Genomic DNA, 144,179 nt, shown 5'->3' with positions numbered 1-144,179 from the left:
CGAGCGCACTGCACATGGAAGAAAAAAAATAAAATCACGATGTTAGCAATAATTCTTCAATTATTATTGTCACAAGGAATTCCAATCACAGGCAAGTATTATTACCATCAACCAGAAACTTACGTTGGAGTATGCAGCAGATCTGAATTTCTTGATTCCACCGTTGGGACGAACGTCTTCAATGCTGTATCCAAGGGGAGCTTCGTAGAATTGAGATTTACTACTACTACTAGACTTCTTTCCACCTTTAGACTCCATTATATCATTCAGTCTTCCCTGATTAGACATTAAAAACAAAAAAAGCGCCATATCAGAACTGATTATAAGATGATAAAAGTAGAGCCATTCGTCTCCCAGTAGAAGTAAAAATGATTAGAAGCTGACCAGAAAACTCAAAAAATAATGTCACTGCATGGGTATGAACATTTACATGAATGTAAAATTGCTTAAAAACAGTAGGTCGCAAAATACGAGATGAAAATATAGAAAGCATAAAACATATCTTCCATTGTCTTGAAAAACAAAGGAATATGTAACATGAAGTATAATCAAAAGAAATGAAAAAATAAAATTTTGTTATTTCACCATGTTAATTCTAAATACAAAAACTTTATACAACATACACGAGCCTTGTCATCAAAAGTAAGTTCAAGCAAGAAACACAACTGACAGTTTGCTCATTGGTTTTGATAACAGTAACTAAATAACTTCAATGAAAATAAAATAAAAGGAGATAAATAGAAATGTGAGCAACTTGCTCATTCATTCTCACTGTATGCAGGGTTTTGATATTGGCCATTACATATCGAATCGCCAAGTTCGTAATAAAATTTTAGACTACAAATACTTTATTCACTAATATATCAACTGATATTGTCCGATATCAACCAATATATGACCATATCGTCAAATACCAAAACATATCTTGGTACCGTTATTTAAAAACATATTGTTCAAAATTATAATATTGTTACGCAGTAACAAACTCCTATAAATAAATTCAAAAAAATAACTTTTTATACCATGATATCTATCAATACAATGAAATATAATCTAACTCATGGGAGAAGCATTCCATTAAAAAATAATAATAAACAAAACATAAGATGCATGACTGAAAATACAGAACCATCCCAAGACACCTTTACTACGAAAACCTCCAACTTTTAAAAGCAACTCTGACGTCAAAAGGACATGAAAATTTAGTCTACATTATGTGCCAAGACATCAAAGATACAACTCTAAACAATCAAGTTGCATTATAAAAATATAATAATAAAAAGAATATGAAAGACATACATGTATTTTCCTCTCTTTTCCCTCAAACCTAATCGGAGAATAGCTTTTACAAAACTTTATAAATCTTAATTGACCTCGATAACCAAAACTCCACGGTACAGTTTCAAAGCAAAACATATAAGTACTCAAATTTGAACATAACCAAAATCGCTACATAAATTCAACAAACACCAACCCGAATCCATTACACATATGCATACATATTTATATATGAAGAAAATTAACAAATCTTGAAAAACAAATTCTCAATACAAACAAATCCAAAATCAATAAAAAAAGAAAAAGAAAACCCTAATCTAACCAACGGATACAGATCTAAACAAAAAAACACACAAAAAAAAAATCATACTTACAAATTCAGAATTCGAAATGGAACCAAGCAATCACCGTATACTCACGAATCGACCTTCCACAAACCCTAGAAATCGCGAATCAGCATAAATCAGAAAACAAAGAGTATAGAATCACAAATACAGATATACATGTATGTAGAGGTCGTACTTACAATTGAATTTGAATATAAACAAGAATAGATATGGATTTGCGTAGAAGAAATCGAAACCCTAGATATTGGAGGACCGCTTGGCTGTTCTCGTTTTCTATCGCGATGAGGGTGAGAATGATGTGACCTCTCGCTCGGATGCGATTATTTATAGTCCGAGCCAATGACTTGATTTTGAAATTACCGCTATGCCCTTGAGGTTTCGTGTGGACTTTCCTACCAACCAAAATAACTAAATTGCCCCTCTTATGTAATCCAAGTCATTAAGGAAAGACCAAAAAAAAAAAAAAATGCGAAAATTAATGGAGATAACTTACTTTACAAAAAAGGAGATTTGGATTATTTTTTAGGATATGGTGTGGGTGTTGTGCGGTCATTTGTACATGTTTTGGGGTTTGTTTTTTAATATTTTGAATCGTTTTATTGAGTAAAATATATTTATAAAAAAATTAAGTTTATTAGATATCGTTAATCTTTATATCGAATCTTATTTATATTTAGTTTTATACTTCAAATCAAATTTGTTACTTGTAAATATAAATGTAATTTGATAAAATGGTTAACGATATCCAATCAATTTGATTTTTTACAAGTATAATCTACTCAATATATTCTAAAACATGAATTGTTCGAATTATCAAAACAGACCCAAATGATCGCACAGCAATGGCTTATGTGCCTCCTACATAGCAACCACACTACATCCTTATTTTTATTGGAGGTTTTGTTTGGGATAAGCTCCATTTTATATTTCATCTTTACATATTTATTCATATTCATCGAATTTTAATTCGGATTCACGTTTATGATTTGAATCGTCTACTTCGTAGACTTATAGTAAAAGTTAATCATTCAAAAAATTAACAAACAACTATAACACAGAAACAAATCATATTTTGTTTTATAAAATAGATACTTTAAGTTTACAATCTTATTTATTGTTCATTTTATAAAACAAAATATGATTTATTCTTATATTTATAAAAATTGGATAATGTATCGATAACCTTTATTGAAGGGTATATGAGATAGACAATTCGAATCATTGATGTGAGCTCAGATTGGGGTCTACAAAAGGGAATGAGGTTACTGTTGTGCCTTGTTCCTTAATTAGAGGTTTATTATGAGCTTATTTTTATGATTCGAACCGTTTATTTTATAGGGTCCGTTGAGTATTTTATGCCTACAAAAAATCATGTTAATCGAATATCAATAACTATATAATCAAATTATAGTTATCATAAAAAAAAATTAACAATAAGTTTTTCTTTTCAGAAATAACATAAAAAAATATGCAATTCAATCATATAGTTATCAATATCCGATTAATATGATTTTTGGTAGGAATTAAGAACTCAACGAATCCTACAAAATGAATAGTTCGGATCATAAAAATAAGCTTATAATAAACCTCCAATTGAGGCACAACAATTACTAATGTGCCAAAGGTACAAGAGTAACCCCATTCTCTTACAAAAGAGGTATAGATGAGTAGGAAGAGATAAAAGTATGGTAAGGAGCTCATTCCGTTTTGTTTATTTTGTTGAAAAAAATAAATCTAAGATTTTATTGCAAAAATATATTTTGTAAACACACGAAATTTATGGAAATTTTCATTTATTTGGTTATATTAGAATCTCAATAAGGAAAATCTTCATTAATCAATATTTATTTAACTTTCATATATATAGACATATGTTTCTATACATAATAGATATCGTATTTGTAATGAATTTTTCAAATCTTTGAATTATTTGGTTATATTAGAACATCAATATCAAATTAGTTATTTTCATTTTTTAGCTAAAATAGTGAATAAATTACCAAATTTCACCTCTATCAAACTAATTATCAAGTTAACCATTTTAATTTTGATGGTTTTGACTCAATAAATGTAGCTAGTAGTTTACCTTAGCCAAACATTTAAAAAGTATTTTTCCTGTTTGATTTGAATTTTCATAATTTACTTTTTAGAAAATTAAATTTTTTTATTTTTCATATTTTTTTAATTTTCACTTATTTTTTTAACATTCTAAGATTTTTTTTTTTAATTTTTAGATACACCTAACATAAATTCACTTAAAAAGTATAATATATGTGAAAAAAATATTTAAAAAATTCACTAAATACCAAAAATATTATAAAAAAAACAAGAATTCAATACATTCTTCGTATTCTTGTGTATTTATTATTTTTTAAAAAATATTTTTTATACATTTTTATTTTTAGATACATCTAAATATGGTGCATCTAAAAAAGTAAAAAAAATTACTTAAAATTTTAAAAATATACACTAAAAACAACCCCAAAAAAAAGGGGGAAAAAAAACAAAAAATACTTAATTTTCAAAATATTGAATTTAGAAAATTAAAACCAAACACACTGATTACTTTTTATATTTTAGAATTAATTGTGTTAGGTTTATTAAAAACTAATTATAAATTGAAATAAATAAAATAATATTTAAATAGTATAGAAAAATAATAAAAAGTTTATTGTAAAATGTATTTAAAAAGATGTAAAATTAAAATTAAAGGAAAAAAAAAGTAACTTTTAAATTAAAATAGAACAAAATTTTAACTAATTTGATATTGATACTCTTAGAACATCTTCAACGGAGGAAGCAAAAGAGCATCCTCAGATATTTTTACTAGTACAACTAATTTGCTCCTCCTCCAAGGGCTTCTACATCATAAGAGACAAAATGTCCATTTTGATTTTAGCTCTTCACAACTAGCTAGCTTTCATTGAGAGGCAAAAAGGTTTCTCGCTGAAATTGTTCCCTCCATTTGATCAAGACCTCTTCTTTTTATTAGTTTTGTATTTGTATGTTGTATTCAATTGATTTGGTTTTGTGTTTATATAGTACCATTTGAAAATATTTATTAAAAAAAAATTAATATATTTAAAAATAATAATTTAATTATATATTTTTAAAATATATATATATTTGCAAATGCCACGTCAATATATATAGCATGCCATAGAAGGTTATTTATTCAATTATCTATATTTATAATATTTTTCTTTTAAAAATTAGTTCCATTAGTTTTATTGATTAATTAAAATAAATAATATGATTAGAATGTAGACTAACTAAATTAGTTAGGCAAAATAAAAAATATAAATAAAAAAAAAAAAGAAGATATTTTTCTGTTTACTTTTATAAGACATTTTACCTCTTTCCCTTAGAGTTGCTCTTAGAATCTCAATTTTCCTTGATCAAAATTTACACAATTTACATATGGATAGATAGAGAATAAATTCTTTATGACGAATTTTTTTTTTTTTTTAATTTTTTGAACGGGTTATATGGATCCTGAACTTTTTATACATTATTCTCAAATTTTTGTGTAGCCATATTTTCCCTTTTCCTATCTACCCAAACAACCCGTGCCTCATTGCATCCCATCTCTGTTCAATATAGTCAATTTTTTTTTTATGATCCTGAACTTTCTATCTCTATATCTCTTTATCTTTTCCTTTTCTATCTCTTTATCTCTTCATCTTTTCTTTTATCTTGTTATTTTCATTATTCTCAAATCTTTGTATAGCCATCTAATACAACTACTACTACTATGTACGAACACGAAATAATGTTCTCGTATAATACTGTTAATTAAGTTTACGCTTCCTCCAAACGTCATTGCTTTACTCGCTGAAAACACAAACGTGAGCTAGTCGGCAGGTGTGTGCCAGATACCTCTCTGATGCCTAAATCAGCAAAATAGATAAATAGACAAAAAGCTTTATGTATTCGAGAATCAAAGTTGTGATACCTATACATAGGTCTGGTTATGAGCTTTTATATATTCTGTTTGGCACAATCCTAGTAGGACTCTAACTCTCCTTATAAGAATCCTTCTAAGGATCACACACCCTGCTCACTACCAACCAAATGAGATGGTTTGCACAATCCCAGTAGGACTCTACTCTTCTTAACAAAGTCCTCCTAGGAATCAGAAAGGTAATGCTCATCTTCCTACACCCTTCCCACTAGGGGTGTTCGCGGTTCGATTTAGGACGGTTTGCGGTTCGGTTTGGACCTGCCCGCATCTATGCGGTTTGGGAAAATCAACCCGCAACCGCCCGCAATGCGGTTTGTGATTTGTGCGGATAGGGTTCGCGGGTGTGCGGGCGGTTTGCGGATTGAACTTTTATTCCAAAAAATTATTTTTAAATCTTTTTTTTCTCCCATTTTGTCAATCTTTATTTTGAACCTTTTTTCTCATATTTTCTAAAATGCTCCAACATTAATAATTAATGAACTAAAACTTATAAAAAAACTTATAAAATAAAAAACACAACAAATTCAATTCATAACCTAAACAAATCATTTAAAATCTACATTCTATCATTAACTTGCATTCATCCTATCCTACATTCATCATTCATAATCCAAATAAGAAAATCCTACATTAAAAATTCAACATTCATCCTTCCTAACCTCCCCCCCCCCAAAAAAAGAGTAATTCTTCATTAACTTACATTCATCCAAAATGCAAAAAAAAATAAAAATTCATTAAGTTACATTCATCCAAAACCAAAACGCAATTAAAAAAAAAAAAATTTGTTGTCAAACTTAAACTTCATTCAATACAAACCCATGAAATAAAATTGAAACACTTCTAAAATATCAAACTTCATCTTCATGAATCACATCCAATTCAACTTTAACAAATTCCAATTCTAATTCCATGCATTTGGTTGATGAACCCTACACAAACAAATTGAAAAAATATAAACTTTAATCTTCAATTATAAATAGTAAGAAATGAAAAAATAAACAAATGTTTATATATTGCATCTCAATATAGTAAGAAAATGTGTTGAGTATATGAAAAAATTACCAATGAACAAATGGATATTAGACATCAATTATAGCATCAACATTATAGGTTGAAGTTGAAGATGAGCTTGACTCCAAAGTACCTAATTAGAAGTCAACAAGAGAAGATTAATAAAACTTACATTAGAAAATGAATAATAATACAAATTAAAATAAAGATAAATAAATTATCATTTACCCGAGTCATATTGCTCAAATTCTTCCACATCATCCATCGCTTTTTGAAGAGAAATTGGAAGGTTGCTTCGAAGCCAATTTTGAGTACATACAAGAGCTTCAACCATAGAAGGTGAGAGTGAACTACGAAATGGGTCAAGAATATGCCCTCCCGTACTAAAAGTCGATTTCGATGCAACGGTAGAAATAGGCATGGCCAACACATCCCTAACAAGTTGTGATAACACCCTATATTTGGTTGCATTCACCTTCCAATAATCCAAAATCTCAAATGTTTGATTCTTTGCAAAATGTTCAACCTCAGATAAATATTGTTCCAATTCTGACTTAGATCCACTAGTGCATCGCCCCTCCAAATAGGAACTAAATTGGGAGTCAACTAAAGAATAGGGATCATCATCATCATCATCTTCCACCATATTCACAACTTCACTCACACTTGGAAGTTTCTCATTTGAAGGATAAAGTGTGACATAATGGCTATACAAACGACTCAAGCAACTTTTAACCTTGTCTACCATCTCTTCCACCTTCCTATTATCTCCAAGAAATAAATTGGAAAAACAAAACTCCAAGTATGTCATTTTTTTGGTAGGGTCAAGAACCACCGCAACATACAATAACAAATTGATTTTATTTCCATCCCCCCAATACTTGCTAAACTTTAGCTTCATAGTCTTTGCCATTGTGCTCAAAGTATCATCCTACTCCAAAATTAATTGATTAATTTTGTTTTCAATAACAAACATCTCTTTGTAAAAAGCATTGGAAGTAACAAAGAGAGACCCCGAAAATTTCTTGGTTGCAACATAAAATAATTTTAGAAACCTCAAAAAAATTCTACATTTTTTCCAATCTAACTCATTCGGACTTCTTCTTATGCCACCATCAACATCCTTGAAATAAGGTTCAAAGTTGGAATCCACAAACTTCAATCGGTTAAAAGCCTTCTCATACTTTTCGGCAGCCTCTAACATCAAATAGGTAGAGTTCCACCTAGTTGGTACATCTAGGCATACAAGAGCTTTTGAATCAAGTTTGAGTGTGGCCGCACACTTCTTAAAAACATCATGCCTATGAGGAGAAGACCTCACATATCTCACCGCAAGTCTAATGTTGGCAATAGAATCATCCATTTCTTTCAACCCATCACTCACAACGAGATTAAGAATATGTGCACAACAACGCATATGAATAAACTCATGTTGCAAAATAGTCCCCTTCCAATCTTTGGTTATCGTTTTCAAATATTGAATGGTAAGATTATTTGAACTAGCATTATCAACTGTTAAGGTGAATATGCTATCAATGTTCCACTCAATCAAACACGACTCAATTTTTCGACCCAATGTTTCTCCTTTGCGATCCTCAACTTGTTGAAAATTTATGATTCTTTTTTTAAGTTTCCAGTTATCATCAATGAAATGAGCAGTCAAACACATGTAACACAAATTCTGAATAGATGTCCAAGTGTCCGTAGTAAAACAAATTCTACGACCCTTCATGGCCTTCTTTAACTTATCCCTTTCATTCTTGAATATATTGAGCACTTCTCTAGATATGGTTTGACGAGAGGGAATTGGTGTGAATTTGGGTTGCATGACATTACAAAATCTTCTAAACCCAACACCCTCTACAAATCTAAATGACAACTCATCGATGACCACCATCTCCGCAAGAGCCCTTTTACAAGTATCAAAATTAAAAATTGTTGCTACAACCTCAACACCCTCTTCATTTTGCTTCGGTTTAAGATTTAGTGTTTGTTGACCATCTGTATCCCTATTTGGATATTCTTTGCAATTGGGTGTATGACTCCTCAAATTACTAGTCCCATGAGTTCTAGAGTCAGCCATATACTCTTTCTTACAATATTTACATACGGCTCTACGCTTCCCATCGGTCCCTACAACCTTGTCAAAATGATCCCAAACTGTGGATGGTGCTCTCCCCCCTCCACTCTCACTCTTTCTCTTTGGGGGTCTAGGAGGCTTAGGTTCAAGTTCAGGTTCGGGTTCGACTAAGAGAGGATTCATTTGAGAATTAGAGGATTCCGGAGGTACAAGATTGATTGCAGGAGATTGAACACTATCCTCCATTTAAACTGAATTACAAAAATACAATCACAGAATCAATTTTACAGACAGATTAAATAAACAGATAGAACAAACAGATTATTCTATAATCAATTTTACAGACAGACAGACTAAAAGAGGATTACAAAAATACTATCCTATCCTCCATTAAATAAACAGATTCTACTGATTGATTAAATAAAAGAAACAGATTCAACTAAGACACAGACAGATTAAATAATCCATTCTAAACAAAAATTAAATAATCTGAATTAAATAATCTGAATTCCAAAAATTAAACAGAAATTATATGGCTGACTCAAACAGAAATTAAATAATTAAATAATCAGATTCAAACAGAAGTTAAACACAAAAACAAAAACAAAAATTAAACAAAAAATTAAACAGATTCAAACAGACAGATTCAAACAAACAGATTCAATTAAATAATTTGAATTCCAAAAATTAAATAAAACAAAAAGATTCAACTGAATTCCAAAAACAAACAGATTCAACAGATTTAAATAAAACAAACAGATTCCAAAAATTAAATAATCTGAATTCCAAAAATTAATAAACTAAGATCAAAACAGATTCAAGTAAGGCACAACAAAAATCAGATCTGTTGGTCCACAACAAAAATCAGATCTATTTTGGTCCACAAAAAATCAGATCTGTTCGTCCACAAAAAATCAGAGATGAGATATCACCTGTGATGTGAAGTAGATCGGCTGTGCAATGAAAAAAATTGGCTATGCGATGATGAAAAAAATCAGAGATCACCTGCGAAGAGTAGATTGGAGATGAAAAAATTCAGAGATGAAAAAAATCAATTTTTTCTGTTGTTTATCCACGATCGGGAGAGAGAGAGAGAGACAGAGATTGATAGAGAGAGCTCACCTTTGAAGCAGATCGGCTGTGCGATGATAAAAAAAATCAGACATCACCTGCGAGATCACTTGTGAAGTAGATCGGAGTCGGAGATGAAAAAAATCAGTTCTATTGTTCATCCACAACAAATCAATGATCGGGAGAGAGAGAGAGAGACAAAGATTGAGAGAAAGAGAGTTCACCTGTGAATGAAGTAGATCGGCTGAGAAAGAGAGTGATCGATCGGTGTGTGCACACTGTGCAGAAACGAGGAGAAGAGAATGAGAAAAACAGTGAGATGAGGCTCAGAGTGAGTGAGTGAGTGAGGAGAAGCCGATTAGATTATTAGGGTTTTTTTTTTCTTTTGTTTTGTTTGTTATATGAGTGAGTTGGTGAGTCAAAGAAGAGATGGACGGTTAGATTTGGTTTGAAAAAAAAAAAAAAAAACTATTAAATGCGGGCGGGTTGGGCGGGTGCGGTTCAAACCCGTAACCCGCTCGCAACCCGAAATTCATATAAAATCCAAACCGCACCCTACCCTAATGTGTTTGCGAAACCGCTCACATGCGTGCGGTTCGGTTCGGTTCGGGTTGGGCGGTTTGGGCGGGTCGGATGACCCTACGCCCAGCCCTATTCCCACTGCTTACTCAAGGGAAATGGTTTTACCACGGTAGAATAACAGTACGACCGAGCTAACGCCTTTGACGCGCTTAGCTCGGTGTTTCCACAGTCAGTACCTAGCTCGGTCAACGCCTATCACCTCAGTTTAGGATACCCCGACCGAGCTACTCTGCAGTTATCTCCGACCGAGCTAAGAATGATAAACTTCAAGCCGCGAAGCCCATTCACCTCGGTCCATGGATCAATCAGTTACTACGCCTGGACCTAGCTCGGCCGATAGCTCGGTCCCTCACTACACCATGTTTGAGCTCGGCCCTAATTCTCATAAAACTCCCTCTCATACTATAAATTCATTTCCTTCAAGTAGGCCTCACCATCTATAGATACACATATACATATAATCACCATCTTATAAGTTGGTATCATTTCCTCTAATTTATTTGGCTAAGTGTAAAGCTAATTTAAGAACTGGACTAATAGGATCAGATTGATCACTTTTAAGCAAAATCAAATCAATCCAATTCTAAGTTGATTCATTTTATGAATTACTTTTACATAATGTAGTAGCAAAATTTGAACTCAAATACAGAGATGTAAGAAAAATCAAAAAAATTAATTAAAATGATTGAATTGGATTGAAACGATTATATTTGGTCTGTTTTTTGAAGAAGAATTTGTCTGTGTGATTTTTTTAATTTTCAGTTCAGTATCGATTCAAGTACCTTGTGTACTGAATTAAACTAAAACCAACCGTTTCAACATATATTGTATTTATAATATATATAATCTAATAATATAATGATATTAATAAGTATAATAAATTATTAACCTTATCATCTTTATAATTTAAGTTAGTAAACTCTTATTATATATAATTTTAACTTTAACTCATTATGAAGCCTTCATATTTATTATTATTTTTTTGTTTGTATTTTTATTAATTTCGAAATTGTAAAGTATTTATTAAATTGTTGGTAAAAATTTAATTCAACCCTAATCGACAGACTTAAGCCAAAAGTAAACACAAATAAAAATCAAGTTTTGTGGTTGAGTTTTATGCCTTAAATAGATGAAGGACTTCCCTAGAGGTAATTAGGTAAATAAGAGATGGAACATAAAAGAATATGTATTAATTCGAATGAATTGTTACTTGTCACTAGTTACAAGAACTTAAACAAGAATAAAAAAATAAATAAATATAGCAATCGACAAAAAAAAAAAGAAGAAGTGGGGGGGTTTGGAGAAAGCTATCATTAATCTACTCCTAATAATGCTAAGTTAAATTACTCCTAGATAAATATCACGTTTTGTGAATGAGGTTTGAGCGATGTCCTCATTGATCTACCTTCAACCTTCTTTTATATTTGCCTCTTGACCTTGCTCTTGATCTCGATATTCCCAGACTCTTTGATTTTTAGCAAGCTTATCCCTTCATTTCAGAATTTCGGATTCTCCCTCAATCAATTTCTTCCTTATCTTGTATCCTAGTACTTTGTTTATGCCACATCGGTCAACCCTTTATACTTTTTCCACGTCAACCCTATGCCTTGTCAGCACCTTGTCGACGAAAGACTCCAAATTTTAGCACCAACATAAATGGATGGATTAGATAGGTTTGAAGTGGTGAATAAATAACTAATTCGATGTTTTTATATAGATTAGTAACTATACTAAAAAGTGACTCAAATTTGAAAAGTCCTAAATTGATCAAACCGCATCAAACCGAACCGTTTTAATTGGTTCGATTCGACAGGAGAAACAATCTACATTGATATTCAAAATAATAAAATTGACATTATTAATTCGGTGACAAATTTCACCTAAGTACCGATCGTGCCGAATCAATTACATCCCTACTCAAATGTCACATGGAATAGGAGAATGCCTTAATTATTAGGTGAATTTTTTATTTTTTATTTTTTTTCTCTTTTTACCCACTCATACATAAAGGTTATTATAACCCTGTTTGGTAGAGTTGTGGGAAAGTGCTTATAGCTTATACCTTAATAGCTTATAGCTTATAACTATGAACATAAGCTGATTTCTGACTTATAAATTAAGCTTCTCATACCCCACTCAAAGAATAAGTTGATTTATGACTTACAAAAAACTATAAGCTGTATTGTTAAGCTAAACCAAACACATCAAAATAGCTTAAATTAAGTTGAAAGCTGAAATAAGCTGAAATTAAGCTGTACCAAACATGGCCTATATATTTTATGGCGAATTACATTAGCAATCCCTATAAATTGAGACTCTTGTCACTTTGGTCATTAACTTTTCAATTGTGACACATTTTGATTCTGAATCTTAAATTTTGTTTCAAATAAAGACAATTGAATATACCATTGCTCAATTTCAAAGGCAAAGTCTTCAATTTGATCAAATATAAACTAATTTGACAAAAATAAATGTCAAAAAAATATTTTTGAATTTTTAAAAATAATTTCTACCCACCAAAGATAAAATTATATAAAATTGATAAATCTTTTAGACGTTTATTTTTTTATCAAATTAATTTTTATTATGTGTTTGGATGATGATCATGTAATGGATGGTTGTTAGGCTTTTTATGTGTAATCGACATATTTAATATATGAAATGTTTTTAATTTTGAATTTTTTGATTTTATGGATTAGTTTAATAATGATATCAATGTTGTCACCATATTTGACTTTTGAAAAAATAAAAACTAATTTAATGAAAATAAAAACAACCACACATTACATGATCATCATCAAAACACATAATAAAAATTATTCTGGTAAAAAAAAATAAATGTCTAAAAGATTTATCAATTTTATATAATTTTATCTTTAATAGACAGAAATAATTTTTAAAAAATCAAAAATATTTTTTTTATCCTTATTTTTGTCAAATTAATTTATATTTTATCAAAATGACGACTTTGTCTTGAAATTAAATAATAATATCTTTAATTGTCATTATATAAAATAAGATTTAAAATTTAAAATTAAATGTGTTACAATTAAAAAATTAATAATCAAAATAATGCAATATGCAAATTATAAAAAGGGCTAATATAATCAGTTCTATATTTTATTATTAAACACAAGCACAATAATTAAACGCGGCGGTAAGGGTAGTTTAGACAAATGAAAAGGCATGGTTGGCTTATAGATAGATACAAATGAAAAGACAAAAAAAGAGAGATTCGTGTGGGGGAGGTAGTATGTAGATATTGTACTTATGGCCCTTAAAAGGGGAAGGTAGTGTGTAGATATTGTATTTAAGAGCAAAATGATGATGAGAAAGATGCTCTCTTTTGTCTTTAGATGGTGTTACATAATTAATATATTAATATTAGTTATTATATTATTATTGATTTTATTTATTAATTAAATTATAAATATTTAAAAAAATTTAAATTATGTCACATCATCAATTAATATACTAATTTATATATCAATTAGGCCTTGTTTGGGAACAGGCTAATTTAGTAATTTTTTGACTATTTGGCTAAAATATGAGCTAAAAAAATAGTATGTTTGAGATGATTTTTTAATTTTTTACGAAAAGATGTGTAAAAAGTAAAAAAAAAGAGAATCTTTGATTTTGGTATGAATTGTTGACTTTTTGATTAATTTAATAATTTTTTAACCTTTTTACAAACATGAAAGGTTTCCAAACGAAGCCTTAGTATATATAATATTAGTCTTTTGTCTTTAGAGATGAGATAAAAAGAGAGGCTACCAGTACAGTAGTGATGGTGAATGGTGATGGTGAAAGTGAAGGCCAAACTATGCCAATCTGTTTTTGACTCGCATGTGAGCTGTATCTCTTTATGATTTCTTTCTTATAAATATTTAATATTTTTTTGGACATTTTTTTTTATAAATCCATCTTCTATTCTTCTGTTTCAACTAGTTTAATCATTTTTTTTATACTCCAAAAAGTGTCATAAATGATATAATTATGATTCTGTAAAATATTGTTAAATCTGCTAAAATCGCATTCATTCATATCAATTTATACCGCTCTATTTGTTAATCGCGGTTTAAATTTAAAAATTTATAATCCATTTTCGAAATCGATCCACTATAATTAATATATATATATATATATTAATCTATAATGAAATATTAAAATAAAAACGAATGTGAAATAAATTTAATATGTGAAATCTACAAAAGGTCATTCGTGGAAAAAAAAAAATTACACTCACTATCTTTTCATTTGCTCGTGGAGATTCAAACCATCAACCTCCCACCAAGGTTGTTAAAATCGAGATCCTAAGTAGGATCGGTGAGAGGGTCTGGTGGATCGGATCGTAGGATCGGATCGAGAATCGTAAGATCCTACTTTCTATTAAAAAAAAGATAAAAATTAAAATTAAAACGATACATATTAAAAATAAGGTGAAAAATCATAAAATTTACGATCCTACTTGCGATCCTACCTATGATCCTATACGATCTCATATGATCCTACACGATCCCATGCAATCCTACACGATCCTGTTGTAACATCGATCCTGCAACGATATGAATCGTTTTGGCAAAGTAGGATCATAGGATCGTACGATCCTATGATCCGGTTCACGATTTTAACAACCATGCCTCCCACACCATAAACCTTATACAACGCACTCTTTCACTACGCCTCTATAACACCATATAATTATATATGCAACATATATTATTTATATAGTACATAAACCTGTATTAATATAAAAGTATATATATAAATATAATTATTTTTTATTGAACATAATTTATGTAAAAATAAATTATTTACTAGAAAAAAAAAGAGATCACTTTTGGCGACTAAACTTCTTTTTAGTCGCCAATTCTATACTTTTAGCTACTAATTTTTTTAGTCGCTAAAAAATTTAATTCCCGCGCTAAAATTATCACTTTTGGCAACTAAACTTCTTTTTAGTCGCCAAAAAGCCTCACTTTTGGCTACTAAATTTTTTTTAGTTGGTAAAAGCATTACATTTGGCTACTAAACATCTTTTTAGTCGCCCAATGCCTCACTTTTGGCTACTAAATTATTTTTGGTAGCCAAAAGCCTCACTTTTGGCTACTAAAATTTTTTTAATCGGTAAAAGCATCACATTTGGCTACTAAACATCTTTTTAGTCGCCCAATGCCTCACTTTTGGCTACTAAAATATTTTTAGTCGGTAAAAGCCTTATATCGGCGACCAAACAGATTGTTAGTCGCCAAAACCTACACTTTTGGCTACTAAATTTTTTTAGTCGCCAAAACCTATACTTTCAGCGACCAAAGGTGCTTTTTTTAGTCGCCAAAGATGCTTTTTCTTGTAGTGTCGGCCCAACAAACTGGTGATCTACAAGGTCATCCATACAAGGTCTCAAATGGTGCCATCACAATGCCAGCTTGATAGCTATTGTTATAGGCAAACTCAATTAATGGTAAGTGTTTCTCCCAAGATCCTTTGAAATAAAGGACGCAAAATCTAAGCATGTCCTCCAAAATTTGAATGGTACGCCCCGACTGCCCATCGATTTGAGAGTTGTAAGCGATGCTAAAGGTCAGCTTAGTTCCCAACGCCTCTTGAAGACCTTGCCACAACCGGGCAGTAAAACAAGGATCTTTATCTTATACAATGGTTACAGGGACCCCATGAAGTCAAACTATCTCTCTAACGTACAACTCTGCCAAATGCTCGACTAAGTCACCGGTGCATATTAGAATGAAGTGTGTAGACTTAGTCAACCTATTCATAATCACCCAAACAGCATCATTGCCTCATTGTGTTCTAGGAAGCCCAACTACAAAGTCCATGGTAACATGCTCCCATTTCCACTCGGCTATTGGTAAGGGTTGTATCAAACCCGCTGGCCTTTAGTGTTCGGCCTTTACTTGTTGACAAGTAAGGCACCTCAATACAAATAAAGTGGCATCCCGCTTTATACCCCTTCACCAAAACTAGCGACTAAGATCATGATACATTTTGGTGCCTCTCAGATATATCGCGAGGCATGAGTGATGGAATTCTCGAAGTATTTCTTCTCTACAAGATTCTGGTATAAATAAACGGTCTAGATAACGTACACTCAGATCTAAGTGGATGTTCAAAACCTTCTCTTCCTTCCCATTGGAAATTCTATCACAGATTGACTCCACCTCGTGGTCCCCCTGTTATGTCTCTATGACCTTACTAATCAAGGTAGGTTGAGCACTCAAAGTAAACAAGGTAGCATTCTCACCGGACTCACCCAATTGCAAATCAAACTTGCCGATATTGCCTAGCATATCCCATTCCCGAATGGCCACACTTGCCAAATTACTCACAGATTTTCGACTTAAGGCATCGACCACTACATTAGCCTTCCCTTAATGGTAGTGTAATTCAAAATCATAATCTTTCATAAATTCTATCCACCTCCATTGGCGTAAATTCAAGTCTTTTGGGAAAACAAATACTTTAGGCTCTTATGATCAGAGAAAACCTCAAACTTCTCGCCATACAAATAATATCTCCAAATTTTCAAGGCAAAAATTACCGCCGTTAATTCTAAATCATGGGTGGGGTAGTTTTTCTAATGAGTTTTCAATTGTCGTGAACCATAGGCCACAACATTTCCCTCTTGCATCAAGACACAACTAAGCCCATCTCGAGACGCATCACAATAGACGGTGTAACCCAAACCTCTCTCCGAAATTATCAAGACCGGTACATTAGTCAATCTAGTCTTAAGTTCTTGGAATGACCTTTCACAAGCTTCACTCCACAAAAATTTGACACCCTTCCTTGTCACCCTAGTCAAAGGTGCGGTTAGTCTAGAAAAGTCCCTTACAAAACAGCGATAATACCCAGCTAATCCTAAGAAACTCCGGATCTCAAAAATATTTTTAGGTTGTTCCTAATCCTGCACGGCATCTATCTTAGAAAAGTCTACAGTTATTCCTTCTCTTGACACCACATGACCCAAAAACTTTACCTCGGTCAACCAAAACTCGTATTTCCCAAATTTGGCATACAATTGGTGCTCCCTAAGCAAATCAAGTACTAACCGCAAGTGAGTCTCGTATTCCTCCTCGGAGGCAGAATAAATTAAGATATCATCCACAAGGACGATCATGAAGAGATCTAAGAATTCTCAAAAAATTTGGTTCATCAAATCCATAAAGGAAGCAGGTGCATTGGTCAAACCAAAAGGCATTGCAAGAAATTCATAGTGGCCATAACGCGTATGAAAGGCTGTTTTCTGGATGTCCTCCTTCCGGACTCTCAACTGATGGTACCTCGACCTCAAATCTATCTTCGAGAAGCAACGGGACGCTCTAAGTTGGTTAAATAAATCATCTATTCTGGGTAGAGGATACTTGTTCTTAACGGTAAAACTTGCAGTAATCAATACATAACCTCAATGACCCATCATTCTTCTTTGTAAAGAGAGGTGGTGATCCCCAAGGTGATGTACTAGGACGAATGAAGCCCTTATCTAAAAGTTCTTGGAGCTGAATCTTCAACTTATGCAATTCGGCGAGTGTAAATCTATACAGCGCCATGGAGATCAGTGTCGTGCCAAGCACTAAGTCAATGGAGAACTCGATCTCCTGGTGGGGTGACAAACTAGTAAGATCCTCGGGAAAGACATCTGGGTATTCGCAAACTACCCTTAGCAATTCAACACAGGCCTCGTCACTCTCACTATCCAAGAGAGCCGCATGAAGACCACTAAGCTTGCTCCTACTACGAGGGTCAAAAACTGGTGATAAGACCCTATCAACTCGATCCCTCAGAAAATAAAAGAATCACCACTAGAGGTGCACACTGTAACTCTCTGACGGTAACAATCAATCACAGCTCGGTACAAGGATAACCAGTTCATGCCTAAAATGACATCAAAACTTGACATGTCCAATAACAAAAAAGCAAACGGAAGTCAACGTCCGGCAACCTCTATCTCACAACCGCGACATCCCCTATCTAAATCAACCGTACCCTCAACTGGTGATTCTAACCTGAGCGGAGACGCTAACCGTGCCATCTCTAACCCCAATGTAGAAGCAAATGCAGTAGATATAAATGAATGAGACGCACCTATATCTATCAACACATTAGCCAAATAATTACACATAACAAAAATACTTCTCACAACTGAGGATCTTGGTAACTGCTCTGGCGCAGTAACAACATATACGCGCCCCTGTGGCCTTTAATCAACCTGCTCATCTCTCGGAGCATAGGCCTGCTGCACTGACTGAGCCGAAGTGGCTCCCTGATTAGCTTGTGAAATCTAAACTGAGTGAGCCTGCTGGTGGCTCTGAGTCTGCCTCGATCCTGATGCGCCAGATGTGCCTCCCAAATGCGGGCAAGCTCTCTTCATATGCCTCGACTAACTATACTGAAAACAAGTAAGTCCTTGCCTCTATTCTGGGGCTGACTTTAAGATCGGTTAGGTGGTAGTGGTAACATCTGCTGCCCTACTCCTTTCTGTGGGCATGAAAAGGCCTTGTGACCCGATTGGCCACAGTTGAAACAAGAAAAACTACCCGGTGCATTTTTTCCCAAGCCCGCAGTAAGCAAGGGGAAAGTAGATCTAGACTGCTGTGGTTGGGACTGGGATGAAAAGGTGCCCCTGTTCTTCTTACTAGGTCTAAAATCTCCTTGTGACTCTTGGGCCCTAGACCTCGAACCCCGAAGTCTCTCATCATCTGCCTGCACAGTAATCTTTACATGTGTCACCGCCTCCATAAGACGATCATAGTTCTGAATAATATTTTCGACAACTTTGAACACAATTTTTGTCCTCAACCTCTTCTTAAATTCTATCCAACGGCGCTCTTCTGTTGTCACAAACCCTGGCGCAAACTGGGACAAACTAGTGATGGTCGCCTCAAACTCAGCCACAGATAGGTTAAGTTATTTGAGGTCTTGAAATTCTTGCCTCAATCTCTCCCTAGCAATGGGAGGTAGGTATTTGTCTTGGAAAGAAACCAAAAGGTTTCCCATGTCAGCTCCACCCTACCCTTGGCGTACTTCCACCATTGGCCCGCGTCTCCCTTGAGGTAGTACCTAGCTAGAGTCACTCTTAACTCACCATCTTCAATGTGAAGCATCTCAAATGTCTTCATCGTCTGTTCAAGCCACTCATCTGTTTTCTTGGGCTCGGGGCCACTGTGGAACTCATCCGGTTTGGCCTGTAAGAACTCTCTAGTGAGAAAACTTGCCCTTGTTTCTATGGCATTCTCTTGGGCTTAGTTCTCCGCCCTCAACAAATTCATTGATTCTCTCAATGCCCCTGCCATATCTCGGGCTAAGACTCCTATTGTGGCTTGACTCGCTTGCCCCGGAAGCCCCGCATGCCCCACTTGCTTGGCCACATTAGCTTGGCCGAACCTTTCCTGTTGCACCGGAACCTCATGGACCGGTACTTCATGTACACCTCGGTGAGGTCTACCGTGCCTCTCGCCTCTGCCACCACGGCCTTGACCCTTTCTTGACATCCCAATTAAGAGATAAAGTAAACAATTCAGCACATAAACTCAAATGTGCTCGCAACTTGCCTTACACGTTTGACCACAACAATTTTATATATTCCTCTACCATATAAACAATTTAGTCTCATTCCACATAAGCACTTAGTCATGTAAACACATACGGGTTATTCCTTTACGATGAAGTTTGTCCCACGAAATCCCAAGAATTCTTAGTAGAACGAATATTGATCAAGTACCCTTCTAATAAGACCTCAAGGAATTTAATAGGCACAAACCACATTCCAAAAGTCCAACCTTATACCCATCTAGTCATATAAACATGTTATCACAATCAAAAAATATACAACATCTCCTAATCATACGAAATGAACCCATCGTGGCAAAACAACCACTTCCCATGAGCCCCAAGTATTCAAAACCGGTAGCTCTGATACCAAGTTGTAACGCCCAAAAATAAAATAAAATAGACAATTGAAGTACATCAACCACCGCTCTTTATGATAATAGAAGTAATTCTCCAACATTTGAATACATGATCATAAGGTGTTTACAAAATAGTTCCACATACGGATATACATTCAATGACTTCAGTACATGAATCTATAGCATGTAAAACATCAAGTCAAAATAAATAAACGCCCTCAAGGGCTACAAAATTCAAGGCTTAAGCCTGGTTACACAAAATGGTTGCTCGAACCCATACAAGTATAGGCCTTGGCTTGCAAAAATTACAATCACAACAAAACAAGAGCCTTATGCCCTCAACACATATAATTACGCACTTAGTTTGGCGGAATCACTACATCTTTTTCTGTACCAAAATCTCATAGGGTGAGTATAAAGCCCAATAGAAAATTCTTAACAAAGTATAGACATTTTGAACAAATCTCATGAAATGAAATGCACATGCCATGCTATGTCTTTAAAAGAAAGTCGCCTCTTTATCTTTTGAAACCTTCATGCATAAGGAGATATTGAAATTTCAACAATTCAATAATTTTACATCAAGTTCACGGGACAGTAAATACGACTCAGGTAATCCTTAAGTTAGTGTTTGCAAGTAGGCATAACTAGCATTACCAAAACCCCACTTTACCGATAGCTAACCGGAAGGCACGCGGTACCTCATCCGCGTGTGTTTTCGGTCTTTCACCCTAGACGCTCAGGCCAACTTAATCAATTTCATCTATACCCCCTATCCGGACTTACCAACGTATTTACCCCGAGTAATTCAATGAAATCTTATTTCACAAACCTTCTTTTCTCAATGCAAAAGTTTCCAAATCTCAATTCAAAGTTTGTAACAACCAAATGAATGGATATGTCAATGCAACAATTATCAATGCCATGTAATGTTCTTTCATTTTTTTAATTTGTCCACACAATGTTTCCATTGTGGTCACAATTCCCATTTCTCTTTCCAATGCCATTTCACAAGATCGTCACATATTCATTTAAATCCATCAATGAGTAACAACATTTTCACAATTCGTTTATTCTCAACAATTTAGTCATTTCAAGACTATATCAACAATTTGAACAACTTCCAAAATCAGCAATTCTCATATTCCATGAAATTCGTCATTTATATATATAACAATAAGAAATTTTACAATCATTCATTCATTGTGGCATATTAGTGAGTAACAAAAATCCATAGATTCTCAACTCCTTTCAAAAATCTCAAATTTCTAGGTTTTTCACCAAAAATAGACACCCCCTCATCTTTTGAAAGAATCTCACTCGAAACATCTTCCCTCACACAATGTAGTTTAAACTCTCAAAAAATTGTTTAGAAAGAGGCAAGGGTTAAACTCACTTTTAAAAACCCCTATCATTTTTTTGCCAAAAACCAAATTTTCAATACAATCAAGGAAATTCCAAAATCACCACAATCTTGTAAAAATATATATATTACTTTAAGAAATCTCTACCTCAAGTTTCTTGAAGGAAAAAGAGATAAAACCCCAAATCCAACGGTGTCGAAACGCGATCTCCATCGTACACCATGCAGCCCTCGCTTAGCTCTCCAAAATTTGTGAAGGATGTTGGATCAAAACTCCAATGGATTGGAAGATATCAAGAGTTTATGGTGTTTGATGGAGGTTTTTAAAGAGAAGGGAGATGAAAAGATATTTGTAGAGAGAGAGATGTGTAAAAAGTGAGATACACTCAGCCCAAGAAGAGAGAAAAAGACAGATTTTTGGACTCAGCAGACTCCCGCACGTGCGGCACCCATTCTCGCACGTGCAGCAACCTCATCCGCACGTGCAGCTCTCACCCCCGCACGTGCGGCACTTCTTCACCGCACCTCCTTCCGCACCTGCATATAAAGCAGAATACACCATGGCAACCCCCTCCTTCTCCGCACATGCGGCCTCACCTCCCGCACGTGCGGCTCAAGCCCCCACACGTGTGGTTCAGTTTCCCAGCCAAAAAATCATTCCAGCTCGACCTAGGACACCCCAGATTCACCCCGCGCCTTCCGAAGCATGTGAAATTTGACACAGGAATAAATAAGAACAGGGATTTTGAGAAAAGCTTCCAAATGCAACAAACCCATACTATTAACAAGACTCCAAGTTAAACTCGACACTCTAACAAAGGCAAACCCAACGTAAATCAAAGAGGAACGAGGTAGTTTACGTACTCAGTCATTACAATAATTAATCCTAATCCACTAACTTTATTTTTGTTGCGACTTATGGCATAGTTTTTTTTTTCTTTTCAATTAATAGAAAATTAATTACAAATATAAAAATAATGACATTGAACAGTTACAATCAAACAACACATAACCTCTCCATAAGATTTGAACATGTGACATTATACCAAACCACTGGGCCAAAAGGCACTGATGATTAGTTTTGGACTATAACTACTAATTTTAAGTTATTTGGCATATACCTAAAAAATCACATTTATTTTTGAACCTTTTTGTTTTTAGTATTTTTTTTTTACTTTTTCTATTCATTTTGTGTAGATGAATTTAAAAAAAAAAATTGAAAAATTCAAAATGAAAATAAGCCAAAAAACATATAACTATTTTTGGCCTTTTTGTTCTTTTTCGATTTTTTTTAATATTAAAAAATTACTGTTCTGATCCATTTAGTTGACGTATAACCCAAAAACCTAATTTTTTTAAAAAAAATTATTAAAAAAATCCACTAAGGTGAAAAATTTATACTTTTAAAGTCAATCTAAAATGATCTAAAAGTTATATTAGAAAAAAAAACCCAAAAAGTTCAGTTAAAAAAAAATCTAAACCCCACAAAATTGGCACGTAGCAACCACTCTTATCACCACCAGCACAATATATAAATTAAAAATAATTCAAATTAATAAATTTTAAATTTATTCTTGTATATATTAAATAACTTATTTTACTTAAATTTTTAACAATGAATTTTTAATTTAAAATTTTTGTATTCAATATTTAATTTTCAGCTTTTAACTTTACCAAATACCACTGAAGCCTCTGGCTTATAATACAAAAAATTAATGTTCTTTTTAATTCATTAAAATCTAACTCCTAATGTAAAAGAGCAAATTCTCACGCAAATATAAAGTTAATCCTTGAATTTTTGTAAATTAACATTTTAATATAAAGTTAATTCCTGAATTTTAGTCAATCCAAAGTAGCCAAAAAACAAAGTTAGGGCAAATTACATTTTGCCTCTTAAATTATTGTCTCATATCACTTTATCTCCTTAAATTAAAAATTATAACATTTAACCATCTTGTCTATTAATTCTTTTAATGATGAAAATACCCCTTTAACTATAAGAATAAATAACACTTTACTTCCTTAAATTATTACTCAATATCACTCTACCCCTCAACTAAAAACATGTTTGATTTTAATATAAAATACAATTTTTAAGTGTGTGTGTGTTTTTTTTTTTGAATTTTAGTTACAAAATTTAATTTTTAGATGCACTTAAATTTAAATATTTGTGAATAATTTTTTTTTAAAAAAATCACTAAAAATGGAAAAATGAAAAAACATAAAACAAAAAGCAAGTATATTTTTTATCTTTAGTGAACATTTTTTAAATTTTATCATAAATATTTTCGTTGTTTGGTTTTAAATTTTCTTTTCCTAACAAACTAAAAATTAATTTAGTGATGAAATGAAAAAAAAAAGAAGAAAAGAAAATCCAAATTGAAATTGATATTAGGTGTAGTTCAAGGGATAAAACGATATGAGGAGGTGATAATTTAAGGGGTAAAATGTAATTTATCCAATTGATGAAGGAGTACTTTAGTCATAAAGATCCAAATTAAAAAAAAAAATTAATAGATGAGAGTGTTAGTTATTACAATTTTTAGTTAGAGATATAAAAAGTGATACAAAAAAATAATTGAAGAGATTAAGTGTAATTTATCCAAAACGTTATCCACGAAAGATAATATTTTATTTTTGAATACTGTAAGATAAATAAAGGAGCTTTCATATTGAAAGCAGTTCCACTCACATACCTTCTTCTTCCTTTTTTTTTTTTTTTTTTTTGATAAATTATAAATGCACCTTATTAAGTTTGTTTAAAATACCAATTATTTCTTATGATTTTACATATTACAAATAGCTGCTTGTCAAAAAAATTATTTAATAAAATTAACAGGAAAAATTAAAATTCTAACTATACTTGAATTATTAATTAAAATATATTTATGACATCATTAAAAATAATAAATTTACTTGATAATTTATTAATGAAATTGGTTAATTGTTATGCAATTAAAAACTTGAGGGGATAGAATGCAATTTTTAAAATCACAAAGAGCAAACCGTATTTTAAGTAAATTTCAGGGAGCGTATTTGTAATTTATGATTTTTCTAATAACTAGCTGTTCAAGGCAATTTATATGTATCTCAACTGTTTCCAAGACTTTACAAGCACGTTTGGTACGATGAAATAAGCTGGAATGGAAGATCCATTCTAGTTTTGCATTCCATTTCCCATGTTTGATATGTCTCTTATCTAAGTGAGAATAGTCATTCAAATTAAAGGATTATTCTAACAAAATGTGAAAATGTTTATTACTTTTTTTAACCTAAGAAATAGTCATTCTATTCTCTCATAGAATCAGCATAAAATATTATCAATTAGGTATCATTCACCATTATTTTATTTTTTTATCACCGTCATGACCTTATGTTACTATCTGTTTCCATTACCGCTACCACCATTACATTATCACCACTATTACCACTGCCACAACTACAACCACCACTACCACTACTACTACCACTACCAGCACATCACCATACCAACACCAACCTACTACCATCATCGTCACTAGCACCATTATCACCACAATTACATCCACTACCACCACTACTATTCCTAGAACTACAAACCTACAACCACCACTCCTACCACTACCACTCATTCCGCCGCAACAACCATTACCTTACCACTACTTTCACAAAAGCACACATCCACCACCATTATTGTGAGAACCAATACTCTACTTACCGCTATCCGCCGCCGCCGCCACCACTACCGCCGTTGTCGTTGTTGTTGTCATTTCCACCACTATAACCGCTAAAACCATTACCTACCACTACAACTACCATTTTTACAAAAGCCACAGCACCACCACCATTCTACTACCACTACTCACCACCTTCATCGTTGTTGCTACAACCAACAACGCCACTACCACAACAATCACAACACTAGCTTACCATCACCACCACCACTACCACCAATGCCATACTAACCAACCACCACTACAAGAATTTACACTTTTGGCGACTAAATTTTTAGTCTCCAAAAGCCATCTTTTAGTCGCCAAAAATTTTTAGCGACTAAATATTTTGGTCGCAAGAGTAGTCGCTGAAAAATTGTCGGGGAAGGTATTTGGCGACTAAAATTATTTTAGTCACCAAATATAATGCAATGCTGATTAGTTTTTAGACGCCAAAAGTATTGAAAAAAAATTAAATATCACATTTTTAGTCACTAAAAATATTTGTCAGGAAAAATGTTACTTATATTTAGCTACTAAAGATTTAGTAGCCAAAATTTTTTTTGGTTCCTCCTATTATTTTTTTAGCTACTAAATATATTAGTCGCCTAAAGTATGATTGTGTTTTAGCTACTAAAAGTTTAGTCACCTAAAGTGTCACATTTTTTGCTACTAAAATTGTAGTCGGCAAAAGTGTTTTTCTTGTTCATCAAAATGTTTTTGGCTACAAAATATTTTAGTCGCCAAATGTCAAATTGTTTTTGACTACTACGATTTTAGTCGCCTAAAGTTTGGTTTTATTTTTGCCTACCAATTTTTTAGTTGCTAAAAGTCTAACTTTTTTGGCTACTAAACTTTTAGTAGCCAAATAGTTTGTTTTGCCTACTAAACATTTAGTCGGCTAAAGTCTCACATTTTGCTCTACTAAATTTATAGTTGGCAAATTTTTTTGTTTTTTCGCTACAAAATATTTTAGTAGCCAAATGTCTAATTATTTTTTAAGTTTTAGTCACCTAATGTCTACTTTTTGTTGGCACTAAGCTTTGTAGTCGCCATAATTGTTTATCGAAATTTGTGATTAAGTTTTAGCTACTAACATTTTAGTCACTGAAATATGTACTTTCTTTTTTAGTACAAATTGTTTAGTTGCCAAAAAAATGGTCTTATGTTTTATCACAAAATTATAATTTCTCCACAACTTGTCTATATTCTGTGTAACTGTAGACACCCTATTTTTGACCGACCTCAAGACTTTGATGTCATCGTTTGTACACTCGGTGATTGCGCATGTTTGTGCTAGTTTTGAGTGCCCGAAGGTCCCGACCGAGCGCCTTGTCTTTAAGCCTTTGAACTCTTTGTGTTTTGGCTTTGCTTTGAGGCCATGCCTTGGTACCTTTGCCTGGAGGGAGAGAGAGGCCTGTAGGCCACTTTTTGTAGCTGTAGGCTACTTTTCCCTCTTGTAGGCCACTTGTAGTGGCTGGTAGGTTAGTTTTCGGAGCTTTCGGATGAGCACCTTGCCTCAGGGCCTCTTAGCTCTCTTCTTTTTGGTTTGTTTTTGGACCATACCTTGTTACCCTTTGCCTGGAGGGAGAGAGAGGCCTGTAGGCCACTTTTTGTAGCTGTAGGCTACTTTTCCCTCTTATAGGCCACTTGCAGTGGCCGGTAGGCTAGTTTCAGAAGCTTTCAGCTGAGTGCCTTGTCTTGAGGTCTCTTGGATTCCTTCTTTTTGGTTTGTTTTTGGACCATACCTTGTTAACCCTTGCTTAGAGGGAGAGGAGGGCCTCTTAGCCACTTTTGGTGGTTGTAGGCCACTTTTTCCTCTTGTAGGCCACTTAAAGTAGCCTGTAGGCCAGTGCAAGTGGCCGGTCGGCCAGTGCAAGTGGCCGGTCGGCCACTTGAAGTGGCCTACAACTTTTTTTCTATTTTTGCAGATATTTTTAGATATTTTGAGCCAGCTGTGGCTCACTGAGCCATCTTCCATACATGTGTATGGAGGGATAAAGGCAAGTTTCAAGCTTGTCAAGCAAGCTTTTTCTTGCATTGTTTATATAAGGGAAGGCCCCTCTCCCTTTCCAGAGGTTCAGAATTTTGAAGAGCTAAAATCTCCCCCTCTCTCTAGAATTCTCCCCCTCTCTCTATATTTGTGCCTTAAAGTGTTGTTTTTTCATACTTTTGCACACAAATATCTATTCAAACACCTTCATCTTGTTGCTGAGGTCCTTGGAAGCCTTATTTGAGTGATTTTGACTTGGTTTTGCCTCAGAAGTTGTTGTTTTTGAAGTTGTGCTTCATGGGTGAGTAACAGCCTCTTTAAAGCTTTATTTTCATTGCTTATTTGGCCATTCTTGCATGCTGTTTTAGGCCTAACTTGCAACTACAAAAACTTTTGTTTTTAAGTGTTTAAAATGGTTGTCTAAGGCCTTGTTTGAGTTAGGGGTGGTCTACCCCCTTTTGTGCCTTTTTTTGCCTTGCTTTGAGCTATCCTTTAAGACCTTTGAGGTCACCTTTGTTTGGCCCTTGCACCACTAAATTCCAGAGGAATTTCAGTGGTGGAAAATGGGTTTTGAGACCCAAAATGGATGGGGGTGGTCCCCCCCTTTTGTGCTTTGTTTGCATGTGTTGTTGGCTTAACACTTTGGCATGTTTTTCTACCTCCTTGAGGCTCTATCTTAGCATGTTTTAGGCCTTATGTTAACATGATATAACTCTATTTTAGGTTGATTTGGCCTCTTGCATGCTTCACACACTTGTAGTGCAATCCTCCTTATAGCCTTAACATGCATTATGCTTTGTGCCTCTAATTCTAGCTTGTTTTAGCTCTGCTCCAGCAGGTTGTTAGCCTTGTTTTGACTTGCTTAAACTCTTTTTGGAGTGATCTTGGCCCTTTGAGGCTTGCCTTGTATGGCCATAGTGTAGTGGCCTTTGCTAGTCTTGTGTCTTGGGACCCCTAATATGCCTCATTTGTGACATTTGTGTGATATAGCATAATTTGGTATGTAAATTCAGAGCATAAACTCCTGTCATACTCTCATGTTTAGCACTCTTTCATTGTGTTTAAGAGTGGTGCCTTTATGTCTTGTGTTGATGGCCTAACACATGAGCATACACTTCTCTCATTTGCTAGCTTAGTCCAAGCATGTTTTTATGACTTTTTGGACCTGCCATAACTCTGTTTTGGGTTGGTTTAATCATTGGTTTCTTGCATCTCACACTTGTAGTGCAATCCTACTTGTTGGCCTAACATGCATCATGCTTTATGCCTCTCATTCGAGCTTATGTTAGCTCTATCTCAGCATGTTTTTGCTACTAATTTGTCATGTCATAACTCTGTTTTTGATTGGTTTGGTTGCCTCTTGCATGCTTCTTGCACTTGTAGTGAAATTTTGTTCACTAGACTAGTGTATTTGGTGTTTTACCCTATTGATCTAGCATGTGCATGCTCTACTCCAGCACATTTTTGGCTATGTTTTAGCATGCTTTAGGTCTGATTTGAGTGGTTTTGGTTATGCATGCTTGGCTTTGCATAGCTATAGTGTATTTGGCTTTGCTAGTCTTGTACTTTGAGACGTCTAGCATTTCATATTTGAGCTTTTTGCATGGCATGTTATTTCAGACCATATACCTCTGTCATATTCTTGCATTTATCGCCCTTTTGTTGTGTTTGAGGGTTGAGCCTTATGCTTCACTTGTAAGCCAACTTGCATGCATGTTTGTCTAAGCTTTTGGGCTATCGTTTTAGCATGTTTTGGCCCTTTTTTGCGCATGGTTAAGCTCTGTCCAGAGCTGGTTTGGTCATTTAGGCTATGTATTGTTTGCCTCTTGAGTAGTGCTCTTTGCTAGCCTTATGCTTTGAGACTTCTAGTATGCCTTATTTGCGGTGTTTATGTGATATGGCATCATTTAACATGTAATTTCAGAGCATATAGTTTTGCCATATTCTCATGCATATCACTCTTTGATTGTGTTTGAGAGTTGTGTTTAATGCCTAGTTTGCGAGCCAATGCATGAGCATGTTGTTGTAGCTTTTGGTGTTTCATTTCCAGCATGATTTTGCCACTGTTTTGGCATGATGTAGGTCTGTCCATAGCTAGTTTGACCATTCGAGATTGATAGTGCATGCCTCATGTGTAATGTTCTTCATTTGCTTTAGTGCTTTTGGCCCCTTAACATGTCTCGCATACATTGCTTGCATGATAGCGTCTTGTGCATGTCACTTTTGTATCAAAAGATAAACATACATTGTTTGCATTGCATTACGTTTGGATCGGACGTTAATCCAAACATGAGAAACAAGAGACGTTTCATACTTGAAGTGCTGAAACGTGCCTCATTTCTTAGTCGTCGTCCCCCTCGATTGTGCATAATAGGGTAGAGGCCTCTTGAGTCTTGTGTGTTACTTGTGTATTCATTAACTTGTATAAACTTGGCTTCTCAGCCATCGTGCATTGCGATGCTTTGTTGGTGGCCCGAGAGTCGAGTACCGCACTCCTTTGAGCTTGAGAAATGATAAGGAGGGTGGTTGTACACACATACCCTACAAATGCCTTGCTTTGCCTTTGTTGAACTCTGTTTGTAGCAAAATGGAAGTGTGTAGAAGTAACTGGCCGATCGGCCACTTTAAGTGGCCGGCAAGTGGCCTACAGCCTCCCCTGGTGGCCGACAGTCCATCAGCTTGAAGATGGTTCAAAGTGATTCTGGTTCTAGAGCAGAAGCAGTCTGGCAATTGGTTCAGTGTTCAGGAATCAAAGCAAATGCAAACAGAGGCAACCGGTGGCAAGGCGACGGGATTTCAGGAGGAAGCAACCGAGCATGCATACATTCTTTGCCCCGAGGCTCCTTTTAACTGCTTTGCTTAGACGGTTAACTCGTTGATTCTATACTTAAATAATTAATTCGTTTAGTTATTAATTTGTGTTTGTAATTAGTTAATTAGTTATGGTTTGTAATAGTTAGCTTAATTAGCATAGCTAGTTAACTCTCTTTCATTCGGACCCTCCATCGCGAGGGCGAAATGTTGTAATAAGGGTGCATGCGTGTGTGTATGTCTTCCAACCCCATTTCTTTCTTGCTTTTACTTATCAGCTTTTGATGGTTAGTTTAGGGCATATTTTCAATTAGCATACCTTATGCTTGCATGCGTGCATCATTCATTTGTCTTGCATGCACCGGGCTCGGCGCATCATTCAAACTGCATCGTATTTCAATACACTTACTTGAATACGTGTTTCAAAGCATATTATCGAGTGTTGCATTCTTATGCTATCTTAGATAGCCGAGCCTACTTAGTTGCATTTTTGCATGCGTTGCATTAGGCATCTTGGCATAACTAGGATCATGCATGATTTCTAGTTAGTTTTCTGTTTTGGCTCGGAGTACACTGTAAGTATTTATGCTTTAGCATCTTGCATGAGTGTGAGTGTTGCCATGATAGTATGCTTGCCATGAGGCTATGTGCTTAAGTGTTTAAACTGCATGAATGCTTGTAGATGAAGGCTTCATTGCCTGAATTGGAATAATTCATCAAAATGTGCGTTTTAAGCCCACTTGGAGTGGCAAAATCATATTGTTTTAAGCCCACTTGAGGGTGGAAAATCCATGCTTTAACCTACTTGCGAGTAGCAATTCCAAACCATTTTCAAAAAGCAAACATGAGATGTTTTGTTCCAAATTGAGTGATTTAGTCTATTCTTGTATGGTGTGCGCATCACGTAGTAAGGTTAGCTAATAAACCGGAACATGAACACATGTGTTTTTAAAAACAACATATCATGTTAGTAGAGGCCGATCTTTGATCGGGCGAGCGGGGGTGCTCATTTCAGGTCATTCTCTTCTCGTACCCAAGGTCTCGAGCCTAGGCAACTTTGGTGATGACGGACACGTGGCGTTAGGCACGAGTCAGGATTTCCTAAATTTCCCAAAAACAAAATATTTAGGTGGCAACTTTGAAATCTGGCAAAGGAGTCCATGTTTGGCGTTTTTTGATTAAAATCGATTTTCCAAAACGATTTGCTGGATTTGGACTCTTTGGTGATTTATCAGTCTTACATTGCACTTTGTGAGATTAGATTCAGAACCGTGACAAGAGTCTGAACTGTAATAGCTAGAACACAATTCGCGCCCTCTCCGAAAAGGGGGGCGCGCGGAGTGAGTTTCGGGCGGTCTACAACAATTCGTACTATGTATATAAACAAAACAATACATATTTTATCAATCATTCCACAATCCAAATTACTTCCGTCCATCCAAAAATGAATAATTGTAAATGTACATATTCCATACAAACCAACTATTGTCCAAACTAAAATTATACTTCCACACAAAATAGAGGAGCATACAAAAATCCAACACTCCATATACAAAAAAAAAATATTTAGTACCATATGAAATGGCTATTTCACATGGTACTAATTACCATGTTTTGCTGCAACAACATGGAGTTGTTTTGCTGCGTAGTAGAAGAAAAAGAAATGAAAGAAAGGAGGAAAAAAAAAAGGACAAGAAGAAAGGAAAACGAAAAAAGAGGAAACACAAGAGTTGCTCCATTAGACAACTCTAGAAATCAATTAGGAAAAATGAAAGTTTAGGACTGCAATACTGGTGGTGTACAACAGAAAATTAGCATTATCCAAAATGAAGAACACTTATTAATACTCTAAACAAGCAAACTTTACACACAAAATTAAGGTGACAAAGTTTCAAATTGGTCAAGTCAATAACCAAACAAACTTTAAATACAATATAAGGTGAAAAAATTTCAAGTAAACAAGGTTCAAACATTTCACTTCTGTTTGTTCTTCTTTTTTTTCTTTTTTTCCCCGGATTGGCAAAGAAAAGAATTTATTGAAGTTAGAAGAACCTGTGCAATGGAAAGAGCTACATCTCGAGAAGGAAACCAACACCATTAAGGGTAAAAGAACTCCAAACAGCCAAATGTAAAAATAGAACAAAGAAACTAAAAAAAGTTATCTACATCAAACATTCCTCTCTTAGGAATACATATCATTCTTCATTGAACCACCACAATACAGCTAGGTGACTCTCCTTGAGATCATCTTTTTTTTTTGTGAAAGAAAAAAACCAGAATTCACCATCAATTGCATTTAAAAATTCCTTTGTGAAAGAACAACCAAAATTCAACAAAATTAATGCAAAAATTCTATCCAAAATGACATGATAGTAACTTTATTGAATTTATGAAGATAAATCTTTAGCTTTAGATGACAGAATCATAAAAATTCATATGATTTGTTCATATGTTAAACACCATGTTTGTAATTTTTAATAAATTACAGCCGCATACATTAAATTTTGAAAAAAATCCTAAAGCAACAATGTCAGAAAAGGGCGAAATAGAAAAATTGAGGGAAAGTGTGAGAGAGAGAGAGACAGAGACAGAGACTGTGAGTGAGAGAGGTCGAGCAAGAGAGAGAGAGAAGCCTGCAATACATGTACAAAGCATTATATATACACAGATACACACATATTAAACATCATCTTCGAAATTTTTAATCAATTACAACCATATATTTGAATGAACCCTACAACAACAATGTTAGAAAATGGGGAACAGAGAGAGACAGACAGACAGACAGACAGACAGATAGACTGTGTGAGAGAGCTCGAGTGAGAGACGGACGCACAGACAGACCGAGAAAGAAAGCACGAAAGTGCGCGCAGAGAGAGAGAGAACCTGTGATATGCGGCTGTGACGATGGTGATTTGTGCCGATGGCGGTGGCAGTGGTCATCGCAATGTCGCCCATACTGTAGGCTACAGTGAATGGGTGATTTCTGTAAGGTTTGGTGAGGTGTGTGTGTGTGATACACTGTTGTGAAGTTGTGTTGCCTAACAAAGATCAATGTGCGTGCAACAATAAAAGAATCGGCGAGCGTTGAAATTTCAGCCTTTAGCGACTAATTTGATTTTTGGTCGGGAAAGGAATGAATTATGCCGACTAACTGCTTTTGTAGCCAAATATCACTCAACAGCGACGAAAATTTTACTCTCCAAACGTCCTCTTTCGCGACTAATTTCTATTTTAGTCGAGAAAAAGCATTGTTGCCGATTAAATTTATTTTTTGTAGCCTAAAATGTATACTAACGACGACTAATATCCTGTTTAGTCGGTAAAAGTGGAATTTTTGCTGACTAAATTTGAATTTAGTCGCCAATAATAAATATTTATCGACTAAAAATATTTTAGTAGTTAGATCTTGAACCAACGCTGGCAAAATTAATTTTTAGTCATCAAAAATTGTACTTTTGGCGACTAAAAATCTTTTAGTTGCCAAAGGTGTATTTTGTTGTAGTGCACCACCACCACCAATGCCATAGTAACCTACCACCACCACTATCCTACTACCGCTACCACCACCAATACCACTACTCACACCATTATTTTCACAACTATCATAATTTATAAAAATTTTTAATTTGTTTGTTACTAGCTTATTTAAAAAAATAAAAAAAAAATATTTCATTTCATTAATTTAAAGACAACCAAATATAAGAATGAAAATTATCATTCTATTCCTATGTCATTCAATATTGGCAACCAAACAATGAAATAGGAATGACCATTTCATTCCATTCAATCTTATATTTCGTTATAACGCTTATTTCATTTCCACTCCATTCAATTTTTTTGTACCAAACATGCTATAAAATTAACGACGACACAAACCTCCATTCACTATTTAGGAGGACTAGAACTCAAAATTTTAGATCTTAGCCATTTTCCACCGCTTCATCAATCCCTTGAGTTAAATTGTATCCACATATAAAGACAATAACTTTTGGTATTCATTCTTATTCCCTTTTTTCAAAAATAAAATAAAGTAAACCTAACGTAGCATGTACATTCAAAACATACACGCAAATCTCAAATTTGAGAAATTGCAAAGAAGAAGAGAGGTAGTATATGACATCAACACATATACGCAAACTTCAAAATTAAGTAATTGTGTATTCATTGTCATAAAACTAATGGATGATCATGTTGAGAAAAAAAGGATGTGAACATTTTTTTTTTAAGCCTTTATCTTAACTAGTCTCTAAATACATGCATAGGGTCGCGTTTCAGATATACTCCTACCAAATAATTAGTAGCCTAATGCCTCGAGTCGAGGGTAGTCTAAAAAAAAGTAGAGAATATTAGAATATTAGACTAAAAAAAAAAGTAGAGAATATTGGAATCTTACTAGCCCAATATCCCCACTAATATCTAGATTTATTTATTTATTTTTTTTTTTATGGGACAGGATTGTCTTGTTAAGTTTCATATAACTCACTATATCTTTCGTTTTGACATATAAATTATTTATCTTTGTTGAATTTTATGCATAAATTATTTATAAAAAAAATTAATTCAATAATCATAACTATATAACTATATAATTTTATTATATTTGCATTTAAGAAAATGAATGATCAATTTTCAAATTGTAGTTGTTGTTTATTTTTATAAAGATAAATATAATGAAATAATATGACTCTTATTATCATATCAATATGAATTTTTTTTTCTTCATGAATATGATCTACACATAAAATCCGATAGAAACAAAAATTCAAATTATTTAAAACAAAACTCGTGATAAACTTCATAGAACCTAATAACACCTTCTAGTGTGAATTGGAGACAAATCTCACCCTTTTTTATAATATATATATATATATATATATATATATATAAAAAGTTTGAACTGATGACTAATTTAATCATATAGAACAACTTAGTTAATTTGTGAATATAACTTTCGAAGTGGATGGATTTAAAAACAAATGAATATAGAGATAAAATTGAGTCCACGCAATAAAATATAATTTTGGAATCAATATATTTAATTTATTATATGTTGCATCGACTCCATTTGTCTACATTTATTTTAGAATCGATGTATCGTATGTATAGTACATAGTTTAAAAGAGAACATGGATATAGGGATAAAAAATTGAAGATGTAATTAAAAGCACTCATAGTTTGTTTTCTAGTTTACTAATTTTTCCTTAATCTTAATGAGAAGTAATTTATATTTTTATTCAACTTCCTTGAAACTTCAATTTTATATTTTTTCATCTTTATCATTCTTCAAGAAGAATGATGTGATAACCCTGTTCCGTATTATGCTAATTAATCTTAATTGTGATTGTGATTATGTGTTTGGTATGATTTGGTGTGCCATTTATATGAATATATGTGGTTTTAAATTTCTATCTGTTCACCGTAGGAAAATCTGTTTGATTATTTGTTTTAGAATTTAAATTGAAGGCCCTATCGGCCACAGAAACCGAAATTGACTGCGCCATTGTGATTTGCGTAATTTTTAAACCTTACGGTGAAATTTAATTGAAAATTAATTCGGATCAAATTAAATAGATTAAATTAATGAAATGATACTCAATTATTTAATACTCAATTATTTAATACTAGAGAAGCTTATATAAAGGGCCAATTACACTCTCATTTTGTTGTTTGGAGCTCAAAAACCAGATTTTACACCTTAGAGTGAAAGAGGGTCGGCTAGAGAGAGAGAGGGTGAAGGAAATTGCAGTTTTGATCTTGAAGCTTGAATAATTTGAAGACCAACTCAAGAATTAAGCATAAGTTTGGAAGATTAAAACTCCTAGGTGAGTAATTAACCCTTAACTCATGAGTTTGAGTTGTGATTTTGTGAATTGAAGATTAAAAGGTGAGTTAAATCATGAGTTGAGTTGATTAATTTGAGATTGAAGTCCATGTGTGCATGCATGTAGAGAAGTCCTATGAAATTACATAATCTAGCATGTAATATGTGAATTATGAAAGACTGAGCATTGAAGCATACATGCAAGCATGGTTTTGTTGAGTTTCATAGTTATCATTGGTGCTATTTGAAATGGAATTGGGGTCAAAAACTAACATGCATGTTGAAATTGGTAGAGATATGAATTTGGTATTGAGAGGGAGATTTATGATCTGAAATTGGGCCGTGGTAATGGCCGGACAGATTTGGGCTGAACACATTGGGCCGTGGAAGTTTTGGGCCTGTCTAGAGAGTGTTGCTCGGTCAAGGCTAGGCACTGACAAGGCGGTGCTTCACGGCACAAGGACCGGTCAAGTGAGGGCTAAGCCGAGTTGTTCGCTGCCTCACTGGGCTCCACGGTTCGAGAGTTAGCTTCGTGGGAGCGCCGACGTCCAATCAGCATGAGCTGAGCCGAGCTCGGCTCTGTTGGAATGTAGCCGAGCACGGTCGATATTGAACATGGCCTGGAGTAGCTTGGTTATGGAGCGCTTGGGCTTAAGTGTGGAATGGCCGTTGGTAGCCGAGATAATGTTGACCGGCTGCCGAGCTCCCAACAGAGTAGGCGGGCAGTTGGGATTAGGTAATGCTCAACAAGATTTGTGCTGATGGATGGGATAGCAGAGCCACGTGTCAAGAGATCACCCGAAGTAGATTTGGGGCGCAGAGGGTATATAAGCATGTCTGCGCCCCCCATACACGGACAGATGAACATTTGGTGAGACATACACTAAACACTCAACTCTCTCCTCTCTCTCTCTATCCTAAGGTATGTGCTAACTCGATTGTCGGAGGGGTTTTCCGGCCACACACCGCCAGGTAGCTCACCGTTGTTGTGTACGCAGGTAATCGGATAGAGACGGAGCTCGGAAGAAAGGAGTACGGGCTTGCCGGAATATTTGCTCCCCGTACAATTGGCGCCGTTTGTGGGAAGTTGACAGACAAAACCTTGTCTTTCAGGCTCATCTGATCGTCGTTCATGGCAAACAATGATGAGATTCCATTGTCTGCCATCGACGGAGCCACCCCAGAGTTTATCCGACGGAGAGAGGGACATCCCGCCATCCTTCCAATGGCGGATTTGGAGACATTCCCCGGAGGGCAGTCGGGGGACGCGCGGGATAAGCGCGGGAGAAGTTATGGTCATTCGCGGAGTCCAGACGGTCATCGGCGGTGGAGAGAGTCACACGCCAGACATCTGGAACACAAGTTGAGGAACCAAGACGCCATCATCCGGCGAATGGCGGCGGAGATAGAAGAGCTCAAGCGGCATGTCAAAAGGAAGGGTGTAGCTGGAGTGGGTGACCACAGTGAGCGCACCTCATCTCGCCGTTCAGGCGGTCAGAGTCAGCGACGCACTCCGTCCATTTCTATTACCAGAAGTTACAAGGTTGGTGATTCCGACGTGCATGCAGAGAAGTCTAGCGCGCAAGATAGCACTTACCAGCCCTCACGTCCAGTGACGACGTCGAGGTACTCTTACTCCGCTCATTCAGAGGATTTGCGGGCGGTCTTAAAGGATTGGGCTCGCCAGCGGGAAGCTCAGAGGATACCGGCGTTCCAGCGGTTATCCTACGGAGTTCACGCCAGCGAGGAGGTCGGAATGCCTCCACCCCGCCAAGCAACGCCACTCTTAGTGGATTCAGATTTGGCAAGGTTGAGTGCCACCCCTTTCTTCCTGGAAATAGAAACAATACCTCTCCCGTCGGGCTTCCACCAGCCAAAGTTCACATTGTACGACGGGAAGACCAATCCCTACATGCATGTGAGTCATTTCCGACAGGTCATGGCCGGACATAGGCGGAATGATGCTCTTATGTGCCTCATCTTTCTGTCAAGTTTGGACGAACTGGGCTTGAAGTGGTTTGAAAGGCTGCCGGAGGAGAGTATTGAGAGGTGGCATCAGCTGGCCAAGCCTTTGTCACGCGCTTCAAAACCAACACTAAAACACCAAAAGAAGTTGATCACCTACTGAGTGTCAAGATGGAACCGAGCGACACATTGAAGGCGTACAACTCCAGATATAGGGAGACCTTCAACGAGATCTTGGATTGCCCGGTCAACCTTGTAATCACTCAATACAAGCGTGGTCTCCCGGTCGGACATAGACTGCGGGACTCGCTTACCATGCACCAACCGATGTCCATGGGCCAGCTCATGCAGCGCATCAATGAGCACATCCGAGTCAAGGATGATGCGTCAGTATCTACTGTGAAGGCAACTCCGGTAGCTACAGACAAGAAGACAGCAGGCAAAGTGCATGCAGTTGGGCAAGAGTCCGGCCGCTCAAGTGACCGAGCAGAGGAATCGGATCGTGGCTCGAATCGCAAAAACCGAGGTAGAGGACGTCGGAATGACCAGGATGATAACCCCCGAGATGACATAGCGGAGGCAAACAGAAGGTTGAAGGCAAGGACTGGTATAACCACGGTTTTCAAGATTCCAATATATCGCATCCTTAATGAAACCCGAGACGAGGAGTATGTCCGGTTTCCTGCTAAGTTGGGCGATAAACAAAAGGGCTACAATCCGCGGTATTGTTGCACATTTCATCGAGAGCGAGGCCACCGGACTGAGGATTGTTTGCCTTTGAGGCAACACCTGGAAGAGCTAGTCGCGGCCGGACACCTAGACCTTTACATTGATGGGGGCGTAAAGGTGAACCAGGCTCAGGTTGAGCCTAGGGGACAGGATGACCGAGATGCGCTACCATAAGGAGTTATTAATGTCATCCACAGCATAGTGGAACCGGAGCATGTTTGCGAACTCCGGGGTATGATAAAAAAGGCAGAACATATGAGGGAGTTTTTGTCGGTACAGCTTGCCATCAAGAGGGGGAAGACCGTAGAGAAAGATGTGATTAGTTTCACCTCAAGGGATCTAAAGCGTATTCAGACGTCGCACAACGATGCCTTAGTAGTAACACTCCGCGTCAAGGAATTCGATGTCAAACGGATCTTGATCGATCAGGAAAGCTCGATCGAGATCATGTATTACGACGCGTTCAAGCAGCTCAAGCTCCGGGAGACAGACTTGGCTCTGGCAACTTCGCCACTGGTTGGTTTCAACTCGCAACCGGAGTGGCCTTTGGGAAAGATTATCCTGCCGGTCAAAGCGGGATCCGTAGTCAAGCAAGTGGAGTTCTGGGTGTTACAAGTTCCTTCTACTTACAATCTAATCCTTGGAAGGGGATGGCTTCACGCCATGCAAGCCGTAGCGTCGACCTACCATCAGGTGATGAGATTTCCCTCGGCTATGGGGGCAATCGAGGAGATTTGGAGAGATCAAGTCATGTCCAAATAATGCTTCGTGGCAGTGAACGGGAGTCGGGCTGCAAAGGGCTTCGTTCAAATGATAGAAGGACCGGAAGACCGGGGAGTTCTTGACGATGTGGGCACCAAGGCAGAGGACAAAGCTGTTGAGGAATTGGTGGAGGTGCGAGTTGATATGGAGCGGCCGGATAAGTTCTTCATGCTCGGTTCCAGCCTCACGGCCCAAGAAAGGACCGGGAAGATTGAGTTTTTGATGACCAACATTGAAGTCTTTGCATGGTCGCCTTACGATATGCCCGGCCTCGATCCAAGTTTTATCTGCCATCACCTCAATGTCTTCCCCGGAGCAAAGCCAATCATTCAGCGAACAAGGAGATCGGCGCTGCATCACGCCGAGGTAGTTGCAGAGGAAGTGAAAAACTTGCTTGAGGCACGAGCAATTCAGGAAGTGCACTGCCCTCGGTGGATTTCCAACACGGTAGTGGTGCCCAAAAAGAATGGGAAGTGGCGAGTTTGTGTCGATTACAAGACAGTCAACCGAGCTTGTCCGAAGGATAGCTTCCCTTTGCCCCGTATTGACCAGCTTGTGGACTTGACGGCTGGACATAATCGGCTCAGCTTCTTGGATGCCTATCGCGGCTACCACCAGATTGCCATGCATGGGCCCGATCGAGAGATTACTTCCTTCACGACTCCAAGGGGACTCTTCTGCTACCGAGTCATGCCTTTTGGTTTGAAGAACGCCGGGGCAACTTTTCAGATGATGGTGACCAAGATGTTTGCTCCTTTGCTTGGGCGGACAATGGAGGCCTACATTGATGATATGGTGGTTAAAAGCCGGCATGCAGGAGACTATTTATCCGACTTGGCCAAAATGTTCGCCATTCTCAAAAAACACAAGCTGCGCCTGAATGCGTCTAAGTGTGCCTTTGGCGTGGGATCTGAAAATTTTTTGGGATTCCTAGTCACGAACCGAGGCATCGAAGCAGACCCCACTTAGATCAGTGCTGTGCAAGATTTGAAGCAGCCCAGCTCAACTAAGGACGTGCAGCATCTGGCCGGGATGGCCGCCGCGCTTAACCGATTTATCAGCCGGTCATCAGATCGCTGCCGCCCTTTCTTTCAGGTATTGAAATCAAAGTTCTCGTGGGACGAAGATTGTGATCGGGCTTTAGCCGAGCTCAAGGAGTATCTGTCTTCTCGCCACTAATTGTTATACCAAAGCCAGGCGAGGAACTCTATCTTTACCTTGCCATCTCATAGCATGCAGTCAGTGCGGTGCTTGTCCGAGCTGAAGGAATTAAGCACCTCCCAATCTTCTACGTCAGTAAGACCTTGCTACCGGCAGAGTCGAGATACTTGCCGTTGGAAAAGCTTGCGTTAGCATTAATGATGGCTTCAAGGAAGTTGGCGCACTATTTTCACGCCCATACCATCATCGTTCTGACCGAATTTCCCCTTAAGGCCTTATTTGAATGGGCAGAATTCTCTGGCTGAATTCTCAAGTGGGCGGTCGAATTGGGTCAATTTGATGTTAAATTCCAGCCGCGCACTGCTATAAAAGCCCAGACCTTGGCCGATTTCGTTGCGGAATTCTCACCTGGAACTCATCCTGTAACAACCCTCACACTGTTTACCGACTAAACACTGTTTACCGACTAATGACTGACTGATTACTGTTAAACTGAATTGATCATGACTGATAATTGAGCTGATTAAAAGTACTGAACTGACTGACTGGAGTCTGGAATTAATTGACTGACTGTATCTGTTTAAATGCATAACCTATCTGTTTGATTGTTTGATTATCTGTTCATGTTTTACGTTTAAACTGCTAATTGAAGGCCTTATCGGCGGCCGAACCGGGAATCGATTAATGTTTTATAATCCTCATAATTAATGTGAGTTTATGGTGTATTTACCTGAAAACTGATTAGGTATGACTAAATTAGATTAAAACAAGCTAATTAAAGAGTTAGGCTTAATTACCAAATTGCCATTGTTAGTGGGCCTCTTATTATAACATATTAGAGCCTTGTGCACACTTGAAACAAACATTTCCTCAGCCTTGTTTGATGCTCTAGCCGACCTTAGAGAGAGAGAGGAGCTAGAAGAGTTGAGTTCAACTTGTTTCATGGTGAATTGGCTAGAATTGCTTAAAGAATCGAAGGTTGATTACTAATTTGAGCTCCCTCACTTCTAATTCTACACCTAAGGTAGATCATTCATCATCTTAATGGTGTCTTTGAGTTGTTCTTGCATGATTCATGCTTCATTGTAGAACTAAGTCATGAATTGGTTCATTGTTGTTGAATTAAAGCTTAATGGTTGCATGCATGTACATATATTGAAGTTTTGAGGTTGTAGCTCATAATACCTCACATGCATGTCCATCTTTTGGTCATACTCCATGAGTTCATCTTGTTTTTGAAGGTTTGAGCTCTTTTGAAACAGCACTAAAGCTTTGAAGATGATTTAAGATCATGCATGTCACATTTGAGTTGTTGTTCTTGAAACTTGGTTTGAAATCATGTTTAATTGAACTACCTTTGGGCTTTGATTTCTCAAATTGATCTTTGAAACATGCTATACTATGAGTTTTGAAGTGTTTTCCAGAAAATTAGCCCAAAAGGATCGAATTTGATGCATTGGAACTTGATTTGAGCATTGGAGTTCAAATCTGGATTTTCCAGATTTTGGTCTCCCGCTCGAGCGGGGAAAGTGGCGCTCGAGCGGGGAATTCGAGCTCCCAGCATCTTGCACTGTTTTACAGTCCGCTCGAGCGGAGTAATGTACGCTCGAGCGGAGACCTTTGTTGCATGACCACTCGAGCGGGGAAACTTGAGCTCGAGCGGGACTCTGTTTTTCTGAAAATGTTTTAAATGTGCATATTTGCATCCTTATCCCATTCTAGGCGTTCTTAGGCCTAGTTTAAGACATCTTGTTGAGGATATAGATGTAGAACACGCCGAGACATTAGGGATTAAGTTGTTAATCTTTCCCAACTGTGTAGCTTAGCGTGTGTTCAATCTGTTAACTGTGTAGGGTTGGCGACTGGGGAGACACGCTCTAGCTTACTATAGCCCAGAACTCTGTGAGTAACATTTGTGTAAAGATATATTCAAAATGATTATCTTCTGAACAATTAAACTGAACTGTTTCTGAACTGTTATTGTTAACTGAATGAATGAATGTATGACCTATATTCTGAACTGTATTGTGGCATCCTTAGCAACTACTGCTTACTGTTACTGTTACAGAGATCTCTGTCGGTTCCCATGTTGGAACCACTACTGTTTACTGATATGATGGCCATCATTCACTGTTTGGTCTATTAAGACCCGGTCTATTAAGACCTACTGTACTGTTTAGCTACTGGATGTACCACATATGACTGTTATAATCTGTGAAACTTGGAGCAAAGTGCTGCACGGAACTAAGTGCTACAAAGTGAGCCACCTCTAGAATCTGTGCGAGACACCTCTTGAATCCATAAGAACTGTACTGTTACTGTTACTGCTACTGTTACTGTTACTGTTACTGCTACTGTTACTGTTACTGCTACTGCTACTGTACTACTACTGTACTGTTACTGTTACTGTACTGCTACTGCACTGTTACTGTTACTGTACTGCTACTGTACTGTTACTGTTACTGTACTGCTACTGTACTGTTACTGTTACTGTTACTGCTACTGTACTGTTACTGTTACTGCTACTTTATTGTTACTGTTACTGCTACTGTACTACTACTGTACTGTTACTGTTACTGTACTGCTACTGCACTGTTACTGTTACTGTACTGCTACTGTACTGTTACTGTTACTGTACTGCTACTGTACTGTTACTGTTACTGTTACTGTTACTGCTACTGTACTGTTACTGTTACTGCTACTTTATTGTTACCGTTACTGCTACTGTACTGACACTGCTACTAGTACTGCTAACGGATGTGCCACGTACGATTACTATGATTTCTAAATGACTGTTACGGCATCAATATGAGCCACAAACTGACTGACCGATATACTAAATCAATGAACTGTTTAAATTTTGAAAAGACATTCATCCTAAACCTCTTTACGCATTCTGTTATTCACTGGGCTTTAGCTCACTGCTTATATATATATGTAGGTGTTCAGGCACTGGACCGCTGCTAGGAGTGTCAGGCAAGCTTTTGTTTTGTCAGCCAACCACTGTGCCTCACTGTGAGGTTCTAAGCCGTTCAAGCTTCGGCTTTGGGGTGTTTTAATATTCCCCGTCTGTCCCTGTAACTGTTTTGTTTACTGTATAGACTGTATAGACTATTACTGTACCGTTTATTAGGGATTAGATCCCTGTTCTGAATGATTGTACTTGTATGTGTAGACTGTCACAGCTCATTGGACATTGTTTATTTACTGTATTGGCTTCCGCCAGGCCCTGTACTCTGTTTTACTGGATTACTGTTAGGCAGGCCTTCGGTAATCTCGAATTACTGGCCGGTTACGGTGCTAAACCCATAGGGCCGGGTTTGGGTCGTGACACATCCGGTGTGCCCGGTTGACATTGCCGTGGCAGATGATGAGGTGAACGCAAGCACGACCGAGACACAACAGCATGGTAGCGTTGGCGATGCGGACTTTGCGCGCCCTTCCGGCACACCCTCAATTTGTACAAATCCACCGCACGATGATGCGATAATGGAATTGGGAATCACCGTCCAACCTGCTCTGTCCGGTACCGCATCACAAAGGGGGAAGAAGTGAAAGCACTCAGCACAGAGCTTGCGGCCAGCATAATACCGCAACCTGGAGATTCGCCTACGGACTTGGGCCTTATAGATCAACTTGCCGAGTCCGGTGCCGAATCACCAAAGGGGGCTGAAGTGGAACCAGTCGGCACAGAACGTGCAGCCGAACAGCCGCATAACCATGATCTCATCAACCTTTAAAACTCTCAGGACCCTTCAAAATGTTGGAAGCTCTTTGTGGGGGAGATGTGGAAACTTTTCGTTGATGGAGCGTCGAACCGTCACAGTGCCGGGTTAGGTATCATTCCTATCTCGCCGGATGGCCTAACTATTGAACATTCTATCACCCTTGGCTTCCCAGCATCCAACAACGAGGCTGAGTACGAGGCACTTTTGGCCGAACTCAAGAGCGCCCTTCAGATGAAGGCTTCCGAGCTAATGGTGTACAGTGATTCCCAACTCGTGGTTAACCAAGTCGCCGGGATTTATGAAGCAACGGATGACAGAATGGCAAAGTATGAAGCTCTGGTCAGGGAACACATCAAGCAATTTCAAGCAATCAGAGTTCAACAGATTGGCCGAGAAGAAAACAGCCGAGCTGATGAGCTGGCCGGCCTTGCTTCAATGGCTGATCGTACATCTCCTAACCCCCTGTTAATTGAATTCCTTCCACGGCCAAGCATAGAGGAAGCCGGGCAGACGGATGCACTCTGTGCCGCGCTAGGTCCTTCCTGGATGGACCCTATAACCCTGTTTCTCAGAGATCGGACTCTACCAGCCGACAAGAAAGAAGCGCACAAAGTCTGGGTGAAGTCAGAGCGATTTTGGCTCTCTCCATCTGGAGCGTTGTATAAAAAGTCCTTCACCGGTCCTTATCTGAAGTGCGTGCACTCGAGTAGCATGGAGGCCTTCTTGTACGAAATTCACGAAGGCATCTGTGGCAGTCATGTAGGAGGCAGGTCCCTGGCCTATCGGGCTATTTCGCAGGGCTACTGGTAGCCGTGCATGCAGACCGACGCACAAAAATATGTCCGCAAGTGTGAAAAGTGCCAGAAATTCGCCCATCAGATCCACCAGCCGGCCAGGAAACTTCTTCCCCTCACCAGTCCTTGGTCCTTTGCAATGTGGGGGCTAGATATAGTCGGGCCGCTACCAGCAGCACCAAGCAACCGGAAGTTCTTCATCGCGGCCACAGATTACTTCACCAAATGGGTTGAAGCTGAGCCCTTGGCAACAATCAAGGAGAAAGACGTAAAGCGGTTTGTCTGGCAGAATGTGGTCACGCGGTTTGGCGTCCCCAAGATTTTGATCTCTGATAATGGCACCCAGTTTGACGGTCGCCTGTTCAGAGGATTTTGTGAAGATCTAAAGATTGAATTCTACAACTCTACTCCGGCTTACCCGCAGTCCAATGGTCAGGCCGAGGCATCAAACAAGACCATCCTGGATGGGTTGAAGAAATGACTGGAGAAGGCAAAGGGAAAATGGGTTGAGGAGCTACCCATCGTCCTTTGGGCATACCGAACGACCCTGCGGCGATCTACCGAGAAAACTCCATTTGCTTTAGCTTATGGTATGGAGGCGGTCATACCTTTGGAAATTGGCATGCCCACCCTAAGAAGTGAAAGTTTTGAGCCCGAACTGAACACCGAGGCCATCGCCCTAGAACTAGACCTAGTGGAAGAGCGTTGGGAGAAGGCCCTCATCCACGTGGCCGCCTACCAATAAGAGCTCTCAAGGAAGTACAACAAAACGGTGCACCCCAGACCGTTCAAAGTAGGTGATTGGGTTTTGAGAAAAGTTATGGGCAACACCCCAGTGCCAGGTGAAGGCAAACTAGAGGCAAATTGGGAAGGACCCTACAAGATAACCGGTCTGGCGGGCAAGGGGGCATACCACTTGGAGGATCTGGATGGTAGAGGAATACCCCGGCCATGGAATGCGGCCAACCTCAAACTGTATTATTTCTAGCTTTTGCTTTCTTTTTGTGCAAATGAATTTTTTGGTTTACACTTCAGAATGTAATTCTTTTTGTCAATATATAGAAGTGTCCTCTTTGCTTTGGCATTTTGATTATTGCTCTGTTTTGAGTTTTCCAACCGAGATGATTCACTCCGGTTGGAAGAGTTGATGACTTGCTCAACTTAGGATTCCCAACCGAGATGATTCACTCCGGTTGGAAGAGTTGATGACTTGTTCAACTTAGGATTCCTAACCGAGATGATTCACTCCAGTTTGAAGAGTTGGTGATTTGTTCAACTTTGTTGTTCCAACCGAGATGGTTATTCCGGTTGAACAAGTTCAATTCTGCTACTTATACCGTGATGTGAATTCCGGTCAGGCCAGGTGGTTCAAACCGAGATGTTTTGCTGAAGATAGAGTTGGAGAAAACCGTGCAAACACTTGATGAAATTGAAGCTTTTCATTGATAAAAAGTTAATACAAATGGTGGGGAACTTAGCCCGGTTACATTTGCAGACAAAGAAAAAAGAAAACAAGCTAAGGGGGAGAGGTCTGGGAATTCCTCATCAGCTTCCAGGTTGACCGTTGCTGTCTGGTCTTGGACACCGGTTCCAGTCTGGCCGGGCTGCCCCTGCTCGGTTTGGTCATCTCCCTCAGCGTCTACCTCGGCTTCTTCGAGTCCTTCCTCGGCCTCAGCCTGCAGCGCGCTAAAGACGTCATTGGCGTATGGAATGAGGTAGGTCGGTAAGAAGACAGCCGGTGGAGAGGCAAACACGTCAGTGTCAGGACCTTGACCGAGCTGTTGACAGGCAACCTTCCATCCAGCTTTGAAATATATGTCCTAGGTGGCAAAGACTTGTTTTTTATAACTGTCTTCCGTTTCTTTGAAGCCGGCATTATTGGCGTCTTCACAATCCTTCTCCCTGGACTTCTTGAGCGCGTCTCGGCTTCGTCGAGTTAGCCGAGCAACCGGTTGTTGTCGGTGTTGGCAATTTCTAGCGAGGACTTTGCTCGGCCAAGCTCGGTTTGGAGGCTTTGGACTTGGCCGGCAGTGTCGGCTACCTTTTGCCGAAGTCGGTGGATGCGCTCCATGACTAAGTGTTGTTTTTGGATGGCCTGCAAAAAGGAAACTTGATCAGAGAAGAGACCGTGCAAACACTTGTGAAAATTTCAGAGGCAGATTGAAGCTTACCCTGGCCATGGACTTGACAGACGACTTCACCAACCGGGTGTTAGGGACGTGGTCGCTGCCGACCACGTTGCTCGGTAGGAGAAGGGCCTTGGAAAGATCGTAGGCGAGCAGGTGCTCTTTGTCGCCCTTGATCGAAGCTATCGCTGGGATGTCTTTACCCCGGTGCTTGAGTAGCGGACGCCAGATTGGTGTTGGGTCAGCTGTGACGGTAGGTTGCTCGATGGTTAGCTCGGTAATAAGCTCGGCAGACGGGTCCACGCGAGCTCTTTTGCCAGCCCGGCGTGTTGCTTGGCTTGACTGCCCGGCAGTTGGAGAAGCTAGGGCGACCACGGCGCCGCTTGACTGACCGGCGGCTGGCGAGCGGATGATGACGCTCTGTATCTCGGCAGACGTTGTGGTGAGCAGGTTTTTGATTCGGCTTCGTTTGGTCATCTCTTGCTCTTCTGTCAACCGGATTAGTGGAACGTCTGGCAAAGTTAGATCTGAAGGAGGTGATGGAGCACGGAGAAAGTCTGTAACTTTACTCTGGCGTGGTGCTGAGTATCTGTAAGTTGGAACGTGGCCGAGCAATTCGTTGCAATCTCGGTGGCTGTAGCGGAGCACGGTCCGGATTACTTCTACGTTGGGGTATTGGTAGTTTGCTTGCAAGGCTTGAATTGCTACAATAGGAACAAGAAAAATGGTTAAGTACAGAACTATGAAGAAAGTAAGCTAACTGAGCAAGTTTGAACAGCTTACATGTGGAACCAAAGTTCTTGCTTATGAACCAGCCCGGTACCTCGGCTGTTTCATAATTGCCAGACACCCAGAAGAAATCGTCATCATGCAAGTCCTTGTCTGGTGTGCCGGTCACAATTTTTTTTTTGCCCGGCCTAATCTTAAGGTAGTAGGCGAGGCCATCGCCGGTGTGCCCCAAGGTGTGCTGCCGCAGTATTTCGGCTAAACCTAGGTTTATGCCTAACCGGTTGTTTAATTCGTGCACACCATTTACTATCCGGTAGGTGTTGGTGGACACTTGAGTGGGTGCTAGCCCGGTGCGGCGCAGAAATTCGGTGATTAGTGGATTGAGCGGGAAACGGAGGCCTCCTTCGATGATGGACAGCACGGTGAAGGGGCATTGTTCTGATCTGCCCCAAGGCGTCGTCTCTTCTTCTGCGAGCTCAAGGTGGACATCGGCCGAGATGCCGTACTCCTTCCTGAATGCAGCTAGCGCAGCCAGAGTATCCACCAGGAAGCGGAATTCCCCCATGTGGTCGACTAATCTAGCTCGGCCGAGGTGGTTTGGCACAGACTAGGAATGAGTGGCAGTTTGGTCCTTATGAGCCTCAGAATTGGTCTTTGGTCCCCTTGGACTCCGCAGGATAAATGATGGCAAGTATAAGAGGAAGTGTGCCAGGCTACCACGGTTGTAAAGTCTAACCAGGAGCTCGGTCGCCCAAACGGACCAGTTATTAGCCCGGTCGAGCGGCCAAGTCCTATGGCCATTCCGATTTTTGCTAAGATTACAGCAAACAGTTTATTTGCTCCGTTAAACTGATTTCTTGGAGCAAATGAAGATCTGGAGCCCGGTCAGCCCCAGATCCTCAGTGTTCTTTAGGAAAAATGAAGAACAGTTTGAAGAAAAACGAAGAAACTAAGGGGCATTGAAGGTTGCAGGTGGGAAAGGCCCTAAAACCTATGGATTTGGTACCAGAGAGAAAGAAATATCAAATAAAAATGACATGGGTTGAAGGACTTACCAATGGAAGGCCTGCTTCTTCGAGCACAAACGAAAAGAATGGCAGACGAGGTTTGAAGGAAGATGCTTGAGCTCTGAAGCGTCGGATTGCAGAGAGGCAGTAGGATCGAAATGAGGGAGAAGGGGCTTGTATGTATAGATGAAGAAACTGCCAAGAATTCAAATTCTGGCAGAGGGCTGGGTTGGCTGCTCGAGGTCCAATGGAAGCCTGCCACGTGTCCCCATTTATGACGACGTCAGAACTGAAGGGACAAGTTGAAGAGTTGAGGAGACAACCGGGCAATTTTTGAAGAAGAGAACGTCAACCGAGGAGTTAAACCGGACAAATTTCGCAGACAGGAGTCAACTAGCCCGGTCGCCGATTCGCATTCTGAGGACCGAGGAAGTGTTATCCCGGTTGGAATATGTAATCACAGTCACGCTTTTGTGGACAGAATTAAGGGGCAATTGAGAGGGAGATTTATGATCTGAAATTGGGCCGTGGTAACGGCCGGACAGATTTGGGCTGAACACATTGGGCCGTGGAAGTTTTGGGCCTGTCTAGAGAGTGTTGCTCGGTCAAGGCTAGGCACTGACAAGACGGTGCTTCACGGCACAAGGACCGGTCAAGTGAGGGCTAAGCCGAGTTGTTCGCTGCCTCACTGGGCTCCACGGTTCGAGAGTTAGCTTCGTGGGAGCGCCGACGTCCAACCAGCATGAGCTAAGCCGAGCTCGGCTTTGCCGGAATGTAGCCGAGCACGGTCGATATTGAACATGGCCTGGAGTAGCTCGGTTATGGAGCGCTTGGGCTTAAGTGTGGAATGGCCGTTGGTAGTCGAGATAATGTTGACCGGCTGCTGAGCTCCCAATAGAGTAGGCGGGCAGTTGGGATTAGGTAATGCTCAGCAAGATTTGTGCTGACGGATGGGATAGTAGAGCCACGTGTCGAGAGATCACTCGGAGTAGATTTGGGGCGCAGAGGGTATATAAGCATGTCTGCCCCCCCCATACGCGGACAGATGAACATTTGGTGAGACATACACTAAACACTCAACCCTCTCCTCTCTCTCTCTCTATCCTAAGGTGTGTGCTAACTCGATCGTCGGAGGGGTTTTCCAGCCACACACCGCCGGGTAGCTCACCGTCGTTGTGTACGCAGGTAATCGGACAGAGACGGAGCTCGGAAGAAAGGAATACGGGCTTGCCGAAATATTTGCTCCCCGTACAGGTATGAAATTTTGAATGCATGGATTTTGATCATACAAAAGAAATGAGGATTATTTGTGAATGAGATGATGATTTTGAACAATTTGGTGTCATACTCTTATGTTCTCATGTAATGTAATGTGTTTCCCCTATTTTTGATGCCTTAATTTGAGCTTTAAAGCCTTTGAATGTTGAAGCTGAGCCTCAAGAACAGTTCTGGAAAACCCAGAATTTGGCATGTCCGCTAGAGCGGGGAAAGCGACGCTTGAGCGGAAAATACGAGCTCCCAGAACTTTTTGCAGACATGGATGTCCGTTCGAGCGGGGAAGTTCACGCTCGAGCGGGGAGCCATATAGTGTGATATTCATCTCAAGCGTCCGAATTTACGTTCGAGCGTAAAAATGATGTAACCAGTACTTTTGCAGACCATGAGGGTTCGCTCGAGCGGCGGAACCTATGTTCAAGCGGGGACCCCTGTTTCAGAAAATTTGTAAAGGAGTTCTGTGTCTTATTTTTCGTTTTCTTTCACTTTTAAGTACTCTTAGGCATGCATTGAGCATTATGAATGAATTAAAAGGATAAAAAAAAAGCCTAAGAGGGATGTATGAATTAAGAACGGATTGAATCGTTTGTGACCCATATGTGTTATGTAATGTACAGGGTCAAGCTCAAGGGTGAATCCACCGGCAGAACACTGTGAGTAATATCTTAACAAAGATATCTGAAGTATGTTATTTGTCCAACTGCTTATTTTCATATAAGTCTTGTAAGTTTGTTACATTGAATTGGGGACAAATATTTGTTATGCCATGTGATTGGGCCAAAGGCCGTTGGATACAATTGATTGAGCTGAAGGCCATTGGACATGGATAATTGGGCCAAAAGCCGTCTGATACGAATGATAGTCTGATACGGATGATAGTCTGATATGAATGAATGGACCAGAGGCCGTACGACATGAATGAATGGGTCAGAGGCCGTACGACATGAATGAATGGGCCAAAGGCCGTACGACATGAATGAATGGACCAGAGGCCGTATGACGTGAATGAATGGGCTAGAGACTGTTTGACACGAATGATTGGGCCAAAGGCCGTCGAACAGGAACGGTTGGGCCAAAGGCTGTCGAGTATGAGTTAATTGGGCCCGAGGCTGTTCGACACGTCTGGAACTTTAGTCGAGTGATACATTAAATAGAAACATGAATTGGGCCTAAGGCCGTCTGATGTAACTGTTTCAAAGATTGTTCATGTATCTTCCTTATTTGATATTATTCACTGAGCTTTCGCTCACACTCATTCGTGTTTATGTAGCTGAGCCAGGGAAAGTCCAAACCCAGCCTCGGTGAAATATGTGAGAAATAGTCAAGGTTTTGAAGAGTCAGCCCAACGTCTCATGCACGAGACTTGTCTTCGCCTCTCTTGTTCTTTTGTCATAGTTTTGTTATGTTGGCGAAAACATTGGATTACTTTTGTTTATAAACTTTGGGTTCGACTGACTTAGACTCAAATGATCCTGTGTGTACAGTTTATATGTTAACTTTACTCTGATGTGAGTTATTGTCGAATACCTATGTGAAATGTTATGATGTGCATATAAGCACAGCTCCATGGATAAAGTTTTAAATTTTATTTCCGTTTGGCTCCTTTACTCTCATGAGTCATGTCTTATTTGGTTTGAGGCCGTAGGTAATCTCCAGATTACTGGCCGGTTATGTCCTTAACCCATAGGGGCGGGTTCGGATCATGACAAGAGATATCTTAATTTTTTTTTCTCCCCATTTTCATTCCAAGTTTTTCAAATAAAAATGATGGATAACACTCTCTTATATTTTTTTTCACCTTTTAATCATTTTAAAAAATACCCAATTAATGAAAAATTAATCAATTTTCAATCAATGAAATACAATTCTCGCTTTTGTGTTTTACATGTGTCATTTATATACTATTAATTTACAATTAATTTACTCATTTTTTTCCCCCATATATGATAGAAAAATAATATTCATTCAAAAATTTTCACAAGAATAGTGTGACAATAATAATATTTTTAAAAATACAAATCATCTTGATAAGTTTTTGTACTTTAGATCATTCTATATGAACTTTTTGTACATTTTTTTCTGTTATAAATCACTGTCTCTCTCTTTAGTTAACAATTTTCAAAATAGTTTTTTATTCTTCTGTTTTCTGCTTTTTAATCTTTAATGAATTTTTTTAATATTTAAAATATTTTTTTACTTTTTAGATTTACTTTAAAAATAAAATATTTGTGAAAAATTATTTAAAAATTTTACTGAATACAAAAAATAATATATTTTCGTTTTTTTAAATATTTATTGGATTTAATTTTTTTTACTAATTTTTTTTACAAATATTTTAATTTTTAGATATATTTAAGTTAGGTATATTTAAAAAAATATAAAATTAATAAAAATATAATTTTTTTATTAAAAATAACAAAAGATGAAAAATCAAAAAAATCTAAACCAACTGAGTGTGTTGATTTTTTGTTGGGATAAATTATAAATACACTCTTGAGATTTACTTAAAATATTAATTATCCCATGTGATTTGGAAAAATAAAAATACTCCCTTATTAGAATTTTTTTTAACAAAATTAATTTGAAAAAATGAAATTCGCTACTGATTTTCTATATAATAATAAAATTACACAAATTATTAATTGAAATAAATTTATGATATCATTAAAATTTGTTAATTAACTTAATGATTTATTAATAAAAGAGACTATTTATTATAAAATAAAAAAATTTCAAAGAACGAGATGTAATTTGTAAAACTACATGTGACAATTCATAGTTAAAACAAATTTTAGAGAGTATATTGCAATTTATCCTTTTTTTTTATTAAGATTAATTTCACTAAGGCCCTTCAACTATGAGCGAATATCACTTTATTCCTAATCTATGAACTGGTATATTTTAATCTCTCAACTATAAAAACAGTATATTTGTTGGCTACACATTTTGTACTAAGCCAGTAACAATCCAATGAGTGGCAAAGTGAAGGTAATATGGGGAGACCAGGTAGTTCTTCGATCCTGACCATACACGTGGCAATTAATATTGGTTGTTATAAGATCTGAGTAGTAGCAGATCAACAAAGAGACGTACAGTGACGTGGTTTCAACGGTTGCTCACATTTCAAATTCAAATATAAGGGGGAAGCCTAACTGCAAGTGAAGGCGTAGTGGGACTACTTATAAGGCAGCATGATCAGCAACTACGGAGGGGCAGTTCGACGGTTTGAAGTACAATTCGATGGTTATCTTCGGAGAGTATAAATAGCAGGAAGGACTTCAGAGAAGGGAACGGAGAAAAATCTAAAGAATCACTTTACATATTCCAGTGTTATTTCCTGTCCTTTATATTCCTGTATTTTTAGTTTCTGCGCTGCACTTCATTTGTAAGAGTAGTTGTCAAGTACATTGCCGCTGTAATTCTCTACGGAACTGAGATCATTGTAAGTTCTTTTTATACTAATGAAATACTCCAGTTTAGTTAACTGTTCTTATGTTCAGATTTTCTGAAGTTTAATTACCAGTAAGCCACCAGTAAAAGTCCTCTTTATTGAGGCCGAAAGAACCATAACACAATCGTCTGAATAATTGTTTGGCAATTTTGTAAGGACTGATTGATCCTTGCTGGCACGCTCATAATTACGAAAGTAACCTTCGAAAGCCAAAAAAGCCAACATATATTTTTGGCACGCCCAGTGAGACCTTTTAAAAATGAAATGGCTAGACGTAGGAGACAAGGAGAAAATGAACGTTTAGAAGAAGGCGTGGAAGGAGAGGTAGAGACATCCAATCCAGAGGGTAATGTGATAACACATCCTGTGGAAACTCCTATCCTATCAGAACCCATGGTCGAACAGACCAATACCTCAGAGCAAATACCATTTGTTCGTAATAGTGGACGAGACTAAGGAATTGGACCATCCAGTGTCCCATCTACTCAGCCAGTCAATCCGTGGGGCGGCTTGATAGATGCCATGGGGCAGCAATTAATAAACACAATGGAAATGTGAGCAGTATCCTTTTTGAACCGAATGAACAACCACCAACCAACGAATGTAAGACACATAGAGGAGGTAAATGTCCCTCAGCAAAGATTGGCTAGAGACAAACAGCCTATGCAAGCTAATGGACATTCTAATGGTCAAACTAGTAATCAGAACCATGAAAGATTACCACCTCAGTCTTGGTACGAACCTATTTCGAGGCCTGTAGCAGGCCAGAATGCCTCAATGTTCAACAGTAAAGCCATACAGATTGGTGGATCTGGCCCGGTACAAGAAAATGACATAAGAATGAGTCCAAATCCCACATTCGAAGCCATACCTGGTGCCAGGGGGTACAATAATCCTGTATTCGAATTTATACCCGGGGGGTTGGAAGGTTTTCCTACAAGTGGAAGGGATACAATACCTGTTCCAGCACCTTTCGTGGGTCCTTTCGCAGGACAGGCTCAAAGAGGTTACCTACACCCCCAACAGCACCCTCTACCACAGGGACAGCCAATCCCAAATGTACCACCTTATGGACCAAGAGGACCACAAGCACAAGTGTGTCCACCAAATCCTGTGTTTGTTCCCCCAGTGGTGGTTCAGCAGGCACAAAATATGGTCCCTAAGGACCAGATCACTGAGATAGTTAGGGAGTTGTGTGGACCAATGGCTCGGGGGGTCCAAACCCCTGTGTATAGAAAACCATACCCAGAATGGGTCGATAGGGTACATGAATATCCAAGAGGTTGCAGGATACCAGATTTTGTCCTCTTTCATGGGAACGGAAACCAATCCACAGTAAAACATATTGCTAGGTTTGCCGCTCAATGTGGTGAATTTACCAACCATGACTATATAAAGTTGAGACTATTCCCAAATTCTCTGACCAGAGGAGCATTTGTATGGTATATTAACCTTCCACCTGGCTCCATCCAGACTTGGCAGCAAATGGAAGAGGCATTTCATGCCCAATTCTTCCAATCAGAGCCAGAAGTTTCCATGCCAGACTTGGCCAGATTGAGTCAAAGGCCTGAAGAGAAGGCCACTCAGTTTATTTCCAGATTTAAGAGGGCTCGAAATAAATGTAGAGTAATCTTGCCAGAAACTGAATTTGTAAGATTGGCTCAAAATGGCCTAGAGTTCAGGCTTCGAAAGAAGTTTGATTCAACAGAGTTTAGAGATTTAGTGGAACTGACTTATAAAGTATCTAGATATGAAGCATTACTAGAAGAGGAACAGGATCGAAATAATGCATCATATAGGACATACTACAAAGATCCTAATTATGAGATTGATGCAGCAGAGATTGTGGGAAAAGAGCCTATGATCTGTGAAGCATTAATCCATAAAGATACAACAATTGACCAGCAGTTTAAAAAGAAAGATCTCCACAGGAAATATTCTTTCGACTTAACTAAGGCAGATGACATTTTTGATCATTTGCTTGCGGCCAACTTCCTTAAGTTACCAAAGGGTGTTAAAATTCCATCTCTTGATGAACTTAAAGGAAAAATATATTGCAAATGGCATAATTCTTGGTCTCACTCGACTAAAAACTGTGTTGTTTTTCGAGACAAGATCCAAGAACAAATTCGGAAGGGGAGTTTGAAGTTCCCAGCCAAAGCTGAAAAAGCCATGGGGATCGATAGCAATCCATTTCCAGAAATTGGAGAGGTGGCAGCCAATGTCATTATGTCAGACTTTCAGAACTTGTCTCTGAAAGAATTTGAGGAAGTCAATGTACAGATGCATGTGGCCAACCAGACAGCAACCAAAAAAGACCTTAGAAGTCCACCAGCCATGGGACGAGAGTTCCCACGTCAGAAGGAAGACTCTGATGAAGAAGCACTGGATGATGATTCCCTAGAAGCAGCTGTGATGCAACGAATGTGTCCCAGGTGCAGACTGAGTTATAAGTGGTTGAAGGGCCTTCCAGTTGATGGGAAGCAGTATTACAGGGATGTGCAGAGGCGTCCCAAACCAACCAATGCTTATAACAAAAGGCCGTATCCGGCTAATGTCAGACAGCAGCCATTAGTGGTTGAACCTGCAGTTGATAGAATGTATGCTAAAGGCAAGAGGCCTTTCTATGAGTCCAGATCTCCTAACTATTACAGGTTGGAGAGTAGTCATTCTGAAAGAAAGTTGGAGAAGAGGTCAGGTTTTGGTATCAAAGCCAGGAATTGGCCCCTTGGGCCAGCTTCACGAAGGACAGAAAATGATCACCATCACCAAGAACCTGAATCAGGCTTAAAGCTTGGAGACAGGACCAAACAATTGTCTTCACAGCCAGCTTCGTGGGTGATCGCGAAAGAAGAAAGAGGTGGTTCAACGTTTGGGTCAGTAAGTTTCCGGGTACCTGGAGTCCCAGATTGGTTTGTGATGCAAAACAAACCCAGGGAAATGCCTTCCCAAAGGAATTTTGGAAATCAAAATAGGAAGGTTAAGCCTCCTTTGGTGGCTCCCAACAACTGGGTATTGCTGAAACACCCAAGAACGAGGGAACCAGATATGGTCCCTGTTATTTCCAGATCACAAAGGAGAAAAATTCAGCGCAGGTACACCCAATACCAGAGAGACCTGAAAGAAAGTGGAGAGAGTTCTTCGATGATCCAGACTGGAGAAAAGAAGAATCGAAAGTCAGACCATAGTTCAAAGCCAGTTACACAAAACGAGGTGGATCGCAGTAGAGAACAGTTGATCAAGGTTCATTCTGAACTAAAGGCCAGAGAGAAGGAAAGTCTAACAGGGTTGGAGAAAGCTTTGATGGAGAGTGGTAACGAAACGGAAGAAGATGTTGGCGTAAGCCAGAAGAAAGAAATGGTGGAAGAAGAAATGTTCGAAGCCTTCATGGCTGAGCAAACATTTCTGGTTGAAAAGCCAGCTGAGGAAAATCATTCGAAGGGACCCGTTAGCAATGGAATACCAGAATGCATCATGCAGGATGTTTCTGAGAAAGTCGACCAAAGTGACCAAGAGGGGAAACAGGTACAGCCAGCCATCCAGTTTGGCTTGTTTCCCCCAGTATCAGTGAACATGGTACACATACTACCACAGTAATTCCAAGCTGGAGATGAGAATCAAGAGAGGCAGGGAGCTGATCCAATTCAGATCTCTAGTGAAGATTCACAAGCAAGTATGGTGCAAGATAATTTCGAAATGGTTACCCCGATGGAAGCTGAATATGAGAGCGAGGAAGTGGTAAGCATTAACCTCTCGTATCCATTTGAATATCCCTCGAATTCCATGACGCAGCATGTTAAGCCTTTGTACATTAAGGCCTTCTTCGATGGAGTTCAGTTAAACCGAGTCTTGGTGGATAATGGAGCAGCGGTGAACTTATTACCGAAATCTTCTTTGAAGAAATTAGGGAAGAGGAATCCTAGGTTGATCCCAACCAGTACAACCATCGCTAGTTTTGCTGGAGACAAGCAGATGGCCCAGGGAATTCTACCCATCAATCTCAGTGTGGGAACCAAGGACTGCATGACGGCGTTTTTCGTCATCGATAGCAATGCAAAGTACAATGCCTTACTTGGTAAAGATTGGATCCACACCAATAAATGCGTGCCTTCCTCTCTGCATCAAAAAATGATAATAGCTCTAGGCAATGGGAGGACGGAGGAAATTAATGCAGATCCTCAACCTTTCGTAGCCTGTGCTGATTTCGCAGAAGCCAAGTTGTATATTGACGGTGTGGCACCGCTCAGTATACTGATGGAATTCGATGGTTCAGCCGAAGAAACGGCTGATAAGGAAGTAGCACGCCTGGAGCATTTAGTCCAGGAGAGTGCTGGTGAAGAATTAGAGGTTAAAGATGACAATGATGCCTGGTTATAGGCAGCAAGATGAAGCACCAGAAGCCAGGCCTTTGGCTTTAATCAAATTTTCAATATTGGATATAAAGTCAATAGTCCAGAAAGTTCGAGAGCAGGAGAAAGAGGTCATGATGATTGGCTGCAAGCGGGAGAAGCAACAAGCCAGAGTTTTAACTCTTGATAAATACTGTGCATTGGACATAGAAACAAAGGTCCAAGAGATACAGGAAGAAGAATCCTTTTGGACAGATTTTGTCCATGATGAGGAAAATAAAGAGGAGGAATCAAAGAGCCTGGAAGCAAAACACAGCAAGGAGATTCCTGCGGGGTCAGAGAGGATCAAAGAAGGGGTTCCAGTAGGTACTCAGATACAAGACCCCTTAGAAGAAATAAATTTGAGGGAAGATTCTGTACAACAACCCATTTATATAAGTGCTCGGTTGAGTTCTCCCGATAAGGACCAGTTGTTGGTTATTCTAAGAGGATATAAAGATTGTTTTGCATGGTCATACAATGAACTACCAGGATTGGATAGGTCATTAGTGGAACATAGGCTTCCCATGAAGCCTAACTTCAAGCCATACAAACAAAAACTAAGAAAAATGGGTTCAGAGGTGATCCAGAAAGTCAAGGAAGAAATTCTTAGACTACTCAAAGCAGGCTTTATCAGAACAGCCAGATATGTTGAGTGGCTATCTAATATTGTACCTGTAGTCAAGAAAAATGGCAAAATGAGAGTATGCATTGATTTTAGAAACTTAAATCTGGCAACTCCAAAAGATGAATATCCTATGCCTATAGTAGATTTGTTGGTAGATAGCTCGGCAGGACATCACATTTTATCAATGATGGATGGACACTCAGGCTATAACCAAATCTGCATTGCGGAGGAAGATGTTCACAAGACAGCATTTAGGTGCCCTGGGAATATTGGGACCTTCGAATGGGTTAAAATGCCGTTTGGCCTGAAGAATGCTGGGGCCACATATCAGAGGGCTATGAACACTATCTTTCTTGACCTTATTGGTGGGTATTTGGAATGTTATATTGATGACATTGTGGTTAAATCCCAATCCATGGAGGAGCATTTGTTTCACCTAGAGGCAGCCTTTGAAAGAATGGGAAGGTTCAAATTGAAGCTTAATCCTCTTAAGTGTGCTTTTGGCGTATCATCTGGAAACTTCTTGGGCTATGTAGTACACAAGAAAGGAATACAGATCGACCAGAATAAAGCCAAAGCCCAAGCCATCATTGAAGCCAGACCTCCATCAAGTAAGAAAGAATTACAAAAGTTCCTTGGTTAGGTTAATTTTCTTCGAAGATTCATTTCTAACACTGCAGGGAAAACTAAAATTTTTTCTTCTTTATTAAGGCTGAAAGATGAAGAGGAATTTGTGTGGACAACGGAGCATCAAAGTGCTTTCGATGGAATCAAAGCCTACTTGGCCAATCCTCCAGTACTGATGCCACCAAATGGCGTTAAGCCTTTAAAGCTGTACATAGCCGCAGCAGAAGACTCATTGGGAGCTTTCTTGGCCCAAGACAATGAGGAAGGCAAGGAGCAAGCTGTTTATTACCTTAGTAGGTTTTTAAATTCTTGCGAATGTAAATATTCAGCTGTAGAAAAGCTTTGCCTTGCACTGTACTTTGCTGTAATGAAATTAAGATATTACCTTTTGCCTACAACTGTCTTGATAATTGCAACCACAGATTTGGTTAAATACATGTTATCTAGACCTATGTTCAGGGGAAGAATTGGCAAATGGGTATTAGCTCTGTCAGAATTTCACTTAGAATATGTGCCCCAAAGAGCAGTGAAAGGACAAGTGTTAGCCAATTTTTTGGCAGACCATCCATCTCAAACAGAGAATCAAGAAATAATGGAACTCAGTATAGCTAGTGTCGAGCCATGGCGAATGTGGTTTGATGGGTCGAAAGCCAATGGCCTAATTGGAATTGGTATAGTAATTAAGTCACCACAAGGAATAGAGACCACACATGGTTTCAGAATAGATGAAACTGTTTGTTCTAATAATCAAGCTGAGTATGAAGCTTTGATAGTAGGATTGGAAATTCTTATTGGATTACAAGTACATGCAGTGGATATATTTGGAGATTCCCAATTGGTTGTTAATCAAGTAAAAGGGATTTTCAAGTGTCAAAGTATAAGTATGCTGCCATATTATGTTGTCGCATTACATTTGCTCTCTCAATTTGAAATAGTAAATGTAACTTATGTCCCGAGATTCTTGAATAATAGAGCTAACGACGTGGCACAGAAAGCTTCGAATTTCAAGAGTAAAGATGGTACCCATTGGGATGTAAGCCAAATGACATACTAAAAACCTATACCACCTCTAAGTAAGAGGAACATGGTTCTAGAAATCAATTATAATGATTTGCAGGAACAGGATTGGAGACATCCAATAATACAATACTTGGCTGGCCCATCTTCGAAAGCCAGTAGAAGAATTAAATTGCAATCTATGCAATATATCATATACAACAATGACCTCTACAAAAGAGGGGGAGATGGTCTATTGTTAGAATGTTTAGGGCCAAAAGAAGCATTAATAGCTATGGCTGAAGTTCACGAAGGTATCTGTGGTGCACATCAGCCTGGTGTAAAAATGAGGTGGCTGCTTCGAAGACATTCCTATTATTGGCCGACTATCCTTAAAGATTGCATAGAATATGCAAAGGGCTGCCAGGCATGTCAAAAGCATGGTATAATAAGGCATGTGCCCATAACTGATCTACACGCAGTAGTAAAGCCTTGGCCATTTAGAGGATGGGCCATGGATATGATGGGGAAAATACACCCCCCCTCTTCGAAGCATCATTGTTTTATTTTGGTGGCAACTGATTATTTCACCAAATGGGTCGAGGCCAAACCATATAAAGCTGTAGATCAGACGGAGGTTATTGGGTTCATTAAAGATTTGATCCATAGATTTGGCATCCCACAAACGATAACGGTCGATAATGAGACTGTTTTTTATGGGAAAATGGTGAAGTCTTTTGTGGCTGAGTTTGGGATTAGCCTTGTGAATTCCACTCCATACTACGCACAAGCCAATGGTCAAGCTGAGTCATCTAACAAGTCCTTAAAAAAGGGAATACAAAAAGTTGTGGAAGATAATCCAAGAGATTGACACAACTTATTGTTAGATGTATTGTGGGCTTATAGAACTTCCCCAAGGTCAAGCACAGGAGTCACTCCTTATGCTCTAGTTTATGGGCATGATGCAGTGTTACCAGTGGAGATTAATGTTAAATCCTTAAGGGTAAGATGCCAAGACCAGTTGGATCCTGAGCAGTACTATCAAAGTATGTGCTTGGAAATAGAAGATATAGATGAAGCTAGAATTTTGGAATTAAACAGCATTCTCTTTCAGAAGAAGAAAGCGGTCAAAAATTATAATAAGAAAGTCAAACACATTGGCTTTGATGAAGGTGATTTGGTGTGGAAGACAATACTCCCAGTAGGGATTAGAAGCCATAGATTTGGCAAATGGTCACCTAACTGGGAAGGACCATATCAAATTCATAGAGTTTTGCCTTTTGGGGCATACCATTTGAAAGATCTGAGTGGTCATATGCATCCCAAAAAGATTAATGGCAGATATTTAAAACCTTATTTTCCAACTATTTGGGAAACACAGGGAATAAAATAAACAATGAGTACAATAACATAAACAAGGAAATGCTTTATAAAGAGTCAAGTACATTGTGCCACAAGTTGGCCCAAAAATCATTACAATGTTTTAGCTGTTTTTGTACAACAGATTTCCTATTAGTAAACGATGCAAACAGTTGAATAGCTGCAGTCATATCTTTCTTGTGATCAGCCAGTCCTTGATTGGTGATTTGCAGTTTGAGGTCAGTTCGGAGTAAGGCTTGATTCACTGCAGAAAGCTCTTCTTCAAGTTGAGCTTTCCTCTCCAGCAGTTGAGTTCGGAAGTGAGAGGCAGAGGAGTGTTGTTCCTTAAGCGTTGATACTTCAGTATGCACTTGAGAAACAAAACTTTGATCTCTGACCAATTTCTCATCTGCGGCCTTAGCAGCATGACAGATGCTGATGTAAAACTCAATGGTAGCTGCTGCTTGAGATAGATGGTTAGAGACATCCATACCAGACTGCTCAGCAAGTTTACAGCATTGAAGAAACCTGTTTTTTATTATAGGCCTTTGTAGAGCCTCGAAGGGAATCCTCGAAAAAGATAGTAGCAGGTCTAGACAGGTGTCCAAGTCTATCGAAGGCACAGAAGGTTGGCTGCTGGAGGAAGAAGAGCTCTTAAAGATTTCCAGCAAAGAATCAGCTAAAACTAATGGCTCAGTCTCCTCATCGAATGACGGAAAAGTAGAAGTGATGTCAAAAAGGCTAGCTAATCTTGCTTCAAAAATATCAATTTCATCAGTGGACATGAGGGGAGCAGAAAGAGTTGCCTTGAGAGACACAGAAGATTGCATAGCAACAGGAGAAATGGATGGAGCATCTTTGATGGTCTCCATGGTCCTGGTCACCAATGAATCAAGAGAAGGAGGGCTGGAGCTAGGTAAAGATGGTGAGTCACGAATTGGAGAGCTGTCAGCACTCATCAAAGACAAGGTAGCACTTGGAGCCTCCTTGAAAGGGGAGGGAGGAGCAAGACTCAGTAAAGAAGTAGATTGGGGAAAGTCAAGAGTCAAGTGAGAAAGATAGGGAGCTAAACCAAGAGGAAAAGGTATAGGAATGCGTGGCCTCAGGAAAAGTGTAGAAAATCTAAACCCCGAAAATGGAAGTATGGTCTGAGTAGTCCCTATATCCTGCGTCCGATCTGCTTCGAATGAAACTGAGAGAGGTATCGGAAAGATGAGCTCAGAAGTTGCTGCTGCATGAGGAAGAAATATAAAGCAATGTCAAACCCTGATACCAAGGGCTAACAAAGGAAAAGTCGTAAAAAGCATAAAATTACCTGCTCCAGAAGTATCGGCGATAATAGGGAAACTGTGAAGGGTGTAAGCTCTGGCAGTCTGTTGTCGTCTTACAGTTTCCCTTTGTAGTGTGTCAGCAGCAGCAGGTTCATCTCTCAGAAACTGTTGCTGCCGCCTCTTCTCAGCTCTTTCAAAGACAATCATGGCTTTAGGATGTTCTTGCTCTATTGTCTTGATGACTGCTTTTTTGATGGTATCTTCGACTAAGATAGGAGCAGGAGCAGACACTTTTTTTCTCTTCTCTATGGCCTTGGCGATTGTCTCAGAATCAGAGTCTTCGACCATATCGGAAGGAGAAACAGTCATCTTTTTTTTCCTTTTCTTCTGTATTGGCAAGGTCTGTTTTTTCTCAATTTCTTTCTCAACTTTTCCCTCAAGTTCTTCAAGCTGCGATCTAGATTCTAGAGAAATGAATTCATCTTCTGACTCTCTGGCAGTTACCGAGTCGGATGAAAAGACGATTGCCTTCTTCTTTCTTTTTAAGAATAACTCTTCATTTTCATCGGATTCTTCCTTTTCTTCCCTTTGAATATTGGATGTTCCCTTCTCGAGTTCAAAGAGGCTCATTTTCTTTTGTAATTGGCCACCTCCACAAAAGAAGAATTAAAAATAAGGCAAATGCATTATGAAAGACAAAAGGAGAAGAGACAAGGGTATACCTTTCTTCGAAGCAACTCGAGTGACTCTGGGAGGAATTGAAGCAGCAGGAGCAGCATGTGCCAATTCTGAAACAGTGGAAGAAGTGACCTCCCCGGTTTCTTTGGGCTTGGTCACATCTAACACTGTTAGTAGGCTTGAAGGTGGAATGGCCAGATAAATCTCCATGTTACTCACCCACCAGTTTTGGTACCTCTTCAACACGGTACCTTGAGGAATGAAAGGGGTGAATTCAAAGTTGGCCAAGTCATCTATAAATTTCAAAGTTGCCTCTTCTAGCCTTGATTTCCGAACTTTCAAGTCCCTTCTGGTGAGGCTGAGGTTTGTGTTGCTACAGAGGGGTATTGGGACCCCTTGTGAAAGACCAAATTGTCTAGCAAACTGCGCTGGACAGTAGGGTTCAGCAATACATTTATATGCCTTTGGGTTTAAAGTCCCAATAAATAGCTCTCTGGGAATCAGAATGGAAGCCCATATATCCTGGTGAGCAAGTGAAGTGCAGGACTGGTCACTTAGAAAATTCCTCAACCAAGATGGACCTATGGAAGGTTCGAAGGGACGAAAGCGGTAAGTAGGAAGGGAGGCTGGAAGCTGATGGAAGAAAGAGAAGTAAAAAGCAAAGGTAGAAGGGTAAAATGAAGCATTGGCTATCCTCATGCCATGGGTAAGAGGGTTTGGCTCGGAAAATTTAAGGCATTTGGATTGTAATTCGGTAAAATAGGCGAAAAGCCAAAACTGAAGGATCCAGAATGGCCCCCCTTGATTAGCATCTAAGGGTTTCTCACAAAAAAGGGGGAGCAGACTCTATATACATGCCCTAGAACATGTGGGGCTAAGGCCACATTTTTCTGTAAAACAAAGGCTTTGGCAAGAGGGGCAAATTCAGGCATAATTCTCTGAGAGGAAGTGCAAAAAAGGAATTTACAAAGCCAATACAATAAGAAAGAAAAAAATTCCCTATCAGTCACAGGGCCCTGTCTTTTATTCTCAGCCCTAGCAAAATCACTATAAGATGAGTTAAGGGGGGGGGGGGAGAGAGAAAGGGACTGCTAAATCAGGATAAATTGGTCCAAAAGGAGTGCCAATAGGAGATAGTCCCAATAAATGGCAAATATCAAGAACAGTAGGGGCCATCATCCCACATCTAAATTGAAAAAAGTTAAAGACAGGGTTCCAAAAACATAGAGCAGCGGGAACAAGGAAAGGGTCTTCTGAAATAGTTACCCTAGACAGTCTGAGAGCATCGAGAAGGCAGAGTTCTTGAAGGTCCAGGGTCCTAGCAGGAATAACCCGATCATACCACTCTTGCCACTCTGGTCTCACCGTTGGCCAGCATCGGTGGGGGCGATTCATCCTCCAGTTCCTCCAGTCAAGACCACCTTCATAAAGAAGACATTGGTTTTCCAGTCGGGGATACAGGGCTGGGAGTTCAGCGAGGACTTCTTTGAATATGGGCCCGAGCACATAGTCTGACTGCACATGACGACGAGGGACAAAGATGCGTCCATCAATAGCGCTCTTCTCCCCAGCTTTGTACTTTTCGCATTCCGCGTCAATAATTCTCTTCAGGGCCACAGATGGACTCATACGCTCTACGACTAATACTGAAGGAGAAGCCATTGACGGTATGTTTTTCTTCGGGAAAGGAAGTGGAGAGAAGTCGACGATTGGTAATAAAAGGGGTTTGTGCGATTAAAAGAGCAAGTGATTTCAGAACACAAAACAAAAGGGTTTTTAAAGCCCTCGTATTTGAAAATATATTACATGAGCTGTTAAGTATTAAAAGTACGAGTACAAAAGCTTCCTTCAACATTGATGCTTTTGGAGGGAAAAACAAAACCCGGTTGTTAAGACTAGCTTCGAAATAAGATATTTTGCTTCGAAGCCGAGTCAAACGGCTTCGAAAACAGAGAAGCCAGCTTCGAAGTGGGTTGCCCTACCCAGGAAATAAAAATACTCGAGTATTTTAAAAAGGGCTTAAAGACCTGTTTTTGGAGTTTTTAAACAAAGATAATATCCTTCGAAGCAAAAATTGAGTTTCTTTAACACAGGTAATGTCCTTCGAAGCAAAACCTGAATTTTTTTTTTACAAAGGTAATGTCCTTCGAAGCAAAACTTGAGTTTCTTTAAGGATGGGATTTGGTGTTCGAAACATCAAAAGCAACGATGACAATGACTAGATATTGGCTGTGGTCAAAGCAGGTTTTGAATGTAAGATTGTTAGATTCGAAGCACTGTTTCCAATTGAAAATCAGCCAAAACTCAACTCCACAAATTGGAAAGATTACGATTGGCTCATTTAGTGTTTTATTTAAAACAATTAAGTCCGAATTTAAAGGATGAAATTGTTTGAAGTTCAGAGTTGACTTTTAAAACACAAGTAAAAATACAAATGAAGACAGAGTCAAACAAAGACAAATTTTGTTCATATTAAGATCAGAGTGATTACATCAGCTGACCCTATCTCAGTATGAGCTCGAGTTCTTAAAAATAAGGAATGGAATAAATAACAAGATCATGAAATTTGGTCAAACAATGGTCAATGAACTTTTGTTCTTTCCTTATTCTATCTTCTAAATTTTCTACCATCGGCTGCATGAGTTGATGTGGTCTCACTTCATAGTAGAGCTCTTCAGCCTTTATTTCGAAGGCCACTTCTTTTAACCCTTGTTCCAATTCATCAATGTCTAATTCATCCCAATAGGCAGAGTCTTTATTCTTGAAATCATTGAATTCTTCCATAAAGTTCTCTGCTTCGTATTGAGTATGAATTCGAAGGGATGAAAGCTGGTCCAACGATTGTGTAGTAGCCATAGAATTACGATGCCAGTAAAGGAGTAATGGAAGTTGGTCTAGAAACATGTGAAGTTCTGCCTGAGCAAGGGGATTAAGGACATGACCCCTAGTCAGAATATCACAAGCCCATTGAAGGTTTGTGAGAGGGACTTCATCCTCGAGTACATTGAAAGGCAAGTGAGAAAAGGCTGCAAGCAGGAGTAGAGCCTGTTTCCGCTCTGCTGAAGTAGGAGGGGGTGGAGGTTTATAAGGGGGAAAGACTTTCTCCATGGATAGAGCAATCTCTAGTTTCTCTGTCCAGGAAAGAATTGGTGGGGGAGAAGGTGTGCATACTTTAACTTCGAGGGACGAAGAAGAAGATGTGGACGCTTCTGTTTCCGGGGATGATACGGGGGCAGAAGGAACAAAGGCATTAATATAATCAAGCCAGTCAGAAGAACAGAGCTTCGCCTTCTGGGCTAAGAATGATGGGTTATACTCTTGTGCTTCTTCTGGGCGTGGGGCAGTGTGCACTATCTTTGTAGGCATGGAAGATGTATACCATGCTACAAGAAGATTCTCCTCCAGACTACGCCGATGGTCAATGGGCACGTAAGGATAAACAACTGAACTTCGAGCATATGAGGGAAACTCTAAAGGGTCAGTGAACTCAACAAAATGATGGTTGATTCGCTCCCTTAAATCAGGAGTCTCAGGTACTGACCAATTTGTCTAGTCAGAACTTCCAGCAGAGCCAGAAGAGGAAGTAACTGCAGCTTTATCCCATACAGAAATTTGCGAAGAAGAGTTGTTCAAATCCATATTTGTAATTTTACGAATCAGAGGTTTGAAAGCAGATTGTTCGAACTGTAAAGGTAGGTCAGAAGGGAAAATTCTTATATCTTTGATTTTAGCCTTCTGAATCAAAGGATTAAGAGCAATGTGTTCGTAATCCAAAGGTCGGTAATCTGCAAAGGCGTCCATGACCTGAATATAGAAAGGTGGGTAAAGGTGGCTAATAAATGCATGCTTTCGACGAGGAATAGCATCGACATATGACTCTTCGTATGCCTCATCATTGGAAGAAAGAATTAATTTGGCCATGAAATGTATCAGTCTGTTCGAATAATAAGACAGTGAAAGTGCTTAAGGATCAAGATGAGATTATTAATACAGATGGTGTGTGACAGTTGCATTTCTGGAAAGATGCAAAACCCATGCACGTTCTAAGACGTGGGAAAAGGGACTCTGATCCACCAATATCACCAAGTTTTGGGTATATTAGTGCGAGGGGTAATGTTGGCTACACATTTTGTACTAAGCCAGTAACAATCCAATGCGTGGCAAAGTGAGGGTAATATGGGGAGACCAGGTAGGTCTTCGATCCTGACCATACACGTGGCAATTAATATTGGTTGTTATAAGATCTGAGTAGTAGCAGATCAACAAAGAGACGTACAGTGACGTGGCTTCAACGGTTGCTCACATTTCAAATTCAAATATAAGGGGGAAGCCTAACTGCAAGTGAAGGCGTAGTGGGACTACTTATAAGGCAGCATGATCAGCAACTACAGAGGGGCAGTTCGACGGTTTGAAGTACAATTCGATGGTTATCTTCGGAGAGTATAAATAGCAGGAAGGACTTCAGAGAAGGGAACGGAGAAAAATCTAAAGAATCACTTTACATATTCCAGTGTTATTTCTTGTCCTTTATATTCCTGTATTTTTAGTTTCTGCGCTGCACTTCATTTGTAGGAGTAGTTGTCAAGTACATTGCCGCTGTAATTCTCTACGGAACTGAGATCATTGTAAGTTCTTTTTATACTAATGAAATACTCCAGTTTAGTTAACTGTTCTTATGTTCAGATTTTCTGAAGTTTAATTACCAGTAAGCCACCAGTAAAAGTCCTCTTTATTGAGGCCGAAAGAACCATAACACAATCGTCTGAATAATTGTTTGGCAATTCTGTAAGGACTGATTGATCCTTGCTGGCACGCTCATAATTACGAAAGTAACCTTTGAAAGCCAAAAAAGCCAACAATATTTATAAGATTTTTATAATTGAGAAATCAATATGTATAAATTCATAAATAAAAGGAATAAATTGATATTTGTTAATAGTTAAGAAGTTATTAGAGGTTGTTTGGGAAGTGCTAAATAAGTATACTTTTTTAATTTTTGCAAAAAAATATCCAAAAAAAAATAAAAAATATATATATATATATATATATAACCCAAAAAATAAATGAATAAGTGCATTTATTTTATTTTATATATGCCAAACAACCCCTTAGTGTTATTTAAACTTGCCAAACGGAACGCAAGTGAGTGAGAGAAGTATCGCTTCTTTTAAACGCACAGACTACTGCAAAAAGCCAAGCTTTGATCTTCCGGTCTCCTCTTTGCATCTCTCGAATTCTCAATCGGTAAAGTTTTTCTTCTACTTCTCATCCATTTTTACTCTAATTTTCAAATCAATTCGTCTCATATGATCTGTTATTCCCTGTTTTTTTCACTTTCAAGTACAATTTTGTTTATCACTTTGATTCATCACCCTAGATTTATATATATATATATATATATGTTTGTTTACACATCTTTTGGTTTTTATGCTTCAATTTCAGTAACTAAGTGTTGGTTATAGGGAGAGAGAATGAGATATATAGGGTCTCATGGTGTTGCTGAGCTACATAGATACAAGTACAGTGGAGTGGATCATTCATTGGTTGCAAAATATGTACTACAACCCTTTTGGAGGCGATTCGTTAACTTCTTCCCACTTTGGATGCCGTAAGTCTGTTCTATTTATTTACTGTTCATTTATTGAGTGATGGATCACTCACTGTATTCATGTTTCATGATCAATTTTCTTTTGGGTTTTTGAATATATTAAGATTAGAATCGGTATACGATCGTTTTGTTTCAGAAAATAAGATTGTAAACTTATGATTGAATTCAAAATCTGAAAAATGGAATGAATTTGAAAAATAAAAATAAAAATTTAGGGCATAACTACCCATATAACTAAAAATATTGGGCTGTTTTGGGAAAATCCAAAATATGAGACATAAACACCAAGCAAAAGCTTCTCTAGATATAGATAGAAGATGCTTGAGTGCTTCAATATATTTTCTGGGTTTCATCACTAAAAACTGAAAAAAAGGAAAATAAATGTTGGGTTTGATAGGATACTTGAGCTGTATGCTAAGATGGCCCTAAAGATATATATCTGTCCATTATGGTTAATTTCATTGACGAAGAGTTGTACAAAAAATAAAAGAAAATTTGGAGTCATATTGTAGTGGTCATTCATTTTATGATTCATTTTGTTTTTCTTGGAATGTATTTATAATTTATTTGTGCTTGGATGTGGTGATGGAGTGATGGAGTTGGCTGACTAGGGTTAAAAGGAATGGGAAGGGGGATGGTGGGAGAGATAATAACCATTCACAAGTTCCATATAATTTATTAGGAAGAAGAAGAAGGGGGAGGAGGAGATGGTGGTGGCGGTGGCGGTGGCGGTGGCGGTGGCGATGGAGGGTTGCGAACAGTGGGCCGGAGCTAGAAAAGGCTGGCTGGAGGGCCATCGGAGTTGGGAGGAGTGGCCAGAGCTAGGGTTAGAGTTTGGTCATTTTGGCAATTTGATTAAGGTGTAGAATGGTATTAAATTTTTTTTTTTTGATAGTTGGGGTGTCCAACTTAATTTTTTAGGTGCATTTAGAGCCATGGTAACATACAAACACTGACAAGGGGTCAGTGTAGTTTTCAGAATTTCAAGAGAATCTATATTTGTCATAAACCTTAGGGAAGGTAACTATAGTTTACCCTTGAAATAAAAACATAACTTAGAACCTTAATGTAGCCAATTTAATAAGAAAATGCGAAAAAAATATAAAAAAAGGAAAATAAATCTTGAAATTACTAGTTTAATTTGAATTATGAAGTTTAAAATCTTACTTCTTTTTTGGGATTGAATTTTCTTATTTCTCTGTTATCTACAAGGTATGATTCTGTTACGTCACTATTCGGACTTAGATGGTTTTAAAGATGTACACTTTTGAACATTGGCTGACCTTGTTCATAGCATGCCCGCTCACAAAAGTTGCTTAAAAAAGAATCCTATGGGTGATTTAAGTACATGTGATTAGTGTTAGATAGCTTGATATACATTTTTGGGCTCATTTCAACAAATTAGGCTTTTGGGATAATTGATGATTTAACAATTAGAAAGTTGTTGCATGCAATAAATTTTATTTATAATTCAGACTCTCCCTAGAATTTACTATGTATTCTATTTATTTTGATGCTGCATATTGAGTGTGCTGGTAGATCAGCTGTGAATGTAAGTATAACCCAGAACAGGATTGCTGAATCATACCTAAGAAATTGCTTGAATGGTTAAAACAGCGTTTCATTTTATTTGATTAGCTTTCAGCTAAATGGTTAACTTTTTTGGGAGAAGATTGAAAAACAGTCAATCTATAAGCAATTGAAAATTTGTATGCTAAGTGTGATTGAGGTATGTTGGCTTGCTAGGCATTTAGATTGCAGCAATACATTTCATGAACTTTTCTCTTTTCCTGTCAACTACCTTTTGAGAACCTTCAAGTGATCATCTGTTACGGTGTTCCATGTCTTCTTATATTTCTCTGGCTAAGTGTGTGGGTGTCTTGAACTTAGTTGCACGAAGCGGGAGCGGGGGCGGGAGCGAGGAAGCGTGAGCCGATAGAAGTTTCTTAGGTTGGGAGCGCCTCGAGAAGCGGTAATATATATATATATATATATATATTTTAATACACGTTAGAAGTTTTTTTATAAATACTTTTATTTTAATACACATTAGTTATTTTATTTATTTATTATATTTTTTAAATAATGTGTTATTGTTAATTTATTTTTATTTTATTTTACATATATGTGTGTGTGTTTTTTTTTATTAATATGTATAATATATACTCATATATGTGTTAATGTTTTTTTATGTAAATATATTATAAAGATTATATATATTAATATTTTTATTTTTTTATTATATATTTATATGTATATATATGATATATATTAAATAATAATGTGTTAATGTTTTTTACTTTTTTATTTTTTAAATATATACTATATTTATTTAAAGATTTTATATGTTTTATATATATATATATATATATTTTATATTTAGTTAAAGATTTTATATGTTTTATTATCTTATATATATATATATATTTCATTTATTTATTAGGTATACATCGTGAAGGCTAGAGAGAAGCAAAGGAGACGAAGGCGAAGGCAAAGATAAAGATGAAGGCAGAGGAGACGATCTGAGAGAGAGAGAGAGAGAGAGAGAGAGAGAGAGAGAGAGAGAGAGAGAGAGAGAGAGAGAGGGGGGGAAAGACGATCTATGACAGAGACAAAAAACAGAGAGAGAGAGAGACGAACTGCGATAGAGACGAAAAACAGAGAGAGAGAGAGAGACGACCTTCGAAGTGATGAAAGAAGAAGAAAAACGAAGCAAACGACATACCAGACACAACCTTCAGTTTCTTCACTTTCTTTCTCCTCTCTCTCTTTGTTGACCAACAAGCTAGGGTTTTTGTTCTTTTTCACCAACGATCCCATCTTGGCTAGGATCGCGTTTCTCTCTCTACGGAATGCGATTCCTACATGTTTCTTTCTAAGAAACGCGGAATCGCGTTTCTTACGAAGATTCGTCACCTGTTAGGACGATTCCTGCAACTAAGGTCTTGAAATGTTACCGGGCAAATTTTTGTATCAACTTATTAAAGCATTTCTCATTTTAAATATACTAGTGCATTGTGCATGTGACAATCCTTGAAGATATTAAAACTTTCTAGTTTGCTTAAGCCCTGATTGTAACTTTCAAGTAAGTTAGTTTCTATCAAGTTGGTTTTGCTTTTCCATTGGATCAGAGGTTAGGGTTGTATTTAGTTGTAGCCTATATAAAAGTGCAGGCTTCAGAAAGTTATGAATGAAAAAAGCTATATTGCTGCTAGCTCGTTTTACTCTTTAACAATTCTTGCTTATGTTTTGTTAAATGTTTATCAGAGCAAACCTTGCAAGCTTTCACTGAAAGTAACTAACTGCTCTTCTTTCTTCTTTTTGTTTTCATTTTTTTTTTGGGCGGGGTGCTTTTCCAGACCAAATATGGTAAAACACTCTTTGCTAACCATCTCATATTTTCTTGATATGTAAAGTTCAATTTTTTATGCTTTTTACTGCTTTACTCATAGGTTGTGCCACCTTTTTTTCCTCTCCAGATTACTCTTATGGGATTCATGTTCTTGGTCATATCTACATTGCTTAGCTATGTGAGTTATTTTCCTTCTCTTACTATGCATTTGCTTCTCTGTACTGCATTTTAAAGTTTATTGATTAATGACATCTTTATTGTGGTTTGCATACTTCTTTACATATTTTTCTCCTTCTCTCTAGTTTTGTTTTCGTTTTTTTCCCCTTTCTTGATACGTGTCACTTTGTTTGATGAGAACATCATAATATTAAGTCAAATCTATTGTATTGCAAACATGTTGTTTCTCTTGATCGTAAGTTTTCAGCGGTTTGTATCCCCAAGATTTGTGGAATTTATTGGATAAGAGGAAATGAGGTACCAAAGGTCATTTTAAAAATAAAATATTGAAAGTAAAAAAAAAAAAGGATTTATCAGAGAAACAAACTCATCTCTGCCCAATTTAGCAAAATCTTAATTATTAAATATGGATCAGCTATAAATTCTTACTTTCACCATTCAGTTCTATATGGAGTCATATTTTGGGCTCCAGTGTAGACAATCATGCCTTTCCACTTGACCTTTCATTTGTTCTTTACAGCTTCCCTCATTTCTTTGTGGCACCTTTAATTCTGATTGAAATTTCATTGGTAGCTCAGAAATCAAAAACTAAATTCTACTCAGTTGAACGAAAGAAAAATAAATGAAGAATTCTTTACTCAATTGAACAAGGTTTGTGTTTGTCCTGTGCTGGACCACAAGAAATGCATAAGAGTATATTTGTTTATCTTTCTAATGCTAAGCTTATACTTGGAAAATTCTTATAGTGCTTTTAAAGTTGTTCTTTTCGACAATTTTCTTATTTGGATTGTGTTTCTTCATCATGATTGTTACATGGATGTCTGTGTGATTAGATTATTTTGAATTAAATGTTTGCCTGATGACTCTAGATGACGGAAAATTTCATCACATGTTCTTGACACATTAGTTTCAGATTTGAATTTTATAATTCAGTTTAGTGGAAGATCAACAAGGAAAAAAAATCAGTTTAGTTCTAGTTCATACTTTGATTATATTTTGGTAGTGGAAAATTCAATACATTCACTACGAGACTGTTTTGAATGTGAACTTACACACAATTGAAATTTTTTGGTAGTTACAAATGTCCTGAAAAAGTCGCAAAATGTTCTATAACATTCATCTCTTGGATGTAGTGCTGAATATGGGCCATGGAACCGTGACAATTGAACTAAATGCAGATTACAACTGAATTAACATCCTGAATCTTAATATCTGTAAAATAAATAATGTGTAATTTTTAGAAAGTATGTGTTTGGCAAATGGGCACTTTCGCCGCCGAGTTAATTTTCATCTAAATCCCTGGCTCTTATCTGATAGAAAAGATTATGTTTTTTATTTCCATTTACTGTGTTTGAGTTTTAAAATAGTTGCAAAATATCTTGACTGACGATTTTCTTTGATAAGTGTCCCTTTCATTATTTTCACATGTAAGTGTTGCAGATATATTCACCTCGCCTGGATTCAATTCCTCCTAGATGGGTCCTTTTTGCACATGGGTTGCTTCTCTTCTTATATCAGGTTTGCTTAAATTTCCCACAAGCAGTGTTATCATATGCTTCTGTCCTGCTATGTGCTTGCAGTTTATGTTCATACTTGCTTGTCTTGGATGGCTTGATGAATTATATCTTTTGGGTTTCATTAGTGTTGTCTCATTTATTTCCTTGTGCACTTTTTTCTTTTTAAAAAAATTTCCTTCTCCTCAATGTGATGGTATGACACCTATAATGGTTGCTCTTTGGTCTTTGCTGTCATTTGTACTTGGTGCAGACAGAAATTGTACAGTTCTACACGATTGATCGTAATGTGCTAAGTATCCTTGAAGGTTTTAACTTAGGAAGGAAAATACCATTCTTATTGTCTTTGGTAGAAAGTAGCAATTCAATAGCATAAGGCATGAGCATTATGTGATTTACTTTCATACAAGGGAGTTTAAACAAAATTTCTGTTATTTTATTTTTATTTTTATGTTTTTGATGCATGGATCTAAGTATCTTTTCAATAATATGAAAAGGTTGTCCTCTCTCTCGCTGATATTGTTTTGGTGCCTATATATAAAAATGCAATTTGAACCTATCTTCTGGTAACCTGCCAGACTTTAATGGTTTTTAATAAACTGATTGGCTCTATGTAAATACTTTTGCAATGTGCAGCAAATGATTGTAGTTGCCGGAGAAACTTATTCCCAGCAAATGATTGTAAAAAATTCCCATCTCTGAGAGTGAAACTTATACATGAGAGTGGAATTTATACATGTTTCTTAGTTTTAATACTTTTGCAATGTGCAGCAAATGATTGTAGTTTGTGAGAAACTTTTTCCCAGTCCATACATAGGGATGGTAATTGGCAAGTTGACCAAATTTCAGGGTAATTTCACCAGACATCAAAAGTTTGATCTGTAGTCATTGAAGCCATGCAATCTGCTGCTTAGAGTTACTTTTTTGTAAATGGAACTTATATATGGCTCTTAGTTTTATTAGTTTTGTGATGTGGGACTAGTGATTTCAGTCATAGGACAAACTTAGATATGGTAAATGGCTTCAGCTTGGGTATAGAGTTTTCATTTTGTAATATGGTAAACATATTTCTGCAATTTTTTATCCCACACCGCACCAGGGACAGAAAATGGAGGGTTGAGCCTTATATGAAAGTAAGTAACATCCTTTGCTTCTCAAACATCTCATGCTTAGTGAGTTACACATGCTAGAGGTGACATTCAGGTGAAATATTGTGCATTGGTCACGGACTATGGGAATATTTAGAAGTTCTGCTAAATGCCAATCTGGCCCTGCTCTTTTTCATCTATTTTATTAGCCCTGACCTGCATTGCGCTATTTCAGATTCTGATTTCTAAATAGATTTGAAAATTTTAAATTTGATATGAACAGACAACTCTTTGCCTATGTGTGTAGATAAACGTGTATATATATATGCTTTCACATTTTACCTGTACTATGGCTGCCTGATTTGCATATACAATTCTATTCTAGAATTAGTTAGATATATGTTGCTTTTAAACCTCATTTGCTCAGCTACATTGGAAAAACCACCAGAATGAAAATGTTTTTGTGATCTTTCTATATATGACAAACTGTTTCCCATAGAGACATACTTCATTTTTACCTTTTGGTTTTGGGAAAGTGAAAAGAAACATTATTTACTTCTTTTCTGTGACTGTCGTGTTGGATTTTCTTTCCATTAGTTGGTCTTTGGATGGGGAGTTTACTCCCTTTCAGAAATTTCTGTTTTGACCTTCAAACCACTGCCAGACTTTTGATGCTGTCGATGGGAAGCAAGCAAGACGGACGAGTTCCTCTAGTCCACTGGGGGAGCTTTTTGATCATGGTGATTTTTCTTTCTCATGCAACCTATCTTTTCTTTTATATATAATGTAGAATATTGATTGAATTTTTTCTTGTTATATAACACTACTGCAGGATGTGATGCACTTGCCTGTGCGGTATGTAATTCTGTTATTGTCTTTGGTTGGCCATAGCAAGTGTATCTCTTTCATGTTTTGTTGATGATGTTTATCAGTTTGCGTCCTTGGCCTTTGGGAGTACTATTATGTCTGGAGGGACTACTTTCTGGTTCTGGGTGATAACAGCTGTTCCATTTTATTTGGCAACATGGGAGCAGTAAGCAGTCCAACTAATACTGGTTTATTACATTCTGCCTTATTATGAACACTTGATTGTTCATTCTTGCACACCTCTTCTTTTTTCTGTTCTTTTCTTCATTTTTTGGATGGTGGACACTTCACTTATCATAATATTTCCAATTTCATTGTGGGATGGTGGATGCTTCAGTTATCATAATATTTCCACTTTCATTGTGGGCCAATAAAGTTGTTTTGCTATGCCATTTCCATTTCTAAAGGAATTTCATAGGGAGATGGACTTTATATAATTAACTTGCTTGCAACATGATTAAGGCCATGAAGGGGCCTATGCATGATTTGGCACAACATTTAGATTTGAATTCCTTGAATGGGAGCCATTTAAAATGCTTTAATATTTAATGGTTAAAAATTTGCTTTGTGGCACTGATGCTTTTGATGCAGTTTATTCTTATAAGATTTATTAATTTATTTAAATCATAATCTCTACATGTTTTCAATGTTTGTGAAGTTATATTTCTGTTTTGCCATTGGTTTTTCGGATTATACTAATAATTTGGAGTTTGGTTAGCAACTTTATCAATATCTCTTTCATTGTGTAGCTATTTCACCAATACCCTTATTCTGCCTGTTATCAATGGGCCTACAGAGGGTCTGATGCTGATATATTTGTGCCATTTCTTTACCGCTATAGTTGGTATGGCCCTTTACCATATTTAAGGCCCTTTTACATACTTCAGGCATTCATTATAGATATTGATATGTTAACCAATTAATAAATCCTAAGGCCTCGTTTGGTAATGTTTTCATTTTTTTGGAAACTGGAAAAAGAAACTTGTTTGGTATATTGATTTTGTTTTTAAAAACAATGGAATTGATTCCAAATTTTTGGAAATGAAAAAAAGTCACTTGTCTTTAAAGCAAGTGTTCACTCTCCTCACTACCCCACCACCTCACTACCGGCCATCGTGGCTATCACCGGTTATCTGGCGGCAACCTTTTGGCGAGCTCTGGCAACCTGCTGGCGACTCATATTCATTGATTTTTTTCTTCTTTTTTTTTAGGCGGTATAATACTGTAATAATATTATTCCATTCTTTTTCAGGTGCTGATTGGTGGGCTCAACCTTTTGGAAAGTCTCTGCCATTTCTGAGCTGGGTTCCGTTGATAAATGGTATGACCTATGTATATCTAGAAACAGATTTGTATGACACAAATAACTTGTAGCAAATTCTTTTGTGCCTATGTTGTTGATCCTGTGTTTATTGCTTTTACCTAGCCAACTAAAATTTACCTTAGCAGTTCTGTGTGATATATTTTTAGGTGGGCATTAGATAGAAGGAAGTATCATCTTTGAGTTTGTATATGTGTACTCTACTCTTAAAATATGTTTTGTCCCAAAGTTACTTGGAATGTGAATCATTCCAGGACAAGGAACGGAAACCGGGACATAGTATGTTACATGCTCTAAAATGTGATACGTTAAAGATAGGCTCCTATAAATCACAATATTAAAATTTATTGAGGCACTTACAAACATGGGAGTAATTTTTTGTTAACAAGTGGAGATCTAATGGAACATATTATATTATTTTGCAAACTAATCATGTAAAAACAAGCTTCTAGCTAGGAGCATTATGGCCTCTTACATTTTGTCTTTCCAAAACTCCCCTCTCTAGATTTTCTTTCACCGTATTTGATTTCATTTTGCTTAAGGACATTGCTAAGGAAATAACTAGGAAAATATTTTTGGATCAATAAATTTACTTATTTGGAATGAAAGTTGTACCATGTTTCGGAATGTGTGTTCCAAAATGTATGGGGTATTAACATATTCTGGTAATTCTGGTCTGTCCTACTTGCTTCTGAAACATACTAAAAATATTATAATGCGACAGTGTTTTTTAACTTGTATACAAGGTTGTTAAAATCGGGATCCTACGTTGGATCGTTGGAGGTGTTTATAGGATCAGATTGTAGAATCGGATCGAGGATCGTAAGATCCTACCGAAAAGGACAGATTACATAATAATTTAATTTAAATAAATATTTCTTATAAAGTATATACGAAATGAGCCTATATTCTATTAAAAAAAAGTGAAGATATTATGAAAAATATAATACTCTATGTAAAATGTACATATAATATTATACAATAGAAAACTCGATGGCAAAAGTATTGTATTTCATCAAAAAAGAAGGTGAAGAAGAAGAAGAATTCTATAACAAAATACTTTACAATCTACAATAATGCATAAAAAGTGAAGAAAAAATATTTAACAAAGTTGGATATGAAAATATATTAAAAACTCAAAAGAATAACTTAACCGAATGATAAGGTTTGTCGTTAGCATTCCTGGTGGAGCGGATTCAAGTCACAAAAATAATCTCTCAAAAAATTGGGATAAAATTGCAATCATCTTACCCTCCTTAGACTCTGCTAAAGCTAAGTTTGTTTTTCCGACTATTTAATTTTTTTAAATTACCGCAATATTTGAATGTTTGTTTTCTAGTTTGTTTTTCTTAGTCTATTTGATTCAATAATACTTAATTTTTATTATTTATTTTGACCACATAAATTGGTATTTAGACAACAAACATAAAATTTATAATAAAATATGTCATACAATACAAAATAAGGCTTGTAAATTGGATCGGATAGGATCGGATTCGGATCGGGATTCTACAATCCTATAAGATCCCACTACCAGGATCGAAAGATCCTACCTATAAGGAGTTTTTCACACGATCCGGATCGATTGTACTTAAATAGATCGTAAGATCGTAGGATCGTAAGATCCGAATCGAGATTCTGATAACTATGCTTGTATATGAGTGTTATGTTTTCGTAACTTGTATGTTTATGCGTTCCCGTGGAAGCTATTAACAAATTCTCTGCAAAATGAGAAAAGATCATATGATCTGACAACTTTTACTTTGTTGAAGTAATGAGTCTTAGATTGGCTGACATGGTGGTGCTCTTTGTTGAATCTAGGATTCATAAACCTTCTGCATACATTCTCAGCCAGCTAGGAGCCTAGGATGGATTCTGAAATTTGTGTCGTCTGTATTACATACATTCCTTTAGGTGCCATTGTTTTACTTCTTGGCAGAACTTCAGTTTTTAGTTTGACTACCGTTGTTAAGAGAAAGCGTTGGACCAAGTATCTTCTCTGTTCATTTTGTTTGGAAGCTACTAGTGAGGCTATCGTCCCTGAGGAAGGAAAAAAATATTAATTACCTAATTTGTCTTGATATCTATGTCGTAATCCATTGCTTTTTATGTTCTAAAGATTTTTTTAGTCTCAATCTCTCCTTGAATGGTGACTCATAATTTTTGTTTTTTTTTCTTGTCTGAGTGCATTTTTTTAATTGGCTTGGGAACTTTTTTTAATGAACTTTTTTGTTGTTTACTTTGTTTTCATTTTTATAGGATATTTATAGAAATGTGAGTTGCTTTAATTTAATTTAATTTTTTTCATTTTGTCATTTATCCATCCATTTTTTGACTGCAGAAATCCCAATAAACAAGGTTACACTGTTTGCAATAATAGTTTTTGCTATTATACCAACGAGCTTATTCAAGTGAGTAGTTCTTCATATTCTTAATGCCAAAAAAATTACTTACTTTATTTGTTTGTATCTGTAGTGATTTACTTTGATGCCCTGAGGAAGAAAAAAAAAAAAAAAAAAAACCTTTTGACTTTCTTGATGCCACCGTGTAGTCTTTAGTAGAGTACTGTTCCATGTTACATGTGAATGGGCTGTACATTCCCAAAGTCATAGATTGATGTTGTAGAATAGGGTTTGAGTTGCTGATTTGAAATTGTTGGTATGAATTATAATCACATTGCAGCATCCTTGGCGTGATTACCATCAAGGATGCTATTCTTCTTGTGTTTGTTGGATGTGGACTGAATACATGTCCATATTACTCAGCTGTTCTTGAAATATTTAGCTTATTGGTTGCACATAATTACATCAAAGATTATATCTTACACACTATATACATATTTTTTCTTTTTCCTTTTCTAAATAGCATATCCTATTACACATGATAGGCTTCATATGAGCAGGATTATTTTGGTCTCGAGTTTTATGACATTTTTTTGCTCATGCCAAAGCTCACATTCATGACTTCTTAACTGTTTCTGGGTGGTCATCAGCTTGATTTTACTTTATATGGTGTTCTGCTTTTGTGCAGTGTGTACAATGTTTGTAAGGTTGTTCGGGCGAGGAAAGGAAGCATGCTACTGGCGTTGGCAATGGTAAACCTGTTACTATTGAAGCTTTTTAAGGCAACAAAGAAAATCAGATAATCATTAAAAAATTGAAATACGAACGAGGACAAGAAGTCCACCAAAATCAAAAAGGGAAGAAAAGTTGAATTGGAGGAGGCGGCGGTGGATGTGATTGGGCGCCGGAGTTTGTCGATTGTGGAACGGGGTCAGGGGCTCTGAAGGGCGGTCTTGCTTGTTGGTTTTGAAGTATGTTGGTTGGTGGCGAAATTGCGGAAGGCTTCGTTTGATCCTGGGGGCCCTTCGATTTCTGGGACGCCTTAATGGCGGCAGCCGTAGTGTAGCAGTTTGGGGCCGTGGTGAGGAGGAGGTTGGGTCATCTATCCAAATAGTGGTGACGGAGGGGAAGCGGAGGTCTCAGCTTTTCTTTCCGATGTCTGCTTTTGGTGGCAGCGGTCGGTCTTTTGAACTAGAGGAGGCGGCGGTGGATGCGATTGGGCGCCGGAGTTTGTCGATTGTGGAACGGGGTCAGAGGCTCCGAAGGGCGGTCTTGCTTGTTGGTTTTGAAGTATGTTGGTTGGTGGCGAAATTGCGGAAGGCTTCGTTGGATCCTGGGGCCCTTCGATTTTTGGGACGCCTTAGTGGCGGCAGCTGTAGTGTAGCAGTTTGGGGACGTGGTGAGGAGGAGGGTGGGTCATCTATCCAAATAGTGTTGACGGAGGGGAAGCGAAGGTCTCAGCTTTTCTTTCTGATGTCTGCTTTTGGTGATGGGTGGGGGGATTTGGCTTTGGTTATTGAAGGGTTCGGATTAGGTGATGGTTGGGTAAAGCACCCTGTTGGTGTGCGAGGGATGGGGCAACCTATTTCTACACCTATGGCAGTGGCGGGTTAGGTGCACACAGCAATGGAAGGTGAATGGTTTAAACTACTGGATAGGGCATTGGTGGGACATCTGAGAGGTGTGGGTGGTAAAGGTTTGAGTTTTGCGGCTATGTTCGATCGGGTCCGTCGATGGTGGCAGGCGTCGGGGCAGGTGGAGGTGCGTCCACTTGGTGATCAAGCTTTTTTGTTTGTCTTCTCTTCCAGACGCGAGGCGGAAACTTTGTTGCATCGGCGATGGACTCTTGATGGTCGAGATTTGTTGTTGGAATGGTGGACACCCTTGGCCCTCTGTGCTTCGGGGACGGAATCACCACCAGGACCAAGAGAATGGATCCGTGTGACGGGCTTGCCACTGCATCTTCGTGGGGAGGAGGTTTATCGTGTGATTGGCGACCAGTGTGGTGGCTTCGTGGAGGCGGATGTGTCGTCGGCGGATCTTGGCTCTTTCCGTCTGTGAGTGAGGGGTTTGGCAAAGATGCCGCCGACTGTCTTGCTTCGGTGGGGATCGTGGTCATATTCCTTACCAATTTGGGTGGAGGTCCGGCCGCTGGTTGAGCCTGTGGCGCCGCCCGGCGGCGAGGAGGGTGGTTTGGATTTCGAATTGAAAGGGCGAGATTTGCGGCGGAAGAATCGGGGTTTTGCAAAGATCGTGGGGGTCAACGAATATAAGCAGAGATTTGGGCGACCCATCGATTATCTAGGTAAATAGGTTCGGGTTTTTCCTATTACCCTAGTTGCCTTCGTAGTGGGCTCAATAGGGGATTTACCAGGTCAACAGTTGAGCCATTCTGAGGCCCAAAAGACTGTTGGTGTTTCTTTGGGCCGGCAAAGCTGGGCTCCGGTCCATCACCATCCACAAGTGGGCTTAGCTGGTGGTAAGGATATTTTCAACGCCCCTGGGTGTGGTTTAGGCCTAGTGGTGAAAGATCCAGCCCTGCCCAACCCGGGTTAATCCAGCCCTTAGTCGGGTTTGTGCTTCCCTTCGTGATGGATTGGAGCTTCGTCGGACCCATATTGCCATGGAAGCGTCGCCGGAGTCTGGGCGATCTCGGGCAAGGGTTGCTGTGGCGGATGTCGAAGGCTCCTCACATTCGCCTGGGTCTCCTGTTGAGCTTCTCCGAAGCATCCAGACTTGAGTCGGTTTTGTGCTTCCCTTCGTGATGGATTGGAGCTTCGTCGGACCCATACCGTCATCGCAGCGTCGCCGAAGTCTGGGCAACCTCAGGCGAAGGCTACCGTGGAGGATTTCGGAGGTTCCTCACATTCGCCTGGGTCTACTGTTGAGGTTTCTCCGAACCATTTTCCTATACTCGTGGCGGATGAACAACGTTTGCAGGAGCTGAGTTGCGGGGAAGGATGCGAGACTGAGGGAACTGACGATGAAGGTTGTTGGTCCACCCGGGTAGATTAGCTGGCGCTGGTGGTCCAACCCGAGGTGGTGGATGCTGAGGTAGCTGTGGGTGATGTTGCGGTTGAGGAGGGCATTCATAGTCCGGTAGTGGACTTCCACGAGGATGTCATTCCGAGCTCCGAGGAGGTATTGAGGTGGGTTCTTTCTGGCATTAATGAGGTTAGTCATTTTTTGGGGGTGTCTTTTGAAGGTCATGAGCATGAGGCTTTTGCTTTATTTTCTGCCATTGAGGGCTCCTGGAGGGAGAGTGCCCCGAATTGCCAAGTGGTGACGCCTTTAAAACACAATGAGAAGAGTGTTAGGGAATTACGAAGATTGGAGTGTTCTTTCAATTATGACCGGAGTGAAGTTGGGAATGGACGGGCTGCTAGGAAGGGTCGTGGTACTCCTTTGATGTTGCAATGCGGTTAAAAATGTTGTCTTGGAATGTGCGTGGTTTAAATGATAGGGGAAAACGGGTGATGGTGAAATCTTTGTTAAAAACTGCGCGTGTGGATGTGGTTTGTCTATAGGAAACCAAGATGGAGAGTTTGGGGGTAGAGATGGTTTGAGAGTTGTGGGGTGGTCGGTTTGTGGATTGGACGTTTTTGCCTGCCCAAGGGGTGGCTGGGGGTGTTCTTCTTTGTTGGGATAGGAGGGTGATAGTAAAGGAGGAGGAGGTGGGGGCTTTTTCCATTTCTTGCCTTTTTCGTTGTATTGAGGATGACTTCCGCTGGGCCTTCACAGGTGTTTATGGGCCGGTTCATGGAGGAGACCGGATTGGTTTTTAGGAGGAGCTTCACTACATTGCCTTTCGGTGGGGGGTTCCATGGTGTGTCGATGGTGACTTTAATGTGGTGCGGAGTTTGGAGGAGAAGAGGGGGGCAACCTCGGTAACGGCTTCTATGCGGATGTTCTCGTCATTCATTGATGAGGTGGAGTTAGTGGATCTTCTGATGCAGGGTGGTGCATTTACATGGTCTGGAGGTGGAGTGATGTCTCGGCTTGATAGATTTTTGGTCACAGGGGATTGGGAGGAGCATTTTTCACATGTGACCCAAACACGTTTGCACTGTCCAGTTTCAGATCATTGGCCAATTTTATTGGATAGTGGGGGTATTCGGAGTGGGCCGACTCCGTTTCGGTTTGAGAACATGTGGTTGTTGTCTGAGGGTTTTCTAGAGCGAGTAAAGGGCTGGTGGGATAGTTATGTGCTCTCAGGCTTGCCTAGTTGTTGTCTGGCACAGAAATTGAAACTTCATAAGCCCGATTTGAAGAGGTGGAATAGGGAAGTGTTTGGACGCTTAGAGGTTCAGAAGGCCGATGTGCTCGCTGTGTTGCAGGAATTGGACGTCATAGAATCCGAGGGGATTTTGCCTGCGGCAGATCTTCGTCGTCATGATGATGTCCGCAAGGAGTTTGGCCACATTGCCCGTATGGAGGAGATTAGCTTTCGACAAAAATCTAGATGTCTGTGGTTAAAGGATGGGGATCGTAATACAAAGTTTTTTCATCGAATGGCGAATGCCCATCGGAGCGTGAATCAGATAGGTCGTCTGTGTGTAGATGGTGTGGAGTAGTCTTCTTCAGATGCGGTTAGGGCCGGTATTGTGGGCTACTATGAGTACCTTTTTCGGGATGAGGGGGAGGTTTGGAGGCCAAGCCTGGATGGTGTTTCTTTCGATGTTATTTCAGACACGGTTAGTTGTAGGTTAGAGAGCCCGTTCGCAGAAGAGGAGGTGTTGGAGGCTTTGCGCAGTATGCCTAGGGATAAGGCGCCGGTCCAGATGGTTTTACATTAGCATTTTTTCAGCATTGTTGGGAGGTGGTAAAGGCCGATGTGATGGCAATGTTTGAGCAGTTTCATCAGACTGGTGAGTTTGAGCATAGTCTTAATGCCACATTTATTGCTTTGATCCCAAAGAAGGGTGGGGCGGAGGATATTCGGGACTTTCGTCCTATCAGTCTGTTAGGTAGTATGTATAAGTTTTTGGCGAAAATGCTGGCTAACAGGTTACGAGGTGTGTTGGAAGGGGTCGTTTTTGAGTCTCAGAATGCTTTTGTAGGTGGGCGGCAAATTCTAAATGCGGTCTTAGTGGCAAATGAATGTGTGGATTCTTGAATCCGCCAAGGACAGACGGGGCTTATTTGCAAACTTGATATTGAGAAGGCTTATGATAATGTTAATTGGAGGTTTTTACTATATATGTTGGACAGACTCGGTTTTGGGGTTCGATGGAGGCGTTGGATCCAATTCTGTATTTCCACGGTGCGGATGTTAGTTCTTGTGAATGGGTCTCCAGCGGGTTTCTTTCCTACTTATAGGGGCCTCCGGCAAGGAGATCCTTCATCTTCTTTATTGTTTATACTGGTGATGGAAGCGCTGGGGCGGTTGTTATCTAGAGCGGTGCAGGGAGGACGGCTGTAGGGATTTGCGGTAGGAAAGGCTCCTGCAATTTTATCGGTTTCTCATTTGTTCTATGCAGATGATGAACTTATTTTCGGCGATGCAGGCGTGGATCAAATTGGGTATTTGAGATGTGTGTTATTGTGTTTTGAGGCCGTCTCAGGTCTTCAGGTGAACTTAGCAAAGTCAGAACTGATTCCAGTGGGGGAGGTGGCTACGATTCCGGTGTTGGCATCTATTCTCGGGTGTAAGGTGGCAAATTTACCAGTTACGTATTTGGGATTACCTTTGGGGGCGTCTTTTAAGGCTAAAAGGGTTTGGGATAGAGTGGTGGACCGTGTGCAGCGGCGGTTGGCGGGATGGAAACGATAGTATTTATCAAAAAGAGGGAGACTTACGCTGATTAAGAGTGTTCTCTCTTCCATCCCAACATATTTTATGTCCGTCCATGTGATCCCGATATCAGTGGCCAAGCGGATAGAGCAGTTGCAGAGGGATTTCTTGTGGGGTTCTGGGGGGGAGGGTTCCCATTATCACTTGGTGGCCTGGGATCGGATTTGTCGTCCCAAGGTGCAGGGGGGTTTGGGGATTCGAAGGTTGGTCTTGTTCAATATAGCCCTGTTGGGGAAATGGTTGTGGCAGTTTGTGGCAGAGCATGACCGTTTTTGGAGAAGGGTAGTGGTAGCAAAGTTTGGTGTGGGGCATGGCGGGTGGTGTTCGGGGCGGGTAGGGCAGTCTCATGGTTTTGGCCTTTGGAAGGGGATTTGGTTGGGGTGGGAGGAGTTTTGGAAGCGGGTGAAGCTCAAGGTTGGGGTAGGGGATAGGGTTCGATTTTGGCGCGATAGGTGGTGTGGTGATCTCACTTTAGAAGAGCGGTTCCCTTTGGTTTTTGGAATTGCCGTCGATGCTGAGGTTTTGGTGGGTGCTGTGTGGTCTGGCTAGGGGGTTTCGACTTTTTGGAATGTGGGCTTGCGTCGTGTTGTTCAGGATTGGGAGCAATGTCAGTTGGTGGAGTTGTTGGCTTTTTTATATGAGTTGAGAGTGGGAGAGGACGGACAGGACTCTTTGGTTTGGGAATATCCTGGGCTAAAGGGTCTTTTTCCGTTTCTTCTTATTATCGTGTGCTTGCTCATGTGGAGGAGGTTGCTTTTCCTTGGAAGTGTGTATGGGTTCCGGGTACGCCATCTAAGGTGGCCTTCTTTGTGTGGACGGCTATGTTGGGCCGTGTTTTGACTTTGGATAATTTAATTCGTCGTGGCTACATATTGGTTAATTGGTGTTGTTTGTGTTGTGATGCTGCGGAGTCAATGGATCATTTGCTCATTCATTGTCCGGTATCTTCTCGCCTTTGGATGTCAGTTGTTGCGACTTTTGGTTTGGCTTGGGTGCAGCCAGCGTCGGTTCAAGCAGTCCTGCATAGTTGGGTAGGGGGTCGTGTTGGAAGGAGACGTCAGAAGGCGTGGATGCGTACTTCTCATTGTATTCTATGGTTGGTTTGGTTGGAGTGAAATAGGCTCGTTTTTTAGGGGCTGTCTCATTCAGTCCTTTGGTTAGAACGGCGGCTTCTTACGATATTGTATGGTTGGGTGACTAGATCGGTTGATCCGGATGTTTTGGCTTTTGTCGAATTTGTGGAAGATTTGATTTGTTAGTTCGTTTGTTTTTGAAGCCTCTATGGCTTCTTTTTTTATATTTTTTGCATCATCTTGATGCTTCTTAATAAAATTTGGTTATTTATCAAAAAAAAAAAAAAAAAATCCTAGAAATTAAAAAAAGTGGAATCTGTTTAAAGAGCCTTAAAAACACAACTGCTCCCAAATTCTTTCCTAATCTTCTACATTCTCCTAAAAATCTTTATCATTCCTTTCAAGCATAAAACCCCAAAGACTGTACAAGCCACACATCTCCATAGAACCCAAGCCCTTCTATTTGATCCAAATCCTCCTCTAAAATCAATACAAAACATAAGCTCACAAGAGGACGGAATGACCCAATTGACCTCCACCAAATGAAAAACATAAGCATTAATATTGAATGCTTTGTCTATCATTTCTCAAGTTTCTAAATAGATGTATTGTCACTGTTTCTTGTCAGCTTTACCCGTTTGTTGTGCTTGTGGGAGGAGTCTTGATATGGTACGTAACTATTCATGCTATTTGTTTTTCACATGCTTAGCTCGGGGATCATATTTGATCATTTTTGTTTTCAATATGGTTGTTATTTCTTGTGCAGGGATTATTTGTCTCCATATGATTTAATTGGGAACTATCCACATTTGGTTATAGTGGGAACTGGATTCGCGTTTGGGTTCCTTGTGGTAGGATATCTCTTTCTGAATCCAGTCCTTTGAACTTGATATTTTATGTCAATTAAAGCTGTTTGATCTCTGTTACTCTGTAATGTATTCTTGGAGATCATACTAGATGCATAATCAATCAAGAGTTTTATAAAAAATATGGACTTGTGATGAAGAATATTTGGCCTCAGCTCCTCTTCGATAAGCTACCCAAGCTATGTATTGGTTTGGCCAATTTTTAAGCCCTGTAATTTGGGATGTTTGGTTCTGAGTTATTATGTTGTCTTGTCATTAGAGTATTTGTCTACTTCTCATAGCTACAATAGGTCCCTTGTGAGGTGAAATCTGTTGCATTGGTAATTAAAGGACTAGGATTTCAATTGAACACACATGGTTGGCTATTCTTGAAGAAGATTACAGTTGTTACAAAGTGCTCCATTGCTGCATTATGAAGCAATTGTGCACATGTGTTATGAAGCAGAAACTAAATTGATTAATTTGTAACTCAAGTACATTGCACCATAATATTTGGGACACTTGTTCTATTTAATAATAGGCATGTTAGCCATTTTCAGTAGGGCCTCTGTCTACTTATTGTTCGCTGGCATCTGCATTACTTTGGGTGTCCAAAATGAGCCAAGTTTAATTCACATAGAGTATGTACAAGTGACACTACATTATGTGCATATTTCTTCAAAACACTTTAAATAAATTGTTTATACTACTTTAAAGAAATCGTTAAGGAAAATTTCTCTGTTACTCTTTCATTTACGTATGAAGCAAACCGTATAATAATTGGTCCATGGGTTTGAGTGTTTCTCAATTTATTTCTGAAATCAAAACATGCTTGCTCTAATCGCAGCTAAACCTTGGCTGCATCTTTTCAGCTACTTATAAGCCTGAATACTTTATGAGAATAGCCTCAATTTTGCCTTCATTCATAATTACGTTTCTCTGCTCTGTGTAAGCGAATGCACTTTTAGATAGCTATACCAAGTACAACTCTTAACATTTGTAGATCTACGTCACAGTTACTTATTACTTATTGGATTTGAACACTCGAATGCATGATAGGCTCACCCTCCTCATTTTGAAGATTTCCCTTTCAAATATTGCTTCTTCTTTTTTTTTGTTGTTGTTGTTGTTGTTGTTGTTGTTGTTGTTTGGTTTGAACATCAACAAAGGAAGTTTTATTAAGAAAAAGCATGAGACAGAGAGAGGACAAGACGTCCTCATACAATGAAAAGAAAACTAAACAAAAAACGACAATGCAAACTAGCAGACTAGAAAACATGCCAACACTAAGAATGGCAAATAGCAACCCAATCCCTAGAAATTTAAAAAAATAAAAAATGGAACTCCTTTAAATGGAGGAGACACGATGTTTGGGATACTTGGTATACTTAGTAATTAATTTGTTTGCAGTGATTGGTAAAAAAATTTAATGAATGTTATTTTCTTCCAACCATGTCTCCTGATGCTTATTATGGTTCATTGATGAGGTTCATTTTTTCCATTGCGAAAATACCTAGGTTGCGCTGGTGCTAATTTTTGAAATTTTGTTGTTTTATTTTCTTCTAGTCAACTTGTTATCAAATAATTTCTGAAGGAAAGCTATTTTGGCAGGGAAGGATGATTCTGTCTCACTTGTGTGATGAACCCAAGGGATTAAAAACTAGTATGTGCATGGTATGTTGCATTTTCTCCTCAAATAATCCTGAAGCTATGGTGATTAAAATACATTTTACGTTCATGGTTTATGTTTTTGTTTTATTTCTCTTTTTCCCCCATGGTTCATGTCGCTTTGCATATGTTGCGTGTCAGTCCATTATCATTGGAGCTAGCAATAGGTAGGGTTGAAAACTTCACAACCTAGCAACCTGACTCCAATCATGTAGCTTGGACTTCCTGTTGTTCATTAAGTGTTGTGCCCCCTATAGGTGCCATTTGAATAAAATTGCTATTTTTTTTTAGTAACTTGATCATTTTAAATATTTAAATATCAAGAATCGCAGCTGAAGGTTCTGAATAATACAATAGTCGTATTTGGTAATACTAAGGTTCGTACTTCCTTTCTTCCTTCTGAATTGATTACTTTCAACAGCTTGCAGTTGATCCCTTCCGCATTAAAAATAATTAAACAGAAAATAAAGGACAAAATAAAAAGAAAAGTTTTGTTTGATTCCTTGTATCAGGAAAACACTTTTTGAACTTCTTGAAACATTTACATAAAGTTCAATTTTGAAGTCTAAATCCTCATTGAAATTGGGTAAGATTTTCTGGAACCACATGCAAGGTCACTGGTGCTTTAGTAAACCCCTTGAAGGAGGTATGTGATTATCATATAGACAAGGACAGAGTAATATGCTATTGACATAAAATTCTGATAGAAACCCATGTGAACTGGCATGCCTTCTTTAACCCTTATAAGCATAATGATCACCATTATTCTCTAAATTCAAAGGTTGCCTTCTCACTTCAGCTTTTGCATTTGTGCACATTTGTGTAACATATATTTTTTCTTCAAACGCATGGCTTTTCACCATTCCTTTCTAGACCTGGTATATCAGCCTGTTTAAAAAAATATGGCACCATAGCTAAAATGGAAAAAATAATCAAGGATAACAATTGTAATAACAAGAGTGACATGCATAATGTTGTGAAAGCTTCTTACGGTTGGGAATTCATCTAAAATTTTACGCCTTTTTCTCTTGGATCAAATTTCTGCTTGATGACATTTTTAAATTGCTAAATAGACTGTTCAATAACTTATGGATAAGAATAAAACAAGTTTTCCTTTTAGGTTTTCTTCCTGAAGCACTTGACATTAATTTTGTTGATTATTTTTTTTTTATGAATTTTTGTATTACTTCTTGGCGATTCCTGTTGTATTCTTCAATCACTGTTGGATAGAACCCCAAGATTTGCATAATTTATGGTATTCTGTTATGAATTTGTGTTATTTCTTTTGCAGTCTTTATTTTACCTTCCCTTTGCCATTGCAAATGCTCTCACCGCCAGATTGAATGATGGGTATGTGACGTTTTTACTTATCTGGGACAGTTTAATGAATGCCAATGGGCCTGATTTACTTTCATACTTTGTTGCAGAGTTCCTTTAGTTGATGACAGATGGGTTCTTCTTTTGTACTGTGTATACACAGGTTTGATGTTCTTGCCTTGCTTTAATATGTTTATTGCCAACTTGAAGAAATTCCATCCTTATTTTTTTCCCCTGAAATAATACTTCAGAATCCTAATTAAGGAGGAAAAAGTCCCATTCTTTTATTAAAAACATGCTCGCTTTGTTTGGGCATCACTATTAACATTAAAGTGCTTAATGCAGCCTTATACTGCCCTATATTTTGTATATTTTGAATTCTTTTTTAAGGTTGTCTCTTGCTATTGATGATCTTTGTTGGCACAACTGTATGTTTGATGTCGACTTTCATTTTTGTGGCTGACATATTTTTTTGGCTGGACTCAGGCTCACTATATCTGCACTTCGCCGTATCAGTCATTCACGAAATAACTACCGCCCTTGGAATATACTGTTTCAGGTGAGAAATTTGGAGTTTTAACATACAGAAATAGAATGGGGAGTGTTGATTTGAAGTGTACATGTCAGTCACCACTTAATAGGGTTTGGCTTGTGTGAGTGTGTATGATTGCATATATCAGGCTTAGAAGACTATACCCAAAATACAAAACAGAATTGTTCAAATCTTGTGTCAGCGGCCATCTGATATTTAATAATAGGGTTTTTCCACTATGGACGAATTGACTTCACTTCTGAAGAATAGATGAATTTATATCTGTAATTATAAATATGTAAGTGTACACACACATATGTAGTCTTAACTGTGATTGTGATGTTATGTAATTATTGTAGTTCCATTTATAATATGCTTATAACAATGCTATTAATTGGTCGGTTCACATCATCTCCCCATTTTCCCTTCATTACCCGACAGGTTGTCCAAATTCTAAGTCAATTCCAATATCTGTACTTGTTTGGATTCCGGTTAGGTATTTCTGTCAGTCTTGGACTTCAATTTTTAACCTTCAAGATCCGTGTCTCTTTAGTTTTCCGTCGAATAGGTCTGTGTTGTTGAGCTGCATTGTGGCTATGTATCTGAAAACGAACTACATCAATCATTACTATCTTTAACAGTATCACGGAGAGTTGTTGAGTCAGGAACTGCCCATGTCATTATGCATTCTAAGCTTCTAGAACTGTTTTAGTTTTGTTCTTAAAATGTTGAAGATTCATTTCTGACGCACTTATACTCGTCATATGCCAGGGTTACAAGGAAAGAAGCTTGAGATGTGCAAATGTTGTATTCTGGGTATATACTGTAATGCCAGTTTTTTTTTTTTTTTGATCAGCTTGTAATGCCAGTCTAATATGCTGTAAATCTTTTTTGATAACCGAGAACCGATCCTAGGTAGGGTCCTTTGGACCCAGCCAGGGGCATAAACTCAGGATACATACGGCCACCCGCTAGCATCATATATCAGGCGGAGCAGGACTTCAAGACTTGAACCTAAGACCTTCTGGATAGATGTATTTTTTTATATCGGCTTCTGGATAGATGTATATCGTGATGTTTTCACCTTCTTTATTTTCCTTAATACAGTTGGTTATTATAGTATTCTTTATATCTATGCAAATGTATTTCTTCCTTCATAATATTTATTCATTCTACTCATTATTTCAGCTGCTAAGTCACAACCAATGCAGCAATTCAAGGTCTCTCGGCTGCAGTTGTCTGAATAGTAATTACATGTTATAAATGGATTGTCACAATTTCTAGTTCAATCACTCGCACCATTTTAATTCATTATATGGGTTTTACTACAACAGAGCAGGCACTTTGAGGGTTCACTTCATCCAAATTTTGGAATGGAAAATTATTATCTAGCATTCTAGCTTGTTTTTGAGTGAGTTTGTGCTTGTCTGTTTGTGCATTCTATCCCTTGAAACTAACAAAGGGAGCGGATTTACATGTGTGAGCTGTGTTAATCAATCCTACTTGACATTAAAAAAATAGGGTTTTATTCCCTAATAGACAATTGTGTTTGTCTTTTACTATTAGGTTGCTCTTCCCGTGTTCAAAATATTAAAGGTTGGTGTCAATTTCTTTTTTACCCGTAGTGTATCACTCTCACAGTCTAATTTCAGGAGATCAGGAGGCTACTGTGTCTGCAGATTGGAAACCTCTGTAGGATGTGGAAGCGATCCGAGAAGTGCAAATACATCGAATGAGAAGAAGCAGGGGACTGTATCACTTCCTGATGAACTCATATTCTTCGACATACTCACAAGGCTACTGGTAAGGTCACTCCTCCTGTTCAGGTCTGTCTCCAAACTATGGTGCTCTCTCATTAGCAGTCCTGCTCTTGTCAATCTTAATCTGATTCAATCTTGGGCCGATCACCCTGATGGATTTGCATTACTTATATCTGTCCGTGATCGATGCTCATCGGAGCTGGTTTTGCTGCCTGCAAGCCATGGGGGAGACCTTGCTGCTCACTTTCTAACTCTCCCTGATTCAACCAAACACCATTCAATGTCCAAAAACCTCAATGGGTTGCTTTGTCTTCACCATCGAAACAGAATCACTTCCCAACTTCAAAATACCTTCCATTCCGACAATTCCATGCACATATGCAACCCCAGCACGCGAGAAATTGTTAAGCTTCCTGTCAACTTCCAAATACCCAAATTTTCCGCCCATGTACGGCTTTGGGTTCAAATCATCAAAAAATGAATATGAAGTTCTCAACATCCGAGTTAAACTAAGCTCTACGAAATGGAAAGATCAAAGCTGAGTGTGAAATTTTCATGTTAGGTACTGATTCCTGGAGGAAAATATACCCGGTGTTTCTTTTCGATGCCATGGTGCTCGCTTGGTTGTATGGTTTCCAACAAAGTGTTTGTCTCAACAATGCTATACATTTTATCCTTTGCTGCAAGGGAATCATTGTGGCGTTTGACTTGAGAGATGAGAACTTTCGTGTAATCCCTCTTCCTCGTGCTGACATTGCATCTGCTAATCTAAAAACGAATCTTGTTCACGGTATTGCTCTTTCGGCTAGGCCTTACCTGATTCAAGTGAATGGATTGTTGGCTGTGATATGCTCTGAACATGTGGAGCAGAATATGATAGAGATGTGGGTTTTAAAGGACTACCATAGTGAAGTGTGGATCATGCAGAGTATTACATTTCTCTCTTCTTGGGCAGACCTAGTGTGCCCTTTACCTTATGGTACAATCAACACAGGTGGGGTCTTGCTTGTTCCCCAGATTGCATTACATGAGCAGGTAACAAAAGAGTTAGTGTCAGTACTTTTATATGATATGAAGAAAAAGAAATTTTTAAGTGTTGAAATTAATTTGTTTCCTAAATGGTTGTCTTCGAATATTGTCGAAAGGGGTTCGCTTCTGTCCAGTCCGATCACTGGAAGGTGCTATTTGGTCCGCAGAGACTCACCATGGGTCCCGTTTCGATAATTTGAACTATTGAATGTATAAAATTCGTCGAGTACTATATGTTTGTAAAAAATAATTTTGATCGGATATCAATAGCTATATGATCAAATCAGTTTTGTATAAAAAAAAAAAAAATGAACAGTGAAAAAATAAACGGTTGACAGAAATATAATCCGGTGAGATAGCTATCTATATCCGATCAACGTGATTTTTTACAGACATATAGTACTGGACGAGTTCTACACATTGAACGATTCGAATTATCGAACCAGGACCCGTGGTAGGCCCCCACAGGTCCAAAAGTACCCTCCAGCCAAGCCTTTGTCAAAATTAGTGGTGTTAGAAATTATACAGAAAGCTTGCTGTCTTTTGGGATGAAATGAATAGACACAAGTTCATGTTTGGTTCTGTTTCCGTTTTTTGTTTTTTGTTTTGGTTTTCATTTTTTGAAAAATGCCAAAAACTTGTTTGAAAACAATATGAAAGTGAGGGGTCTCCTTGAATTTTTCACTGTTTTTGTTTTTGAAAACATGAAAATCAAAAACAAAGAAATTGAAAACTGAACCAAAGATGCTATGATGATGGTTCCTACCATAATGGAGAGTGTAGTTATGGGTCTTTCACTTCTACCACAATGTACTTGTTTTTGCTATTAGAATTTATAAATTAAATGTCTAATATTTCTTTATGCTAAATATATTATGCTACTAACTCGTAATTAATTATTAAAACCGTGTTTGGATCACGAAATATAAGGGAATTGTAAATAAAATATAAGTTAAATTTTTTTTATATTTTCCGGTCCTTTGTCTTTTCATTTCTAATCTCTATCTAAATTTATAAATTTAAATTCATAATTCAAATACAGCGTATGTAAGTATTTTTTTGGATATGTGTTTATGTAAGGAATGTAAGTTAGTATGTGCAAGTAATGAAGGTTGAAGATGTTCAAGCTTCAATCTTTAAAGACAATGTGATGTGTGCTTTAGTTTGATGTGTGCTTTAGTTTGATTTTAAGTAGAACTGTATGATCATATCACATTAGTTTAGGATAGGAATGGCAATGGGGAGCTGTGGGGCGGGTTTATAGTCCTCGTCCCTGTTCCCATCTCCTAATTTGTTGAGGTGGGGAATATCGAGAATAGGCGAGGATGGGGTAGGGATGCAGAATTGTTGGGATAATTTGTCTCATTCAGAAGGGAATAATAAAATTTAACTAAAATTTTCTTTTTAATATACAACATCAAATTGAAATTTTTAGGAAATTTTTTTTTTATAAAAGACAATCATATTACAATCTCATTATATATAATAAATTGAGGGAGTGTTTGTATATATTGTTAGTAAATTTTTGAAAAAATTTATTTTTTTGGGTTCTACTTGACTAAATGGACATGAATGAACATTTAATTTTTTTTTAAAAAAGTTAGTTTTTTGACTTTTTTTGTTTTTGTTTTTGTTTGTATGAACCTTTTTTTTTTTCATTTTTTTAATTCCTCTACACAAGACGGACTCGAAAAGTACAACAAAATTGATTTAACTTTGAAAAAAATCAATAAAAACAAAAAAAGTTTAGACACTCTGGAAAATAGATTTTTAGCGGCGTTTAAAAAACGCCGCTATAAGTGTCAAAAACGCCGCAAATTCCTTTTGCGACGTTAATTTGCGGCGTTTAGCACCAAACGCTGAGGACGCGGCCGTCGCTATAGCTTTGTGGCATTTTAGAAACGTCGTGATATTAAAAACGCCGCCAAATGTCCTAAATAACAGTACCATGACATCACTGTGATATTTAGCGACGTTTTTAAAACGCCATCGTATCTTTTTAAAAACAGACGACCGTTAGATTTAGGGTTTAAGCGGCGTTTTGAAAAACGCCGTGATATCCTTTTTCATTTTTTTTTTTTTTGAAATTGTGCTAATTTTAAACCCATCAAGAAGTATTCAAAGATTCTGAGACAATTTTCAAATTACTCTGCAAAAGAAAAACATTATTATAAATGCTTATAGTATGGTAATTTTAAAGAACTAAGTTGAACAGAAGCTAGTGTAAAAAGAAATTGTTGGAGTTCCTACTAATACATCCAAATCCACAATTCATGTAGTCAAGTAGTCTAAGAGAATACAGCAATGAAAACTTTCCATAAAAACCAATCTGCCTTCTGAAGCGATGCTCATTACGTGCAACCATTCCACGCATGCCAGCCTGAATAGAAACAGCAGAGGAGCACAATTCTTTATAAGCTTTCCTAGCAAGATGCATACAAAAATCTCTCTGAATTCTCAGACAAGAAGCCTCTCCTAATGTTCTCGTAAACTTCCCGAGCAAGTTGTCCTGTAATCAGCACAAGGAAAAAATCATTGAGTTATATACTTTCAAGACCTCAGCAATGAGCTAATTAAAGAAGTTCATGAACAGGAGTGACAAAACATGGTAGTCTCTTCTATGGCTTGGACAGGAGTGAAAAAAGCCCCACAAAATATCCTTCAAACTTTAATCAGCATTCTTTTATTAGCCAATGACCATTTACTTTTATTAAGCCCCGCAAAAATCACCATTTACTTTTATTATCTACAAAATAACATGCATGCACCAAATTCCAACCCATGAAAAGTAATTGTAACATTTACCTAGTCCACAGAGAAAAGTACCTGCAACATTTGCCTATAGGCAGCAGTTTCATTTGTGCCCAAACAAATCCCTTTGGCTGAGTATGCTTTTAAATTTTATAAAATATATAATATTAAAAAAAAAACTATATTTGGCTGAGTATGCTTTCTAGCATGTCTCACTCTATCACCACTAAAATTAGATGACCAAAACTATTAACAACTAGCAAAATCATTCCTTTTACTGGGCTTGGCATATACAGACTTGGATCTGCGATATGGTAAGGAAATCATAATTGCCCAGTGACATAATCTTACATTCTGCACTTTTGGTGCCTAAAAACTACCAATCAATGTTTACTAAAAATGGAGCTTTCATATATCTTTGCAAAGAAGTCAGAGATAGAGAGAGAGAGAGAGAGTTCTACCTGCCAACGAGAAATAGATAATTTTATGCTTAAATGGGATAGACCTCCATTAGCCTTCCCAAGATTGCCCTCACTATTTTCAAAATCAATGGGATTTACTTTATGAGGCATAGTCGAGGACCCAATCTCACCAGCCTTAGTTATCTGCTTGACATTTGAACTTGAAAAAACATAAGTTCTAGCAGAGGAAAACCAGTAGCAACATATTCACAAATATATCAAAAAGTTCACCTGCTTGAAGTAACCTAAAGATATGTAGCCCCACATGTCCCTATCAAAATCAATTAAGATGTTAAACTGGATAATTGCATGGAAAAATTTTGCCATATAGTCATGAGTTTTGATCTGCATAACATGTTCAAATTGTATTAAATTAGATCAGGTAAATATGCATGAATATGCTTGCATCATAAGCCCTCTGTAAGTTTCATTCACAAATCATTCTGTTTTTAAAAAGATTTTTAGAACAGTGGTTCAAATTATCACATTGGTAATCTGGAGCAGCAACTGACTTGCAGAACATGGTTAAACTATGAAAGCATTAGCTAGAAGATAATGACCTGAATTCTGAATTTTCAAGGAACACATATAAGTGATGTCCTCTATCACAGTTTAATATGGATGAATTAATTGTTAGATAAAAACAATAAGGAGCAAGCACGGGATAAAAATTCGGAAGAAAGTTCACCAATGAGTAACTAATAGATAATAAAGACTACCGACTTCTCTAGCTTTGTACATAGAGCAGCCGTGTAGTGGATGGTAGGTCTTTACGAGCCAACAGATAGCATATCAAAAGGATCCATCAAAATGTGGTTACTGATAAGAGAGTAATAATTCATGTTAACATACAATAACACTTTTAGACAGTTCCATGAATTAATTACAGTGCAATGGCAACATATGAACCCAGATAGCCAAACATTTGCCTAGTAGAATAGACAATGAAATGAAGAAATTTTGAAACTCATACATCAAGAAAAGGCTCATTGCACAAGCAAACTGCCCAATCCCATTCATCAGATGTACAAAAAAACATAGCAAACTGCCAAATCCCATTCATCATCATGAAATGCAAATTTTTAAAATTTAGTATCTTTCCATCAAAAGATTGAAAGTCGGAGCTAATCATGTAAAATTCAACAGTTCATAAATCACTGACCAAAATCCCCATCATAAAAAATAAAAATAAAATAAAAAACACTCCAAAACTTCTAACAATAGAACAAGTTCTAATCTTCATAGCAAGCAATCCTCTCACTGTCTAATTCTATGTAAGACTTGCTCTTAAACAACTATTTCTGAACTCTAAACTAAAGTCCACCTTGCCCCATTGCTTTTGAATAACCCGATTTAACAGAATAATTACCCGACTTGGTATGACACCAAATTTGTTTGTCGGTCTGGTAAAGACATGACAGGAATATGAAAGCGTTTGATGTGTTGGATACAAGAATTAGGAAAGAACAAGCCTAGCAAATTCAGCTGCCAGTTCTTCATGTTTTTTTATACAACTTAAAAAATCATTTTCAAGCATATTTTATCTTTTTTCACCTCGTAAAAAAATTTAAACCAAAAGGTCACTAAAAAAATCAAATTACAAACAAGGCCTAATTTATTGTTTCTAAAAACTCAACTTTCAAATGAATAACACCAACCAAGATTTTAACATGCCGAAATCAAAAATAATTGAAAAGTGTAAAGTTATTGTTAGTCAAACTACTGTGATTTAAATTATATATAATTATAAATGTTATTTATTTAAGGTGAACATGGAGCGGGTATGGGGAAAACCATCCCTCCCCATTTTGTTATGGGGCCGGAAAAAATCTATATAAACTAGGGCGGGAAACAAGGATAGAGTTGGAGCAGAATAAATTGCCATCCCTAATTTAGGATTCAATTTTTGTGCTCTAATTTGCTAGCTTTTAAGCCTATGCAGTGAGTACTTTAAAAAAGAAAAAAGAAAAAAGAGTTATTTGGTAAAAGAGGACACTTATTGAGAATTGCTATAATGTTCTCAGGATTGGTTTCAATTTCTCTTCTATTGATGAAAAATTATTTAATACTTTTGAAGTGCCACGTGTTCATATTTCTTTATTAATCATCATATATCATGCTATTTCATATTTTTCAATCACTCGATACAAAATTATGAATTTTATCTTTTCTATCGATCACAATACCTTAAAGCATTACATGATCATACTGTAGGACCACCCAATAACCACTTGACCATAAAGTCTAAAAATTTCGTGAGCCCACTCTAAAAGCACATTTTTCAAGATTTAGCCTCATTATGTACATGAGCAAAACTTGAAGCATGAAAGAACTTTGAAATCCATTCAAGATTTTTGGTTAGTGAAAAACTATAAATAGAGCCAGTACTTTCAGTTCCATGTAATACAAAAAGTTTGGCTAAGCAGCCCTAGTCTCTCAAGTCTTTACACATAAACCTAGTTCTACTCTATGTATTTAGGCCTCGTTTGGGGACTGACTATTTTAGCCAAAAAGTCAAAAAGTCAACTAAAACTAGTCACATCACCTTTCTACTTTTCTGCATATCTTTTCGTAAAAAGCCAAAAAGTTACTAAAATAGCCTGTTCCCAAACGAGGCCTTAGAGAAGAAGACATGTTCTTATGCATAGAAGTTCATTTGCGAAAAACTGCTTTATAAAATCACCCTACATCAAACGCACTATGTTTATACTATACCTTGGTTAATTAAATCATCAAAAGGTTGGATTTATTACTAGTCTTTTTTAGTAAACACTTTCGCTCCGTTTGTTTGGAAAGAACATTTTTAAATTTTTTTTATTTTCAAATGTTTGGTACAATAAAAAATAAAATAAAATAATGTTTCATGGTTAACAGAAAATAAGACTATTTGTTAGAAAATATTTTTTAACTTCTGAAAAATGAAAAATAATTTTTAGACTAAAATCTTAACAAGTGCCATAATACTATCACCTTCACCACCATACCATCGCTCCCACAGCCACCTCCACCACCTTTATCATCGCTGCTGACACTATTGCCTCTCCACTACCACCACCATCTTCTCCATCTTAGCTGTAACTGCTGGACAATTTTTATTGTAATTAATTAATTAATTCTATTGTGTACTTAATAACAACTAGAATATAAAAGAAATAAAGAAAATGAAAGAAAATTGTTTGATTACAAAAATCAAACTAGAAATATAATTAAATAAATAAAAATAGATTTTATTTTGTTACAAAAATAAAATTAAAATCTGATTTAAATAAACAAATAAAACAGAATAATAAATTAAACAACTTACTTGATTAATTTCTTCGAATAATAATCTGATTAAGTCCAGTGTTTGACACTGTGTCCTTAAGACAGATCCGTCCTCTCCTCGGTGCTTTCAGAACGTGGACGTCTATCTCCCAAGATGAAATGATCAACTACAAACAATAGCAGCACTACAAATTGTTTGCCTAACGAACACACTAAGTGTTTATACTCTTTCTCACAAAAATTAAATGCAGCAAAATGAAGAATAAATTTGCAGAGGTGAAGTACGAAATTTCTGAATTAAACATCAAATGAGGGCTGTCCTATTTATAGATAGATTGGTGGCTGCAGGTTTTGAATTAAACAGGTGCAAGCCTGTTTGAACAGGTATGAAACCTGTTTGGTTTTGAATTAAACAGATTTAAATTTGTTGGGTTCAAAATTCAAACAGATAAAAATGGGAAGGGACCTGTTTGGTTGTACAAAAAAAAAAAAAAACCGGACTAGATTATTTCCGGAATTAATTTGAATTCTGGATTTTATTTTTCCAAAAAATAAAATTAAATTCAAATGTTTTTGACCCCCAACCCAACCTCACACCACGCACCCAAGCCCAAGCCCAGCCCGCCCCACTGCGACGCGCGCGTGTGGTGATTTTTGGATCCAATGGGTCTAGCCCATTTTGCCTTAAAACACTTGGGCACCCCTTGGGGCACACCTCAAGTTCCAATCCCATGCCTTATAAACCCATTCAAAACTTTTCACCAAATCAATGTGGGACAAGCTTTATTCAAACCTTTAAGGATTTTTCACCAAAACTCCATTTCCATGGAGCATATTTTGGCTTCAATTTCCCATTCACTCGGTAATGGTTTTGAGCAACCAAATATACCACGTGAATCACAACGCGGCATAGAACGCGTTACCACTTTGATCGGCGAAAATCGACGCACGGGGCCCACCTAAATATTAGACCAAACTTAGGAAAAAATCTATTTTTTACCCAGATTTTCCAAACCATTTCCAACAGTAACGCCCAGAAATAACCCAACACAAATTAGGTACATTAACCAACATCCATTAAGGAATAAAGGTAAATCTCCAACCTTTATATCATTAATCAATAAAGTGTGTACAAAAGTTCTGCATGCGAATTATACATTTAACGGTATGAAAATACATGAATCTATAGCATGTAGAACATTAAATCCTAAAAATAATAAAATGCCCTCATGGGCTTACGATTTCCAAGGCTTAAGCCCGGTTACACAAAAATGATTTCACGAATCCATACATTTATAGTCCTTGGCTAGCAAAAGAAATCACAACAAAAAGAAAGTCATTTACTCTTCACAAAACGTGTCCACACCCTCAACTTGGTGGGACCACCACATCTTTTTCTGCACCAAAATCTTATAAGGGTGATCATAAAGCCTAGTAGAGAATCCTTAACAAAGTATATACAGTTATGCAAGATTTCTAATATTAAATGCAAATGCCATGCAATGCCAATTTAAAAAGGATTTCATTTACATGTCCTTTTAAAAAGTCACCATGTTTAACAACAGTTTGAAATATCAACAATTTCAAAATTTACAATTTTATTCAATAGAGGCGGAAAATATGACTCAGGTAATCCCTAGATTGGTATCTACAAGTAGGTTCAACTAGCACTACCAAAAACTCCACTTTACCGGTTGCTAACCGGAAGGCAAGTGGTACCTCTTCTGCGCATGTTTTCGGTCTTTCACCCTGGACACTCAAGCCAACTTATCAATTTCATCTACACCTCCTATCCGGACTTACCAACGTATTTACCCCATAAACATTTCCATGATTTCATTTCACAATATTTCATTCTCAATGAAAGTTCCAATTCCCAATCCAATGTTCATGACATGCAAGGTTTTATAAATGTCAATGCAACAATTATCTATGCAACATCATGTTTCTCCACTTTCAACATAACACCAACATATGTTCCTTAAGGATTCAAAATTTATGTTCCTTAAGGATTCAAAATTTATGTTTTCTCTTTTCAATGCCATTCCGACAAATAGCCAAAAGGTTGCCATCATTCCTCAATATGAAACAATATATCCACAATTCGTGCACTTCCATCATTTTAATCATTTCAAAGCTATAGCAATATATAGACAACAACTTACAATCTCAAGAATTCTCATATGTTAAGAAACCCCTCATCAATATATATGCATTTGTATATAATAAAAAAAAAAAAAAATTCATTTTCTTTACTTAACAATGTATACACACACACATATATATATAATATCAACTATAAACTTCATCTTCTTCCATTTAAGGAAACCCCCAAATTTCTAGGTTTCTTCTCTGCAACAGCAACAACACACACCCTAAACACTTGAAAGAGATCCTAAAGAAGACACCATTTCCTTGCCCAAGATGATTTCAACCCTCAAGATATTATCTTAGAAAGACTTGAGATTTTAAAACCCACTTTTGAAAAAAAACTACATTCTTGAGCCAAAATCAAACCCTCATAATATTCCCAAGATAAACCCAAAACCCACATCAAACTTGCAAAACACATATATATAACTCAAAGAAGTCCCTACCTCAAGTTTTGAAGGAGAAAATAGATGAAACCCTAGAAATTGATGGTGCCAAAATCCAATCTCCACCGTACACGATGTAGCTGTTGAGGAGCTCTTCAACTTTGATGAAGGAACTTGGGTTGAAGATACAATAGATCTAAGGAGATCAAGCGTTTGAAGAGTTTAGGTATATGGAATGTAGAAAGAAGGGAGAGGAAATGATTTTTAGAGAGAGAGAGAGAGATGGGCTAAAAGTGATACACACACAGCCCTAAAGAGAAAAAAAACAGAGATTTTGGACTACCTAGCGTCCCACACGTGCAGTACGTGCCTGCACGTGCAGAGCCTGCTTTCTACATGTGTGGCACTAATCCTCGCACGTGCGACCCTCTAATCCGCACTTGGCCCTGCACCTGCATATAATGCAGTGTACAAGGCTGAAAATGTCACACCTTTTCGCACGTGCGGCTTGATCTCCAACACGCGCGGCCCTCTCTCGCACATACAGCCCAAGGCCCCGCATGTGCGGCCCTGGTCTTTCAAGCCCAGAATTTTCTCAGCTCAATTCTAGGCACTTCGGACCTGACCTCACACTCTCCGGAACCAGAGAAATTCAACACAGGAACAAACATGAACAAAATTTTGAGAAGGATTCCCATACACAACAAACCCAAGCGATTAATAAGATTCCAAGTCAAACCGACATCCCAACATAACCACCCCAAAGTTAAGCGAGGAAAAATGAAACGTGTAGCACCTAGTCATCACAACCTCCCCACCATAGGAAATTTCGTCCCCGAAATTCAAGTAAACTACCGAAACAATGGTTTTCTAGCAATCACAACTATGCCAACACAACTCCCAAGCACAAAATAGATCTCCAATCAACATTCACCATCATCATCATGATTATCTTAAGAACGACAACCGCTTACAATAGGCATAAGAAATGAAGCATTTTAGCAAACTATCATTCCACCACAACCTCATGCTTAGATTAATAATACGTATATTAACATATGATCGACAATTTTAACACATTTTTCCTCTAACACTAGAGAATATTACATATTAAAACAACTAAGCATTTTCAAATAAATTTGGATATTTGGAGCAGACTTCCGCTTCCCGATCCCACGTTGCTTCTTCGACTCCATGGTGTCTCCATAACACCTTCACTAAGGTATGGTTTTGCCCCGTAGCACTTGCTCTCGGGTGTCTATTATTTGAACCGGCCGCTCCTCGTAAGAGACATCCTCATCTACCTCCAAATCGACCCAATCAAGTACATGAGAAGGGTCGGGTTCATACTTCCTAAGCATAGACACATGAAATACGTTGTGAATCACCGAAAGTTGTGACGGTAAAGCCAACCGATACGCCACTTCCCCAATTCTCTCCAATATCTCGAAAGGCCCAATAAATCTTGGAGACAACTTACCGCTTTTACCAAATCTCATCAAACCCCGCCTAGGTGAGATCTTGAGGAAAACATGGTCACCCACTTCGAAGGACAAAGGTCGTCTTCTTTTATCGGCATAACTTTTTTGCTGGCTTTGGGCCGTAGCTAACGTCTTCCGAATGAGAGCAACTTTCTCGGTCGTCTCTCTAATGATTTCTGGACCCAACAATAGTGCATCCCCCACATCGGCCCAACAAATCGACGATCTACAAGGTCGGCCATACAAGGGAGAGGAAATGATTTTTAGAGAAAGAGAGAGATGGGCTAAAAGTGATACACACAGCGCCCTAAAGAGAAAAAAAAAAAAAGATATTTCGAACTGCCCAGCGTCCTATATGTGCGGCACGTGCCCTGCACGTGCCGAGCCTAATTCCCGCACGTGCGACACTGATTCCCGTACGTGCGGCCCTCCAATCCGCACTTCGTCCCGCACCTGCATATTATGCAGTGTGCAAGGCTGAAAATGTCACACCTCCCCGCATGTGCGGCTTGATCTCCCGCACGTGCGGCCCTCTCCTGCACGTGCGGCCCTAGTCTTTCTAGCCCAAAATTTTCTCAGCTCAATTCTAGGCACTTTGGACCTGACCTCGCACTCTCCAGAACCAGAGAAATTCAGTACCGGGACAAACATGAACAAAATTTTGAGAAGGATTCCTGTACACAACAAACCCAAGCGATTAATAAGATTCCAAGTCAAACCGACATCCCAACATAACCAACCCTAAAGTTAAACGAGGAAAAATGAAACGTGTAACGCACCCGGTCATCACATTAGCACCATCACCACCCCACCATCATCATGCAACTATGTCCGCCCCACACCACCGCGACAACTTAATACAACTATTAATTTTAAGGATGTAATCAAATATTGGGGAAAAAAAAGAGAAAAAAGATAATAAAAAAAATATTATTTTTTGTTGAAACAAATAGAACATTGATGTAATGGATTAAAAAAAAAAAAAGGACACTCGATTCGTAAATCTAATTTAAAATTTCCTTTGATCTAAAAGTCCACAAACTAAATTACTATGTCCAAAAAAACATGCACTTTGCGAAAAAACCAAATTACCCATATTTTTCATCTTTCTATTTATGACAGACATCTAGGTGACTCTAAATTACTCTTAACCTATTCAACTTCTTTCTCCTCTCTCTTCTCTCTTCTTTTTGTTTTTACTTGTTCAAATTGTGTCCTACCCTCAAATTTCTGTTATGAGGCCTATCTTTGTTGTTATAGAAGTAAATGGCCATTTCAATTTCTTCAAACCTTCCTTCTATCTTCCTTCAAAGCTTCTTTCCATCATTGACTCCTCCAATTTGTGAGTTATCGTATGTCACTGATGGCTTGGGGTAGAGAGGCAAAGCCGCAACTGTCTCTCTCTCAACACTCAATCTGATTTGGTGCCCAAACTCGCTCTGAAATGCAATCACAGATCTGCTAGCATTGGCATTGTCCTTCATCCTCGACCAAGTCTAATCGCAGTGGATGTCCTTAGACCACGACCGTTGTTTAGTAGTGGCGGACGTGTTGGCTAAAAATGCTATTTCTTCGTCGCTGCCGATTCAGCCTTACACTCCACAGTCGGTTCAGACCATCCAATCGCCGATCCAGGTTTTAGTGTTGTTTGTGTGCTTTTTTGTCATATTTTTTTAGCTTCTGTGAATTTTTTTTTGAATAAAGTTCTCAATTAGTGTTTTATTATCTTTTCAACTACATTTTTTGGCCAACAAACAAATTCTGGATTGGCTTATTTGGATTTTTTTGAATGATGTTCTCAATTAAAGTTCTCAATTTTGTTTTGATTATTTGAGAGAGTTTTGTAATTTGGATAGATAAAATCTATAGAGAAAGATAAAAATCTGTACAGATAAAAAATGGCCTTCAAATACGAGTTTAACAGATAAAAAAATTAACAGGTAGTTTCAACAGATAGGATCAAAATTTTAACAGAAAAGATCCAAAAAATCGAATAGATAGGGAAAAAAATTGAACAAATAGATGTAAGTTTAAACAGATTGGTTCGAAAAAATTGAACAGAATAAAAAAAAATTCAATAAGTAGCTTAAAGGGTAAAATTAGAAACAAAATGTCCTTAAAAACAACAAAATGTACTTATCACCAAATTATTTCACAAAGTATGAATTTTTCACCAACAAAACATATCTACTAGACCTAATGTCTTACTCTAGATTGAACATTTTAACAATTCTCTAAAAAATAAGATGAACCCATTGTTTTGTAAAAATAATCACATCTAAATTTCGTCTACAAATTATTCACTAGCATTATAAAGATGAATTATTTGATAGGAAAATTTTTCAATATGCAATGCATACCATATGCAACCTTATTACAAAATTATATAAATTTTTACAAAATTACATGAGTCTCACAAAAATACGTAAGTTGAACGTAAATTTGTAAGAACTTAATACTCACTTAATTGCATTATAGAGGGGATTTAACATAATTTCTTTTAGTTGTGGAATTGTCTAGTTCACGTGTCACCTTCACAAATGAATTAAGAATTACTCAAAAAGTATGGCGCAAGAGTTTTTGAAAAGCCCATACTGCATTAGTTGCAATGTTTGTGCCTTGAGGAAAGATACAGCGTGCATTTTGAGATTCAACATAGACTCTTTAAAGTTTTCTAGATCAATTTACAATGTTACACATCCTAGAATAATTCAGAACATTGAAACCTGGAGAAATCTAGAAAGTTTTGAAAGTTTCTAGAATACTCTAGAGAATAATAGAAAGCTTCACTATAAACTAGAGTAGTTTAAATAATTTTAAAATGTAATGAAAGGATAAAAATATATTAAAGGATTCTAGAAATCTAATAATGGCTCTTAGATCAAGTTGATCCTAGCCATTCATTAAAGAGGTGGGTAGATATATAAGGGGAATGGACATCATTTGGGAAGCATAGAGGATAGAGTGTGAGACAAAAGCTCAAGCATAAATCATTTCAAGTGAAGTATCTCAAAGTTCTTTTATTGTATACTTTCTTTTTGTGTAATGAAGAAAATAGAGAGTAAGTTCTTTCATTTCAAAATATAAATTTACAAAAGCTTGAGTTCATACAATTAAGACCTTCATCCTCATATATTAACCCTATAATAAAAAAGATATATATAGCTAATCAACAAACAAAACTACCTAATTAATCACAACTGCATATCTAATTACGTTACAACAAATTTAACAGAATGATCTAGCCTGTAATTATTAAAAAAAAAAAAATTACAAACTAACTTCTCCAAAACAACCCTTGTTCCAGCTATTATATTGCCTTCTCTAGCCATCTAGGTAGACTCAAAGAAGCCTTCATCCCAAGTCTGGTAAAGAACACTGCGTATAGAATGTGCAGCAAGAACACAAAGAAACCGCAGTTGAACATAAGCTGCACAAGAAAGGAAACCTATGAAGTTTCCTTACAGAACAAAGAATACCAAAAAGGGAAAATATGGGTCCTTGTTAAACATACCAGTGTCCCAAAAATGACATATATCACATTCATTGATGGAATTGAATTGATACCCAAGGCAGCAAGTATGTATGTAAGATAAGCATGAACGTTTATGGTGATCTACAAACAAAATAAGACTCTTAAGTAAAATAACTGACACGTGATGGAATAGAAATTCAAGAGAAAAGGATAAATCAATTACCAAAGCAAGTATGTTTTCTCTAATTAAGAAGGAGGATACCAGAACATATCCCATGGCACCCAAAGCTCTAGCCTGCAAATTTAATAGATGTCACTCATGGGCAATACATTTGTGACAATGGAAATATTACATTAAACACGTCGAAAGAATTCAAGGATCAAGGAAGCAAACTCAACAATCGTGCAGAAGAAGATCGAAAGTCCCCAATTTGCTCCTAATCTGAGAAGATTCAAAATAAACTGTTATGATTTTATTATAAGAATTTGAATCATTCAACAATTGATAGTTCATAATTTCAAAAAAGAGGACAACATAAGTATTTTGGAAAGCTTTTGTAAAAAGTTATAGTTATCAAAGCTAGGAGTTCTTTTAATATGTAAAACTATAACTTGGCTTTGCAAAATTGTACTGAATCTAGTTGCTTAAGACATTAATGAAACATCGAAAGAATTATTTTTTCATTTGAGAATAAAACTTCCTATAGGGGATTAATGGAATTTCTTTTAGTCATGTAATTGTCTAGTTCACATGTCATCTTCACAAATGATTTAAGAATTACTCAAAAGTGTGATGCTAGAGTTTCTGAAAAGCCCAAATTGCATTAGTTGCAATGTTTGTACCTTAAGGAAAGATACAATCTACATGTTGAGATTCAGCACAGACTCTTCAGAGTTTTCTAGATCAATTTACGATGTTGGAAATTTAAAAGACTCTAAAAAGTTGTAGAGAATTTGGAAAATTTTAGAAAATCCTAGAAGAATCAGAAACATTGGAGAACCTTGGAGAAATGTAGAAGGTTTTGGAAGGTTCTAGAGTAATCTAGAGAAGAATAGAAAACTCCACTATGAACTAGAAGAGTTTAAATAATTCTAGAATATAATGGAAGGATGAAAGTATACTAAGTATTCTAGAAACCTAATAATGGCCCTTAGATCAAGTTGATCCTAGCCATCCATTAAGGAGGTGGATGAGTATATAAAGGGAATGGACATCATTTGGGAGACATAGAGGATGAGACAACAGCTCAAGGGTAAGTGATTCCAAGTGAAGTGTCCCAAAATTCTTTTGTTGTATACTTTCTTTTGTGTGTGAGTAAAAATGTATCATATCTTTGTGTATTCATATATACTATAGTTGTGTATAAGTATTTTGCAATTAAAGAAAAATTGTCTCTTTTTGTGTTCAAAACCCAACAATATATTACTTAAACAAACAAGGATACATACCTCCATAAAGTACCCATGGTCAGACCAACTAAACCATACATGAACTGCAAGAGAAACACATTCCACATCATCACCTATTTTACTAATTTAAGAACATCACAATACATCTATATGGTCAGACCAACTAAACCATACATGAACTGCAAGAGAAACATATTCCACATCATCAGCTATTTTCCTAATTTAAGAACATCACAATACATCTATATATATGTGTGTATATATATATATATAACATACAACCTCCATATATTATTTGCTTAAAAAAAGAGATTAAGGTTCATACTATTATTATAATACTTTATAGTCTCAAATATATAATATTAAATAAAATTCACTAGAATTTTTAACTCAAACATACAAAAATTTAAAGTTTTTCATACCATGAATATCAAATTGACACTTTTGAACTAGTATGGAGCAAATTTGACATTTTTTTTTTTGACAAAGCAACACACAACGTTACAATATACATTATCTATTAACACTATTCAAAAGATCAAAAATAACTACCTAAAATAAAAATATTCATATAGCAACAGGTTAGGAATGTTGGGAGAATTGAAGCAGGTTAGGAAGGTTGGGAGAATTGGAGAATGTCAAAGCGGACTTACCAGATAGGTTAGTGCTTTCACTGGACCAGACAAGACAAGTAACAGCATAGCAGTCGCCACCTGTTAGGATAGAGTTTCATTGCAAAGCCAGAAGATAAACATGTAACTTATCTATATGGTTGATAATTTAGAATTGACATGAAAAGAGATAAACGTGTAACTTCTCTACATGGTTGATAATTTAGAATTGACATGAAGAGGGACGAACCATAGTTTTTCTGCCAGCTGCTACACCCCATCTCATTGAGGAGATTACTATTGGCAATGCGAAAAAACAACCAAAATAATTCTGTACAAAGTCAAATCTCATTACATTCAAATCCAATTAACTTATTGAAAAATAACTAAAAATCATTTGATAAATTAATTTTTATGATTATGGTAACTTTTAAAACCATTGGTAAGTTAGTATTATCATTATTGGCAATGCGAAGAAACAACTAAAATAATTATGTACAATGTCAAATCTCGTTACATTCAAATCCAATTAACTTATTGAAAAAGAACTAAAACTCATTTATGCCAATTTTCTTCCGCTCTATTTATAGCTTTCTTCCCGTCCTTGTGCTGCCTTTAACTTGTATCAGATTGCTCCCCCAAATCACTAGTCTTTCCTTTATTTAATTATCTTCATAAACCTAACCAAAACATACCTTAAGTCCCAGGGTTGGCTACATAAATCTTTTTTCTCCATTCGACTCTATTCAATGTCATTTTGTTAGTCAAATTAAAGGGATTCATATCTCTATTCACTACACCAGTCTACGTCAATCTAGGTCTATTCCGTCCCCTAACCCTACCATCTACCGTCACTTTGAGACAATTAAAATATCTTCAATCATAATCAAAATAACAACCACAATACGTCATAATTAATTCATAACCAACACTAGAGCAGCCACAACAAGCTAGCTAAATTATCAAATCTATCCAACAAGCTAGTTAAAACAGTTTTATGAATAGGGACTAGCCACTTCTATTGCGCTACTATTTTTTAGTTACTTGCTTTTCAATTAGTAAATCATTTACTCTCTCTCTCTCTCTCTTTTTCTCTCTCACATAAATACCTTAAATGAATATTTTAAAAAAAGATTACCCAAATAAAGAATATTCCTGAAGTGCATATTAAAAAAATATATATATTAGCTAAATTAATAAAGTGAGATTTTGGCAAGAAATTTTGACTAGCTGACTCACAGGTACAACTTTTCTTTTGGGTGTATCATAAAATTTTTATAAGATGTATTTAATATTGTATTGATTTATCTCAAGTTTTTAATGTTGTATTTTATCCTAAGTTTAGAATAACTTATTATTTAAAATTCAACAACTTTCAACACTCACTAAATAAAACAAAACATTATTATTAATTACAATCATATTTTTCAACTAACAATTGGAAAACCATACCTCAATTGCAAGAGAATTGCTCAAGAAATAAGCTAACCCAGCAACAGCAGCAAACATGGAACACTCCACCAATCTCAGAGTCTTCTGATAAACAGCTCCTTCAGGTGACAAGTCCTCCTCCAACTCATCATCATCAGAGGATTTCTTTTCCTCTTCTCCATTGCTCCAAACCTGCTCTGCAATTTTTGAAACCCTAAAGTGTCCGAACTTAAGCCGACGTCTAGAGAGATAAATTGGGGAAAACGGAGAGAGAGTGAGAGAAAGCTTGATGGTTCCATGGAGAGTTGAAGGATTTCGTAGAGAGAGAAAGTGGGGAGGAGGAGAGAGAGAGGGACGGGGAGGGGTAGTTTGGGGAATGAAGAGAGCTTGGGGTCGACAATGGTGATGATGAATCTGGAAGAGATTCATGGAGGAGAGGACCCAAAAGCTTAGAGATAGGACTGTTGCGTGTGTGGTTGCGTCCAGATTTATAATTGGGCTTCTTTTCACATTGTGTGGTGGTCACAGTTGACAGAGAGGCCCATAAGTTTTGTAATCTAGCCCATTAATGCGTATCATAGCCCAGCCCAAAAACAGTGTCAAAGCTCAAAAACAATAGGGGGACTTACCGGTCGGTCCCATGGAAGTAAGTTAATACCGGTCAAGTCCTGTCCTATTTTCATTTTCAATTTTACCCTTTAATATCACACCACATGCGTGAAGCAAAGAAGCCGTCACAAACTCTCCCTTGCGAGCGAGACACACAAGCACCTTTTCAAGGGTTTTATTGCACACAAATGTGTCAAGATTTGGAAACCATTCTCTAGCAATTTCCGATTTGGAAATCTGAATAAACGAAAAGATTTTCGGTGAATCTCCCACCGTTTCCAAAGAAATCACTAACTATTTTCATACCGATTCCGAATAGATCCCCAGCAAATCTCCCACTGTTTCGATCTATATTCTGATTCGAACATCTACTCTCCCTGTTTAGTTCATCTTCAACAAACATGCCAATCAAACGTAAGTCGTACTCATCTTCCCTTCTTCTTTCATAACCATAATTAAGTGATAAAATTCGACATGAAGCTATTTTCAATGTGTATTATACAGTATTAATTTATCAGTGATATTCAACTTCATAATAATCATATCTTCATGTTCATTTGCTATACAATGATGGATTTGCTTAATTTTCCTAATTGAGTGATAAAATTTGCTATTCCTTACTTTGCCTAATTTAATGATAAAATTTGTTATACAATGATAGATTTGTTTAATTTGTCTAATTGAGTGATAAAATTTGTTATAATGATAGATTTGCTTACTTTGCTTAATTCAGTGATAAAATTTACTTACTTTGCTTCATTGAGTGATAAATTATCAATCGTTTTCATCTTCATGATACTTCATGTTTATTTGCAATTTGGAATCTAAACTTTGCTATACAATTATATATTTGTTTAATTTATATAATTGAGTGATAAATTCTTCTTAATCTTCAATGTTTATGCTCGATGTTTTTATACAGATGTTCTCAGTCATCATAAAAGATTACGTCATCGAGAAACAAGTTTCTCAAAAAAGAAAAAGATTGGCAAAGTTGAGTGTGTTATAGAGCCAACAACAGATAAAAGTGAAAATCAAGTGGAAGTTGAACGTGAATCTAACATTGACAATGGGGAGCCTAAACAGCAGCAACTGGAACAAGCTACAGAGCTCCACAAAGCAAGAGGGAAGAAAAAGGTTGATGGAAGAAAAAATAGGACTGAATAGATATATGATAATGAAGCAAAGTATGTCTACCATTCTAACATTCAATCTTTTATTAAGTTTTTCAAGACAACAAAACTCAGAGAGGAGCATTTGGCACTATTCAGAAAGACTCATTTTTCACTTCTAGTTGATAGGTTGAGTAAAAACAAGGTGAAAAGAAAAGATTCTATGAAATATGATGATGTGGTTGCAAAAATCTTGCAAACTTACCAAATGGATAGAGAAACTTTCAAAATAGGTGCTAAGAAGTTGAAGTTGAAAAGCAATGATTTTAAGTTGATTTTTGGGATTGCATGTGGACAAAAGAAGATGAATCTCTCATATGGAAGAAAAAATGAGATAATTATGGTGAAAAGAAAGAAAGTAATAGAGAGTAGAATAACAAAAACATCAATCACAAAATTGATCACTCAACTTTTGGAAAGCAACAACAATAAGGATATAGAAGATGTTGTCAGGCTTGTGTGCCTCTTGATTTGTTTGCTTTTGTTATATCTGGGTACTGGGACTACAATCGGTTAGGGATTCATGAAATATATCGAGGATATTGACAGAATGAAGTTTTCTGATTGTGGTGCAGCGAAACAACAACTCACAAGATCAATATCAAGCAACATGAACCAAATCGATAAAGTCTCCGGAGGTGTGATAGTCTTATTGGTAAGTAAACACCTCACTTACAAGTTATAAGATATAATATTTACGTTTACTAAATACTTATTTATAACAATTTTTTTTGTCCTCAACAGTATTGGATATACGAGCATACAAGCATCATCAAACCAAATGACAAGAACGCAATCCCAAGATTTGCAAAATGGAACATCACACATCTAGGACAACAATTGGCAAATTCATCATCCTTGCACGATCTAAAAAATATTGTCGTATGCATTGATAACCTTTGTTTTGTTTAAATGAATGATAGATTTTGTTATGTAGTGATAAATTTTACGAGTGAACCTGAACCGAACTACGTAAGGCTTGATTCTCATCTTTGAGATACGTAGACAACTTCATTCTGAAGTCCAGCCATAAACACTTCCAAATCAGCTGTGTCCATGTGATCATGTTGGTTATCTTTGTCTTTTCTGCATTCAAGAGCTCAGTTGTGATCTCCAGTGTAGTGCTATTCAAACAAGGGGCAACTTTCCAGTTGTTGGATCCGGGGTTGTACATCTCAAGGATAGATCTCGGGAGTGTCCAGTTGTGATCCATATCAAAAATAGTTTTGAAAATTTTTAATAAAAGTTGATTTTGCTCAAATTAATCTTTTTACAACTTAGACCATTTTTGGACCAAACGAAAAATTTTCAGTACCCAAAACCTTCAATTTCATTGATTTCAATACAGAGTTCTCCGACTCTTGATACAAATTGAAGTTGCTTTTTATTACATTCAGAAAGAAAACTTGAAAGTACAGATTAAAGCAATAAACTCGGGGCATAGTCAGGTGTTCCTGCGCCCCCTCCGAGAGCTTGTGGAAGCTTCTGATGCCCAAGTAGGCCCCGTTTGTGCCTTATCTTCAAGCCAAGCTATACATTCTCCAAAAAGGGCACAACTAAAATAGGAAGCGGGGGCCTGAAGTTCTCTTATTCTTCATGCTGTGGCATACCAAGCTAGCTGTGAGCCTCGAATCAGAAATGAAGTTGGGTACTCTATCCTCTCTTCCGGGCAAGTCTAGTCATGGCCAAGCTGATGCTTGAATCGAAATGGAAAGTAAAAGATACAGTGTGTCAAGCAAACCAACTGAATGTCAGGCTACCGGGACATGCTGTAGCTCATCTCAGGTAGATCAAACCAGGGGCAGCGCCAAGCAATGTCAACAACAGATTTGCTGCACATCCAGTGGCACCACCATCCCTCGTTTGGGAAGTCAACTAGCCGTGGGTAGAAGAAATAGCCGCGTATTGAATACTCGGGGCAAGCGTCCACTACTTTCAACTTCTCCATTAGCCATACCTAGAGAGGGATGAAAAATAAGAGAGATTAAAGAATCGAGAGGTGTACGTGGAGAGAAAGTGAGAAAAGGGTTTTGAGAGTAAAACAGAGCCTGAGGGCCAAGTGATGTGAGAAACACATGTAAGACGGGTGGGAAACATTACTTGCAACAGTAGTGGACTCTCCGCAAACTTGGTTGTCTCCCGACGGTGGAAAGCATCCAAACCCATTAAAGTCTCAGTTAGTGTCATGCCGATGCAGCTTTTGTCCTCTTTCAAGCCTTAGGCAACCTCGATCAAACGAATGCTTGACCCTCCAAAGCCAGGGGCAAGCAGAAAATGGGCCAACATACACAAGCAAAGGGCATGTTGCCGAAAACTTTGCTAAAAGTGGTCACCGCGGTCACCGGTGTCAGAAAACTGATGAATCAAGCTGGGGATGTCCAACTCCCCATTGTGAACCAAAGATCGAGAATCATGTGAAGTGAGCCCACACATCCTTCCTAAGGCTTGGATGTGGCTAAAATGAGACTGGAACAAGATCTTTACATCACGCCAGGACTCTATCAAAGCCCAGAATTCTTTAATTGTGGGGCATAGCTCTTGTCCGCCAAAGCTAAAAATGTGTGTAACCGGATTCCAACACCTAGCCACGGCATGGAGGAATAGAAAGCAGAGCAGGCTACGGCTCAGCGGGAATAGTGCGTTTAGCCCAAAACCCCGAAAATTTAACTTTTTTGAGCCATCCAAGTTCGCAATTCAAATGGAGAGCTTTTCGGCGAAGAATGGTTTCATTTGGGGCAAAAATGGAGCTGAAATGAAGAAACCACGAAGCTGGAACCTTTATAGAAGATAAGGCAGTGAGTGGAGGCCAGGTGTCGACGTTTCGGAGGTTCTGCCATCGATGGCCGGCACTTGCTCATTGATGGCCGATAGTGGCTCATCAATGGCCGCCAGAGGTACATTGATGGCCAGTACAGGAGAGTGATGGCCGGCAGGCCATCTTCCATGGCCATTAGCCTCTCCCTCAGGCTCTCTGGCCTCCTTTGTGAAGATTCAGTTGTTTGTTGCAGTGGAGTCTTGTTATTTGTACCTTGTAAGGTCTTGTTTTGGTCCTCTTTGACTTGGGTATGTTTTGTTTAAGACGTAATAGTCTTTGTTTTGTTTATCGAGTTGTAATCGTCTTCATTTGATTATCGAGTTGTTGTTTTGCTTATCGAGTTGTAATTATATTGATTGGCCTGTCAAGGCCTTGTGTTGTTTATCGAGTTGTTTTGTTCTTTCAGTTGTTAGTTGGTTCACTACCTAACTAAGAACAATGCATTTTGAATGTGCAGTTTTCAAACAAAGATCAATCTCTTTTTCATGTTGTGCGATGTTATGCGTTGAATGTAAAATGCAACACTTATTTGAACCAAAGCTGAGTTTTCATTCCAATCATGGTTTTTTTTTGCAAAAAAGTACAAGTTTTAAAGAAAATAAAACTGTCTAAGGCTGTACAATGTGCGAATACTACTAGCAAAAAGAAAAACAAAGCAAAAAACATCTAAATAGGTGCCGACTATCTCAAGCTCGAGAGGCCCTCTTTTTCCTCTTCCTTGGCCGAACAGCCTCTGGAGCACTGTTACCATCGGCATCGCTGTCTGAAGCTGAATCAGAGCTTGAACTGGAACCCTCCTTAGCCTCTCCAGCCTCACTACTGGCAGAATCCGACCCGGCGTCGCCGCCTCTCCCATCAGATGACTCAGACTGTGGACTCACTGCCTCAGCCTCCTCGTTCGTCTCGTCATCATCATCGCCCAGAATGGGCTCTGAAGGACCACTCTCGCTGCGGATGCCTTTGGCTCTACCTCGGCTATGTGTTTAAGCCTATCTCTCTCTCCTCTCTGCTACTGGAGAAGAAGCTGAAGGTCCTACTGCTGCTCTTGCTGGGGTGCCCGATTGGGCTGGCATCTCGAAAGGAATCTAAAAAGGGTAATTTTTGAGAATGCATTAGTCGCAGTGAATGATTGCAATGAATGTGCCGTGAGCAGTAAATGATTACAGTGTATGTGTGCCGTGGGCAGTGTATGGGAACAGTGTATCAATGTAGTGATTTTGGTGCAATGTATCAAATCAGTGTAGTGTCGAACAGTTGTAGTGCTAGTGTGTTAGCAGAAAAACTTCGTGATAGTGCAAGTTGAAAGAAATTACCGGGATCCTGTAGAGGCTGAGCAGATCCAGACTCGTCTGTACCATCTCTGTCAAGGAAGCCACTAGCTCAAGGGCCCGCCTTGTGTACTCTATGGGTGCCTGCAAGTGCATTGAAGGGATCAATATTCTATAAAGCATAATTGAAATGAAGTAAATATGCAAAATATAAAGTTTGGTGCATACCGGGGTCGGGCCTCGATGACCAGCTAGTGCAAGCTCAATGGGGATCTGGCAAGTCTCCCCAGAACGTCTCCGATAAGTCACTAAGGTAGGCAGCTTTGGCCATCCCTGTCTCTGTATCTCCCCAGAATCTCTTCTCCTACGAGACCTGGTCGCTCTAGCTTCTCTGCCTCTCTCTCTTGCAGCTTGAGTTCTCACTCCCTCATCTTCACCAACGCCGGTCAAATGTGGCATCAGATGAGTCTGGATGAAGGTCGCGTAGTCGCCCTCTGCACAGAAGTACTCCGTCTCCAGTCCTACCATAAACTGGATCACCTTCTCGGCAGAAAGCCTGTGTGTCTCTCTCATCGATGCTAGAGGTGCCGTCAGTACGAATGGGGCATGCAGTCCTAAAGTCTGGCGTATGAAACGCTCGCTCAAGAACCAAGCACGGCAGATCGGGCCCTCGAGAAGAATATGATAGCAAGCGACGACCCTAGTTGTCTCGTACTGAGCTCGGCGCCCCGATGGAATCACATCCCACGGTTGCCATGTGATCTGAAAGATAAGAAAATAAACAGATGATTAGTTGTTGTCAATTGACTAATGTGTGTGTATCAAGTTGATTGAAAAGAAGGATGACTTTGTTGTGAAATTACCTCGCGCGCCATGACCGTGTCGAAGTACTGTCGGAAGAACATGAAGTTCTCCCGGGTCCTACGATGGAGCTGGCCGTCGTATACTCGAGAGAACGGGACTGTCACTGGGGTCTCCTCAACAGGCTCTGGAGCAAGAGCCGGGAAGTATGCGTGCACCCACAACTGCAGGAAAATGTGATTGGTACAGTGTATGAGCAGATACAAAAAATACAAAGCAGAAAGCATGCAATGTGTGAGCAAATACAGAGAATGTAGAACAGAAAGTACAAGTATCGATCAAGTGTAAACCAGGAAATGCTAAGCAGAAACTATAAAGTGAAAATGGGGGATTAAGCTGTGTACCTCCCAAGCCCGCCAGTAGCCGCCGATCAAGGTCCCACTCTTGCAAGAAGTCGAGCTCATGTATCCATATAGTGTGGTGAGGCCGGCTCCGCCCCAGTTGTAGAACTGAACTCTCTGGAGTACCACCAATGAGCTTAGAAAGTACAAACCTACGATATTCCACCTGTTCGAAAACAAGGTGGTACCAAAGAAGAACATGAGGAAGTCCCTGGCATACTGCTCTACCTTCTCAAATGTCTCGGGCTCAGCTCCTCTAAACTGCTCCTCAAACCAGCTCCTCAAACCAGCTATATCGGACCATGCCCGTCCGTAGTGTCAGTGGGTGTGCCCCGAGCAATGCGGTCCATGCAGCCTCCCACTCTCCCATGTTAGGGTCGAGAGGGATCGGATCACCCCCTATGCCTAAGCCGGTGCTCATGGCGAAGTCGTAGGGAGTCATCGTCATCTCTCCCGTGGTGGAGAAATAGAAGGAGTTGGTGGTATCCCACCACCTCTCCACGAGAGCCCCTAAGAGAGGGCGGCTCACCACGACCCACGTCAAGCAAGAGCAAAACAGACCGAAGCCGGTATCGTCGATGATGTCACGGACCCTGGCTGGAAGCTCGCCGTACCAGTCCCAGGCTGTCGTCGTGCCATAGCCTCTGAAGGAGTGGGATCCGTCCTATAAGTAATGCTTGAGATGCAATCAAATCAGGTACAGATGAAATACAATTGAATGTGAAGCAGTGATGTATGAAATACAAAACAGTGCAAGAAATGTAAATAGTTGAAAGTAATACTACAGAAAAGTGGAGTTTGTACCTCTACGGCTATGGTTGATAAGTGAGACGTAGGCTCTCTTAGTAACAGGTCGTCTGGCATGTCCTCGGCAAAATCAGTGAAGGCCTTGATGCCTCCCACAGTAGGTACTATGTGTGTCTCGAGGTGATACCTCGCCGGATCAAAAGGATGTATGCTCGGTGGTAATGGCTAAGGCTCGACCTCCTGCTCAGCCACAAAGTCCGCTGCAAACTCTATCGGAGGAATCGCTGGGAAGGCCCCATCATGAGGGACATTATCTGCCATCTGAGATAGATGCAAAAATGAGCAAAAATGATGAAACTTTAAACAAAGCAAACCCTAGGAGAGAGGAAAAAGTCAAAGAAATTCAAAACCCGGGAAAGTGTGCTAACCTTGGGAGGAACTCAAGGGGAATGAGCCTTGAACAGTGGAAATGACGGAAGAAGCATCAAAATCAAATTCTGATCGGTTCAAATCGAAGAGAACAAGAGGGTTTTCGCGAAGAAAATGTTTTTAGGGTGTTGGGAAACATGTAGAATGTCGGATCTAGGGAGAAGGAATACCTAAAGAGCAAAAGAGAGGTATTTCGTGCCAGAGGTTGTGAGGAAATGAAGTGGTTTTGTGTGTACTTAAAGAGCCACGGTTGAAAAGACCAAACTGTCCAAATCTACCATCGATGGCCGACAGTGGCACATCGATGGCCGGCAGTGTGTTATTGTTAGCCGGCAGGGGGCCGGCGGTCTCCTCTGATGGCCGGCATGGTCCCACCAGCTTCCTATGTCCCTTTGGCCCAGATTTATGTCCTTGGGTTTTGAGAAATGCAAGGTATGCTCAAAAGTTGATTCAAAATGCCTCCGCGGAAGCCCATAATCACGTTCACAGTGCGCGAGGGTCATCGCCCATCAACTCAAACAAGGTGTATCCTTTTTAAACGTATTTCAACTCTCCGAAAGGTAAGTCAGAAGTTGTTTTCAAATCGTCTTTATCAAGCATGCTTTTGTCATCGCATAGGATTTGCACGTTACATTGAACATGCATTCGAAATTGTCGCATAAGAACATGCATTGCCATGTTTGTATAGGATTCGCATGTTGCATTGAATATGCATCGTTGATTATTTTGCATTGAATATGCCTCGTTGATCGACTTGTATAGAATATGCTTCTATTTCGTTTCTTACATGTTATGCATTGAGCATGCCTTAAACATCGTGTTGCGATCATTCGTCTCGCATGAGACATGCATTGTATTGCATTGTACCTATCAAGTTTCTTTCTTATACATGCACGATATTATATGTACAGTTCATTCAGAGGAATCCTGGGTAGAACCATTCCTCTCCCTCATCCCGTTGGTTAGAGACATTCGGGTACGCCTGATGTCTACACTGACATTCTGTTGGTTAGAAACAACTGGGTATGCCCAGTGGTTACACTGACACCCTGTTGAAAGCATTGGGATGTGCTCTGATGTGTATACCCCATTTCGGTGTTAGCAGCGCTTCCTTCCCCTCTCTCACGTGTGACACACTGAGAGGTGTTTCCCTTCCCTTTCTTACGTGTGATACGTTGAGAGGTGTTTCCTTTCCCTCTCTCATGTGTGATACGCTGAGAGGTGTTTTCTTTCCCTCTCTCACATGTGATACGCTGAGAGGTGCTTCTCTTTCTCGCATGTGATACGTTGAGAGGTGTTTCCTTTCCCTCTCTCGCATGTGATACGCCGAGAGGTGTTTCCTTTCCCTTTCTCGTGTGTGATACGCCGAGAGGTGTTTCCTTTCCCTCTCTTGCGTGTGATACGCTGAGAGGTGTTTCTTTTCCCTTTCTTGCGTGTGATACGCTAAGAGGTGTTTCCCTTCCCTTTCTCTCGTGTGATACGCTGAGAGGTGTTTCCTTTCCCTCTCTCGTATGTGATATGCTGAGAGGTGTTTCATTTCCCTCTCTTGTGTGTGATACACTAAGAGGTGCTTCCCTCTCTCACGTGTGATACGCTGAGAGGTGTTTCCTTTTCCTCTCTTGCATGTGATACGCTGAGAGGTGCTTCCCTCTCTCGCGTGTGATACATTGAGAGGTGATTTCCTTTCTCGTATGTGATACGCTGAGAGGTGTTTCCTTTCCCTCTCTTTCGTATGATACGCTGAGAGGTGTTTCCCTTCCCTCTCTCGCATGTGATATGCTGAGAGGTGTTTCCTTGCCCTCTCTCGCGTGTGATACGCTGAGAGGTGTTTCCTTTTTCTCTCTTGTGTGTGATACACTAAGAGGTGCTCATTTTTTCCCTCTCGCGTATGATACGCTAAGAGGTGTTTCGTTTGAGACTTCGGGTATTCCCGGTAGTCGCTTTTAGCCCTTCCTGCGTGAGGCGTAGTGAAGATTGCATAATTTTCTTACATCCTTTCTATTGAAATGTGTGAGACTGTTGTAACTAGCCGGTTTGCTTAACATGTTGTATTTATTTTGCAAAAATGTTTCATTACAGCCCTTTTTGCATGATCATAAGTTATGCTCTTGTATCATGCATATCACTTGTATTTTGCCCAGCCTGTGGGCATATCTATATTGTTATCTTGTTTGTTTGTTTGAGTCTTCGGCCTTGTCAAAAATGGGCCGTCCATGGGCTTTGACATTCACTCACATCATTTTATGACTTTCAAGTTCTGTCAAAGAGGGGCAACTGTAGACACCCAATTTTTGACCATCCTCAAGACTTGGATGTTCTTGTAGGTACATCCAGCAACAAGTTTGATTGCTCGTCGAGTGCTCGACTTTCGCGACGGAATGCTCCAGATTTGATCCTTCTAGACCCTATTTCCATTCTGTCTCATATTTGGACCATGTGTTGGTTTTTGCATAGTGATTCTCTTGGTGGCCTTCCGACCATTGGCTTTTCCCTGCTGGCCATTGATAGGCCCTGCCGGCCATTACTGATAGCCGGCCGGCTACCAGTGATGGCCGGCCGGCCACCAATGCTTCAGTAGATATTTTTGCAAATATTTTGATAGTTGTTTGCACAGATTAGCTCATCTGCATGCACGTGGATGCTGGATTTGTTTGAAGGCTTCTTGTATCTCCTATATATAGAGGTCATCTATATGCATGCAAAGGGTTACAAAGTTTGAGTTGAGCAAGAATTCTCTCTCTCTCTCTAGAATACTCTCTCTCTATATTTTGTGCTTGAAAGTGAGCTTTCTCAACATATTTGCACTAGCACCCTTAGCCAAACACCTCCACCTTAGAGTTGAAGTTCTTGGAGGCCTTGTTTGAGCTACTTGGAGTGGTTTTGGCTCAGAAGTTTGGCTGTTTGCATGTTGTTTTAGTGATGTGCTTCAAGGGTAAGAATTTCCCTCTTTTAAGATTTGTTTTGGTTCATTGCTTGGCCACTTTTGTATGCTACTTTGAAGCTGGTTTTAATCTCCAAAAAGTTCTATTTTTAAGGTCTTAAAATGTTGGTTTAAGCCTTGTGTGGTTAGGAGGTGGTTTCCTCCCTTGGCTTTTTGGCTTGTAAAGCCTTTTGAGCCTTATTTCATAGCTTTTGAAACTTTCTTTTCTTGGTCTTTTAACCACTAAATTCCAGAAGAATTTTAGTGGTAGAAAGTTGGTTTTGAGGACCAAAATAGGAGGGGGTGGTCCCCCCTCCTCATATCTTGTTTGCATGTGTTGATGGCTTAGTAGTTGAGCATGTTTTTCTACCATCTCATGGCTTGATTTCAGCATATTTTTGGCCTTATTTCAACATGTTTTAACTCTGTTTGTGACTGGTTGGAGCACCTCTTGTTTGCTTCTTACACTTGTAGTGTAATCTTGCTTACTAGTCTAGTGCACTTGATGATTTAGCCTATTATTTTAGCATGTGTTGGCTCCACTCCAGCACATTTTTGCTCATGTTTTAACATGCTTTTACTCTTTTTTGAGTGATCTTGATCATATAAGGCTTGCTTTGTATAGCTAGAGTGTAAATGGACTTGACTAGCTTTGAGTTTCAAGGTCTTTAACATGCTATGCTTGAATTGTTTGCATGTTTTGGCATCATTTCACACATGATTTCAGTGCTTGTGGCTTAGTCACACTCTCACATATTCCACCCTTTCGTTATGTTTGAGAGGTATGCTTTGTACCTTGTTTATGAGCCAATACATGAGCATGTTTTTCTTGCTTTTCATTAGGGGTGCAACTTGGGCGGGCTCAACCCGAGCAACCCGAGCCCAGCCCGAATTTTTTTCAGGCTTGGACAAAATATTTTCAAATTCGGTACGGGCTTGGGCAAAAATTCAGAAGCCCGAATTAAATTTGGGCGGGCTTGGGCAAAGACGTCAAGCAACCCGAGCAACCCGAAGCCCGAATTATACATATATAGATATATAAAAATGTTAAATATATATACATATATATATATATATATATATATAAATTATTAGCCATTACATGATATTAAAATAATTTATATTATTAAATCATATTGAATATATATATAAATAATATAAAATCTTACTTTTTTTCTTTTTATTTTCACTCATAAATTGTAAGGACTACTATAGTGGCATCTCTTTTACATTATATAAATTATTTATTTTGATGGTATTAATGATTTTCTATTTTTTTAAAAAAAATTGTAAATAGAGTCAAATTTTAATAATTTAATAATGTAGCTGGGAAAAAAAAACTGAAATTCATTTACAATTCGGGCAATTCGGGTTTACCTTAGGTCAGGCTTGGGCAGACAACCTCGGGTTATAATTCAGGCTTGGACGGGCTTGGGCAGGTCTCAGCATAACTTGGGCTGGGCTTAGACAACCTCCCAACCTGACCGAACCCGCCCGAGTTGCACCCCTACTTTTCATGCTACTATCTCAGCACATTTTGGCCACTATTTTGGCTGGTTTGAGGTCTGTCTAGGGCTGGTTTGGCCATTTGAGTTTGATATTGCAGGGTTCTAGTGTAAAACTCTTCACTAGTTTTAACGCTTAAGTCTTCTAACATGTTGTATATGAGTTGTTTGCATGTTAAGGTCTTGTGTTTCATGCCATTTCAGCATTGAAATTCTGCCACCTCCCTCATTTCGTCATTTTTCTATTTGTTTTGAGGGATGGTTAGTCTTAAAGTTGTGTTTAAGCTTGGGATTGAGGCTTACGCGCCAAGATAAGCATGTTATGTGTGCATTGCATTGTGTTCAATCGGACGTTATATTGAACACAAGGTAGATTGGTCCATTTCATACTTGAAGTGATGAAAATGAGCCAATCTCCTTTGTCTCTATTGCCTTTGATCTTCCATGATAAGGTAGTGGTCCTAGAGTCTTGTCTGTCTTGCATTTATCGAATGTGTACAAGTTGGATCTTTGGCCATCAGGCATTGTATGCTTGATTGATGGTTTTGGATCTAATAGTGCCTCTCCTTTGATGTTTTGAGATGATAAGGAGGGGCATAGTACACACATACCCTTGGGAGACCCTCAATTTTTCTCTGGTTTAAGCTCTGTTGCAGAATGGTGATGCAGCTCACTAGTGGCCGACAGTGCCTCATCAGTGGCCGGCAAGGCTTCATCTTTGGCTGGCAGTGCACACTCATGGCCGGCAGGTGGCCGGCAGCAGGTTCTTATGGCCGGCAGGCCACTGGTGAATTCCTCAGCATGGAATTGGTAAGGTTCAGTATAAGGTTCTTGGAGACCCCCTGCAAACAGAGCCTCTCAAGAGCAAACCAGAAGGTGTTTCGAGGCGACAACCGAGTGCATGCATCTTCTCATTCCCAAGGCAGAGCTGAGGCAACCTAGTTTAAATAGCATACATGTTTAGTTGGTTTTGTAATTTAATTAATTAGTTTGTTAATTAATTAAGTGTTGTAATAATTAAGTAGTTTAGCTTAGCTATTTCTTTATTCGATTGGTTTGTAATAATTAGTTTAATTAGATTAGTTGCTTAGCTTAGTTTAGCGTAGTTTAGCTATTATTTATTCGGATCCTCCTTCGAGAGGGCACAATGTTGTAATAAGTGTGCGTATGTGTGTGCATGTCTTCCAACCCCACTTCTTTCTCCCTTTTATTTAACCGCTTTTGATGGTTAGATTAGGGCACGTTTAATTAGCATACCTTATGCGTGTATGTTTGCATCATTCATTTGTATTGCATACACCGGGCTCGGATCATCATTCAAACTGTATCGTATTTCAATACACTTACTTGAATACATGTTTCAAAGAATGTTATCAAGTGTCGCATTCATATGCCATCTTAGATAGCCGAGCCTATTTGGTTGCATTTTGCATGTGTTGCATTAGGAATTTTAACATAGTTAGGATCATGCATTGATTTCTAACAAGTTTTTTGTTTTGGCTCGGAGTACATTGTAAGTGGCTATAGTATCCTTGCATAAGTGTGAGTGTTGCCATGTTAGCATGCTTGCCATGAGGCTATTTGCTTAAATGATTAACTGCATGAATGCCTGTGGGTAAAGGCTTTATTGCCTGAATTGGAACAACTCGATAATTGTGAGTTTTAAGCCCACTTTGTGAAGTGGCAAAATCATGTTTTAAGCCTACTTTGAGGGTGGCAAATCCGCGCTTTAGCCTACTTGCGAGTAGCATTTTCAAACCATTTTCGAAAAACAAACATGAGTTTGTTTTGTTCAAATTCTCGTGATTTAGTCTATACTTGTATGCTGTGCGCATCACATAGTAAGTTAGCTAATAACCGGAATAAGAGCACATATGTTTATAAAAACAACATATCATGCTTAGTAGAGGTTGATCCTTTGATCGGGCGAGCGGGGGTGCTCATTTCAGGACCTTCCCCTCTCGTACCCAAGTTCTCGAGCCGAGGCAACTTTGGTGATGACGGACACGTGGCCTTTGGCACGAGTCAGGGTTTCCTAAATTTTTCAAAAATAAAATATTTAGGTGGCGACTCTGTAATCTGGCAAAGCAGTCCATGTTTGGCGCTTTTTGATTCAAAATTGATTTTCCAAAATCAATTGCCAGATTTGGACTCTTTGGTGTTTATCAGTCTCACATTGCACTTTGTGAGATTAGATTCAGAACCGTGACAGGAGTTCGAACTGTAGGACGACCAATTCACACCCTCTCCGAAAGGGGGGTGCGCGGAGAAAGTCGGGTGCTACAGCCACTCACTAATTTAAAATAATAAAAAAGACTAATAAATTTATTACTAAATAAAAATTAATTGATAATAATCATTGACAAAACTATCATTGATACAAAAATATATATATATTATTCTAGCAAAATATTTGCCACATGCGCGAAACAAAAATGTGAGTCACACGTGATTCCAACCCTTTCACTCCCACTCCCACTCCCACTACCATCGATTCAACCGAACCACTCTTACACTGCCTATCGATTTCAAATCCTTACATTCTCAGGCGATATTTCGATTAAATCTCCACCAGTTTGAAACCACATTCTGAAGAAATCTCAGCCGTCATTCTCGACCGTCGGCTGAAACCTTTCCATTCTCAGGCGATTCGAACAACGAACTCGATAACTCAGACGATTCAAACGAAAATTCCAACCAAACATGCCTGTAAAATGTAAGGAACTCAAATCCTAACTTCGCTCCCTAGTCAAACACATTTTCGAAACCCCTAGAAGTTGATATTCATTTTTAATGTTAGAAAGGTAAATATATGATCCTTGAGTTTGCAAATATGTAGATATGGTTCAATTGCCACTTGCAAATTTCAACTATATATGGGCTTTATCTTATTTACGTAGACTTATTTACTTAAAAAATTTGACTAATAAATTTAAAGGCGTAAGCAAAATTTAAACCTAAGATGTTAGGTCTCAAAAATAGACTGATAAATTTATTATTGAATAAAAATTAACTGATAATAATCACTGACAAAATTATCACTGATATTATTCCAACAAAATATTTGCCACATGCGCGAAACAAAAGTGTGAGTCACTAGTGATTCAAACCCTTCCACTCCCACTCCGACTCTCATTACCATCGATTGAACTGAACCACTTCCACATTGCCTATCAATTTCAAATCCTTACATTCTCAGGCCATATTCTTATTAAATCTCCACCAGTTTGAAACCACATTCTCAGGCATCATTCTTCACCGTCGGCTGAAACCTTTCCATTCTCAGGCAATTCGAACAAAAATTCTGACCAAACATGCTTGTAAAACATAAGGAACTCAAACCCTAACTTCTCTCCCTAGTCAAACACATTTTCGAAACCCCTAGATGTTGATTTTTATTTTTAATGTTATAGAGGTAAATATATAGTCATTGAGTTTGCAAATATGTAGATATGGTTCGATTACCACTTGCAAATTTCAACTATACTAGGGAATTTTCAGAAAATAAAATGTGACATCCACACCTACATAACTTTATACTTTGCTTTATATAATAGATATATAGTGAAATATATGTAGTGTTTGTTCTTCAAGTGATAAGGGTGTTGGTTTTAAAGTTCAAGATTAGGTTTAAATCTTGGACACTTCACTTTATAAATATATATATTTTTTCATTTTTAATATAAAAAATTCACTTAACAAAAGAAGAGAGTAAGTTTCAACAGACTAAAGTGAATTGTTCACATACATAATTGTTACACAGGAAAGCAACCCAAGAGGGGGGTGAATTGGGTAATTAAAAGTTTGAACAGAAAATAGATTTTAAATAACTAAATGAGCAAATGCAGCATGTATTTAATACACATAAAATAAAGGAGAGGAAGAGTAGAGCTCAGACACAAAGATTTATAGTGGTTCGACTCATCTGCCCACGTCCACTCCTCAAGAAACCTTATTGAGAATTTCTTCATTATTAATCAAATAAATGCACCACCAAGCTTCACCTAGCTTGTGGATTTTTACAAGGACTTACTTCAATTTGTTGAGGACCTTTCAACTAAATGCCTCATTATAAGGAACAAGAAAAAGAGGTACAACTATCCTCTTTTACAAATATTGTCTCTCAAAAACTGGATATGAAAGTGTAAGCTCACAAATAATATAAGACTTACTCAGATGTGAAAATGGAAGTACAATGGAATATATTAAAAGCTCTTGATTGCTTTTGAATGCTCTAGGTTTGGTGTGTTGAAGAAGTGGATGGATCGAACAATGAGAGCTTCATCTTTATAGCATTAATGGCTTCTAGTTGTTTGCGAGAGGAGATTTGAATCTTCTAGCCGTTGGAGCAAATTATAGAATATATCTTCCAGCTGTGTTTGATCAGAGTATAGAGAAAGAAGACTGTAGGCAGGTCTTGGGAAGATAAGGTTTATTAAATGCACAAGCTTTTATTTAATGCTCAACCGCATTAGTCAACATCTTGGAGAGGATAAGGTGTCAGAAGATCTGCTCAGGGGTCAGAAAAGATGACATATTGTGTACATGGATCAGAAAAAGTGGCTGAGAAATGATTTGTGATAGTTTGGATCTGATTTGGCAGGTGGGATTTTTTAAACCCAGATTTACAAGTGTCGACCTCTGCAGATTGGGTGTCGACCCTTTGCTTCCTTCTTTTCTTTGAGTTAAGTTCTAAGTTTTCCTGGTGTCGACTCTTATCATTCTTGGTGTCAACCCTTGTTGCCGGATTACATTCTAAAATTTAGTGTCTACCCTTGTTGTTCTTGGTGTTGACCCTTACTGCTGGATTGCATTCTAAAATTTAGTGTTGACCCTTGTTGTTCTAGGTGTCAACCCTTGCTGCTGGATTGCACACTGAAATTTAGTGTCGACCCTTGCTGTCTTGGTGTCGACCCTTGCTTCTGGAACACTTAGACATTTAATGTTTGATTGCTTCTTTCCAACAATGGTAAATTTATCACTCTTACAAAAAAATAATCCACCAACTCATCCAAACCAACTAGTGATAAATTTACCACTGTATAAAATACCAAAAACAACAACTACATTTAACCAAAATCAAAGAATATAAATCTGTGAAACTTTATCCTGTAAAAACATCAGCAAAAAATATAATTTTTGTTCAAAACATTCCTCAATCATCCAATGCAACTACCGAAAGGATATATCTTTCAAAAAATACTCAGTCATTCAATGCAAGTAACACCTCTCAACTCTCCACAAAGTAATTCAAATTAAAATCAATACAACTAAAGCAAAGCTTCTTTACATGTTTTCCGATTATGAGTTCCCATCTTTTCACACCTATTGCACCTAATTCTCTTGATTTTGCCCTTAGAAAGTATTCTATCTGTTCTTGGACGTTCAACTGGTCTCTTACAAAGAGGAGGTAAAACAACGTCATCATCAACAACTATATTTGCTTCTACATGCTCGGAACTGGATAGATAGAATGCGGATAAGAATCACAATAACTATGAACACGGTAGTCATTATCAAGAAAACAATTCAAATCCTTCTCACTCCTCTTTATAGCACAAAAACCATGTTTGCAAGGAAACAAATCAATTTCCCACAATCAACAATAATAATAACGTTTCCCAATATCAACCATAACTGAATGATCTAATTGGATTTCATAAATGTCATCGTTACATTTCTTAACTATCCATGCCTTTGTATCATTAAAATCTTCTTCTAACTTTTTCTCTACAAAAGGACAAACAATACGATTCCACTTATTCCCAACTTCTCTCCTTTTTGAAAATTGCTCCATTAGTTTCACTCGTATAGCATCAATAAGACTAATTGAAAACAAATGGCACTCATCCCTAATCCATAAATTAGAAGATTCCGTAACATTTGTGCACATTTCACCATACCTTTTGCCTTGAAAATAAGCGTTACACCAACACTCATTAGGCAAATCCTCAAGAAACTTTTAAACACTACTACCACAACGACCCTTAAATTCTTCAAATAACTCATTAAACAACTCAATAGTAGGAATATATGCACATCTACTAAAAAGAGTAAGCAAATACTCTTTAGATTCACGACTCTTCATCGACAAATAAGTCTTCAAGTTTGTCTTCAAATGCATTAGACAAAAAGAATGAGAAGAAAATGGAAAGATCTCAACTAAAGCTTTCAGCAAACCTCTATGTCGATCAGTAACAAACGCAATATCCCTCATCGGAGTCAAAATAACAAATAATTTTGACAAGAACCAATGTCGACAGTCATAACTTTCACTATCAACAATGGCAAAACATAACAGATATAAACCTACAAATAAAATATATACACTTTATCAATAACAAATAAAAAAGATTAAAAAACAAAAGAAAAATGCAAAGTAGATAAATTTATCATTGTATAAATATAAAAATTAAAAAAAAGTATATAGCATACTCACCCAACCAATGATAAATGTATCACTAATAGATTGACCATACTCAATAATCTACACTCTCCAGTAACAAAAATGATAAAATTATCACTATTTTAATAATAATAAGAAATAGAAATAGAATATACCTTAGTTATCGTTTTTTGCCGTAGTAGCCAATAGACAACCTTTGTATCTTCCTTTCAAGAAAGTTCCATCAAGCATCAACACAGGCCGACAATACTTGAAACTATGAATACATGCCTCAAAAGCGAAAAACAAGCATTTGAAATGTCTTCCTTTACTACCAACATCAAATTCCATATCAAAAACACTCCCCGGATTAGCATTATTAGCGGCATCAACATACCAACGAAGATCGTCAAATGATGATGAATAGTCACCAAATACAACACCCCTTGCTTTTTCAACACTCATCCAAGCTCGCTGATAAGAAATTTCTATTCCATAATAATCCTTGAAATCATAAACCACCTCACTAACCGATGTCAAAGCCTTATTACGAACCTCATTTGAAATTAGCTCACCAATTATACTCGAAGTCATCTTAACATGTTTAACTTTACAAAAAGAAGATCCGCACGTATGAACATCATCAAATTGTTTAAAGCTTTAGTAAAATTTTCCACTCTAGCATGCACATAAACATCCCAAATCAGCAATTCTCTTACAATGAACAGTGGCACGATCCTTATCATTCTTAACAAAATCAAAATCAAAACCGGAATGAATAGAATACTTTGACAACACATCTCGAAATTCAACAACTTCTTGAGCAAACCTTTGTCCCGCTCCTTTCATACCATTAACCCACTCATCAGAGAGCAAAGGTTTCCGTTGATTTGAATAAAGTGAAGGCAAAAATCAATTTCACAAACAACACTACTACTACTACTACTAGCTTCGCCATCACAAATCATATAACATTCACCCAAAGAACAACACCTAACAAAAACATCGATACGATGAATATCACAAGAAAGTGCGAGTCTAACCATAACCTCCAAATCCTCTTCACTTTGTAGATCACAACAAGAATGTCCAGGCATTGAATACAATATATTTAAAGAACTACCAACTAACTCACTCCACTTTGCACACAATTTATATACTAAATCCTTGAAATTAAATCCATCATTACACTTGATAACCAATGTCACACCTCTAAACTTGTACATAAGAAACAAAGAATTCTCCATCACTATAAATCCTGCAACAAACAACAATTATATTTCAGCAAACAACTCAAACAACCTAAAACAAAATCTAATATAGTGATAAAATTATGAACCAACTCAAACACATCCAAAAACCAACAGTGATAAATTTAACAGTTAATACTACCAAAAGACCAAGAGAATGGAACAGTGAATAAGGCTTACACTTATTAGACATGGTAACTTGATTTGAATCTAACCATTACATTATGCAACTTTTTCATCTCCTATTCCCATACTCAGTGATAAATTTATCACTGTTGAAAAAAATTAATCCAATAACACCCCCAAAATACTTAGTGATAAAATTATCACGATAGAAAATAACAAACTGAGAGGGTAATTTATATGAAAATTGGGTCGAGCTGGGTAATGGGCCGTTATGGGCCACAGTGCGAAGGGCTGAGTAAAAAGGCCATGAAGTTACTCCGGCCCAAAAGAGGTGTAAAGTTACTCCGGTCCGCGAGAGACCTGAAGTTACTCTGGTCCCAAAGAGCTTACAGTAAGTTCGGTCGTCGCTCACAAAGTTATCCCGGTTTAGACCAGAGTATTGGTTATTCCGGCCTAGACATACAGTGGTTAGCATTAAGAAGAGCCAAGGTAAGAGCAGTGAATGGAAGAGCCAAGCCAATGTTATCTCGGTTTAGTCTGCGGCTTAGCATAGCCATGCTTACCTCGGTCGTGTTGAAGTCTGACCATGGTAGAACCATCTCACTTGGTTTATGCATGAGGGGAGTGTTAAAGGATAAGCATTATCTTTTAGGAGTATGAATCCTAGGAGGACTCTACATGGAGGAGTAAAAGTCCTACTAGGATTGTGCCACACGGAACCTATAAAAGCTTACAACATCACCTATAGAGTGGTAACACAACTTTGATTCTCAAATACACAGAGCTTTTTGTCTTCGTCTATTCTGCTGACTTAGGCATCAGAGAGGTATTCGACACATACCCGCCGGCTAGCTCATGTTTGTGTTTTCAGGGAATAAAGCGACGACGTACGGAGGAGCGCAGACTTGGTCAACAGGATTATACGGGAAGAATATTTCGTGCTCGTACACAAACCAATACCCGTGTTCAACCAAAACAATTTTGTAACAAAAAAAAAAAAATCTAATATTCATTACATACACATATTTCAAAGCTTTCAATATCATGATCAAAATACAAATTCAATCGCAGAAACAATAGAATAACAACAATATCACAAATAAAATCAAAATCACCAACTCAAACTAAAAAACACCAAAACATCAAAATTGAAATCAAAATCAAACATACCAGTCGAGCTCCTTCCACAAAATCGCAAATCACAAAATCTAACTATACACCAAATGTGAAATCGCAAAACACGAAGATTCATAAATTTACAAAGGCAAATCACATATCGAGCTCTCTCTACGAGATCGCAAATTGCAAAATCCAAATATACACCAAGCACAAAATTACAAATCACGAAGCTCCACAATAATGCATTAACAAATCGCGAAGTTCCACAGAAATTCAAATCATAAACCCAAACTCACAATCACAAACACAAACCCAAGCCCAAACCCAAACTTACATCACAGTATTTTGATGGCAAAAATCAAACAGAAACGCGCCAAAATAGGGGAAAACAAAACAGGGGTAAAATGGTAACAAAAAAAGAAAAGAAAAAGGCTTAGGACTAAGAGGGGAATAACTATAAAAAGTAGGACCGGCCAGTAAAAAAACCCAAAACAAAATTGATCATTGCAGCCCAGAAAGAAAGAGAGAATATATGGGCTCCATTTGGTTTAGTTTTTTTAAATGAATTTTGAGTATTGAGTTATATTTTGAAAGCTAAATTATTGGAAAGAATTTTGAAAGTTGAAAATTTGTTTAGTTATGAGTTTTGAAAATAGTTTTGGAATGATTTGTAGTTTTTTTTTTTTTAAAAAATTGAATGGATAGTGTGAGATAAAATTTAATTGATTGATGTATAGAATGTGAGATAATGAGAGAAGAGAGAGGGGACAAAAAAAAAAAAAAAAAAAAGCAATTGATTGATTTCTAAATTCTTTAACATTGCAGCCTAGCAAAAGTGTTTTTTTTTTTTTTTTTAATTTAAAAAGAAATTACTAAAGACGAAAATAAAAAAACTTAACAAAATATCGTCTCGAAATTTGTCACTAACATTTTTTTGGGGGTAAATGATAAATACACATTCTGATATCTGTTTAAAATACTGATTATTTTCTATAGTTATGAGAATTAACAAAAAGAAAAAAAAAATCTTAACTACTCTCCTATCATATCATATATATATTATTAAAAGTAGTGTTTTTTCCATCCTTAGGTAACAGATTATAAGGGTTTACTTTTTTTCTAGAGAGCCACGTCAGTATGTATTTCCTTAATTGTAGAGTTCTACACAAACATAGACCTAATTTAAATTATACTAACTTTACCTATTTTATATGGACTCTATTTTACAAATATTTATTTTTCATATATTTTTCATGGTAAACTGAGATAATTCACAAACTTTATACAAATTTTGCATTTTACGTTTTTCTTATTAATTCTTTCAAGGATATTAGGATTTTTGCTTAATACTGGATTGCCATCTTTTTTTCTTTTTTATTTTTCCGTACATTATTCTATACCCAATATCAATTCTATATTATGGATTTGTCGTTTCTATTTTATATTGATTCTATATATGAAATTATAATTTATTTTCTACATTATTTTATATAATCAAACTCATAGCAGAAAAAACCTACATAACAATGATACTCTCAAGGAACTTCTGAAGTTTAGATTTATTGCTTGAGTTATTTTTTCAATTGTTAAACAGTAAGTTATTTCATGTTTGGACATCATATTACAGATGATTAATCACTTCACACACTGAGATAATTTCAATATTTTCATTATTTTTTCTTTTTTAGGTTTAGATATTGTTATGTGATTCTTTTTTGATTAGTCATTGTTGAATTTTTTTTATATAATCGATATTTTAATTTAATTAAGAGTGTTTATTTTACAATTTTATAATTTAATATATATATATATATCATATAAAAATTTTATATGATAATCCAACTACAACATATTTATATTTAATTTTTTTAAAATAAATTTTGTATAATTTCTATTTCTAAGTATTTTTATTTTTCAAATAAATATAAAACAAAATTAAATAGTTAGAATTATTTTTAATTTTATATTATTAATTCTTCTTCTAATTTAACTATTATTTTTAATATTAAAATGAGTATTTATTTTATTATTTTATAATTTAATATATATCATACATAATTATTATATGATAATTATACTTTCATAATACGAAATAACTAAAATTATCAAAATACACAAATAATTTAACTAAAATTAATATATATATATATATATAAGTATTGAAAATAAACAATTATTATTTTATAACACACATGTACCGTCAAATTCAAAAAAAAAAAAAAAAAAAGGCACGTACATTGCACGGGTCAACTATTAGTGTAACAATAAAATTATTAACTTTGTTAATTGAAATATATTTCTAACATTATTAAAAATTATTCATTAACTTAATGATTTATTAATAAATATAGTCATTTATTATGTAATTAGAAAATTTAAGAGGCTATAACATAATTTTCAAAATCATTTTTAGACAAATTTTATAAGTTGAACCCACTCAAATAAATATATATATATATATATATATATATATTTGGTTTGATAATTTTGGTTCTATTATTTTTTTTGATATGTATTTGGAAACATGGTTAAAAATCAATTTTTGATTTTTAATCTATTTTGGGTTACATTATATATATATATATATTTTTTTTTTACATTTTTTAAAAAAAAGTCAAAAAAAATTTAAAAATTAACTTTTAACCAACTTTCCAAAAAATCTATACTTCCCCTCGTAGAGATATATACAAGGAATAGCTGTTGTTTATTGTTTTTATTTTTATTGGTCCTTCAGAATTGAAATAAAGTTTTGCATAAACAAGAGAGGCTATATCCTTTCCTACACGAGTAATTATTTGGTAATGTAAGAATAATATTTCACACCATTTAACACATGACACTTGTCATACTGTCTCCCAAAGTTAACAGGCTAGCACCTATTTTGAGAGGAAGATTAAAAGTTGATTTTTTTAATTATTTTTTGACTTTTTTAAAAAAATATAAAAAAATATACAGCTGATGTGACCAAAAAACTAAAAAGTAAAAAAATTGACTTTTAATCTTGTTGTCAAAATAAGCCTACATCAAATTTTCTCAAGATCACCAAATAATGGCTCCATTTGATTTAGTTTTTGAAACGAGTTTTAAGTTTTGAATTGTATTTTAAAAAATAAATTGTTGAAAAGAATTTTGAAAATTAAAAAATTATTTAGTTATGAGTTTTGAAAATAATTTTAGAATGATTTATAATTTTTTTATTTATTTAGTTAATAGACGAGTAGGATGAAAGAAAATTTAAGTGATTAATGTGCAGAATATAAAAGAATGAAAGGGGAGAGAAGAGAAAGAAAAAATGATTGATTGATTTATTAATATATAAAAAAAAGGAAGGAGAGAAAAAATAATTTTGAAAAGAATTTTAAAAACAAAAATGACTTAGATGCCAGTAGGGGTGACCCCTACCACCCCACTGATTTTTGATTAACTCTATTTTATTTTATTTTATTGGTGCCCTGCTCTTGCTGGGGTGCTAGGAGTATACCCCAACTGGAGGTATGGAGCATGGCCCTTTTAAAACTTGATAAATTAAACATGTTTATTTTTCTTAATCTAAATGTTAAATTAAATATTAAATCAAATAGTAACAATTTTTTTCCAATACACATTTCCATCCGTATCTGCTACAAGAAGTGGCCTAACTGTTGTTTGTTAATGGAAGTATGGAAGTGACAGAAAGAGGGAGGTTCAGTATTCCAATACGGCACGTCAAGGGACTTGTTTACTTGCAAGAAAGTCATTACATAAAAGCATCATCATCTGGGGGGGGGCTGACATTTTAGAAAATTTACGTCAAGGGACATGGGACATTTTACGTATTTTCCTTATTACTTTTAAATTTTTATTTAAATTTATAAAAAAGATTTTTCATGTGCAATTCAGATGATTCAGACAGGGGAAGAGATTTGTGAGTCTTAAGAGTGTTGGTGAGGGGCTAAAACAATAATATTAGAAAATTTAAAAATTTTATTAAATTTTATCAAATATTTCTTATGAGTGTAAGAATTTAATATAAAATTTGATAATATTTTTGAGATCTCTAGTATTACTCGGGCTAAAATAATAAAACAAAATATCTCATTATATCACTCTATTTACTTTTTTTACATGTCTTTTTTTTTTGTAAAAAATTAAATAACAAACTAAAATAATCTATTTCTAAATGGGATCTTAGTTTAAGTTGTGTTGAATGTTGTGCGAAATTTTTTTACAAAATTCAATTACACTAAGACAATTGTTTTGAATATGGAGCAAAAAAATCATGCAAATGATGTCACTTGACGAGAGTTAAAGATACTAATATTTATATAGTCCGGAGGTTAGGTTTAGTATTTTTAAAAAAAGTTAAAAAATTAAAAAGTCATTATCTTATTTAAATCAAATCATCTTATTTAAATCACATCACATCTCTATCACATTACTTCAAACTCAATTCATATTTCATAAAAAGTCAAAAAGTATACTTATTTAGAACATTCCAAACAACCCTTAAGTCTACATCTATGGGCAAAGAGAATAATACACCAACAAAGAACAATTATTTCAAAGAGGTACAATGGTAACAAATACAGGAATGTTTTGAGAAGTTAATAAAAAATTAATTTTTTGACTTTTTTAATGATTTTTTTGACAAAAAAAAATGACTTTTTTTTTTTTTTTTTTTTTTGAAAGAACTTGATAACCCCCCCAATCTCTGACAACGTTTACTGCCCAAATACACGTTTTCTTACAAAACTCAAAATCCTATCAATCTCCAATAGACAAGTTTTCACAAACAAATATCAATAATAAAAAAAAGACAGTGACTTTGGTCCAATTTAAGATAGGATTAGATTGTATTGTTAGGTCCGTAAGGGGTTCATCATGAGTTTCGTTTTGATAATTCAAACCGTTCAATGTGTAGAATTTGTCGAGTACTATATGCCTGTAAAAAATCACGTTGATCGGATATCGATAGCTATGTGAACAAAAACAGTTTTTTATCAACCGTTAATTGTTTCACCGTCCATTTTTTTTTTATATAAAACTGATTTGATCACATAGCTATTGATATCCGATCAACGTAATTTTTTACAGCCATGTAGTACTCAACGATTTCTACACATTGCACGGTTTGAATTATCAAAACGGGCCCAAAAAATGAGGCCTATGGGCCGAATTGGACGAGTCCAGTCTTGATCTCAACTTGAGACAAGCTGGACCCTACAAAAAACAACACCCAATTTGTATTCATTAATGTGTATTTGAGAGGGAAAAAAATGAGTACACACTTAATCTTTAATATAGTGCACAAAGTTGTTATCCCGTGACTTTAACCCATAATCTTAAAGTTGTTAGGTTAAGATTTTACCATTAAACCAATTGTCACCCCTAAAATACCAAAAGATCTACTTAAAAATAATCATAAACCCAAGCAAAGAGCAAAAATAGATAAAGAACAAAATGCGAACCCTTCAACTCACCAAAATAAGACTTTGAAGAAGCCGCCAAGAATCTACGGAGGACCACCAAATAGTACCTTAAAGAGGCTGCCAAAGATGCCAAAACTCTACCAAAATCTAAAATAGATTGCCAAAACGAACAAGATCTACTCCAAACTAAAATAGATTGCCAAAACGAACAAGATCTACTCCAAACTTATAGATACATCCTGCAAATTCAATCTAATTTCAACTTCTCATAGAAATAGCCAATATCTACGAAGACTACTAGAAAATCAAATCGACAAACTTGAGTAACAATGATGAACCCAACGGTGCATGCACTTCGAATTAATATGTAACGAGCCAATCAACTAATTTGTTTTGCTAAATTTGTTTCAATTGTCTGAATTACACATAAATTGAAATTTTATTTTAATGCTAGATTGATTAATCTTGATGATACAATTCATTCCAGGTGGAACGGGTTGGACTGATCCACGCTCTTTAAGCCTATGTCCGAATGACCAAGCCCACGGGGGAACCTGCACAAAAGTCCAATGCGAAACGAGGAGTCCCCCAGCGAATCTTCCAACGAGCAAGTTAGGAAGAGAAGTGGATTGTAGAGATAGACTAGAGATAGAAAAGCTTAACCTTATTTTTGTCTTCAACGTCTGTTTATGTCATTTGGTAATCATTTCGTTGTCTCTTCCGACCTGTCACCTTGGCCGAAAGTCTATGTTGTAACTTACCTTGTTCAGGGTGAGGGCGTGTTGTCCCGACGGAGAGGGGTTATCGCAATAAATGCTGTAAGGGGCCTCATTAATGGCGATGTGCCGTGGCAACAACTTTGCAGATTTTTGTCTGCTGATGTGGCTTGCCCTTCTCTTGTCACGTGTCTTGATGTCATTGGTTCTTATTGCTATGTGGGGCTTTGGCAGTGCTGGGTTTTAGTATTTGAGATATGTATTGGGCCCTAAACGATGAGGTATAATATTTATGGGCTTACCCATGTCAAATTTGTTAAAATTAAATTTTATTAACATTTTTTTCCAGTAAAATCATTAATAATATCAAAATAAATAATTTATAAAATGTGAGAGAGATATGGAGAGAGGAGAGATGAGAGTTGGTAAATGTGATGGACTTTGCAATTTTTTAGTGAAAAAAAATTGAAAAGGTTTTATATTGTGTTACTTGTGAAATATGATCTAACAATTTAAATTATTTTAATAGGAGAAAATTTTATATATTTATATATACAATTTAGGTTTCCTGTTGTTTGGTGTAAGCCCAGCATAATTTAATTTAGATTTTTAAATTTCTAACCAAGTTCGTACCGAATTAAAAATATATATATATATATATATATATGATGTCTAAGTCTTAAAAATTTATGGGTTAATTTCATTTTGTACCCTAAACTATTGTCACCTTGTCTACTTTAGTCCTAAATTATCAATTGAGTCTATGAAATTCTTGAACTATATAATCTAAATCCACTTAATTCTTGAACAATTGATTGAATTTATTAAAGAGAGACTTATTTATAAGTCATTTTTCAGACACTTATGTTAGGCTAAGTCCTGTGTAATTTCTTATAGAGTCTCAAGTCCTATTTAGATAGGAATATATTCCACAAGATTCTACATAAACGTAGTGTGGCGTGACACTTACATAAACGTAACGTAACGTGACACCTATACGTAACGTAACACCTACATAAACGTAACGTAACACCTACATAAACGTAACGTAACGCGTCACGTTACGTTTCGCAAACTTAATGAGTTTTTATTTTTTTAAATTGAATGTGAAAATATTGTTGGTTTATGTTGGTGTCACGTTACGTTTCATATAAATATGATCTATGGCAACATTCAATTTCCGATATAGGAAATTGAATGTTGCCATAGATCATAGGTGTCACATTATGTTTATATAGGTATCACGTTACGTACAGGTGTCACGTTACATTTATGTAGGTGTCACGTTGCGTACAGATGTCACGTTACGTTACGTTTATATAGATATCATCTATGATAACATTCAATTTCCTATATATGGTTTTACTATTATTTATGATATTAACAACTAATATTGATGGTAAATGTGTCAACAAACTTCCGACAGGATTTATGGAAACATAAGTCTTTTAGTAGGACCACAGGTAGTATAAAGTTTCTCTAATAGGACTTATAAATAATTTTCTCTTTATAAATCCCTAAAAACACAAGTAGAAATAGGATTATGTATAATATTGCTTTTTCACAATAAAAAATGCTACATATAATTTTATTTTGGATAAATTACAAATACACTCCATGAGGTTTGCTTAAAATGTGATTTGCCCTCTGTGGTTTTAGAAATTACATCCTATCTCTGAAAATTTTTAATTTCATAACAAATGACCCCTTTTATTAATAAATCATTAAGTCAATTAACAATTTTTAATGATGTCATAAATTTATTTTAATTAATATTTCAGGTAATTTTGTCATTTTATAGGAGAGCAGTTAGAAAATTTTATTTTTTCAGTTAATTCTGATAAGTAAAATTTTTTTAACAAGGGGAGTTTTATAATTTTTTAAATTATAGGGAACAATCCGTATTTTTAACAAATTTTAAAGATATATTTATAGTTTATCTTTTTATGTTTTTTCTCATTCCAAGACACAAGTTTGTGACTCCTATATGTATTTAGAAATGTAATCCCTTTTGTTTTGTGTCAATGGGACACGAGTTGAAGATGCATAACCAGATCTTTGTAATTTATGTTTAGAATATTAATTTGGATAGGCATTTAAAAAGAAGGGAGAAAAAAAAGTGTGCATAATATAGATGATATTTTATTTATATTTGATTTGATTTTTTCTTTTTCTTTTTCTTTGTAAATTCACAACCCTAATGAAAATCATGATAGAACGTGGATGAGAAGTAGGACAAATGAAAATAATTGTGTTTTAATGAAAAATTATATATTTTTTTTATGATGATCTAACTTTTCTATGTGTATAAGTCCAGGTTTATATTTGACATAATTTTTTTTATATATCATAACAACAATGTTAGGTATCATGAAAAGTCTTTCATGAAAATAACCATGAAAGATTTGTGACATTTGAATTACACTTAAAATAAAATACCACACACTAATCAAGGTAATTTAAAGATCATAAATTTTTCATGATCATTTTCATGAAAAAAAATCATGATCCCTAACATTTGTCATATCCTAATTGCATAAAAAAATTTCGCATCTATAATGTATTTATAACTGTTTCGCTTATTTGTAATTGTTCATTTAAAACTGTTTCACTTATTTGTAATTTTTCATTCGATGCTTAGTTTGAATGCTCAATAGTGATGATGAGCCACATATTTTGCATTGGGAAAATTACTATTTAGGGGAGATTTTCAAAAATCACGTTTTTTTTTTTCTGAATTTTTTAAATATTTTAAATAATTTTTTTAATTTTTAGACACACCTAACATACATACACATAAAAAGTATAATTTTTGTGAAAAAATCTTTTAAAAATTCACTACATACCAAAAGTACAAAAAAATACCATAATTTAATATATTTTTTGTATTTATTAATTTTTTAAAATATTTTTTTACAATTTTTTTATTTTTTAGATACATTTATGTAAGGTGTATCTAAAAAGTACAAAAAAATGCTTAAAATTTTAAAAATGTTCACTAAAAACAAAGACACATGAAAAATAAAAAACTCAATTTTTAAAAAATTTAATCCAAAAAATTCAAACCAAACACACACAAAGACAGTGGAGAGAATAAAAGTTTCATTTGGCATTGGTTATGGTAGTCAACTTTTTTGTGTTGAAATTTTTTTAGTTTGCCTTTTTTAGCCATGTTTAATTTTTATTTTTGGATTTTTTTTTTACTTTTGTAAAAAAAAATTATGTAATGATTATGATTTATATGTAACATTTCATCTTATTAATTTATATAACCTATTTTATTTTATTTTATTTTTGCATATTTTTAGCTCAAAAAATTTACTAATTGAGGATTGTTGTTTTACAAAATGTCAAACTGAGGGAGATACAAAAACATCTTGTAATATAAAGGAGAGGTTATTGGTACTCCACATCATTAGACACTTGATACTTATCAAGTTATTTTTTACTAATCTAACAAAAAAAATATATATATCAAAGAATATTTTGAAAAGATGATGTAAAAAATAATCAGTTTGCTTGTTTTTATTTTTTAAAAATATTTTTTAGAAAATTTTGCTTTTTTATTTTTTGTATTTTTTTATTTTTACTGAATTTTTTTAATATTTTAAGTAATTTTTTTACCTTTTTAGACACATCTAACATAAATATACCTAAAAAGTAAAAAAATTGTAAATTTTTTTTTTTAAATTCACTAAGCACCAAAAATACAAAAAAAATACAAGAACTCAGTACATTTTTCGTATTTTTATATATTTATTAATTTTTTAAAATATTTTTTTATAAATTTTTTACTTTTTAAATACATCTAATTAAGGTGCATTTAAAAAAGTAAAAAAAATGTTTAAAATTTTAAAAATATTCACTAAAAACAAAAGAATACGAAAACTAAAAAACTCAATTTTTAAAAAAATTAATTCAAAAAATTCAAACCAAATATACTAAGGGGGTGTTTGGGAAGAAAAAAAATAGCCTAATTTAGGCTGAAATTCACAAAAAGACAAAATAAACTAAAATAGCTAATAAGACAACATATCACATCAAACCCATAATCATTTCACTTTTTCTCTCATAAACATTACATCTAACCAAAAAAAATGTAATCATCTTTCTAAACACAAAAATTTTAATTTATTAAAATAATCAAAAATTAAAATAACTTACTAAAATAACAACTTTTCAAACGAAACCTGACCCAGATCGAGTAAAAAATTAAAAATTAATTTTTTAAAGCAACTTCTCAGAAGCCTCCAAAGTCTCATAATTTCAACCAATGAGTTGGAGCATCATGTGTCAATGCCGAAGACCATTACATAATTATTCAATATAAAGAGGAAGGTTTGGCAAGATTGATTGATTGACAGATTGATGGATATGTATATATATGCAATCCCCAGTAATGTGCAGTCCAGACTGGTCAGTTGTCGTTCATTCCTTCACTCTTCCATTTTCAGTGAGAGTGTTTGCTAGATTTTTTTGGATAAAAAATTTAAGATGTGTTTGGTTTGTGTTTGTAAAGTAATTTTTGAGATAAAAAATATGAAAATTTATTTGATTTGTTTTTTTTCAGAAATAATTTTGAAAAATTATTTTGGAAAGAGAGTTTTAAAAAAAGTGATTGATTTGATATGCATGTGAGAGAGAGTGATTTTAGAAAGTAGGTAATCAAACAAAATTTTGAGATTTTTTTTTGAAAAATTTTGTTTGGTTTGATTACTCTTAAAAATTTGTTTGTAGAGAATTCTTTTTTAAAATTTTTCTGAAAAACAAACCAAACAAGGCCTTAATGTCTCGCTGAAGTGAAAAATATTAAGCTTGTTTGATTTGTGAGAGGGTAATTTTGGTGAAAATTGGGCCGAGTTATGAGATGGACATTATGACCCAAAGCACGAAGGGCTGGGTAAAAAGGCTGTAAGATTACTCCGGCCCAAGAGAGGTAAAAGATTACTTCGGCCCAGAAGAAGTGTAAAGTTACTTCGGTCCAGAAGCAACTTGTAGTTAGGCCGGACTCAGAGTTAGTTCGGTTATAACGTATTATGGTTAGAACGGTCAGAACCTTGCTACTTGGAAGCTCGGTCTAAACGTACCATGGGTTGTACATGAGAGAACCGAGATAAGGAGGAGTAGAAGGAAGAACAGAACTAAGGATAGTTCGGCCAACTCTGTGGCTCAGCATAGCCAGTTTTA

The 144,179-nt window shown here is 37.2% G+C and overlaps 5 protein-coding genes and 2 long non-coding RNA genes across 9 annotated transcripts in view; 4 read left to right on the top strand and 3 right to left on the bottom strand.

Moving 5' to 3' along the window:
• Positions 1 to 2, bottom strand: part of LOC114282610 (S-adenosylmethionine decarboxylase proenzyme) — a 1,475-nt gene extending 1,473 nt beyond the window's left edge. The window contains exon 1 of the mRNA XM_028225315.2: positions 1 to 2. This exon is cut by the window's left edge and continues 1,473 nt beyond it. The gene's annotated coding sequence lies outside the window, so the exon portion shown is untranslated.
• A 68,706-nt stretch (positions 3 to 68,708) lies between these two features.
• Positions 68,709 to 69,361, top strand: LOC145801402 (uncharacterized). The gene is made up of 2 exons (XR_014342821.1): positions 68,709 to 68,857; positions 69,076 to 69,361. It is a non-coding gene; the product is annotated as an uncharacterized LOC145801402 (long non-coding RNA).
• A 1,750-nt stretch (positions 69,362 to 71,111) lies between these two features.
• Positions 71,112 to 72,433, top strand: LOC145801403 (uncharacterized). The gene is made up of 2 exons (XR_014342822.1): positions 71,112 to 71,193; positions 71,665 to 72,433. It is a non-coding gene; the product is annotated as an uncharacterized LOC145801403 (long non-coding RNA).
• A 217-nt stretch (positions 72,434 to 72,650) lies between these two features.
• Positions 72,651 to 92,268, top strand: LOC114258149 (choline/ethanolaminephosphotransferase 1). 2 transcript variants are annotated; one of them, XM_082892709.1, is made up of 16 exons: positions 72,651 to 72,751; positions 74,191 to 74,268; positions 76,017 to 76,092; positions 76,185 to 76,207; positions 76,285 to 76,385; positions 76,969 to 77,063; positions 77,472 to 77,540; positions 79,882 to 79,951; positions 80,571 to 80,634; positions 87,378 to 87,418; positions 87,516 to 87,600; positions 89,206 to 89,268; positions 90,554 to 90,612; positions 90,690 to 90,742; positions 91,066 to 91,138; positions 91,883 to 92,268. In XM_082892709.1, the coding sequence occupies exons 1-16, from the start codon at positions 72,710 to 72,712 to the stop codon at positions 91,902 to 91,904; spliced, it is 1,014 nt and encodes a 337-aa protein (XP_082748835.1). In that variant the 5' UTR covers positions 72,651 to 72,709; the 3' UTR covers positions 91,905 to 92,268. The 2 variants fall into 2 exon arrangements, with proteins under 2 accessions (XP_082748835.1, XP_082748834.1); XM_082892708.1 differs by having other exon boundaries at positions 89,206 to 89,307.
• A 48-nt stretch (positions 92,269 to 92,316) lies between these two features.
• On the top strand, positions 92,317 to 94,100 carry LOC145800818 (putative F-box protein At3g47150). Its single transcript, XM_082890564.1, has 4 exons — positions 92,317 to 92,331; positions 92,678 to 93,319; positions 93,559 to 93,906; positions 94,017 to 94,100. Exons 1-4 carry the CDS (start codon positions 92,317 to 92,319, stop codon positions 94,098 to 94,100), a joined length of 1,089 nt encoding a protein of 362 aa, XP_082746690.1.
• A 13,325-nt stretch (positions 94,101 to 107,425) lies between these two features.
• Positions 107,426 to 116,313, bottom strand: LOC114258150 (uncharacterized). 2 transcript variants are annotated; one of them, XM_028198021.2, is made up of 8 exons: positions 111,343 to 116,313; positions 110,141 to 110,221; positions 109,933 to 109,992; positions 109,319 to 109,362; positions 108,269 to 108,311; positions 108,093 to 108,164; positions 107,909 to 108,010; positions 107,426 to 107,824 (listed from the first exon to the last, which is right to left on the bottom strand). In XM_028198021.2, exons 1-8 carry the CDS (start codon positions 111,748 to 111,750, stop codon positions 107,705 to 107,707), a joined length of 930 nt encoding a protein of 309 aa, XP_028053822.1. In that variant the 5' UTR covers positions 111,751 to 116,313; the 3' UTR covers positions 107,426 to 107,704. The 2 variants fall into 2 exon arrangements, with proteins under 2 accessions (XP_028053822.1, XP_028053824.1); XM_028198023.2 differs by lacking the exon at positions 107,909 to 108,010.
• A 13,637-nt stretch (positions 116,314 to 129,950) lies between these two features.
• On the bottom strand, positions 129,951 to 130,967 carry LOC145800817 (uncharacterized). The gene is made up of 2 exons (XM_082890563.1): positions 130,589 to 130,967; positions 129,951 to 130,297 (listed from the first exon to the last, which is right to left on the bottom strand). Exons 1-2 carry the CDS (start codon positions 130,965 to 130,967, stop codon positions 129,951 to 129,953), a joined length of 726 nt encoding a protein of 241 aa, XP_082746689.1.
• Positions 130,968 to 144,179: the final 13,212 nt, after the last annotated feature.

The sequence above is a fragment of the Camellia sinensis genome, chromosome 10 (genome assembly GCF_055761805.1).
Source record: "Camellia sinensis isolate YWXY chromosome 10, ASM5576180v1, whole genome shotgun sequence".
Lineage (NCBI taxonomy): Eukaryota > Viridiplantae > Streptophyta > Magnoliopsida > Ericales > Theaceae > Camellia > Camellia sinensis.
This window is presented reverse-complemented; position numbering and strand designations above follow the sequence as displayed.

Bases quoted from the DNA above. Each gene is read 5' to 3' on its own strand.
- LOC145800817 (XM_082890563.1), bottom strand. From the start codon at position 130,967: ATGACTTCGAGTATAATTGGTGAGCTAATTTCAAATGAGGTTCGTAAT. The intron at 130,298-130,588 runs GTTGTCTATTGG...TTTTATTTGTAG, and splicing joins CTTGAAAGGAAGATACAAAG to GTTTATATCTGTTATGTTTT.
- LOC114258149 (XM_082892708.1), top strand. From the start codon at position 72,710: ATGGGATTCATGTTCTTGGTCATATCTACATTGCTTAGCTAT. The intron at 87,419-87,515 runs GTACGTAACTAT...TTTCTTGTGCAG, and splicing joins GTGGGAGGAGTCTTGATATG to GGATTATTTGTCTCCATATG. The intron at 87,601-89,205 runs GTAGGATATCTC...CTATTTTGGCAG, and splicing joins TCGCGTTTGGGTTCCTTGTG to GGAAGGATGATTCTGTCTCA.
- LOC145800818 (XM_082890564.1), top strand. The intron at 93,320-93,558 runs GTACGGCTTTGG...CTTTGCTGCAAG, and splicing joins TACCCAAATTTTCCGCCCAT to GGAATCATTGTGGCGTTTGA. The intron at 93,907-94,016 runs GTAACAAAAGAG...TATTGTCGAAAG, and splicing joins AGATTGCATTACATGAGCAG to GGGTTCGCTTCTGTCCAGTC.
- LOC114258150 (XM_028198021.2), bottom strand. From the start codon at position 111,750: ATGAATCTCTTCCAGATTCATCATCACCATTGTCGACCCCAAGCTCTC. The intron at 109,993-110,140 runs GTTCGTCCCTCT...CTATCCTAACAG, and splicing joins CAGCTGGCAGAAAAACTATG to GTGGCGACTGCTATGCTGTT. The intron at 107,825-107,908 runs GTATGTTTAACA...TTTCTTGTGCAG, and splicing joins ATGTCATTTTTGGGACACTG to CTTATGTTCAACTGCGGTTT.